The 138,327-nt window shown below is 36.8% G+C and overlaps 2 protein-coding genes and 1 long non-coding RNA gene across 3 annotated transcripts; 2 read left to right on the forward strand and 1 right to left on the reverse strand.

Annotated features, from left to right (window-relative positions):
• Positions 1 to 8,008: 8,008 nt before the first annotated feature.
• Positions 8,009 to 8,566, forward strand: LOC141362070 (uncharacterized). Its single transcript, XR_012368046.1, has 2 exons — positions 8,009 to 8,233; positions 8,433 to 8,566. It is a non-coding gene; the product is annotated as an uncharacterized lncRNA (long non-coding RNA).
• A 43,153-nt stretch (positions 8,567 to 51,719) lies between these two features.
• On the reverse strand, positions 51,720 to 53,851 carry cbln2b (cerebellin 2b precursor). Its single transcript, XM_055182963.2, has 3 exons — positions 53,305 to 53,851; positions 52,769 to 52,888; positions 51,720 to 52,635 (listed from the first exon to the last, which is right to left on the reverse strand). The coding sequence occupies exons 1-3, from the start codon at positions 53,590 to 53,592 to the stop codon at positions 52,438 to 52,440; spliced, it is 606 nt and encodes a 201-aa protein (XP_055038938.1). The 5' UTR covers positions 53,593 to 53,851; the 3' UTR covers positions 51,720 to 52,437.
• A 3,761-nt stretch (positions 53,852 to 57,612) lies between these two features.
• Positions 57,613 to 107,665, forward strand: fbxo15 (F-box protein 15). Its single transcript, XM_055182494.2, has 9 exons — positions 57,613 to 57,742; positions 57,827 to 58,069; positions 63,476 to 63,676; positions 63,757 to 63,880; positions 63,972 to 64,051; positions 64,382 to 64,527; positions 64,901 to 65,025; positions 67,994 to 68,173; positions 107,386 to 107,665. Exons 2-9 carry the CDS (start codon positions 57,840 to 57,842, stop codon positions 107,476 to 107,478), a joined length of 1,179 nt encoding a protein of 392 aa, XP_055038469.2. The 5' UTR covers positions 57,613 to 57,742; positions 57,827 to 57,839; the 3' UTR covers positions 107,479 to 107,665.
• Positions 107,666 to 138,327: the final 30,662 nt, after the last annotated feature.

Here is a 138,327-nt window from a genome sequence, read left to right on the forward strand (position 1 = left end):
GTATTAATTTAGGAATTTATGCAGCAAAAAATAAAATAAAATAAAATAGAAGACCAACTTTTAAATGCTGGCCATAGGATGTGTAAAGCCCGGTGGTGGTGTTTTATTTTTAATAAAATACATCTATTAACATTTACATTGTAGTTGTGATGCTTTTTTAATTTTTGGATGGATGCGCCTAAATTTTTGCTGGTGCTCCTAACTCTTTAAAGTTGGGAGCACCAGTGCTACCAAATAAAAAAGTTAATTTTGAGCCCTGTGTGGGGTTTAGAACTTGGTTCCAAGGGACTTTTTGTAGGTCTTGAGGTGATAGATGACCCTACCAAATTTCGTATCTGTACGTTTTTCGTATTGGGAGAGCTGTTCTCTTGATATTTTGCAGGTGGCACTATCGAGTCATTTCTACATGCCCACTTCTGACACCTATAACACATGTACATTTTCGTCACTTCTGACGTGTATGCAAAGTTTCATGAGTTTTCGAGCATGTTTAGGCCCTCAAAAATGTGATTCATCTTGGTGCTCAGCCCTAATAACACGAAAAAGAAAGTCGTGCCACGGACACGAAAAACTATTTATAGAAATTTGTGCAGGTGACACGAAAAAGTCATTCATGCTCAAGGCACGGAAAAAAGCCCATGGACACAAATACATTTATAAAAATTTTCATGACTATAACATGACTTTTCACCGTCAGATCATGTTGTGTTGTTTTAAACTGTGTTTAACAGAGGAAATAACCCTAATATAGGTTAAGAACAACATGAGGGTTACTAAATTTAAGGAATTAAAATTTTTTGGTGAACTATCATTTTAATATTTTGTATAATTTATTTAAAATTGACAATTAAGGTTTTTTCGTTGCTTTGGATGAAGTTTAAGGCCCTATTTACACCTGGTATCAAGATGCGTTTTGGTGAATCGGATCACAAGTGGATGAGAGAGAAACATTTATATTCACAGCTAGTGTTTTAACCCTTCTCTTTTGTGCACTTTCAAACGTTTCTGTCCTGATTACTTCAAGGGGAGGGTCTATGGGCGAGTCCCTATGCTAATGTTAAAACACGAGCGGGGGGAAAGAATGGGTTTAAATTTGCGTCTACCTCTTTAACTCTTTTACCGCCAGCATTTTTTTTTAAAGTTGCCAGCCAGCGCCAGCGTTTTTCATGATTTTCACCAAAGTTTAATGCCTTCCAGAAAACGTTCTTCTTCAAATATATAAACATACAATATACCAAATGAAAGAACAGACCCTCTGCTTTCACAAAAAAAAACGTTTCCTCCTACCTTGAGTAGTTCTTTTGTAATCAGCTTTTGAATATGGGTAGGTTTTGAGCAAAAAGCAGAGATAATTCCATTTTTGTTACGGAATTTTCATAGAGATCCCATTCAGAGCGATCTTTAAAACAGACACGGACATGCAGCAGCTTGCCAGAGGGCAATACTTCCGGGTTTAAAAAGTTGCGGAAAGGCGGAATAGTGGATAATAGCGGTATTGCGGAAAGACGGAATTACTCGTCATTGGCGGGGAAGCGTTTTCTCTTGATTGACAAGATATCTCGTCAATGGCGGGGAAAGAGTTAAACTGTGATTTAAACAGATTAATCAAGTAGCATTACCAGACAGGCAAAACCTTTTGAAGTAAATGTATTTCATAAACCTTTTCTTTTGAATTAAAATTTCTAAACACAATGACAAACAAAATTAAAGGTTTTATGCAACTAAAAGTCAAGTTTTGGTTTAGTATTTATTTGAATCATTATAGAATCATAATTCAGATTCAGTAGCTACATTTGAATGATGAATTCATAGCCTCTGACTGATTCCCTATAGGATGGGCAAAATGGATTGCAGTTCATTCAACAATTGAATATTCAATTACTGAGATCATGTCTGATCACAGTATCACTGACCTTAATTGTTCAGGTCTTCCTTATTTTTATTATAAAAATCCTTTGAGGATTTTATAACTCTTTCTTTCTCTCTTTCTTTCTTTATCATTTAACACATTTGACCCAACAAGTACAATACAAGATTTCTTTGTCTGACGCATACCGAGGGAATTTTTGAACATGCCCAGAGGCCATCCGAATTCAGTTCATATCTTTAACACCCACCACCCCTACCAACAGCACACACACACACAAAGCAAATTTTCCCTCCTCATACAGTACATGCTCCTTTAATATTTAATCAGGACAACAGATTCACAAATGATGTTAGTGAGAACACATGCTAGATCACATTGTCTGATCAAGTGTGTTGTCCGTTGCTTGCTATCAATTACAACTTTGACTCCCAACTAAGTAATTTGCACTGGATTGGTAATTTGATTTCACCAGCTCTTTCACTTGATTTCCCTTTGCCATTAATTTAATTCTGCAGACCCCCATCAGCAGATATCACTTGCCGAGACACCTATTTCCCAGAGCTAATCTCGGCAGCCTGGATTAAAATTGAGAATGAAGGGCCGTTGCTTTATCCCTTTGTCACCTTGGCATTATGAAAGACTTGTCATTCATCTTGACGATTCTATAATATTCTGTCTTTGCGTAGTGGAGACCGGGGCTAGTTGTCACACTTCTGAAAACTTCACATGATCCTTTAAAAAAAGAAAATCATCTACAAGCCTTAGCTTCTTGAATGGAAAACATCTTTATGGCACCCATAAAGATACAAAACACATAATTGGACGTTCAATTCTATGTAGTCCTTGTAACAACAACTATGTGACATCTAGCCCACTATACGCTCTCAAAGATGTATTGTTTTCATTATAATAATTATTTTAATTATTCACTACATTAATACTCACTGTTATTTAAAAGTATTGTTTATAAGCTTTATTGCACAGACACTAAAAGAATTAGATGAGCCACATTAAAAAGCAATTATATAGTCATGGTCAGAAATATTCAAAGTAATAATCTGCATAGTTTATCCTTTTGATCTTTTATTAAAAATATTTAATTGAAGTACAACAATTGAAAATGGGAGTCTCTTTAAATACACATCGGCCACAGTTATTGCTTCCCTTTTTTGGTACTTTTTGCAATTTAGGTTTTGCCAAGATTACAGCTGAGTCTTCTCCTAATGCATAAGGAGGTTGAATACATTGAAACAGATCTGAGACCAAGCCTACAATCTCTTCAGATCTTTCAGATTTGTTCATAGGACTCTCCTCTTCAGTTCACTCCAACTCAATTTCTATTTGGGTTCACGTCCGGAGACTGGGATGGCCATGGCAGGACCTTGATTTTTTATTTTAGTTTTGGAAAAGTGTCCTCATGGAAAACCCAGTCCAGGTTTGATTTTTTATCTGTTGATATTTGACAGAATCCATGATGCCAGGTAGGCTAACAAAATGTTTAAACAGACCCACTTTATTAAAGATCAAGCAGTATATTTAACCATGGGCATGGGTACTTTTTATCCCTGCACGTGTGCACCAAACCCATCTTTATTTACTGCCAAAGAACTTCTTTCTTGAGATTTGCTTTAGCAGTTGATAAATTCATTTGAACAAGGCAATCAATGTTTTCAAGCATAAAGGTTGGCAAATCCTTAAGGAACAGGAAAAATACACCATATTTTTACCCTATGACTTTGGCTTCACAAACATGAAAGTGTGAGAATGGTCCATATGCTAGTAATATGAAAGCTAATATGGTAGCTTGTTAAAAATGAGAATAGGTTCCCATACTAAAGTGTTACTGAGGGTTTTTTTAGCGACTCTAACTATATGTGTTGATTAAAACATCTTAATTTTTTCCCAGATGATGGAAATTGTCAGTATTGAAGATATTTTCCAGACACTTTCTATTTTGTGAAGCTCGACAACAAGCTGCACATTAGAACTATACTCAAAAAATTAAAAATAATAATAATTATAACAACTGGTGCAGAATAGCACTAAAGTAGTTCCCTGCCTCGTAACTAGGGGAACCATTTTAAGTCCTATAGCACCTGTGCATTGTGCTCTGTAGAAGCATAAGTGGTATAATGGTGCTATTGACCACTTCTGGTTCTTCATATAACACTAAAAATGGTTCCCCTATGATTACAAGCTTTTAGTGCGATTTAGCACTTTTTTTAAACCATTGTACTGGAATTATTAAGGAAATGTATCCTTCATTTTAAAAATATTTTTTACAAATAAAACATCAATAGAATAAGCTATGCAGATTTATTTTCACAGCCTTCTTTGCTCATATTTGCTAAGGGTGCCAGTAATTCTGAACACTTTATTTTACGTCGTCTTTATTACACATTTTACTGTAGTAATAACATTAAAATACACTCTAAACATTATGGCTTGTAATTTAACCAATGTTATGCTGAGTTGAACTTGGGTCAGATATAATTTAACCCCATGGCTGGGTTCGTCCCCTTTTGATGCTTTTTTAAGCATTTTAGAGTGCATGCATAATTACATGCAACTAAACCTACAGTAAACCATACACCAAGCCTATCGTATAGGGGAGAGCCGAGCACAACCTAACACTTTTTGGTTTTGGCTCAATCATTCAAAAATATTTGAGTTTGATTACTTATATTTTTACACAAGCAACACACACATCTCTGCTACAAATGAACATTTGAATTTTGTTTCTATTACTTAACATTCTTGGACAATTGCACCAAATGTGACAGAAATGCAAACTTTACAACTTACCCCATAGGTGTGGTTAATTGTAACAGGCAGGGGGTTAGTTGTAAAACTTGCTAAAAATTTAGTTTGAGGAAAAATATCTCAATAATATTTTGCCTGTATACTTGAAGTGGATATTGTTTATATATCTGTCTATAATAGATAGATATCCACGCTGTATTCATTCATCCAGCCCTTTTCTAACAATAGTTCAATTATAAATGGATACAAATGTCTAAATATGTCAGAAAAAGCAGCACAATCATGACAAAACATTTTTTATATGTGACCCAGTCTGCAATAACCATACTACAGTTTCAAAATCAAATGCTGACATCATGAGTATCAAAGTCTGATTATAAAACGGCTCGTTCTGGTTCTTTATTCTGATTGGTTGAAACGCGTTCTAAGCTGTGATAAAATACCCCGGTAAACCCACGGTTCAGACCGCATCACAAGTATCACTGCGCCACTGTTGCTGCGTACTGATTTATGAAAATAAACACCACAGTCTTTAATCATTTTTTATTTTTCTACCTTTGCACAATTATGGCGATATCCAGATAAATGTCAATAAATAAAACATTTTGTCAATAAAGAGAAAACGTTCTTGTTCTCTGAGGTATTTTTTGTCTTATTGATATTTCCGCTATTATCCACTAGATGGCAATCTTACCCAACTTAAACACTGAGGCATTCACTCGACACAACAGCGTTGTGGTGGATTTAGCGTGACGTGTAAGTTTTGATCAGGTTCTGAATCTGATCTCTTACAAAGTTCGGTAACACTTTATTTTACGACCCGCAAAGTACCGCGTAATTAAACCGAATTTACAGCGTACCTACTTGTAACAACAGGGTACCTCTACAGTACGTACTTGTAGGTATAAGGGAATTATATTTTAAGTTTGGGGTAATAAGGGGGTGGGAATATGAAGAATTATAAATTATTTATACTCTGGGTGTTTTATGACAACAGGGTGCCTATTGTAATATTACGTGGTAAGTATGACTTATAGTCAAGTCTATGGGAAAATTATGTTTCATTTTTTATTTTATTTTATTGTGAATTTTTCATATTGACTACTGAATGTTGTATACAGTCGATGTCTACGAGCCACATCGGCAAATAAATATAACAGCGCATCACTTTTATTTTAGTAGCCCATATTACTTGCTTTTAATAACAAACGTCCAGCTGATTTAACGTGGTTATCTTTTTTTAAGGTAAGTACAATAAAAATAGCAACTTGTTCCCTATTTGCCGGGAAACTCTTACATTTGCGGACATATTTGAAGTGGTGCTTTGCTATTTATTTACTTTTTTTTCAAATGACACAATAATGACCACAAAGCAGCACGCTATTTGTTTATTTTTAATAGGTGTTATCATTGGTAGAATTAAACTTTGCAACATGTGTAAATTATTTTAGCCAAATATAATTTCAGAGGTGTAAAGTACTTGAGTAAATGTACTTCGTTACTGTACTTAAGTATTTTTTGGGCTACTTTGTACTTGTACTGAGTATCAAAAATATAGGCAACTTTTACTCTCTACTGCAATTACATTTTTGATTGGGTATTTGTACTCTTTACTCCACTACATTTGAAATGACACTTAACGTTACTCGCTACATTGTTTATTCGTCAAATAAAAACGAGACGAAAGTGTCAGAGGGTGATGATGGTTAGAATCTGTGGTCGCGAGGTTACACGCACACACACAACTGAGGGAGTTCATTTGGCGCTGCGCAGAGCAATCGTATGAAATCAAAGTACTGCGAGAGCGAATCAAATGCATATGGAGAAGTCTGGTCTCGCGGTACTTTGATGTCAAACGCTGAAAGGCTTGCGTTGAGCCACCGTAGCGGGACATCTGCGTGCTGCGTATGTCATAAACTGTAGAGAAAAGTTCGCGTCTGGTCTGAGAGAAGAGATAAAGAGCTATATGGATGCATATCACATTTGCTTCAGTCAAGGGACCCTTTGTTAAACATGTGATGCTACAATCAAAACAAAAGTGAAGCGCGATCGCAGGATCGGGTCATCCCGCAAATCAAAGGCAAGCACAAATGTTTATATACTCTGATGCTATTTTATCAGCTAACCTGAGCTGGTAAGTTACATAACTTGATATAATTTACTATATAAGCCAAAATAAACCAGCGAGGTACTGTACTGATTGCCCGAGTAACTTAAGTACATTATAAGATTGATAATAAGTGTACAATTTCACTGTCCTCACATTTAATCAAGTATGCTGTAATGTATGAGGGATGCATGACTGAAGAAATGTAGTGCACTTTATGTGAGATAGTGGTGTTACGTACTATGTGTTTACAATTAATCTTTCAAATGAACAACTTCACGTTTTTAATATGCATTATCATATTTCTGTTAGTGTAATTTTAGTTCACTGGAATTTTTTAAATATTAAAATTATATATTTTTTAGGATAGGCCTATATAAGAATATTTGGTAACACTTTACAATAAGGTTCATTAGTTAACAGTAGTTAATGTATTAACCAACTTGAACAAACCATGAGCAATACATTTGTTACATTATTTATTAATCTTTGTTAATGTTAGTTAATAAAAATTTAAGCTTTAATTGTTTGTTCATGTTAGTTCAGAGTGCATTAACTAATGTTAACAAGATTTTAATAAAGTATTAGTAATTGTTGAAATTAACATTAACAAAGATGAATAAATGCTGTATAAGTGCAGTTCATTATTAGTTCATGTTAACTAATGTAGCTAACTAATGTTAACTAATGAACCTTATTGTAAAGTGTTACCATATACTTATATCACAAAGTTAGGCTATATATTTGTCAGCATGGCACATTCAAGTACACAATGACACTAGACTAAAATTAAATAGGTTTAAATTAAATTTAATGTAGATTTCTAGACTAAATCTCATGGCATTTAGTTGAATAAAATTAGACTAAAACTAAATCAATTCAGATGACAAAAATATGACTAAAACTAAATTAAATTTTAGTCAAAAGACTATGACAATGTTTAATCTGTGTTTGTTCTGCCAGGTAAAATTTTGAGGTGTTTAATTTCTTTTCTATATTAGGAAATAAAACCTCATAAATAAACTTTCTTAGTTTTCACTGCCCAGACCTACAATGTCTCTTTGTGTTGAGGACTAGTGCATCTTTGAGCCAACATTCAGTACGAGTAAAAATACTTGAGTACTTTTAAATTGGGTTACTTTAATACTTTTACTCAAGTCGTATTTAAATTGGTGACTTGTAACTTGTAGTGGAGTAATTTTTACAGTAAGGAATTTGTACTTTTACTCGAGTATGGCTTTCAGCTACTCTTTACACCTCTGTATAATTTATGCAATGGCAAACCAGAATGAACCAGCAGATATCAGCTCCCGCTAAAGCAAAAGACGACTACATGCGTAGGCTACTGCGCAGGTGTAGAGCGTGCGGCCGTCTGCAGGAGGTTTGCTGGAACGCGATCCTGAAGTTAAATTTCTTTAAGAGGTTTTTAAAAACTTTCTACACTGTGGAGTACGGCTGCGAGTGATGTGAGCAGGATCCGCATGCTGAATAAGGTAACTGGTTTTGTTAATACATGACTAAAGCATTTCAAACAATGTTTTTTCAAGAAAGTTGCCAGCTAACAGTAGCAGCAGGTTAGCACATAAATTAGCCTAAAGTTATTAACTGGCTCAAAAAACTCAGTTTCTGTCAAGGCACAGTGAAGACACATTTACTGAAGGCTTTCATTTATGTTTTTTATATGTAATGCAGAACAGCATTTGTGAGACGACATCAACTCATCATCCGAGTGGACAAGAACACCAACAGAGGAAACCAGCCGCAAAAACAACGAAAAATTGTCATGACTTATTATTTGAAATAAAAGTTATGTGATAATAAAAATTGAGTGTTAAATGTTGGCTTAATTATAGTGTTTTAAAGATGTTTTGAAATAAGTTGTTTTAAAATAAAAATAACAATATTCTGTATGTTTATGGTATTTACCCTATAACATTAATAACAAGAGGTGAACAAAGCACCACTTTAGTTTACAGCCCGCAAATATGAGAGTTACCTGGTACATACACAGTACAAGCGGGGAATAAGCACCACTTCAATTTACAGCCCGCAAATATGAGAGTTACCTGGTACATACACAGTACAAGCGGGGAATAAGCACCACTTCAATTTACAGCCCGCAAATATAAGAGTTACCTGGTAACTCCTGTATACATATACAGATCAAAGAGGTACAAGTTGCTATTATTTTTATTGTGTGTTATATTTTATTTGCCGATGTGGCTTGTAGACATCAACTGTAGGCTATACAATAGGCCTACACTTCATCAGGTAAGTAGCATAATATGAAAAAAAAAAAACATATTACACATAGACCATATTACCCATAGACGTAAGTCATACATACCACGTAATATTACAATAGGTACCCTGTAGTTATGAAATACTTAGAGAATAATTTTCCATATATTCTTACCCCCTTCTTACCCCAAACTTAAAATATTGTTCCTTTATAACTACAAGTACGTACTGTAGAGGTACTCTGTTGTTACAAATAGGTACGCTGTAAATTCGGTATAATTACGTGGTACTTTGCGGGTCGTAAAATAAAGTGTTACCCAAAGTTCTTCACAAAAATGGAATTATCTCCGCTTTTAGCTGAAAATTTGAGAGGTGATAACTGATAAGAGAACAAATGAAGGTAGGATGAAACGTTTTTTTGATGTTGTTGGAAAGCAAATGGACTGTTCTTTCATTTGATATTTTATGTTTATTTAAAGAAGATAATTTTTCTGTAAGGCGTTAAACTAAAACTGGGTGGCAACTTAAAAAAAAATGCTGACGGGAAAAGTTAAGCATGCTTCAAAGCATATTTGATCATCACTTCAACAGTTGCACAATATAAATGTTAATGTATATTTTAGATGAATGTTGATATATAAAAATAAACACCACAGTCTTAAATCATATTTTCATTGTGCCTTTGCTGCGTGTGTGTGTCACGGTTAATCCGTGTCATGTCTTGTCTCTGTTCCGATTGTTATCACCTGGACATTCATTGATTAATTACCTGCCTCATCACACCTGTTTGTCATTTAGTCTGTGTATATATACCTCTGTCTTCTGTTTGCTCACTGCTGGATCATTGTCATTGATACCCTGTCTGTTCCTGTGTTCATGTTCCTGTGTTCATGTTCCTGTGTTCCTGCCTTCACCATGTCTGCCCTCGTGTTTTTATTATTAAATGTTATTTATTTTGAACCTTGCATTTGCGTCCTGTCTCTACTACCCTGTCGTGACAGAATGATCCAGCCAAACTGGACGCAGCAGGTTCACGGAGGGCGGCTCCCCCAGGAGTTTCGTCGAGGGGGAGTAGTGACATCGGGGTTCATTCCCTATCAGCCCTGATGTCTCTTGGGGACCACCGTGAGCGATCGCTCGCTCCTGCGGGAGGAGGATCGGCCCAGGCGGTCCCCCAACGGTTGAGTCGTCGTCGACGGTCCCTCGGAGGACCACCATCCTGCTCGCAGGGAGATCCGGAACGGACCACGCCCGATCATTTCCCCGGGGTGGCTACCGAGGGTCTCCGTTTCCGCGAGGGGATGGGAGATGATTTCCGGGGGCATCTGATCGTCGACGATTCCCAGGAGGGGGGTAATTCGTCTGCCTCGGTTCTCGGAGCGATCGCTCCGGTTCTCCTGGCGCAGTCCGGCCAACCGTCCTGTTGGTCTCATCCCGGCGGCTGCCGGCTTCGCCAGGGTCCCCAAGCCCTCCATCCCTCCCTTGGACTCTCGCTACCAGACTTTGTTTTTGTTGTGTTTTATGTGAGTGTCTGGTAGCCACTCGTAGAGGGGAGGGTAATGTCACGGTTAATCCGTGTCATGTCTTGTCTCTGTTCCGATTGTTATCACCTGGACATTCATTGATTAATTACCTGCCTCATCACACCTGTTTGTCATTTAGTCTGTGTATATATACCTCTGTCTTCTGTTTGCTCACTGCTGGATCATTGTCATTGATACCCTGTCTGTTCCTGTGTTCATGTTCCTGTGTTCATGTTCCTGTGTTCCTGCCTTCACCATGTCTGCCCTCGTGTTTTTATTATTAAATGTTATTTATTTTGAACCTTGCATTTGCGTCCTGTCTCTACTACCCTGTCGTGACAGTGTGTTGTTTGTGAACTGCACTCTGTTGCAGCCACACTTGATTCTGAGGAATTACTTTGTTTGGCGGAAGAGTAATATTTGTACTAATATAATTACAACTTATTTGTGTTTTATTTTGTGAAACCCTGCTATGCATATGATGTAACCGTTTTATAAACGCCATAAACCCTGCAAAGCAGTGGGTTACCAGTGCATTTTATAACAGCTAAGGGGGTTTAGGCACTCTCGGGGTTTATTGCTTTATTTTAACCATTCATTTCATTACGATTTTAATCTTTGATGTGACCTTAAGCAATCAATATTAAAGATATGAACAAAATAAATTTGACACAATTTTTTTGATAAGACGGGCACATTTATTTTGTTGGCAGCCCGCTATCATTCGTGTGTAGCCTATTTAAAACCACGGTAAGAATTACGCTAACGTTGGCTGTTTTCATATCGTAAGTGCTGAGGGGTTAGTTGTAACACAGCGTTACAATTAACCCCGCTGGGTCAAAATATTTTCAAGCCCACCAAAAAAGTTTCTAAGAGCTGCAGACATATTTCAAAACGATGCTATGTTTTAGTTAACAAGACACTGATTATGACATAGAATTGGATTTGGTATCTTACACACCTAACTTAGAAACCGAAAAAAAAAACATATGATGAAAAAATGTACTTACATGCCACCAAAACACTCGTTCATCAATAACTCTCTGAAAAAACATTATACATTTCCAATAATTTGCGGGAGTCTTTTGGCAGCGTGAAAAAAACCCGGAAAAACAAAATGCTCAATCTTGTGCAACAATGTAAACAATCCGTGTTACAACTAACCCCACGTTAGATTTGCCCCGCGCACCCCTACATGTTGTTAATCATTATTAATTAGTAATTAAATGTATAATTACACCGTAACAAGGATTAGGTGTGTAACCACCAGGACAAAATACACATATATTTAACATACACAGCCAACCATTACACTAAAGAATCACTAGCAGAACAAACTGTTTATTTCTAATTGTTAAAATGAATTAATGCAACTCTTTAATGAACATTGGTGTCTTATGCTGTGGATGTTGCCACAATAAAACCCACTCAAAGCTGTTCGTTGCACTATTTTTACTGTAGTTAAGGGAGTTTTAAGAACACCCATTACACATAGTAATGGGTCCTAAAAGCCCCCTCGTCTCTTGACTTATTGCTTTATTAGAAACTTTAAGCTATTCACGCGTTGCTCCCATATTCCAAAACTGCCATGCATTTCTACACAGCGTATTTCCATATGCACACTCTTAAAATGTCTAAGTTATTTTTAACTCATAAAGGGAAAATATTGGACCGAACACATGCTGGGTTAAAAATGGCTCAATGTTGGGTTGTTGTTATGCAACCATGGCTTATAATAACCCAGCAGTTGGGTTAAAACAACCCAGCAGTGGGTCCATTTTAACTCAGCAGTGCGTTCTGTCTAATATTCACCCAATGTGGCTTAAAAATAACCCAGTGCCTATTCTGTGCATGCACACGACAATTCCAGTGTGCTGTTATATGTGGGAACATTTTATTCATTCACTATTAACTAAACACAAATTAAGCAATCCCCTCCAGGCAGAAGTAATGTAACAGAGCTGCTGTCAACGTCCCAGCATCCCGAGCGAGAATGAATGCAGTCTGATAGTTTGATTGAGAAATGTGGCCACTATAGGATTTGCAAGAAAAACAATTGAGTACGATGAGCTAATGACGGGTATTAAGTGATCAACGTCTGTTTGTAAAACCCATTATCATCCAAAGCTATTGTTGGTTTGAGGAATCAATATTTTTCCAGCTCTTCAATTCAAAAATCCAATGTGGTTTTAAGGCATAAAGAAAATAGGTTACATGCAATACATGAAACCCACACATCTTCATCATGTCTGAATCATGTCTCGGTTTCAGTATTGTAAGGGACAGATTCATGGTTAAAAAAGCTTTCAAAACTTCATTACAAATAGTTAATGTAATATATTCTGTGTGTGGCAGGGCAACGCTAACTGTAAGCAAAGCAGAGCAATTGCTTATAATGATGGCAGTTTTTTGCTAGAGGAAGTCTTTCATCTTATTTAGCCAAAATGGCAGCCCTTAGAGTACAGTACATGACAGAGCCTACTGTAGCTGGATCATTGACTGCGGGCACTTTTTTATTTGCGAGCCGGTTGTTGTAAGGTGCAGGTAACTTGTACTTAAGCAATTTAAGAGCCATCCGCATGCACTGTAAAAGTATTCCCTTTAGCACTGAACCATATATAGACTTGATTGCTAACTAAAGCTGCTGTGCTTTCACAACATTGCTTGGTTTCGGTATCTAGGTCAGGCTAAACGCATTACAGAATCATTTAGATGATATAGTAACAAGATACTGCATCAAGTTGCGCCACTGCACGAATGCGGTGAAAATATGAGATGTTTCTCTTTTGTCTGTGAAAGATTTGCATATTTTTTTTGGCAATGCAACTTTGTGTACAATATGATGAGATAAGTGAGAAGGGCTTGCAGAAAGTAGAAATACTGCGACCACCCTCCTGTACCACCCTGAGGAAAACCGTCACCCCCCCTCCCCGTCCTCAATAAATAAAAACAGACTAAACCACATTTGCGGCATAATAAGATGCAGTAATTAATGCCATCGATTCACATCCATAAGGATCCCGACTCGGGGAATCCGATTACTTTTTATCACATTTCAAAACTCCAAGTTAGTTTCAGGAGCCCGTAACTTGGTTAGTGTTGGGCTGGAGCGGGAATGAGGCGGCTGCTGAGCTTGATTGATGAGAATGCAGCAGGCAAGCTATTAAAAAACCAGTAGCTTTCATATCGCAGACAATGGCTATAAACATATTCCGAGAGCTGCATCCAAAATGACTCCTTCGGAGAGTGAAAAGCGCTCATAGCCGTAAAGTCGCAGTTTATAGAACGTTCAATACGAGAGTTCACAACACGCCCGTCTTCGCTGTCACTTATATCAATGACAAATAGACATTGTGTACGTATAAATTGTTTCTGTTGCCCCCGTTATTATTTGGGAAGAATGAGTTCAATGTTAAAGAAGCTTTATGAATAGGGTAATGACATTTTAATTATTAAGCACTCAAATGAGGTTCACAATTAATCGCCTGATGATGAAATCGGCTTGTTGGAGGCATTACGGGCTTCTTGATAACTATTGTGACTGTGTAATTATTGGGAGGCTGTTTAAACGAAATGCATTGTGAATGTGTTTACGGGTGGACAGGATGAAAAGGTGCACCGAAGGCGTGATGATAATGAAAAAGATTATAAATGATAAAACGATGAAAGAAAAACGTGTGGGGAGGGGTATGTTTCAGTTACTGGTTTTATTGCAGCTGTTTTCTTATTAGATTTAGATTAGGGTGGCACTAGTCATGGTGTATATAATTCACAGAGGCTGGTGTTTAACAATAGACTTGGTATAACGAATAGTACAGATATTTAAACTATTGCCTATATCATTTTTACTAAGCTTTGACTGAGGGCCAGAAACAGGATTGGGACACGGTCATCCATTGCCCAAGCCAATCTAGATTTTAACATTTATATTGTTCACTGATGTCTGTTCTGTTTTGGAAGTTTGTGACTGTTTAATGGATTTCCTAAGGATTTGTTTTCTTCGTTTTTGTTATGTCAAATAACTCATATTACTGTCTTGCTTCCAGTAACTTCTTGCGCAAAATATTATCTCAGGCTCTCCAGGGAGGTGTGCGGAGAACGTGCTTTGGAAAATAGTGAGCACTCCTCTGGCAACAACAGCTGTTTGCAAATGATCAAGTCATGGGGAGGGGATATGTATAATATTTAATGGGCAGAATGGGAGTGTTGGCTTTATTCATTTCTCCTTACATTTTTCTATTAGCTTCTTGGTTCTGTCCCTTGGTTTTACCTTGTTCCTGTTTATCTTATGCTTTCATTTGCGTTTTTCTTAGCCTGTTATAAAATGATGAAATCCAGGCTAGTGTCTCATTATGTAATTTTGATATTAGGTGCATCAAATTTTGATTTCACGTTGGTTTCAATCTTTGACATGACCTTACTCAGTATTAAAGATATCAAGGTTATATTTTTTACTGAATATATTTACTGAAATTATGAGTTTTTGCAGACTGGGACATAAATGGTTTCAGATAAGCTAACGCTGAGTTTATTTAGCACTGGAATTAAAACATTAAAACAACATTCAAGATTTTCCAGCCCTGCAACAGTGCAGTTAAGCTGAAAGCAATACCATTTTTCAAGTATGCAAATAAATAAGTTATATATAAACTGTTTCTTTAGAAGAATATATATGATTGGTGTATGGTTGGCATTGTCCCACTATCTCTGGATAACTTATTATTCCCTACTTATACCATGGTCTGTTTAAATACTCGATTCTGATTGGCTGGAAGGTGTGCATTAAAACTGTTTAATGCACAGGTAGTTCCAGCCAGTTTAATTACAGTTAGAAATAATCTGCTACTATAAACATTGGTGACCATAGTAACACAGTTACACTTGCAGAGAGAGCGAGCGAGACATAAGTGCGTCTCTCTTTAAAGTGCGCAGGTTTTATTTCAGCACTAGTTTATTTAAAGCGGATGGAGTGCGAGCCTTAACTTAAGAAAATTACCATCATTTTTACCCGTCTGTTAAAAAATGTACACTGTAAACATTCATTACAGCTTTAACTTGGCAAATAACCAAGGTATAAGTGGGATAATCCACAGCTAGCCATGCATTAAAAGGGCATTGTATGCACTTATGCGCCGATTGCCAACAAAACACAGACTTTTGATTCATGACCCTGTTGGGAACGCCACATTTGAACGAAATCTAGTGTTAAACAAACACGCAAACGTCCACTGCCTTCCTGGATAAACAAACTATATCCATTGTTTCCATAATGCTGAGTTAATTGGGAAGCTGAACAAGCTTATATTTCCCTCACAAACAACAACACACTTTTTTGGTGACTTTGGTTTTGTGTCAGATCTTGTTTGGTGTGTGTGTGCACTATTTCGGTTAAAGTGCCCATATAAGGACTTCCACTGTACTTCCTGCACTGAAATTGCCATTAAAAAACTAAAGCAAGATTGATACGGCTGAATCATTTATGTTCGAAAAAACGTTCAGAAACTTGTACGAACCATGGCAAAGTGCATTCAGCACAGAAATACTCCATAGATCCAACTGCTCAGTGGATAGCACTGTTGCCTCAAAGCGTGAAGAATCTCCATTCAAGTCTTAGCTGGGTCAGGATGCCTTTCTGGAGTTTGCATGTTTTCCCTGTGTCAGCATGGTTTTACTTCAGGTACTTCGATTTCCTCTCTCAGCCCACAGACATGCATGTTACAGGTGAATTGTAGATGCCAAACTGTCCTTCCCCAACTTGTGTACAGATTAACCTGTGCTTAGATTAACCGGTTTTCATCATATATGCTGGAATGGGTTAACCCCTTTTTCCGGTGTTTAATCAGTGTGCCTTATTTTGACTGGTTGATTAGCATTTTTATTGGTTTAAACCACAAAACATTAATGTCTATTTCAGTGGATGCAGGGTCTGAAATGGTTAAGAAGAAAATACAATTAACAAGGGTTGTAAAAATCCAATTTTGGAAACAAATTGAGGCTGTGTAAATTGACCTTCCTTATTTTGCTTTTTTAGTGTGAGATGTTTCCAGAGATAGTGCTTTGAAAAATAGTGAGCACTCCTCTGGCAACAACAGCAGGAAAATTTCCCTTATCCAGGAAATTTCCCTTATTTCGAAATCCCAATGTTGACAGGTATGTGGTTGGGTTTAGGGTAAGGGTGGAGTTGCAGCAAATATATTTTAACCCATAAATGTGTATAAAAAAATTTCCGAATGCAGAAAATAAAATATGTCTAATCTGACGTATAAGGCAAAAAAAAAACATTAAAACGTAACCACAGGTTGTATAAGCTGCTGGCCGCTAGAGAGCAATAATTGCTTAAACGTAACTTGACGTCGTAATATGGTGCTTGCAGAAACAAGTGATTAGGTTATTTTTGGAGGACAGTCTTGTCAAAATCATTGTTGCTCTATGATTTATAAGTTGCTTAGGATAAAAGTGTCTGGTAAGTGCATAAAATTACATTAGAAGTGTGAATGGGGGACCATTCCAAACAACCATTAATGATTAACAAATGTCGGCTTCTCATTGAATGTAAATGATCACAAAGTTTCACTTTTGAGCTGGTTGTTTTGGAACATAGTTGCTTGTCATTAACTGGCCCAAGCCGATCATTAGCTTTATAAACTACTACCATGTTCCAAAAACCAACATGACCCCCATAAGCTGGTCAAATTATCCCGTAGCTACAGTATGTGGCTAGAATCCATAATTTTCCAAAACACAGCTACCAGTTTAACTTCCTACGACCTGGATCTCCACATACGTGGATATCACTTTTTTGCTGTTTGCTCCATAATACTTAACTCTGTGTAATTGGAACCTGTTCACAAACATGGACAATTACACTGATTCATGTTTAAAGAAAAATATTTGGTTATTTTATTTATTGGTTCTTCCTAACCCCAAAATAGCTGGAAGAAATCTGAAAAAAGGCAAAGCAAAGCTCGGGTCTCAGGATGTTAAAATGAAAAGCAACATAAAATTACATAGTCGCTCACCTAAGCACTCACAATGAAGATGTTCTTGTGATTAAATGCCAACGAACGTCACTCTTTGTGGGTCACATTACAAATGAACCTCAATCTCCTCCAAGTTAATACTTCAATCCAACTTTTGAAAGAACTCTCTCCTTGCAAGAGCGCGCTTCTAATTAAATCTGACGCCGTTGATAGGAAAAGTGAGACCAGGGTGACTATTTTTGTAGAGACTCCTGAGATTGTCGTTTGCAGCTATCAACACGATGTCAGTGGACCTTATGTGACACTTGCGCAACAAAGTAAAGTCAGTTATTTCAGGTTGAGGGCACCAGATATGGCAGCATTAAGAGCATGTATTTCAGGTAGGCACTGAAGACATGGCACGAGCAGATGGCATCTGTGACTACGCCCTGGATTTGGCAAACAGAAGCACCTTCAGAGTGCACGGTGCCAGGCGTTGGTTCCAAGTGTTCATTTAACACATAGCAAGTCATTAATTCCTTACAAAATGCTAAGTGGCATATAATGTGTACGTGCACATACCAAAAAGACTTTATTTGATGTGTTTTTAGTTAAATATCAACTTTGATAATGGATGTTTCTCTTAAATTGCCTTGTGACAAACACAAATGAGACAATTCTTGGCATAGCATTTGAGCTCAGAGCTATTAAAATAACATGAGAATGTCTCAGATATATTTCGGTCTTGGAAGAATTGAATAAGACGTGTTTGAGTTCATTTTGAATTTGGTATTCTGGCAGATCTGAGAACAGATCGAGACATTGCTGAGATCTTCAGGGACTAGTAAAATGTAAGAAGAGTAAGATTATGTAAGTGTTTTTCTTAAAAAGACATAAGAATCTAGTGCTTCCCTATTTATTTACCATTTATACTTAATGGTATCTGAAAGAAGTTATTGTGATATCTTGTATCACAAGATTTTTCTTCACAAGAGTATTTTAGTATAGGAATTTTATTTCAACTTATTTTCTTCTTACATATGTACGTATCTTTCTTTGTAAAAAAGTAAGTTGGTTCAACTTAAATAAAATATGTTACCTGGTTGCCTTAAAAAAAAACTTTTTATTTTTAATTAATTCATCTTAAATTCTTTACACAACTTTTGTAAAGTCATCTAACATTCGAATGAATGAACATAATATTTTTAGGCAACTAGATAATTTACTTTTTTTAAGTTGAACCAACAAATCTTTTTTAACAGTGTTAAGGATGTCATTTAATGGTTTTAATATACATTAAAAGATAAGACAGATGAGCAGTGAAAAAAGAGATACTGGTTTGGAAAATCATTACACTTGGATTAAAACTAGAAGTGCCCAACATTCCCATTATTAGAGCTGAATTCTGACATATTTTTAATGCTAGAAATGTAAGCATATATGAAGGATTTTTGGAGGTGATTTCCCATCTCTTAACCCGCAACATGTTTAGTGACCTGGCAACTTGTCGTGTTATGTCAGGTCTTCCTTCTCAAGAGGGTTTGCTGAAAAGAAAGGTCAGGAAAATAGAGTTTATAAAAAGATGTGGACAGCTTCTAGCCTTCGGCATGGCTTTAATTCCAACCAAACACACAGTTACAGTCAGACAACACTTCAGATTTACTTCAGCAAGACTGAGCAGGTCTGAGTAAGATCTGTGAGATTTGTTCAGTCGAGGGCTCTGACTAACCAGAAGCCCTAAAAATGCCTCAGGTAAGCACACTGGCTGTGCTCTCGCCCGGCACTGTGGAGCCTTCATTTGAATGTGTGCGTTCACATGCCAATACTTCTACGTCAGACTGCATTTCTCCTCAGTTTTATTTTGTTCTTGCGTCTTGAATCTTTCTGTGCATTACTCAGACGTGACTGAAATAATTATTGGTTTGGACTCTCCAACCTGTGCAAAACCAGTATGGATTCACAGTTTTGATTCAGAGTATAAGCAGTTATTCTGTAAGGCTTTAACTATGAAATAAAAGCAAATTTAAGCTTTAAACAGTGACGGGTTGCCAAAAGTATAAGAGAATGACCCTGCTTACTTGTTACATGTATGCATTTGGCAGACACTTACAGTGGATTCAATCTATACTTTTTTCTTTTTTTCAGTACACTGTCAAAAAAACAGACCCAAGCAGTCACGGGCAGCACCCCTATATGTACAATTTATGTACAGACATGTATACATTTGGTATAATACTAATATGCACTCTTTGGATGCAAAGGTGTAGTTTTTGAAAGGGTACCGCCCCAGAGACAGCTAGGGATCACGTCTTGACCAATTTCTTTTGACAGTGTATCTGTGTCACTTTGTAAAAAGCACTTGATATTATAAAAGCCTTTGCTAGGTCTGAAATGTTTGCTTATTCATCCCTATATATAGTGAATGAGATATGAATACACTATACAGGCAAGAATTGACCAAAATGAGCGATTTCAGACTGTTACATTTTGCATTATAAACATTTTGCTTATTGCATTTTAATATCTACAGTATATGGATTAACAGATTCCATCATAAAACAATAAAATTCATATCCTCACTGTTTGTCACATTTGTCATGTATTAGTTAATATAAGAAGAACAAAACAGCTGTCGTGTTTATTTACTATCATGTTCATTTATTTGTTTAATACATCCAAAAATGTATTTAATCTGTTTATGAAATAGAAAATAACCCAAGTTTTCTGTCAGTGTTCTCAATCTGATTCCAGTCAGGTAGGCAATAAAATCTTGTGTTGTGGGCAATAGTGAGTTAGCAGTTTGCGCCAACGATTTGGCATTAAAGGGGACATTTCACAAGACATTTTAAAGATGTCAAATAAATCACGGTGTCCCCAGAGTATGTATGTGAAGTTTTAGCTCAAAATAAGCCACAGATAATTTATGATAGCATGTTAAAATTGCCACTTTGTAGGTGTGAGTAAAATGTGAAATTTTGGGTGTGTTCTTTAAAATGCAAATTATCTGATCTCTGTACTAAATGGCAGTGCTGTGACTGGTTAGTGCAGATTAATGGGTGGTATTATCCCCTTCTGACATCACAGGGGAGCCACATTTCAATGACCTATTTTTTCACATGCTTGCAGAGAATGGTTTACAAAAACTAAGTTACTGTTTTTTTTTTTCTAGGTTAATAGAAGCACTGGGGACCCAATTATAGCACTTAAACAGAAAAAAACAGATTTTCGTTATATGTCCCCTTTAAAAAAACACTGTCAGAATTTACAAAAGTGAAAAATGAACACTGAAAAGGCGTGGACTTGTTTTTGCAAGTGACCTTATTGCATGTGCATTTGTAGGAGTTTCCATTCAGACGCAAAATTTATGAGAGGAAAGTATTAAAAGGAATCACGCAATGTGATTTACTTAGATTTGTGCTCGTCTATTTACTGGTATTTGCACCATTATTTAAAGGCAGGATAGGCAGGAATTATCTAAAAAACTTTTCTAAAAAAAGTCTTTATATACCAACATAATTTAAATGTAAGTACTCTTAAAAAGAGAGTATAAAATCGAGTGTCTGTAGACCTTTCACAACTCTTTTAAACACAGCTCATTATTTCCATTCGGGACGAAACAAATGATTGGCTTGCAGGACTATCACTCTCTCTCTCGCGACCATGGCACCACCCCTGTTGCTACGGGATCTGTCCAAACATGCGCACACCCGATTGATTTGAACATGCGCGAGGCACGAAATCTAGGAAGAGCAAAAGTATGGCAGAGAAAGAGCATTCAGAACTCACAGTACCTGCATATCCAGTCAGCAAAGGCAAACAAGGCAAAAAAGGAATAAATGAAGATGTCAAACGAGAGTAATATCGCGTGGCTTTTCCTCGAGTCAACGATGTGGTAGTGGTATTGTCTCCAGAGTTTAGTCCTCATCAGTCAACAATGCGTTCATCACGGAAACTCTTACATGCAAAACACAGTATATTTTATGAATCTTCCACGAAATTCACATTAATCACAGTGTAACTGATGGTAAAAAATCAAAAAGCATTGTATCAATGCTACCTGTTTTTAGCTTTGTCTTATAAATATAACTAGCTCGTTGGTTACCGAATCAAACAAAATATATTTTAAACTTTACCAGCGATATGCTAGCTTAATAGTGGGTACTAAAAGCCATCTTATTTGTTTATATTCATAGTGATAAAGTTAGGTGTAATATTACATGTGATTCTGACATGATGTTACTACATGCACCGTGCTCCTTCCTCTCCGCTCGTCTGAGGTAAAATGCTTCTCCCAGCAGAGCCGGTCAGCGTCGCCCATTCATGTGTTTTGGGGGCGTGGCTTTACAAGAGACCCAGAAGGGAGGGGGTGGAGTGAATGGAAATGATTAGCTGTGTTTCAAACAGTCGTGAGAGGTCTACAGACACTCGATTTTTATACTCTCTTTTTCAGAGCACTTATATTTTACTTATGTATTGGTATATAAAGACAGTTTAAACAAATTTGGAAAAAAGTGTTTTAGACTTTTTTAGACTTAAACCTGCCTACTCTGCCTAATCATAATGTATGTTTTTAGCGGCATTAACAACATAACAACATTTATTTGTAAAGCACATTTAAACACAATATAGATTGAACTTGAGTTTTAAGGGCTGCACAAAGTAGAAAGCAGGTCTACACAATAAAAACAACAATAACAGGTTTGCAACGTGCTGTACAAAGTAAAAAGCAGATCTACACAATAAAAAAATCTAGTGGTCAGATTGCGAATTGCAACCAAACTCAATTTCAAAACACAAAGAGAAGCTATGGTAGGTGCAACAGGACAAACATGTCTTCATTTGAGACAACGTATGGACGAAATGCAGTTTGTCCATTAAGGGCTACTGTAGTAACATTGCGACTTCCATGTAAGGGGACCAGCGGTGTATGTAGAGAAATACGGCTCATACTAAGGTAGTGAAAACAATACAGTTCATTATATAAGGTCTATATACACCACTGATGATGATGTAGTTATGTATATTATATTGCATTTCTGTCAAGAAATCCTTCTAAAAGTCACAATTGCTGCACAAATTGGTCAGACCCCTCTACAAAATGATACCCAATATACTATAGTGCACTATATACATATACAAGAAAGGGAGTAGTTAACGAGACAAAGGGATTTAATTAACAAACAGACCTAAATGTTTGGATCGCAGGTTTTGACACACAGGATCACAGTTTTCTTAATTAACCAGAGTCTAAACTCCATTCTGAAAATTTGCAAGTAGACAATCTCAGATAGGCCTTTGAGTTTAACCAACATGATTCTGTGACCCAGTTGACATCATGTAAGCACTTTTAATTTCTTGACCTGCAAGTGCCCCCCGCTTTATCTTTAAATCTGAGTTTCTCCTCGCTTATCTATAAGGGTCTCTGAGGTAATTATGCCTCTCTTTCCAAATAGTCCTGTTAATACTTATTTAGCACACACCTTCAGTAATTAACAACATCCGCACCCACTCAGTAGCTTACTCAATTTGCAATCAAAGGCTTCTGTCTGAAAGTTTTTAATTGTGCCCATGGTGATGATTTAGGGTTGGTAATTACATTCCGCTTTACCCTCCATAATGCCAGCGATATTCCCAGGTGCGCTCAAAGTTAGCGGCGCAAGCTAATTCGGTGCGTCTCATATACGAAATGAGCAACACGGCAATAGCCCGTGCGCACATTTCAGCCGTACAACAGAGGGCTGGTTAATATGCTCACCAATTATTTCCACTTTGAGCGTTTATGGGTCTCCAGTGGGGGGCGGGAAGATAGAAAGCGTGCGGTGGTATTGTAATACAGTACAATCAAATTACTCCGAACATCCGTAACGCAGGGAAACATAGGCAGTATCGCATAACCAATAAATTGCTCATTTTGAGAAGAAACCACACGGATGCTGACTGGTGAGGTATTTCTACACCACCGTTGTTGACTATGCTAATGCAACACAAGCACTAGCGCATATATCTTATGACTAATAAGTGTTATAGATGGAACGGCTTAGGATCTATGAATCACAAAGTCCTCAACTGCCAATCTAATATTCATACTGCAGAAAGGCAAATTATAGGTGACTTAGTGTTCCCTGTATTGGAGGACTGCCAGAGCATGTACTTAACTGACAATCATAAATAAAGAGAGAGTGGGATTTTTGGTCTCTATTAAGCGTAAGTCTCGCAGTAACGCAGGAAGGCAGTGAGTGACGCTGATTTTTCGTCGGATGCTTCACTTTGTAGATGGCTTTGAAAAATGTCTTTAATATATCCTCAGCACACTGTTTGATACCTCGCCCAGCCGAAATATGAAAGAGAAAAAGATTCCACATATAAATAAATCTTATATCTAGGTCACCTTTATGTTTTTTGTATGGAAATGAGGCTGAGTTGCTGCAATATGAGCGTATTTTGGCCCACTCTAACCAATTAGGCAGAGCTCCTGAGGAGAACTGCGCTACCTAATACCAGCAAACAGCTTTTGGAGAAGAGTTTGTGATGCACTGTGTAACTGTTAGAAAGCATAATCAAAAATAGCAACTGAAGCAGTGATCTCAGCCAAGTTTTCGTTTTATTTTGTATATCAATTAATTAATTTAGTAGAACATATTAAAGGGGACATATCATAAAAATATGACTTTTGCATGTTTAAGTGCAATAACTGTGTCACCAGTGCTTCTATTAACCTAGAAAATGTGACAAAGATCAACCCAATAACTTAGTTTTGGTAAATCATTCTCTGCAAACATGTGAAAAAATAGGTCATTGAAATGTGGCTCCCCCTGTGATGTCAGAAGGGGATAATACCGCCCCTTGATCTGCACTATCCAACCATGACAAATTTTTGCTCACACCTACAGAGTGTCATTTTTAACATGATATACTAAATTATTTATATAGTATTTTGAGATAAAACTTCACATACATACTCTGGAGACACCAAAGATTTATTTTACATCTTAAAAAAGTCTTGTGAAATTTATTCTAGTATATTATTCTCAAAATTAAATAATATATATTTATTTTTTTCCTGTGAACATTAGATAAAGCACAATGTACCAGTGTTGGGTGTAACTAGTTGGTAATTAGTTACTGTAATTTAATTATTTTTCCCTTGAAAAAGTAAAGTAAGGGATTACTCTTATTTTTATTGTAATCTAATTTACTTCTGATGTAACTTAATACTGTGTATGGACTGTAAAACAATTATGTATGCTAAAATACAATAGTGGATTTAACATGGTTTTAGTTTACAATTCTCACTATTAACTGGTTGATTCATATTAATGGGATGTTGGCTGTTTATTAAAACTTAATAGCTCATATTAATACCCGAACCTTATTCTACATCCCTAACCCTCCCCATTTCTACCAATACTTAAAATGAACAACTTCTTTAGTATTAATAAGCAGTAGTTGGAGTATATTGAGGCAAAAGTAGTTAAAAGTTAGTTAATAGAGAAAATTGGACCCTAAAGTGGGACCAGAATAATTGATATACTTTCATGTATTATTTCCTCGAGCCATTTCAAGCCTATCCTTGTATCATGTACTAATAGGATTTAGAAAGTAATTAGTAATAAGTGTTTAAATACTTTTTGGAGAAAGTAATTTGTAAAGTAATCTAATTACATGATTGAAGATGTAATTAGTACCTAGTAATTAATAACTTTTTTTAAATAACTTAACCAACACTGCAATGTACTAATATTGTATTTTTATTTTTGGAATTGTTCACCCAAAAATAAATACTGTATACTGACATCATTAACTACCGAGCCCCTAAGGTAACATTGGAGTAAAAAAAGCCAAAAGTTTAGTTTTATGTGCCCATGAGAAACTTTCATGTGATCACGTGAAACCTTCATGTGCAGATTTTTTTTTTAAAGTTTAGTTTCGCATGCGCATGTGAAACTTTCACGTGCTCACGTGAAACCATTTGCGTGCGCACGTGAAAGCGAAAGTTAGCTAAACTTTATTTTATTTACACCTTCAAGTTTCAAACCTAAATTTCTGCTAAAAACAAAGAAAGATATTTGTAATCAAGCAGGAGCACCATTGAGTTTCATAGTAGGAAAAATACTCAATAAGTAATGGTGCTCCAAATCTTTGATAACAAATGAATAAAGAAATGTATACAGGTTTGTAACAACTTGAGGGCGAGTAAATGATAACAGAATTTTCATTTTTGGGTATCCAGATTAACAAATACTAAAAAGCTTTGTTAGCTCGTGTTAGCTAATGTATGTCAACAAATGAGAACTTATCATACAAACATTAAAGGTCACGTTCTTTCTGATCCCATTTTTGTTAGTGTGTAATGTTGCTATAATAGCATTAATAATACCTGCAAAATGATAAAGCTCAAAGTTCACTGTCTGGCGATATATTTTCTTTAACAGATGTCCCCTTTTAAAGCCTACAGCGAAAGGCTGGTTTGGACTACAGCCCTCTACTTCCTGCTTTAATGACCTCAGTAGAACAGTTTTTTGACAAAACTCCACCCACAGGAATACGTCAATTGCCAGATAAGCTAACGGCAAGCTAAGCTAACGGCAAGCTAAGCTGCTGTCGAATCACAACACACTAAACAAACTGCACAATCAGAACTCGTTACGTATTTCTGAAGGAGGGACTTCATAGAACAAGGAAGACATCAGCCTGTTTTGAGGACAGTGAAAACAGCGCTATACAAATAAGTAAATTGTGTGAAAAATACTGTGTTTTTTGTATGTTATATTGCGCACTGTAAACATAATAAAAGCTTCAAAAACACAAAAAGAATAGCCCTTCTAAACAAAAAGTGTCTTACAATTTCTAAATCAATATATTGTTTTAGGTGAATTAGTAGTCAGATTGATTTAAAGAAAAAACTCTAGACTACTAGATTCTGTTTAGAAAAGTCTTGTGAAAACATGTTTAGTATGGGTTTTGTGGACTTATATCAGTGACTTAAAAATGTTGCTTTTTTATTCTCTCAAAAATACAAACATGTACATACATGTAGCTCATATAATATTGTTATGGGACACTTGCCATTATTATGTTTAAAGCAACTGAAAAAAGACCAAATGTAAGAGCATGTCAGAACCTCTGCCAGTGTCCCAAAATGGTCGGACCACAAAGGGTTAAGGTCCACCCCTAGGCTAAACCCAAGGCTAGATATATAATGGGCAGAACACATGGGTTATAAATAAACGAATGCTGATTCAATGTTTTTCAATGCAAATGTTGGGTTGTTCCAACCAACGGTTGGGTAACAACAACCGAGCATAGATTTATTTATAACCCAACATGTCCTATGTCAAATATTTACCTAGCCTTGGGTTAAAAACAACCCAGCATTTTTAATAATGCTGCTGTCACTGGGAATCCCACGAAAGCAGCCGTGTGAGTACAGATCGTTATGAATTAGCCACCAATTCACTAAACTTAAAATAGTTTTGAATTGCCATGAGATTGTGTTGATAAATTATTAACTTTATGCTTTGTTTGGGGCATTAACACTGCAGCATTTTACTCAAATCCATCCAACATGCAAGCGAAAGGCAAAACAGCCCCCCCCCCCTTTTTTTGTTTAACATCCCATCACTACTGTCATTAAATCCCTGATCGTTTATCATAATAAAAAAAGAGTATGAGAGGAAAGAAGGCACGGAAAGAGAGAGGGAAACTCTGAAGAAAAAGGGTGGAATGAGCAGATTAGCAAAGATATTTTTCAAGATTACGTGCCCCTTCTGTGGAGCTCTCAGATTTGTCAGCAGAAGAACAGATACAGCTCTATCAATAATCCATGGCATTGTGTATTTCCCAACTGATGCTATTATACTGCCGTGGATGACAGCCTGCCTCAACTCCATCTTCCTCTCCGCTGGGACCAGAATCTCATAAACTGCTCTCAACACAGACATCTCATATAAAGGGTAATAACTCTAGCCAGTTAATACTACAGAATTATCAGAAAGTAGAGCAATGAACCCTCTGTAGAAGTTGGGCTGGAGGTGTTCTCAGGAAAATGCACCAGGCGACAGAAACTAAAGGAGGAGCGGAGAACTTTGACAGATAATGCGGTTTGGATCTATTTAGAGTTTTATGGGAGGTTTCCTCTGCAGTGGGAAGTGGGAAACTGAATCTTGAAGGAGATGACGACTTTTAAGTTCAACGTAGTTCATTATTATTTACAGTAATCCCCCTAATAATGATTGTATTTTGTCAAACACGTAAGAAAATGTGTTGCAGGATGTCCTTTAACCTTAGGGGGGTTTCACATTAGCAGGGCCATGCAGAGACCTTTAGAGGGACAGATGCTCAAAGTATAAAATGGGCACATTCCACACTGACACACATGCACACAATTGAAACAAATAATAAAGCAACACAGAGTATAAAAGACTATTTTAAATGTAATATTTTTCTTTATTTTCCTTGCAAATAGAGTGAGACAGAAAAATCTATATAGACAGTTTTATATCTATATTTATGCATCTGGCAAACGCTTTTATCCAAAACGACTTACAGTGCATTACAATGTATACATTTTGTGTGTGTGTACCTGGTAATAGACCTTTCTCACAGTAACCGGAAATATGTAATCATCGTGAAAGCTGAGTTCTTGTCAAGCGTCAACACACTAGAAAAACATAAACCCGGGCAAGTTTAAAATGGATCAAAGAGTCTACACAACTTCGTTAACGGATTTGCCCAATATTACATTTGCTGATGTGACACGACTATTAGAGGAAATCTTTTTCCATGAAGAATTTGTCTATAAATATCAAGGTAAGTAGAGAGCAAGTCTAACTGTTACTGAACTGTTAATTAAAACAACACATTATTAGCGTGTCCACTTACACATAATGTATGTATAGTAGATAATATAGACTACTTTGCTAAAACATTATTGTCTGCTTTGAATGAACCATTATGGTACCAATTACCTTCAATTACTGCCTATGGTAACTTTAACAAGCATACTGCTTCGGTCAATGCCGACTCGAGGGGATCTCTTGTACTGCACTGTCGTAGTAAGAGCGTGTGAGCGCGGTCGCGCTGTGAGGTAAGAATCGTCCTGGGGTGCATTTCCTGAAACCAACTGTCGTAAGTTTCGTCGTTACTGACAAAGTTGAACAATTTGGTTATTCCCGAAACCATAGTTCAAACGAACATTCGCAAGTTGCATCGCAAACTTGTGTGGTTTGACAACAGCCCTTCCCATGTCGTTAGAAGCATAGTTCTTTGTTATTATAATATGTAGGCTTAAGTTGATCATGCTTTTGAACAAAATAAGCAAAAAACGTAGTACAATGTATATATATCATTCTAAATATATAAAAATTTTATTTTACGTCTTTAGGTTTGTAAACAGAATTAAAGCGCTGCATTTGAAACTGCGCATGTGCGCAGATCTACGAACTTTAAGACCCTGGGGAATCCCTGGGAGGAGTGACATAAGAGGGAACTTGCACGTGAATTAAATATCTTGAAAATAAACAACAGATAACTAAATCACGATAACAAAATCATCTTCCGATGCAATATATGTTATTTACAGCGATAATCTGACATTAAATCGATTTGCACAGATTAATTAGTACTTTACCTCCCACGTGACATCATCAACTATGTTGTTAAACCAACATGGTTCAAACGACGAATGTGCGACAAAGTTACTATGCTTTTGGGAAACAGTCATGCCAAGGTAGTTCGTTTCTCCAACTATGCATCGTACTATGTTGGTTCAGCATCGAGTTGTGTCGTTGTTCGGGAAGCGCACCCCAGGAAGAGATTGTCCGGTGAAAAAACAATCGGTCATCATGTGACTCATTTTATTTACACCTAATTCAATTTTACTAATAGTTAGATTGGGCAGGCCTTCACAAAACACGTATTTATGACACTTTGGTCATCCAGGAGTAAAGGGGCAGGTGCTGGGGCCCTCTGCACACCCCCACGCCCCTCTGCACGTGCTTGCACATTAGCACTTTTGGTGCCCACCCAGGTCGATTTCACGTCAGAGTTCAGTTAGAATGATCTGAACACTGTTTTCGAACAATTGAGTCCGCATGAAAAGGGTGGTCTGGGGTACGGTTTGTGTGGACTGCGCTACAGTTCGCTGCTGATATCAACACAGTCAAACTAAATTGCGGAAGTGAACCGCTATTAATGACGCGGGTGGGCATGTTCGTGCTCATTAACATTGATGACAAGCACTTGCGGATACCTAGGCGCAAGAGTGACGCATTGCAAACATAATTTCTGTTCATTTTCTGCTTAACTCCGCAATCATCCGTGGACAGCTCGCTTTCTTTTGTACAATTTAAGTTAATGCATTAGCTAACACGAATCAACAATGAACAATGTATTTTTACACCATTGGAAAATAACCAACTGATGCGTTATTGTTTTTTTCTGCCACCTCCCCCTTTATTCAGACAGACACAATTAAGCTTAATTGTATAATGGTTGACATCATTGTGTGCCTCCACCCCATCCTCTTACACAAACAGTGCAGCAATTTTGAGGTAAATTACTTAATCAGTATTTACCTCCAACAGAAGATTACCCTGTTTAATGGGCACAAAAGAACAGGCATATTCAATAACCGTACATCAGGTTTGCAGTTTGCCTTCGTGACTATTGAATTTGCAGTTTCCAGGTGTATGCCAATACGGTAACCGGGGGATGGCCAAACGGTGAACCCAGCCTGTAAAGATATCCACTGTTTGCATTTCACGGCACAAAAAGGAATGACCATCTGTTCGTGTCATTTGGGCTTCCCGTGTCTGTGTTTGGAGTGTTGGTGTGATATGATGGTGGTAGGACGAGGCTCATTACCGGTCTCAGCCTTCAGCGCATCACAGCAGTTAACAGGAATAAAACAGAAAATGGAGCTTTGTGGTAACTGCAGGTCTGAGACCGTGCTGATGACCACAGATGGAAGAGAGAGTGGATGAGGGAGAGCAAAAAGGAGGTTGCCATGGATGAGGCACAGGGAACAAGCCGGGATGTTGGCAGAGAAAGAAAGGAGCTCCCTGGAGTCGGATCTGCCAGGTCTTTTGCATGGGAATGGGCCTGGCAGAAGAGATTTTCTGTTCTGTATAGCTTAACTGGTAGAGTGGTTTGTTAACAGCGCAAGATGTCCTGGGTTTGATTTCCAAAGAAAACACACACTGATATACATTCATCTAAAGGATTATTAGGAACACCATACTAACACTGTGTTTGACCCCCTTTCGCCTTCAGAATTCTACGTGGCATTGATTCAACAAGGTGCTGAAAGCATTCTTTAGAAATGTTGGCCCATATTGATAGGATAGCATCTTGCAGTTGATGGAGATTTGTGGGATGCACATCCAGGGGACAAAGCTCCCATTCCACCACATCCCAAAGATGCTCTATTGGGTTGAGATCTGGTGACTGTGGGGGCCATTTTAGTACAGTGAACTCCTTTTCATGTTCAAGAAACCAATTTGAAATGATTTGGGTTTTGTGACATGGTGCATTATCCTGCTGGAAGTAGCCATCAGAGGATGGGTAAATGGTGGTCATAACGGGATGGACATGATCAGAAACAATGCTCAGGTAGGCCGTTGCATTTAAACGATGCCCAAATGGCACTAAGGGACCTAAAGTGTGCCAAGAAAACATCCCCAACACCATTACACCACCACCAGCCTGCACAGTGGTAACAAGACATGATGGATCCATGTTCTCATTCTGTTTACGCCAAATTCTGACTCTATCATCTGAATGTCTCAACAGAAATCGAGACTCATCAAACCAGGCAATATTTTTCCAGTCTTCAACTGATCAATTTTAGTGAGCTCATGCAAATGGTAGCTTCTTTTTCCTATTTGTGCTAGATGAGTGGTACCCGGTGGGGTCTTCTGCTGTTGTAGCCCGTCCGCCTCAAGGTTGTGCGTGTTGTGGCTTCACAAATGCTTTGCTGCATACCTCGGTTGTAACAAGTGGTTATTTCAGTCAAAGTTGCTCTTCTATCAGCTTGAATCAGTCGGCCCATTCTCCTCTGACCTCTAGCATCAACAAGGCATTTTCGAATACAGGACTGCCCCATACTTGATGTTTTTCCCTTTTCACACCATTCTTTGTAAACCCTAGAAATGGTTGTGCGTGAAAATCCCAGTAACTGAGAGATTCTGAAATACTCAGACCGGTCCGTCTGGCACCAACAACCATGCCACCCTCAAAATAGCTTAAATCACCTTTCTTTCCCATTCTGACATTCAGTTTGGAGTTCAGGAGATTGTCTTGACCAGGACCACACCCCTAAATGCATTGAAGCAACTGCCATATGATTGGTTGATTAGATAATTGCATTAATGAGAACATGAACAGGTGTTCCTAATAATCCTTTAGATGAGTGTATGTATAGCTTGATTATATTTTAAGTCGGTTTGGATAAGGATGTAATATAATGTATTCTTGCTGTGGGCTTATGAGTACTGAACCAAGCGACATATAGCAGATTAAAGGGGTTCAGGTCTAAAAAAAGCATTCTTTTCAAATAATAAGCAATTAAAAAATATATATTTCTTGAAGTGAACGTTTAAAGGGTTTTAAAGTGTTATGTTATATAACAAATAATGATGCATTACAGCAATTGAAACCTGGCAAAGTGTGTTTCATAAGAATGCCACTATAGTTCACTGTCAAAAAATGTCTCTCTGTATTCTCTGAGCTCATGCTTTATAAATATTTCAAAACCTCATTAAATATTGCAGAGACTAATGCAGAATTATTAGGGGTGCTTGGCGGGAATCTTTAACTCATTTTCAAATAATGTTCAATTTAATCCAGTCTCCCCAGTGCAAGTTTAAATGATGTAATAGAAATATGACAACAGTCACTACTGAAGATTACACACCAATATTTCAATTCAACGGAGTAAACGAATGAAGTTTTTCCTTAGTCAACTAATGTTGTCAGCAAGAGTGAAACTCTTGAGAAATTAAACAAATTGCTCCTTTAATGTCGAATCAAACAAACCCAAAACTGTGGTGCACAAAAAAGCCCTCATGGGTTCTAATTATGGAAAACTATAGACATTGTGAAGACATTGTGTTCGTTAATGAGCACTATAGACTACAAAGGGAATTTAAGTGCATTTTAATAAGAACGAGTCAAAAAGGAAACTGCCATCTAAAGATATATTAAATGTGAGCATGTGCAGTAAAAGAACTATATTTATATTCAAAGTGTGCTAATGGCTATTAAGTTTCTCTTTAAAGGTCAATTTTTAATGTTTGTTCCTTAATGCTAGGTAAAGAAAATGTTCTTGCTTGTAAAGTGTGCATTTATTTATCCGAGACACCTGAATGTGTTAAAGCTATTAATCATGACCCAAGCTTTATGACATGAAACACAAAAGAAAAGAAAATAGAAAATGACAAGCAACACGAACATTCCCCCATCAGAAGATGTTCATTTCAAAGGGCTCTTTTGGAGAAATTTTAACATAAATGGCACAAGTATGAAGTCTATAAATATTAAAGGGATAGTTCACCCAAAAATGAAAATTCTGTCATCATTTACTCATCCTCATGTTGTTCTTAACATGTATGAATTTATTTTTTCTGATAAACACAAAAAAGATATTTTGATAAATGATGGTAAGCACACAGCTGGTGTAACCATTGACTTCCATAGTAGGAAAACAAATACTATTAAAGTATTGTGATAAATGTGAAGAAGATATTTTGATAAATGAGGGAAACACACAGTTGACTGTACCATTGAATTCCACCGTATTTGTTTTTCCTACTATGTTAGTCAATGGTTACAAACACTGTGTGCTTACTATCAATTAGTGATGTGGATGAGACCACCTATGCCGAGTCAAGACCGAGTCTTTGAAGCCTCGAGACCGAGTCTGTACGTTTTCAAATACAGTTGAGTCCTAGTCGAGACCGAGTCCTTTAGGAGTCCAGACCGAGTTGAGACCAAGACCATAAAACATGTCAGTTTTTATATTCATGATTTAATATCACCCCAGTTAATAATCAACAGTTAGGCCTACAGACTAAGCTAGATTGGAAATTGTTTAGTCTTAACGTCTTAAGATGGACTATGCTTTTACTATCATTAAAAAATCCCTACCACATGCATCATCTTCTGCCGATTTTTCTAGAGATAAATAAACGGCTCTGATGGCATCTTTGCATTGCACCATGAAATGTCATTTTCAAATAATGCCCGTCAACATTGCATTTTATTATTATTGTTATGTGTTGTGTGGGTTTTTTTAATATGAACATTAAAAAAATGTTTTGCGAGTCCTCCTCCGAAGGAGTCCGAATCTTTGAAGGAACAAGTCCGAGATGAGTCAGAGAAAGCAGAAATCGGTCTCGAAACTGGTCTCGAGTCCGAGACCGGAGCTGAGTACTACATCACTACCATCAATTATCAAAATATCTTCTTTTGTGTTCATCAGAAAAAATAAATTCATACAGATATAGAACAACATGAGGATGAGAAAATGATGACAGAATTTTCATTTTTTGGGTGAACTATCCCTTTAAGGAGTTACAGTATGTGTTCATTAACTGTATATAAAAATGGCAGTGTTATCCGTTCTTCTGTCAGTGCAGAATTTGAAAGCCTCTGAGATGCTCTGCTCCCGGCCACTGATCTCAAAAATGTCTCTCGGTGTCGAATTACAGGTTAAATACATCCCAAGACACCGCAGCTCAAAAAGTGGATCTTTCAGGGCTGAATTTACTAGTTAACAAATGTTGTGTGTAGGAAATGTTGTTCTGCTTCACTGCCAGAGGTTGGTGGGCCAATTAGCATTGACAAAGACTCCCATGTGAATAGTCTTGTGTACAGACTGTCTGGATCTCACAGACTGCTTTAAAGATCTAATAATGTACTTTTATTGCTCAATAGTTTCAACACATAACAAGTCAAAACTAAGCTGCCAAATAAAAAATGGCTCTCTACGCACGGCCCACCCCTAATACAAAACCTTATAGCGTGTACAAAAGATTCAGAGGCAAGAAGAGAGCCCAAAAAAGAAAGGGGAAGGGTTGGACGTGTCTCAAAAAAATATTGAAGAAAGCATTGCTGAATGGCAAAGATGTTATTTGCAGGATATTATCTATCATTCATCATCATAAGCATCACCAAAAGAAGTGAGAAATAGAAAGAAAGTATATAGTTATATTTTACTATGTTCTTACCTTAACTTAGATGAATTAATATATACCCATCTTTTTTTAGTTCGTGTACTTTTAATCTTTGTACAGTGATTCGTGAATGTGTTAACATTTAGCCTAGCATCATTCATTACTTAGGATCCAAACAAAAGTTTTATTTTGTGCCGCCATACTTACTCGTGTAACTACTCATGTAACAGTCTTTAAATAGGGAAAACATGGAAGTGTTTGGTGGCTTCTTAATTCATCCCTGTTTGGAGCCATAGGAATGAATGGGGCTAGGCTAAATGCTAACACATTCACAATGCACTGTACATTGATTAAAAGGCACGCATTGAAAAAGATAGGTGTGAATTAATTTGTCTTAGGTTTTTACCTTAGTTGAGGTAAGAACATAGTAAAATATTGAAAAACAGTGATGTTTTCCTTTAAGATTCGGTCTTCAGATGTTAATCATTATGTTTGATTATATTCTGCTATCATAAGCCCAGGTGTAGTTCACAGTTCCAGGTGCTGTCATATGCAAGCTGCGATTCTTGGTCAGTATGCAGCCAATTATTCTCAGTCACATGCCAGTCTCTCTGCAGGACCAAAATGATTAGTCAGATACGGTTCAGGAAGATACCAAAAAAGGAGTACTTCTTTTAAATAAGACAATTATTATTTAAAATAGGCTGAATGCATTAAATCTTATTTTATTGAAATCCTCTCTAGCGCTGTTTGATTAACATATTTTTAAAGAAAGGTAACCCCACGGGCTATGATGAGCTGTCATCATCTCCCCAGAGACAGAGGAGGCTCTGAACTTTCCCTAATGATGTTGCTGTCTTCTGTTCAGATCAGCCATGCCAGGCCCCATCATTTTGTTTAACCAAGCACAGAGGAGCACCTGAGTCCAAAACATCAGAGCATTTGAGGGTCTCTTCCAAAAGCTTTTAAATAATAATCCCTGAGCTTTTTAAACTCAATGTCATCTGGTGCAATGTTTGTAAATTTATTTAATATTTTATTTATTTATATATGTATTATTTATCATTTAAAATGATTTGAAATACATGCATAAGAGGCACGTATTTATTTGACATCCAGTATTGGCATTACCATTGCCTACATACAGTAAAATGTGATGCAGTGCTGTACAGAGTATAAAACTATTTATTAACACAAATTTAGCAAAATAGACTTTTGTTAAGAGACAAAATATAATAGAGAGCACTGCTCCAGTTTTTGCAATTTACATTATTTTCAATGGAAATCAAACCCATCACGTTAGGATTGATACTCAAATGCTTTAGTTAAGTTGCAGGAGCTCTAGTGACACAAATAGCATTTTCTTGTCAACAAATCTGACAAAATCTAAATATTTAGATTATACCATAGCTACATTTTGGGGCTTGATTTCAATGTTGTTTTAATATAGTTCACATAAATATGACTTTTTTCATAATTTACTCACCTTTACGTCATCACATACACTGTAAAAAATAATTTAATGCCTTAAATCTTTTTGTTTCAGATCATTTCAACTTACTATTATCTTGACTTTAGATGAGTTGTTATAACTTATAAAATATAGTTAAAATATGTTAATAATAAATAATAGTATGCTAAGTAAAAATGACATGTAAATCTCAGTTGAGTAAACAAAAAAACTTTAAGGCAGCAAAGAATGTTTAAACTGTATGTATATGACTTTATTTAAAGGGGACATGTCACAATAATTGTTTAAAATGTAAAATAAATCTTTGGTGTCCCCAGAGCACATATGTAAAGTTTTAGCTCAAAATACGATATAGATAATTTATTATAGCATGTTAAAATTGCCACATTGTAGGTGTGTGCAAAAATGTGCCGTTTTGGGTGTGTTCTTTTGAATGTAAATTAGCGAATGAAGTGCAAACACTGATCACAATGATGGTGTTTTTTTTGCAATTCAAACTCAAATGTGCTGTCAATTATTTTTTCTTTCTCTCTGCACTAAATGGCAGTGCTGTGGTTGGATAGTGCAGAATAAGGGACAGTATTATCATAATAAGATCTCCTTTTGACATCACTAGGAGAGTCAAATTTCACTGACCTAATTTTTTTATGTGCTTGCAGAGAATGGTTAACCAAAGCTAAGTTACTGGGTTGATCTTTTTCACATTTTCTAGGTTGACAGAAGCACTTGGAACCCAATTATAGCACTTAAACATGGAAAAAGTCAGAATTTCATGCCATGGCCCCTTTAAATGAACACAAACAAGTAGTTTTATAACATGTTATCTTCTTACATAAGAATCAACATGACGAAGCCTAAAAAAGTTCATATACAGCCATCATTAAAGTAATTGTAATGACTTTAGTTGTTTATTATATGGAGCTCAGATGCAAAAGGTCTAAACACCACCTTCGTCAAAAATAAGATAATGATATTGACCGAATGCTCTTAGCCAGGGGCGGAGTGAGCGTTTTGTCAAAACAAAGCCCCGAATCCTTTCAGATCTGTAAAATGTACACATCCAGTACGCTAGGTGGCGGCATTCAGCTTTAAACTCTTCAGTTCCACATTCCAGTGATAACGGCTGCGTCCGAAAACTCTAAATTGCTGCCTTCTGAGGCAGCTTTCCAAGGCAGCAAGGCATCAAGGCATGTCCGAATTCAATGTTTGGTTTACTTCCTGTCTCCTGAGATACCTATGCGTGGACGTACATTAAGAATGTTATTGGTCGAGTCCAGTCGAGTTCGAAAAAATAAAATGGCGGCCAAGGACGCGACAGGACCACCAATTTAGTGTAAATAAAGGTATATTTTCACTTTTTACACATTTTAATTGCATTTCTAGCGAGAAATTAGTATTGTAGTTTTCAAATATGTGATTAGTTATCACAAAGGCGCTCTCTGTTTAAATTTCAAACACGCTGCCTTAGAAGTGTGTCCGAAAGTCTTTCTCTGAGCTACCTTCATGCCTCCGAAGTCATTTCCTCATGAGGCAGCAAGGCAACGAGTCACTGCCTTGAGTTTTCGGACGCAGCAAACGAATGAGAGATATAAGTTGAAAGCAAATTATATGCTGAATGTGTTTATTATTACAATGTTTATTATTACAATACCTATTATTACTGTAAAAGTGTATACTAATAGTTGTGATGTAAATACTGTTAAATAGTGTCAACTATTATCTGAATGGCTAACGGCTACTGTTAGCGCTCTGATCTGCCTGCTTTGCTGCACACTGACTGTCATTGGTAACATTATATTTAAAGTACATTTAATCACAGTGAATTAAAAAATTTATAGATGGATGAACTTTTTTTTTAAGACGTCAGAAGTGAAAAGGTGAGAAAGTATATACTTAGGTAGGTTATGTTTTATCCAAATGCATTTCACTGAAATTCGCAATGATTTTACCTCAGAAATACATAGACCGTTATAAAATGTGAATTCTCAATCTCTAACATTAAAATATGCTTATGTGTGATAAATATCAGTGCAAATAGGGAGAGAGGAGGGTGGAGAGAGATCACAGACTGAGAGAGAGAGAGAGAGAACGCTTCCATAAGCAGGTGAGAAATTGTTCTGCTAGTGTGGTCAAAATTGTTCTTTCTTATGTAGCTTCATAGTTACTGGATTAGCCTACAGCGAACGTATTTTGCCTATTTTTAGGCGAGAGAAGTTACAGTCTCATTGTCAAAATGTGTTATTTTACAGTTTTAAAATGAAAACACAGAGAATTGTTTATAAAGCTGCCATAATTGGAGAAAAAATATCAACAGGGGACCATGCTTTGGAACCCCTAGATTTGGACTAAGCCCCCCATGTCTACAATATTTGGCTCCACCCCTGCTCTCAGCAATTATTATATGTTAATCAAAAACCTTTAAATCTTTGAATCTGCTTAATTCTGACCCCAAACCATTCAGAAATACCGGTTTGTTGGCATAATCCATTAAACGTGATGTCGATTTTTCAACAAAGTCCAGAATTTTTTTAAAAGTAGAGGTTTTTGCAAAAAAGCTTGCATGCACTTAGAGGGCTTTGCAGCAAAAGTCAGTTTTTTAAATAGAAATACCAATGAAATTACCAAAGTGACTTTTGTGAAATTAAGGCATTTCAATTGCTGACGAATATCCTTTTTATTAAAATGAAATTACTGAATGTAAACATAAGAGGTGTAAAAAAAAGCATTACAAGAAAACATTTCAGACACACTTAAAGGGCATCTGAACTCCTCATATGTATGTCTTCTCACTTTGCCTGATGTGGTGTGATGAAACACACCTATAACAACTAATCATTCAACATGCGGCCATATTGAACAACACTGATCCTTATGTTTTCACTGGTATGCAACATACTAATCGATCAAATGCTTAAAATATAAATTTTGAGAGAATATTGTATTGCATATATGGATGAACTATTCCATTAATTACCATTTGGGGTTAAATGTTGTCTTCCTCCTCAGATACATTACAGTATATTTATTTGTGGCTTGTTGTCATATTTGCAAACAGTGTGTTTTGTGCCCACTGACAGTTTTATATTTGATATGTCTGATAACCGAGGTAGATTTGGTTTTGAGCCAAACTTAGACATGGAGCTATAGGCATGGTCATTGTGATTAGTGTGCGCATGTAGAGAGAAACAAATGTATTAAATACTAAATGCTATGATCGACACACCACCTTGCAATTTATTTTTAAGTCAAGTCTGACTAATAACATGTCTGGGGATGTTGGTGTTATAGTCAGGAAAACATTAGGAAAAATATGAATACTCTCTAAAAAATGCTGGGTTACTTTCGACCCAATTGATTACAATCAATTATCTGCATGATGTGAACAATGGGTTGTTGTTTTTACCATGTTGGGTCAAATATAATTTTTTTTGGGAGGGGGGTCAATTTAACCAATTGGCCGGCTTTTTGAACATGGGTAGCTTATACATAAATCAGCTATTTAAAAATTATTGCACTTCCAACCCATGGAGTGAATGGCGGTGTGCCATTCTGCACACCATATCCACAACAGCAAGTACATGTAAAAAATATGGAAGCGATTTACTGCAGTAATTCAAACACACAGCACTCGATACACACATACTGTATACATACATTATGTCTTACTCAAGCTTTGCAGATTGATTTGTTTTTTAAGCCCCAAGCAGAGGATTCATTGTAACAGCAGCTTGACTTTTGTCAATCACTTGGTGAGCTCTGCAATGCCATGTAACGTCTCACATAACCGCGCACAGACTTGGTTTCCTCTTCTACAAATATCCCAAGGCTTGGTTGTCTGCAATTTAAAGCTCAGATTGATTTTAGCGCTCCTTGAAGCCAATTTAAAATGTTTTCCGTGTTCTTAAATTCTACTGATTTCATCCACAAGGGAAAGTTGTTAGGAGAAAGAAGCCAAACACAGAGGTGGATAAGGATTAGATTCCACATTAAAAAGAATGGTAATAGCTATAAAATAGCAGCTGCCCGAGGCTGCTTGGAGAAAAGATGAAACCGGCCTTTTTTGTCCTTTTTACATTATTCAATTACCGCTGAAATGGAACACCTGGGACACTACCGTAGTGGCATAAAGAATAAAGGATGGTTTTAAAATATGTAAATGTTGGAATAGGTCTCATATCGGTTCCCCAAAAACTAGGCTGTCGTTACTCGGATGCATCTTGAAGTGGTCTTCCCACGGTTCAGTGTTAAATGGTAAGCAGTTGAACACAAGGGGACGCGGCATACATGCAGGGCAGCCAATGCAATGACAGGCGGGGAGTCCGGCAGGTCACTTAGATGCTAGTGGAGCGTAGCACCGAGGACCTGGAGATTGCTGCAACACATGCTCGCTCCTGTTCGCTTTGCAGGCGGATGAAAGCGAGGGAAAAAAATCCCCACCCCGCTTTCCCTAAACTTCTCTGAAGTGAAGTCTAAAAAGTAAAAGTGCTGCGCTAAAAAAAACAGGGATGGAGAAAAACAGGGGAAAAAAGACAAGTTAAAACAATCGTTGAGAGACACAGAGACACAAAGAGCGGGTGGGTTCTGCCATCCTCTCTGTGGGGAGAAATACTCCACCACGCCGGCTTTTGCTCCTTTTTAAGAGTGTTACGCTTTGTGATTTGAAAGTGGTTGCAAACAGCGAGCACAAAAGAATATTCAAAAATGCTGGAGCAAAACAACCCTCTATCTCTTACCCGCCTCCTCCGTCAGGGGAGAGCTGCATAAAGGTGGGTGGAGGCGAGGCTTGTACATCTGAGAGGAGTGTCGCATGCAGACAAGCACTTTTACTCCACAGAGGGCATTGGGGCGAATGTCTGGCAACATAACTGTGTAAATTATTTGCTTTAGCTCGTCTTCAAAACCGATTTTGACCTTGATAGCTTGATATGAATGTGGCTATTTCGATGTTTACATATAGGGCGCTTAAACACAACAAGGTCGAGTAATAAAGCAAACAAGGTTGAATTTGATCACACTGAGCTTTTTAGGGTTTGACAATTTTAAATATTTCCATAAGTCTGCATTGAACACAGAAGTCTACATTCTCGTGGTTCGGATCTATTGATATTCAGGACTGTGAAGTTTTTATGGCGCTTTAAAGTAGGAGAACTCTGAAACATCAAGCAGTCGCACACTGCTAAGATGAGAGCCGAGCAAAAAACAACTGAATCCCATTAAAACAGATTGTCAAACCAGATGGGAAGCTACCAAGAACTGGGCCGGTGCAGACTTTGAACGGATAAACACTCCGGTTTTCACAAAAAGTAGATCGCACTTTCGAGAGACAGCCAGCTCATTATCTCTGTAATCGAAGATTATGATAAACCACACTTAAAGTGGCGGTAATTATTCTTTGTGACATATATTACGTCTCACGAAATTTCGTTATAAAGTCATGTAATTTTTGTATTCTTTATTCATGATATTATCACGAATTTCCGCGTGATTTCGTGATCGTATAACTCCTAATTCCTGTTTTCACTTGATTATCACGTATTGGTTACTCAACTGTTTTGTCCTATTTTCTTACCATTGTTGCTTCGGTTTAGGGTTAGATTTACATAAAATGACATCCCTACCCAAACCCAACTCTAACCCTACGCCAGGCGACATGTAAAAAAATAAATCAGAAAAAATAGTATAAACCAATATATAAAGTGACATTCAAATCTAACCCTAAACCAGTGCTTCTCAAATAGTGGGGCGGGACCCCCAGGGGGGGCTCGAAGTGACACCGGGGGGGCGCGCGAGACCCCGGGGAAAATACTTTTTCAGGAAGTGATTTTTTTTGCACTGTCACTCAAAGACATTACACCCCAATCACGCTGATAAGCCGCTTGAGTTTTTTATTATTATTTATTGATTATAATTAATTTAATTTTTCAGTATCAAATGGTCAAAAAATATCATACTTCAAATAAGGGTTGATTTTTTTTATTTCAGGCAAATTGATGCATTTTAAGTCTTTTCTGTTACAGACTAAAAAACAATGTTAATAAAGTTATTATTTGTTGTAAGTTGATCGATATTTCTTTTTTGTGTTTTCTTTGTTAATAAGGATACAATGTTTTGCAGATGTGTAATTTTATAGATAAATTATACTATTTACAGTCGCGGCGGAGAGTTAGGGGGGCGCGAAATGTTTACTTCTTCCTGGGGGGGGGGCGTGACAGAAAATAATTGAGAAGCACTGCCCTAAACCAAAGCAACAATGGTTTAAAAATAGGAAAAAGCAGTTGAGTGACCAATACGTGATAATCACACGAAAACAGGAATTCGTTATACGTTCACGAAAAAACGCGGAAATTCGTGATAATATCACAAAATAATAATCAAAAAATTACGTTACTATATCACGAAACCTCGTGACACTGGGTAGCTAATAAAGAGAGCTGAAATAAGAATAGGAGATGATTATTCGCGTGGTTTTTTAGGAAAATTGTGTGATCTGTATATGGTCTGTGTGAAAAATACACAAACAGCTGCTGTACAGTCCCTTGGTTTCAGTCAACAAACCGGTGCAAAGAGGATTAATGTTATGCTGCGCTGTAAAAAAAATGTCCAGAAGGCGAAGATCTCATTTTTAATACATGACAAGGATCTCGACCGTCTTTTCGCTGGCACCCGTACAGAGAAACCGATGCCGACGACATAGCACAAAGGTCAAGACACAGATCAATGAACTTCGACACTGCTTATAGATTCAAGTCACCATTTTACAGGCTGAACAAATGTGCAAGATTAAGGGACCCTGGGTTATAGCACCAACAAACATCAGAAGCCTGAGACTGTTGCACTTGTCTCTGGTTTCAGCTGAGCTTGGGTTAATTTATAAAGTGCTGTTTTATTAGTGCTCATAGAGGCCCTGAGGAGAGGTCAGTCTGTGCATAGGCTTACTATTATTACATTGCCTCTGGCAACACTGGGTCAGTGCTTATTAACATTCAACAGCTGATTTGTTGGGACATTTATAGTATGCATTCTTAAATATGTGAGTGTGTTGCAAAATTTACTTAAATACCTTTAAATACTAAAAGCAGTGAGAGTTCGACCCTTCATATGTGGTACAGATGAGTAGAAAACTCTCTGATTTGATATTTGGTTTGACTTTATTTCTTCCCTGAAGATTTTTAACTTATTCGTTTTGCCTGTAAACACGCCTGAAGCCCTCCTTATGGTCCTTCATTTTGCTGTAGGCAAAGATGACATACACATCTCAGGGCCTGATTTAATATTTCCACTTTTACCTTTTATATATAGGTCTGTGATGTGACGTGCCCAACTCAAGTATTTTTGTATTGGAGTGACCACTGTGATCCCACATTGGCCATTTTGTCACGGTCTGATACTTTTATGCATGCATGATATTAAATCGGGAAGTGGAGGTGATGTTTTTTGTCGCTGTCTGAGGTTGGATCCCTTTAATAATGATTTATTCTCAGTGCATATTAAAACACTCCTTAGCACATCACTGAGCTTATTCAAGGTAACATTTCACATTTATTATCTATATAAAATCAAACAGCATGATCTTAAATTAATTCTCTCAATGTTTATCTGTTGATTTCACTTCAATCTTTGCACCAGTTACTCATCTCACGAATTTCCGTGGAATATTTTGTTCATTTTCCCTGGCATTGTCACGGATCTCCGAATTTTTCCGTGGCCGTACCACGGACTTCCTTTTCCTTGTCATTGTAATGGATTGGTTACTAAACTGCTTTTTCCTATTTTCAAACCATTGTCGCTTCGTTCGCTTTTCTTACCATTGTCGCTATGGTTTAGGGTTAAATTTATATAAAATGACATCCTTACCCAAACCCAACTCTAACCCTAATGCCACGCGGTTTAAAAATCATAAAATATAAAAAAATTAATCATGAAAAAAAGGTGTTGTAGTCAAGACCACCTAAACAGAGAACAAGTCATGACCAAGACCAAGACAGGCCGAGACAGAGACAGAGACAAGACCAAGACTTTAAAGGGTCGAGACCAAGTCAATATCAAGACCAGTGCAAGTCACTGCATTAAAATACTTATGATAAAATGTGGAATATGCATATGATTAGGCACTTCTTGTCTGTGTGTGTGTGTGTGTGTGTGTGTGTGTGTGTGTGTGTGTGTGTGTGTGTGTGTGTGTGTGTGTGTGTGTGTGTACCTAGTAATTATCACGTTGTGGGGACCAATTGTCCCCACAAAGATAGGAATACCAGTGTTTTTGTGACCTTGTGCGGACATTTTGACGTCCCCATGAAGAAACAAGCTTATAAATCAAACAGAATGATGGTTATTGAAAATGTGAAGTAGAAGGGTTTCTGTGATGGTTGGGGTTTGGGAATGGGGTAGGTAAGGGGAATAGAATATACAGTTTGTACAGTATAAAATGCATTACGTCTATGAAATGTCCCCACAAAACATGGAAACCAGAATGTGTGTGTGTGTGTGTGTGTGTGTGTGTGTGTGTGTGTGTGTGTGTGTGTCATCAGAGAAGTTGATAAAATAATCAAAGGCATTGCAGATATGTGGGAATTTATTTTTGCCTATAAGCAAATAAAAGTGAACAAACACTAAAAAGCTGAAATTAACTTAACCATTTATTCTGAACTGTTTTCCATGGCTTGCCATCCAGTTAACACAATGCAGGTGTTTTTAGTAATAAAATAAAAAAAAATTGTCATTGGGAGAAACTTAAACAACGCTTAAACAATGCCAAGATCATATGCCAAACCTGAATAAACTGCATAAAATTATTGATAAAAAATAAATTTGTGATGTGCCATCAGTTGTGGTCTTGACCGGTCTTGAAATAAAAATTCGAGTCCTCTTTGTCTGAGACCGAGACGAGACCAAAACTGAGACCGAGACGAGACCGAGTAAAAAAGCGGAGAACTACAAAACTAGTATAAACCAATATTTAAAGTGATATCCTAATGCAAACACCAAATCTAACCCTAAACCGAAGTGTCAATGGTTTGAAAATAGGACAAAACAGTTGAGTAACAAATACCTGACAGTGACACGTAAACAGAAATGCGTGACATGTTCATGCAAAAAGGTGGAAAAGCTTGTCAGTGTCATGGAAAAGAATCACAAATTTATGCGACTATAGGCTCATAATTTCGTGGAACAGGGTTGGTTGATTTCACTTCAATCGTACTGTGTAATTATACATTTAAGTAATGAGTAATAATTATCAACAACATGTACACAAATGGTCTAAAAATGGTCCCTGTTACTTTCAAATCGTACACCTTTTGGTACCAAATATATACACAGCTGTACCTAAAGCTTGGGATCATCTTTGACCATTTTTTTTTTTGACAGTGTACTTGCAATTGGATTCGAGATAGGTTTTGGTTTAGGGTTAGTTGCATGTAATTATGCAACGCAGTATCACGAAATTACTTACCTATAGTCACGTAATTTGTGGTTTTCCGCCTTTTGCGTGAACATGTCACACATTTCTGTTTACGTGTCACTGTCACGTATTTGTTACTCAACTGTTTTGAGTATTCAACCTATTTTCTTACCATTGTCGCTTCAGTTTAGGGTTAGATTTACATAAAATGGTTTAAAAATAGGACAAAACAGTTGAGTAACAAATATGTTACAGTGACACTTAAACCGAAATGCGTGACATGTTCACGCAAAAAGGCGGAAAACTGTGTCAGTGTCACGCATAAGAATAACAAGTTTACGTGACTATAGGTACGTAATTTCGTGATACATAGTTGAATTATGCATAATTACATGTACCATATACTGTATAACAAAGTCACTGTAAATTAAAGTGTTACCGAAATGTTCAGCATCATATTGTTCAATGTAACTGATGTCTATATCTAAATTTATCCAATTCATATATAGATATCTGCTGATTTTACTCAAAAAATGTGTCTGTGAGGTTTGTTACCTTTGTAAATCACTTGCCAGACAGGAATTTCCCGCTTCCATAAGCTTGTGAAACTGGGGACCCTTTTTCTGAATTTTTACTATTCTCAATTCAAAATTAAACGCAAATGTAACAAATTACCTTTTCATTTTTCTGTGTAGGTGTTTTCACATTACACTTTTTCTTATGTAACATTGAAATGCATTCACATGTTTGCAGTGTAAGGTAGGTCTATTTATTGACCATGAGCTGTTGGAGATGCAGAAGCATTTTTATTTTTATATGCCTCGTGCAACACAAACACTTTTGTAGGCAGTTGAAGAGCAGATCATCTGATAAGCAACCTCCTAATAGCTGGTATTTGTTTGCTCATAGTTGCTGTAAGTTGCATGTGCTTTTTATTTGTATTCTTTTTTTAAACATTGTTTTCTTGTCTTATCTTAAAATTGTGACATCTTCCTAACATGCCATACAATATTGCTTGGGAACACACAAGAGACAGTACAGCCAAATATTAGGCTTGCAAAACGAATGAGTTAAAATATAATAATAAAATAGTTTAACATCTTCAGTAAGGTGCCATTTCCCTGGAGGACACCTTTAATCTATATGAAAAGTAAGGCACACAGGTGTTAATATCCCCTTATATTTCATGCAAAGACAATAGACAATTAAATTGGGCTGTGAAATTAAAGACGGCAATTTAACAACGGAAACGGCTTTAAAATGCAGATAAATCCATTACAAAGGACTATAAAATTTAAACCGTTCAATGTATTTGTCTTGGTAGTTTGTTAATTGGTCTATATGAATTGATCTAAGGGGTTTGTTTTAAAGAACTCATTTAGAAAAGATTTTAAGCACAAGTCTTATTGATTTATTTTTAACACTATTATTGTTTATTAGACACACATGTTTATTTATTCAATTGATTGCTTATATATAATACATGACTTGTTTTACACTTGAAGTTTTGTTTTTTATCTAAGGAAGACAAATTGATTTCTGTATAAGATTCTTGAACGTCAAGGTGCAAATTTGCTCAAGTTGAAGACCTCTTATCAGAGCTCAAAAGCAGTGCACAATGTTGTTCACCATTTTGATTGTCCGAGCCAATCTCAGGGGGGAGCATATTGGTTCCAGCCATTTCCTGAGCTTGATTGCCTTCCTTTGGACTCTTGAGATGTAGTTATGAGTCTCTAAACTGGGAGCTTGCTAATGGTTAATCACAACCACAGAAGGTAGCAGTGAACGGTAGGTACAACATCTGTTTATTTATCCTAGACCAACCCGACCTCCAGGGAAAACAGAACTATTTTATCAGGTGGCGACTTTTGAATTTGTACAATACAAATTGTACAACAACGTATGATTACTAGACAAAAAACAAAAATGAAGGTCCACCCCTTACCCCACTTTTGAGCACAACCATATAGGGTAAAAATAGACTGTGAGAAAACGTACAAATGAGATTGTATACATTCATAAGAATTAGCCACCATTTTGTTATTATGTGGCTCTGTATTTAGATTTTAAATTAAAGTGTCTTATCATTATTATTATTATTATAGTTATACTGTTAAACATCCTTGTAGACAAAACAATTGTCACAATACATAGAGAATATAATTTTGTGAAGTCATAAATAATTTGTCTCATGTAAATATCTTTTGACATGGTAATTCTGAACCTGAATGCTACACATTATGTTGTGTCTTGCTGGGAGATGTGATCCTGCTGGGTCTACTTTATGAAACTTATAGCACTAAAATAACCCCACAATGGATGTTAAGAGTTTTTGTCTTGAGATGTAAACTGAAAATCACATAAATGTGAAAATATTTGGGGGTGTTGCTGTTGTTTTTCATAATTAAAAATTCACAGTGTTAGGCCATCTGCGCACTCATAAAAATGTCTACGAGTACATAAATTTAAAGCACTTTTGGAGGTTTTATGATCTAGCGCCTTTAATGGGCTGTGCATAAGTCAAAGTCAAACAACAGGCTGCTCGTTCCATTAATTTTAACAAAAGAGACGCATGTCGCAGTGCTTCAATCACCCTATTTTTCTTTACATTAAAAACTAATACAACTCCGTAAGACATGCTGATAATATCAATTGGTGATATCAGTTATGCACTGTTCATGAAACTTAAGCTATATATGAAGAAATCTTTGGTCATTTGTTGCAGTTTATGACTAGTCATACTCCTATGTAAAAAATGTTTTTGAACGTTTGATTATCAAAGATTAAAAATATGAAATCTGGGACTTTAAGACAATATGCTTTAACACAATATGTGAAACACAAACCCATAATTGTGTTTTAAATTACGTAGAAGCAACTATTTTGTTATATTGTACACTGTAAAAATTCATACTTAAATCTAACTTATAAAAATTGAGGCAAGTGGCTGCATATGATGTTTTAAGTTGAGTCAACTTGTAGCCTTTTTTAAGTATCAGTGTAATATTACTTAATACAAACGCAACAAAATTAAGTTGAGTTAACTAATAGTTCTAGTATTACTCAGTTTAATTAACTTTTCTTGGTACAGGTAACTTTTTTATGGTTTGTTGTTGTTTCCATAAACATTGGTTTAGACTTTATCTTTCTGTGAGATGAGGGCACGATATGTTTATTCAATCAACACACGCACCCAGTTTAGTTTTGGGCAGTCTATAAACAAGCACCAGTCTTCTGAACAATGGTAACTACAAAACTCAAAGATGAAACAAAAACTCTTCTAAATCTTGAAGATAAATGAACATTAAACACTAAAGGTCTTTCTTTTTAGTTAAAAACACATAAAATAGCGTTTAAATGTAAATTTCCATATCCCAATGCAGTCCCATGCAAAGCATGCTGGGAACTACGAGTCTACTGCCTAGTTAGCTATGTTTACTAAAATCATTCATGTAGTTTCAACACAAAATTATTAAGTTAATATTCTTCTTACAAATTTAAGTGGATTATACATAATAAAATGAACCTGAATTTACTCAATAAAGTGTTCATTTATAATTACTCAAATTATTAATCTTTTTATGTTTTTTTAACTCAAAATTTGAAAAAACAAGAATTAATTTTTTTAATACAGTTTACCCGTTTTATCTTTGTTAAATCTACTACTAAGGCATAGAAACACTTTTTACAGTGTACACGACAAGATGCTATAGGGTTGACCGGGGGTATTTGTCACACAGAGAAGTTTGTCAAAGGGCCTTTTTCTCAGCAACTAATTTTCTGAGTCAAATGTCTAATGATACAAATAATATGTTTTCTTTACAGTATAGTTTAAAATCCACTTAAATTAGAATAATTTTAATAATTATGTCCTTCAAAATAAAACTACAATACTATTCATTCCAATGTTGTAACAGATCTTATGGTTATTTATGACAAAACAAGAATCTATGAGGAATTTAGAAAATTAGAAAATAATTGTAACCGAATGCTCACGGCGTTCATCAAATACTTTCACTTCAAATCCGCTGAATCCTGGCCGTGGGCCATTCAGAAATACTCTTTTGTTGGCAGAATCCATTAAGTCCAATATAAATGCTAATTTACAGAAAACCTGTATATGCACTTAAAGGGTTTTGCATCTGCGCTCTTCATATATTGAGGGTTGTTTATAACCAAAAGGTTATTTTTCAAAAGTATTTTTATGATTGTCAGGTTAGGGAGAGTTTAGGAATACAGTTAGTAGATTTATTGAAATGGTTATATTTAGTTATATCAAAAGTGTTTTGTTTTATCTTTGTTTTACATTGTGCTGACTTTGATTTTATTTGTTTGTTTTAGGCCAGAATTAACAAGTGACAACCCAAGGAATATTCTCACAAATGATGTGTTCATCATCTATTAATCATTTCCTGAGCAATAAGGTAAGAAATGTTCAAAAGGCTCTCCTTTTTGTAGTCAACACTTTTAAGGTTTGTGACTCTACAGAAGCTGTCTTTCAATTTTTTCTCATGTGACATATTCACTAAACAACAAGCCCTCTTATATGATGCAAAAACAATGGAAAATAGCTGATAAAAGGTTGCAATGCACTGTCCTTTATACTCTTGTCAATCTAATAGATTCGACTCTGACGCTGTGATGGTAAATGGATGTCACAATGACTAAAAACACACTGACATAAGAAGTGAATTAAAAAAAATGAAAAACAGTAACCTTTACACTATTAAACTCATGTACTGTAATCTCCATAAGAAATTCACTGGACACTACATGATGATGTATTATTTAACTGTCAGTGTTTAACAAATGTAAACATTTTTTAAATAGTCATTGCTGAATCATTTACAATACCATTTTATTATATCCACTTAAACGGTTACCCTTTAGGCCATTTAAGACTAAGAGGACCTGAAAGAGACACAGTCACTCTTTATTCTCTTCATTACACTTATGCTTTATGACAGGCCTTGTTACAGTAATGACACCTCTAATTACCCTTCATGACACAGTCCAGTACACATCTGCACATATGAGTTCAGCACTTTAAAAAACACAATTCACGGCTTAGCCGTGCCCTGCAACTTCTTGTGCTTTTAAAATGTAAAAATGTATACTGTGTATGAGATAGCTAGTATCCTAGACATTTTGTTCTCGAGAGCAGAGCCTGAGACTTTCATTTGCATGCAAGAATTTTAACCCACATTTGCGCACCGGCTTCCAATTATGAATAAACAGAATTTTTGATACAGCAGTGAATCGTTTTCTTACTGAGGAGAATTTTAAACTCATACAATTTTATAAAGCTGTCCCATATGAGAGAATAAATGCACAATAAGATCCTTTTGCAGTTATAATTACACGATGGACTGTTTAAAGAAGGCCTAAGCAGTATTGTACTGTATAGCTGTAACACATAGCGAGACTACAAAATGAAAAAAAAAATTGTCCGATCTGTGTTGCATTTTATGTTTGCGTGTGTATACTGATGTACATTGGTATTCTTGGTTGCTTCTTTTATCACATGTGTACAAAGCTTGTGTAAGTGTGTGTGAAGAGGCGCATATGTGTACATTATGGTATATGAGTGTACACATTCATAAGAAAGAGCTTTAGAGATCGGAAGACATATATGTACGTGTATATATATGCAGGTGTGCAGGTGCATCTGTAGGTAGGCCTACACACTTTTGGAAAAAGTCTACATTTGTGTTTAAGTATGCGTATGTGTATAAGAGACAGAGTGTGTGTCCAGGTGTGTGTGTGTTTGTGTGCTGGCAAAGGTTTTTAGAATTATTCTTATCTTTCTTTAGTTAGGTCATACAGCTGAATTACTATCGCTTTAGGATGTAAGATTTTGGGCATTAAGCTAAGGGATTGCTGAACAAACAATGATTCAAGGTTACCAAAATATTATTAATATATTGAGGGCATACATAATTGTTTTAGGACAGGCATGTACACTTTCGCATTCAGCCTTGAGAACAGAAATATGATTTTTTTTAAGCAGGCGTTATTTCAGCACCATGGACAGCGCCAATGTAAATACGAGACTGCCGTCTTTTCTCCAATACTATAATAGCCTATACTTATTTTAATCGAGGTAAACTAAAATAAAAATATTTTTGAGCATGTTCAAATCTTTGATGCGAATTTTAGCATTTATTTAAAAATAAAATAAATAAAATGTAATGGAAAAAATTGACTAAATACGTGAACAATACAATATTTTATTAGGCGGGACATTATATAGGGACTTTTCTTTTTCCACAACTTACATCTGTGAGCATTGTCACTGAACACTAAATCAATCAAAGCTACTTATATCCGGAATGTAGAACACATCATAATGTAAATATAAATTAGATATCTAGCAAAAGTTTTAAGACGTCTCCATTTGCTGATATATGGGTTTTCTTTTTTAATTATCACTGTATAGCGGGTGGCCTACATTTGGCATATTTTCAGTATGTTCAGCATCCAAAAGACACATCATTGACAGCACAAAACAGGATCTTCCACTCGTGCAAAAATGCTTTTGGGGTCGTAAAGCACTTCCGCAGCTCCATATCACACATCTCACTGGACGGAAGCCGAATCTTTAAGGCTATACAAACACAAAATTAAAGCACTGATAAATACACTGAAGTTTTTCGTCATAAATATCTTCTCATTTATATAGTCTCCCATGTGATTGAAGGTTGCGAATTTGTTTTCCATCCATAAAATCCCAAAAGAACGTGCGCGTCTGCATAACTCTCAAAACTGCTGTGGCCAAAAAAGGCGGAAACTCCCTTCGGGCGCGTCCATAATCGGTTTTGCTATATTTTTGACGTGTGCGCTATTTGTCTGCATCGCAAACAGTTTTGTTCAAAGCACTGATACTTTTTTTGTCCTCGGTCTCTTCAAAGTGTTACTCGCAAGCGAGCCAATTAAAGAGGAAAAACTAAAAATCCAGAGAACGTGGAGTATTTCCATCCGCCCATTAGAGTCCCTCTTTCCAACTTGAGATACACGCGATCCTCGCGCTCCACCATCAATAGCACTCCGTTACTCGCCGCCTCCCGCGTGACATCCTGATCCCCAGCAAAAGCAGATATGACCGGGTACTCGTTCTGCATCAGGTTCACCTGAATAACAGGACAGAGCTTATATTAGTCATATGCAGGCTTGATTTTGAACAAGACAATATAAGATGCCCTTGCAATATGAATGGGCAACTGGAACATTGCGCGAGGAAGGAATATGATGCTCTGCGCTCACCTGTATGGTTTGTCTGTTGTAGACCTTGACCACATGAAAGCTGAAACTGTATATTCCTCTCCGTGGTGCGGTAAACACGCTGGGTTTTAGGTCGAAATGATTGCCAATATTTACTAAGACCTGGAACAAAAGCGACAAAGCACAAAACAAACTCACGAAGTGCACGTGTGGTTCTTTAAGCGCAGTGCATTCTTTCGTAAGTCCGCATATGCATTTGCTGTACTTCGGGTCAGTTTGAATTACTACAGGTCATTTTTTACTTTGTTGTTAATCTCAGCATCTTGGTTACGCACAGGGACATTTTTATATAAAGCCGTACATCCTAATACATATCCCACACAAACAACCCAATTTTTACTGTATGTGATTAACATTAAGTCATGATAATTTATCTAATTAATTAAAATAAAAAGCATCTGAATGGTACAAAATCGTAATGCTATTTGGCACTTTTAACAGTGGCTTTTTGAAGTTTCTGTCTGAAATGACCGAGCGCACCCTTGCATTTGCAGTTCACCACGAATGGGACAGCTGACCTGGTCAAAATAGATGGTCATGGAAGTGTTGCTCATCTCCGAAGGTTCGTGGTTCGTCCCTCTTACGGCCGAGAAAGCCACTTTGGCGCTGCCGGAGCGGACAGATATCCCAAGCGAAGAGGTGACTCCTCCGTCAGATGAAGGGTTGGAGTCACACACCACCAGACACTTCCCCTCCAAAACGATGGGCTCCGTATCATTCTGGCCCAGGCAGAACCCAATGCCACATCCCAGGAGAAAGGTAAGAGCCAGCATGGCAAAGGTTCCGGGACAGGCTGCTGGCACCATGATTGGAAGAAGAATCCTGTGCAAACTGATCTTAACCACCACCAGCCCCTTGGAGGTTTGTTGTGGCTCTATCACCTGGTCCAACCTAACCTCTCTCTATCTCTCTCTTTCTCTCTCTCTTTCAGTCACTTACTCTATTCTCCCTCTCTCTCTCTCTCTCTCTCGCTCTGTAACTCACCGTCACACACTCTCTTATGGTTTCCTCTATGCGCATCAGTTGGATATCAGGAAGGTGCTCAGAGTATTTGCACTATTTTTCCTTAAAAAAACAAAACAATAAATAAGTAAATAAATAAAAACGGCACAATTATTATAAAAAAACAACTTTCTAACAAATATTAAATTATGCCTCAACAGGAGGCTTGGCGAAACGACATTTGATCTAAAATAAATGAAGTAATTTAACACGCATACTGTATAATGGCAGTTACCTGTAACAGGTTGCGCTCTTATTTTTCATTGAAAATCTTACTATAACTGTTAAATACTTACACACCTTCATAATAAAAGTAAAAAAGTAATAAAATTCAATATTTTTCCTGTTAAATCCATAGTTGAGTGCAATCTGCTCCTCCAGTTTTGAGACAGTGCGTGAAGCGCGCGCGCAATAAGAGTGGAGAAAAGCATTTGCTCCCTCATCCTTTTAGAGGGCGATTCACGCCCATCCCTTCTTTTCAAGTACAGGAATAATTCTGGAGCACTGCGCTCTCGGCATAAAAGTACGACACGGCCAGCCCCTGGATTAATGGGTTTGTTTGCAAAAGCAGTTGAGTCACAGCCAATAAATCAGGCAGCTTTTGGCGATATCGATATTTTTAATAATCATCTCAGTTCTAACAAAGGACATATGCTGCGTTTGTGGTTTTTAGGGACAGCCAAATAGACAAATTTATCTGAATAATCAGGAATTCAAATCCGATTTTATTCAGCTTTATGTCAGCAAATTGGCATGCATGTTTCTAATATTACTGGAAAGCCCTCTAAAACAGACAAACATCTCGTGCTCCATCCTGTGGAGAAGATGTGCTACTGTATAATCCTCAACTTGATGTAAACCCATCCCTTTTCGAAATCTCCGTACTGCTACAACAATATCTTTAAAGACATAAACATCACCGTTTAAAAGTTTAGAGTCACTTACAACGTTCTTAATTTTTATCATTTTAGAATAATAGTAAACTTATCAAAACTTTGTAATTATTAAAAATAAATCATATTTCAGCATCTGCAGAGTTGTCTAGAATTTGCAAAAATGTTCTTTCCGCATTTTATCAAGCAGCTTCCTGAGGTCTTACCACCAGTGATGTTTTTAAAGAGTATTGAATTATACTTTTTTTGTAAACCCTTTTCAGGTAAAACTTCTGTTTTGTTATGCAATAAATTAATATGCACAATAAAATTTTTGTCTACAAAATCATTTTAAAGATTTAAGTCATACACTTTGTTCCCTGACTTTTTTCCCTGCTTTATTACAAATATCTTCCTTGTTCTGCAGAATAAAGGAATATACAGTTTATAATAACATAAGGGTGAGTAAATGATGATTGAAATTTTATTTTTGGGTGAACTATTCCTTTGCTTAAACTTACTTTATGTAAACGATTAGTTATGCATGAACTTTAGATCTCATATTTGAAGGACATTTCAGAGAAGATCTTGTGTGGTTGCATATGATGTTTGGCTACACATTTTCTGTGTGTGTTAAGTTCACTGATCCCTTTCCTAACCTCCATATTTAATTGTTTTACTTCATCCTTTAAAGTTATTAATTGGCGACATTATATAATACTATCTACTGAGATATAGAGAGAAATGAAGATTCTGCCTAAGTTCATAATTAATATGGCTTATACTGAGGCATATAGTTGGCTAATGGGCACTACACTATACTGCCCTACAAATGCAAAAGACCTTAACTCGCTATAGTGTAGAACTGAGAAAAATGACTTTAAAGTTTAGACTTTTTAGTGACTTAGTTGTCAGTTATTTTCTTCTTGATTTTAATTTTCTTGCAAAAAAACAACAAAATGGAGGCCTTGAATGTCCCAAAAATACCAATAACTAATTTTCGACCAAAAACAAAGTTACTGCCTTTTGCCTTTGTAGGGCAGTATATACACGTCTTTCTTTAAAAATAGTTTGACTCTTTGTCACTCCAAAACTGTCTAATCAATCTTACAGTATTTTATCAAGAATTATTGTCTATGAAAACTAAAGATTCACCTGCAAGACTAGTTTGGTGTCCTTAAACTGTTAAGGTGAACTACTGCAGAGATCTCTGGGCCAGTCATAGTTAGAGTCAACATCCTCTTTACTTCTTTCCTCCCTCCACACACCTCCTTTGCATTGTGGGTGGAAAATGACAAGCTCTGCTGCAGTTGACGTCGAGTGTCTGACAGCAGTGACTGACCTAGGGCCTACAGAATGACGAGAAGAGCAAGAAAACATCAAATGTCAAGCTTGGTGGGCACTGTGTATCATGGAGCCCAGAGCTGTTAATGCCCATGAAGAACAGCTTTCCTCGTGTGAAATGATGCACATTATTGTGAATACAATGACTACTTTGACAGACAGCAAACATAAAAAAAAAATACTGTAGTATGGCTACTTTAGTATTTACTGGTAAATTAAACATAATGTCTCTAAAAACAATGAAAACTTTGTAAACTGCAAGTAACTTTATGCAGCAGCACATCTTATAACATTTCCTCCCTTAGACAAATTGCTTTATTGTATTTTCTCACTTTGGGGCAAAGGTGTTTACTAAATGTTAAAATGTATAGTATCTGTGTCATGGCCTCAGTCTGTTCTCCTGCTTGTTTTCCCATTCATCCCCCTCCGGACTCCATTTCCCATGATCCTCCATTCTCCCTCACATGTTAGTTTCTTGTCTGCAATCATCCTCACCTCAACCATTAAGATCATCCACTCCATATGCACACTGTCTGTTTTCCTGTTGTCCGCTTTGTGTTTATGTTACGTTGTTTTGTGTGTAAATTCCTAGTTTGTGTGTTTTATTAATTCATTAATTCATTGTTTGTTAACTGTAATTATCCTCCTGGCCTGTTGGGAGCAGTGTTTCCAAAGTGAGTGCCGTTTCTCGTGTCAGTAGTACAATGTTTTTGTCTTAACTGTGGTTTCGCAAGCAAGTGTTGTGATTGTACGCGAAAAGTAATAATCTATTAGTTTATTAATATATTGGTAATCTATAGTTTTTAGCCTATTAGTGAAATAAACCGGGATAAATGAGATTGTGTGATATAAGAGTTGAGCTCCTGTCACTGAAACGCGTTTGATCGGTTACCTTGACAACGGGAAGCCGGAAGAGCTAAAGCGGCACTGAAACTCTTTCATCAGAAAATTAAAGTTATGTATTCGCACCCCGTTAAGCCCCAAAGACTAGATGGTGGTCAACTCTCAAATATCACATCAAAATGGTTGTCCAGGTTGGTTATCTTTCTGTATGTAAATGTTTATGACGGTCTATAGGTCGTCTCATTGTGTTTGTGTGTACTTTTCTTAACAGATACAAAACACCGGCTTCGCAAAAGTCACCAGTTTACAGAAAGACTTGGAAGAAGTCATTAGACAGGCAAGTTTGACGAGTCTGGTAATTTATCTCTGCAATTCTCACTTGCTTTTCATAAGAAACTACGTAGCTATGTATGTATATATTCAATTGTGTATATTAAGACATTAACATTTCTGGTAACACTTTACAATAAGGTTCATTAGTTAACATTAGTAACTACATTAGTTAACATGAACTAATAATGATCTGCACTTATAATCTTTGTTAATGTTAATTTCAATAATTAACTAATACTTTATTAAAATCTTGTTAACGTTAGTTAATGCACTGTGAACTAACATGAACAAACAATGAACAGCTTTATTTCCATTAACTAACCTTAACAAAGATTAATAAAGACTGTTACAAATGTATTACTCATGGTTTGTTCGTGTTAGTTAATACATTAACCAATGTTAACTAATGAACCTTATTGTAAAGTGTTACCAAATGTCTTTATCTGACTTCATTCAGTTTAGCGCCAGAGATCGTTCTCAAGATTATTTCATTTTTGGATGCTGGTTCTCTCTTCTGCATTAGTTTAGTCAACAAACACTTCAATGAAGTGTCCAACAGCAAGTGAGTGTGTTTGCTTTAAACTCTTTTTTATTTTTCTGCTTCTCACAAAACAAGTCTTAACAATTTTGTCTATTCCTTCTAAAGTCCCTGTAGTGCCATGTGGTATCAGTTTTACCTCCGTGCATGCACCAGAAATAAGAAAGTCAACCAGAAAACCGGGATGATACATGGTCCAAACACAGTTAGCATTCAGGAAAAGCCCAAAGGATACTGGAGAAACATGTTCTTCAAAGAAGTTTCAGGCCTTAATATGAACAAGTGGAGAAAAAGGCTTAAACGCGTTGATCCTTATTCAGGCATGCCGAGTTACACAGAGGAAGTCCTGAGGTTAGATTATCACTTTCTCCTACTTTCTGGTAATAATTGGTGTTTTTAGGCTTTAGTTTGGCAAGCAAGCTAATAAACACCTTGTGCACACCTGGATGGTTTCAGCAGGTGCACATGATACAATCAATAAAATAAAGCCTGTCACACAGATATTGGCCACAAGTTATGTACTGCTAAATAGAACTAAATGTATGACAAAATTGATGATGTTCAAATTTGACGTGCCCTGTTTTTTGTGCTGTTTGTTAACTAGACCAGAGTATTTGTTTGCCATGCTAGCACATGCAGTAAGTCAGGAGAGGTGTAGGTCTGGTTCTTTGTTTTAATTGTTGTCTTTCAGCCCCATTTCTGTATTTAAATAAACATAACTAGATTTGATAGTCAAAATAACCTCCTTTGTAATGATGTGTCTGATCTGTGAAACATGTCATATTCCCAACCAAATACATGTCAGTGTGTGTTGTTCCCTCCTGCAGTGTCTTGGCTTATTAAAGGTGAGTGTGAGAGCCAACGTCTCAGATTTGCTCTGTGCTCTTGGGCGATGAGATACAGAAACACGCTTGATGCTCTGCAGGCCACGACGTGCTGTTGTCTTAACCTCTGATTAGAGCTGCCGGGCCACTCAATTTTTCGACTCGAAGAGTGTGTGCCGTACAGAGAGAATGGAAATAATTGTGGTCCCCTCAGAAGGCTGGGTGAATTGTAGAAATAAATTGCTTGGCCCCTACTTCTTGCCCAGACAAATCCCCATAGATACCTCAGTTACAGAGACACCAGTGGATGAGATTTACTTGGGTAATAATCATCTCCACTGAATTGCAAACACAAAAAACAGCCATTAATCTTTCTGGGACTTGTATTGTGCTTGTATTTTGTTATATATCATTCTTTATATTATATGTTTCATTGACACATTCCCAATCCTAATGCAGAGCAATGGTAATAACCTGAGCTCATTCATTACTACTTACATGTATGCAAAAAACAAAGGAAAAAATCATAAAATCGTTGTGTTAAAGGGGTCATATTATGAGATTTTTTTTAAATATGTAAAATAAATCTTTGGTGTCCCCAGAGTGCGTATGTGAAGTTTTAACTCAAGTACCTCACGGATAATTTATCAAGCATGTTAAAATTCCCATTTTGTATTTTCGAGCAAAAATGTATTCAACATGTTTAAAATGCAAATGAGCTGTTGAAATGCAAACACTTATCGCAATGATGGTAGTTTGCTGCAATTGAAACTCAATTGTGCTGTCAATTATTTTTTCTCTCTGCACTAAATGGCATTGCCATGGTTGGATAGTGCAGATTAAGGGGTGGTATTATAGTAATTGGACTTGCTACACCTCACAAAACAGACGAAATCTGAACAACCAAATTTTTCACATGCTTGCAAAAAATGGCTTACCAAAATGAAGTTACATTTTCTAGGTTGATAGAAGCACTGGGGACCCAATTATAACACTTAAACATGTAAAAAGTCAGATTTTCATGCTATGACCCCTTTAAAAGTGAAATTTGTGATTATCTACAAAAATATTGGTTGAAAGTCTGATTGCAATCAGTATGTAATGGGATAGTTTAGAAAATTACCCAATGGTTGACTCACTTTCAAGCCATCCGAGATATGAAAACTAACCGTGGGTTCACACCAGCCGCGTTTGAGGCAACAAATTTGCGTGTACCGCGTCTAGTTTGCCGCTTGAACATTTTGAGTTAACTCGCTTCATTCACGCATGAAAGCCTGTGTGAAATTCTAGTCATTGAGACATTCACGCGGAAATTTGTGTCATGGGAGGGGCTTTTGTGACTCGCTTCCTGTAATCACGTCACTACTAGAGCAAGCCCCTGATTGGTTAACGCACCGCGTTTTTCCGCCAAAGTTTCCGCCAGGTGATATGGGTGATTATATAACTGCAGGTACATTTGGTGTCAAAAGTCTTTTTTTCAAATGGTTATTTTTTATTATTTTAATCTTTTACTCAATGTAAAGATGCGTTGACGTGCGTCTGGAGGTCTCGCGGCAAATTTTTCAATTTGCGCGAACTAGACGGAATCATGTCTACTGCGCCGCGCGAATGGCGCGAGTTAAACAATTTGCCACGAAACCTCCAGACCCACGTCAACGCATCTTTACATTCACTTAACATTGAAATCACTCGCGCTTGACTTAAAAGAAAAATCCAGGGCCCGGTTCCCCAAAACGTTCCCTAAGTAGTTCTTAACCTATTCCTTAACCTCTCTCTTAACTCTATGGCACGATTCCCAAAACGTTTGTACGCTAAGTATATCTTCTGTAAGTCACACTTTCGTAAGGTTGGTCTGGACCATTCGTAAGCTCTTTCTTAGCGTTGTTTGAGCGCAAAACGCTATCGCCGCAGTCTTTAGAAATCAGCAAAGTGCAGTACAAGTCAAACTATGGTATGCTGACAATGATTTTATGTTATGGACATTTTAAGACTTATAATAAAATATGTTTGCAATGGATACAGGGCTATTTATGCAGTTGACTTTATTTGGTATCAGAATGAATCAAAGACGGCGCCGGTGTTAAAGTTTGTTCCCCATCAAAGTCTGTTCCCTCTATGTTTATAGCGTTTACATTTATAATTTATTTAGAAAGATTAAATATTTGAATTTGTTATACTAAAAAGCAATAATATCATGTATTCTATTATAAAATTTATTAAATATTTCTTATTTGACAGTTTTATATCTTTTAACCTGTCTTTTTTCCTTTTTTCTCTACTGTTTGTTTTAAAACTGTTATGTTTCCATACATAATAAATATATATTATACATATAATATGATTCATACTGTAATACTGTAAAAATAATTTACAATAAAGAACAATCAAGATACATTACATAAATGCACACACACACATCTCAGTAGCCATTAAACTTTCAATGTATATAAAGAATAAACGTATAATGTGATAAAAACGCTATAAAAACACTAAAGGGAATCATAGGGGGAACAGACTTCCACACAACACCGGTAACCCCGTAACCGTTTAGTCCAAGGCAATTTTTTTTACTCTGTAACACTTAAAACATTTTGACAATTTGCCTGACGTGGCTAAATAAAAAATTTCGCCTCCCAAGACAACTCATTATGGAGCTGCTAGATCTTCTCAGACATTATATAACATTATATAAGAGATATATCTAACTCTCTGTTTATTGTAGATAGGTTGTTTTTTATTGAAAACATTAATGGCAAGCAATACCGCATTAAACAGAAGTACAGCTGCTTGCCAAGTAATTCTGATTGTTAAGTACCTTACCATTAGTATAAAAGTGTATTATATAATTTTTTAAGTCGTTAAACCCATGTCAAGAAGCGGCACAAGTGGCACAACGGGATAAGGAGGGTGGATGATTAGCGAGGTTCATCTACCCGTATTACTGACAATTTGATAATTTAATTAATAGTCTATATTTTACGGATAACTTAAACTATGTTAAAATAAATGTTACTGGAATAATTTGAGTAATGTTCCATTTGTATAGAGCGTGTTGTCTTTCTTAATGCCGTAATGCACTTTCGCGTGAAGTGGAAAATCGATCCCTGAGCAATCGATCGCAAATAATTCAGCACCTTCACTTGGGACAGCGCCATTGTTACGTTGAACTTAGAGGCAGCGTGTTAAGAAGCTTCCTAAGAGACACTTCGGGGAACACACTTAGGAACATAAACAACTTTGGTAAGATATATCTTTTTGAGTCTTCTTAGCGCGCTAAGAGTGAACGTTATCGGGGAACCGGGCCCAGATAATTTACTCACCACCATGTCATCCAAAATGATGATGTCTTTCTTTGTTCAGTCGAGAAGAAATTATGTTTTTTGAGGAAAACATTGCAGGATTTTTCTCATTTTAATGGACTTTAATAGACAACAACAATTAACACCTAACTCAACACGTAACAGTTTTTTTCAACCGAGTTTCAAAGGACTATAAACAATCCCAAACGAGGCATAAGGGTCTTATCTAGCAAAACGATTGTCATTTTTGACAAGAAAAGTAACAAATATACACTTTTAAAGCACATCTTCTCGTCTAGATCCGGTCGTGATGCGCCAGCGTGACCCCACGCAATACGTCATGACGTCAAGAGGTCACAGAGGACGAATGCGAAACTCCGCCCCAGTGTTTACAAGTGTGTTGAAAGAGGACCGTTTCTACGTTGTTGTATGTCAACTGATACTAATTAATGTCTTTGTGTCACTGTATTGTTTACAATGGTCCGCAAATGTGCATTTTATATATGTAACACGTGACCTCCCTACGTCACTACGCTTTTACGTTAGGTCGCGCTGGACCGGATCTAGACGAGAAGTTATGCCTTAAAAGTGTATATTTGTTATTTTTATTGTCAAAAATGACAATCGTTTTGCTAGATAAGACACTTATGCCTCGTTTGGGATCGTTTATAGTCCTTTGAAACTCCGTTGAAAAAAACTGTTGCGTGTTGAGTTAATTGTTAATTGTTAGTGTCTATTAAAGTCCATTAAAATTAGAAAAATCATGCAATGTTTTCCTCAAAAAACATAATTTCTTCTCGACTGAACAAAGAAAGACATCAACATTTTGGATGACATGGTGGTGAGTAAATTATCTGGATTTTTCTTTTAAGAAAATGGAATATTCCTTTAAGTTTAATCAACTTGAAATTACAATTAATTTCAGCTTTATTGAACAGTGAGGAGTTGCTATAAATTATAAAAAAAATAAGTTGAAATAACTTACACTAATTCAACTTTATTTTACAATTTATAGCAGCTCCTCACAAGTCAAGAAGGTTGGAATAATTCAAGTTGATTAAACTTAAAAATGTAAGTGCATTTTTTTTTAAATGGTGCTACTGACTTCAAACCCCCAAAAAGTGCATCCATCCTTCAAAGTAATTTACAAACGACTCTAGGGGATTAAAAACAGCCTTCTGAGGGCAATCAATGCAATTTTGTAAGAAAAATAACCATACTTGTTTTCCAGTGGAAAATCTAATAGTATTTATAAATACACTTTATATATTATTTTTTACCCCTTTGGCAAATTGCAGTTCTTGTTAAGCATTAATTTACAAAGATTAGGGTTTATTATAAAATGACAAGCCCAGCTTCTAATGAGGCATGAAAAGAAACTTAATTAAATATTCTCTAAAAACAAGTCTTAAAATTTTGCACATTTCTTGTTATTTCGTTTATTGATGATGTGCATATATATTTACTAAAAAATGAACGTGTGTTTTTTTCGCAGTATAAAATGTTAATTTTAAATCACATTTGGACTTTTTATCTTGCTTTTCCCACTTCTCTCAAAATAAAGCCAGTCATTTCCCTTAAATGATCTGAGAGCAGAGGTGTCAGATGAAGTTGGTGTCATATGTGTCTGGCAGGAGTCTGTGCGTTACATGGGAGATCGCAGTGACTGATGGGAGAGGACGGCAAAGCACCTTTGAGCAGTTTCATATCTCCTTCAGCAGTACGGCTGTTTTCCTGTTTTGGGGTGCTGTGAACTGGCCTCCATTCAACCAGCTCACCTCACTTGAGCTTTACGGAGTGATGCCGGTGCCACTCCACTGTCCAGCTGCTTACAGGTATACTAGAGGACAATAATGGTGCTCCATTACTTCAGCTTGAATTACTGATTTAATCCCTTTCATCTGGTGCCTTTCAGGCCTGGCTGGAAATCATTAATGTCCAAAATCACACTTAAGGGGGAACATAAGGAGCTGTGTTTTTCAGATAAGCTTGTCAAATTGCTATACATTGGACAGGGTGTAACTTTGGGATTTTGGCAGGTATTTGTTGATTCTGTGGTTGACATTTTACTTTTTATTGTTATTGTTAATATTGAATGGTTAATGCAGCTATTGGGTTTTTCATTCCCAGGATGGAGGGGCATTAGCCTTTGTCATTGTGAATTTGCACACTTCCAGACTTGTGGAAAGAAGTCTTCAAGCATCTCTTTGGTATTTATTTACACTTATTGATTGATATTTCTATCCAGATAAAAATCTGGTGTGTATTTAAATTGTCTAAATTCTAGTTGTTTCCCCACTTTTTAATTCAAATGTGCAAGTTCTTCTGTAGGTATATTATACATCACTATCAGTATAGTTTGGTTGTGTTATAACCCCATCTTCTGGTGATGTTGGATACTGTGTACAGAAACCGGATTCGCTTTGGATTGTTAGCAAACAGTTTATCTATTTTACCGTCCCAACAGCCCCAGGCAAACTGGTAAATTGACACCCACTCATCATTCAATATCTTTTTCAATTCCTTTTTCATCATGTCAGTCCACGTACATCAGCTGAAGTCAGTGCATTGTTTGATGATGTGGATCCAGAGTATGGTCTCCATGGATACACTGCTTACATAGAACTGCATAATACAGAGAGAGTGATCATGTCTGCGCGCGAATCCCAGCTGTTCTGCAGGAGAGGTGAATCAATGATAAGAATAAAAATGAGATATGATCTTTATTTTAAATTAATACCCTATCAAGTGAGCAGTTTACGGTTGGGAACTTTACACATTCAGTTAATATTGTAATGATCTGCAACTACAGTAGATGGCGCTAGATACTCAAAAATATATGTCGTCTTGCAGGAAAGTAATTCACCCTGTTTTACTTCTTTTTTTTTAACTTTCCCTGCATGGGTATTTTAATCTGGCGCAGTGTGCTTTTTTATTTATTTTGCATTTTTGGTTTGATAAATGTAATACTCAAACTCAGTGCTCCATGTTTTTGCCTTTTCACAATATCTTTCATACATTGATATGGTAAAATTGTACTTTCTCATTGTAATCTCCAGATCAGATTTCTAATGGCTACCTTCCACTAGAAGTGATCAGTGAAGGTAAAGGATGCCTAAATGCTCATCTGGTTAGTGATGTCAGATTGCCTTGGAGGACGGAAGTGCTGAGTGGAAATATCAAGGTACAATATCACTTTCTTGGTCCATATACTTATCATGGTCAGTTTTTGATTCACAATACAAAACTGGGGTCTTTCATAATTATTTTATTATTTACTTACCCTCATGTTATTTCAAATGAGTGAATCTCATGAAATCCAGACTTAAACGGTGTCCAGCATCAGATTTTTTAACTCTTTCCCCGCCAGCGTTTTTAAAAAAAGTTGCCTGCCAGCGGCAGCATTTTTCATGATTTTCACAAAAGTTTAATGCCTTCCAGAAAATGTTCTTCTTTAAATATATAAACAAACAATATATCAGATGAAAGAACAGACCCTCTGCTTTCAAAAAAAAAAACCCGTTTCATCCTACCTTCATTAGTTTTCTTGTAATCACCTCTCAAACATGGGTAGGTTTCTTCAAAAACACCCAATTTTGAGCAAAAAGCTGAGAAAATTCAATTTTTGTGAAGGACTTTTGATAGAGATCAGATGCAGAGCGATCTTTAAAACATACACGGAGTTCATTCTCTTTCACGTTAGTGATGTTAAGTTCTTGAACGAATCGTTCTTTTGAGCCGGTTCTCAGGAAGTAGCCGGTTCGCAAATCGAACTGAATCGAACTTTAGTTTTGGGCATAGGTTCCGGGTTGATGACGCAGGACGCACCATAGATATGTATAAAGGCTAGATGGCTCAAGGCGGAGTCAGCTGTGTCGTCACTTGGCGGCCATCTTAGGTCAGTGCTGCCATAGTGCTGCTCCCTGCTGCTGTGGACGGAAGGTGAGTGACATACGCCAACTAAAATGCTCATAACTTGCTGAATTCTTGACGGATTTACAAACGGTTTGGTGTATTACAAACCTTATTAACGTGGCTATGATTTGTGCTGATGCCGATGTTTCGATGTATAATTTTTCACAAGTATGCAGTTAAATAGCCGCATCCCTGACGTTTATGACACACCAAGCCGTTTGAAAATCGGTTGAAAATTGAGCAAAATATAGTTATTTCAGCACTACATGCACAATAGACTTTAATGTTATAACTGGACGAGCGGTCCTGTCCCAAGATGGCCACCGTGTGACGTCGTCGGGTCCCATTGGCTCTCAGCGCCGGTAAGCCATCTAGCCTTTATACATATCTATGGGACGCACAGCCGAAATAGCACGTCGGACTCATAAAGAACCGAACGAAGTTTGTCGATGATTGCCGAGGCGAGGATTGCAAACGATTCTGACGGATGAGTTGCTGACACTGCGTGTGAATCACTGAGGATTTGAACTAGCCTGATGCGCGAAGTTTTTTGTTTTATTAGTTTCTTGATATGCTTGTTTTATTAGAAAGCTTTAGTTATGATACGATTTATTTTGCATGCAAATCATATTGTAGTTGTTTAAGGAAGACCAATGAGTTTAACACACAAGTTTATTTATTATTTATACTTACACACATCCGTAATTGTGCATCAGTGTTTTTTAGGAATCTTATTCAAGTTGTAGGTTTGTCGAAAAAAATTACGATTTATTAATTATTTATGATCCGCGACTTAAACTGTGACCACAAGCATTACTAACTTGTGAATGCAAGGCAATAAATCAGCTATGCCTTCACAAAAACAACTTTTTATTTAAATGTTTTAATGTGTTGACACAAACGACTTTATTTGAATGTTTCATTGATACAATAAATGCGTATAGTAATGTCATTTCTTGATGACGTCAGGAACCGTTGAATCGGCTTTTTGAATCGGTTCAATGAGCCCAACTGTCCGAAAAGAGCTGGTTTGCGAAAATGAATCGGACTTTGCATCACTATTTCACGTGAGGTACTACTTCCGGGTTGTATAAGTTGCGGAAGTGCACCACCTGGTGGATAATAGCGGTATTGCGGAAAGACGGAAAATCTCGTCAATGGCAGCGAGAGAGTTAAAAAAGCCATTGAAGACAATTTTTTTTTATGCACATAGATTAAGGTCTGAACTTACTATAACCATTATTTTTAGGGGATTTTAAAAATATGTCCTAAAGAATTATTTAAATTTTTTAGATTATTATTATAAAAAAAAATCATTATAAAAATATAATTACCGCAACATGATATTACATTAAATATATGCATTTACAAACTCATGTTTGGTAATGAGAACTAAAAAGTTGTCTAGGTACTATGACAAACAAAATTTCAACTTTTATCTGGAGAGAAAAAATAAGAACTGCTTACCTGGTAGCCATCTTGAGTTTCTCAATCAATTATGTCCCTTCCAACAATTTGTTATTTGAAAATGTTAGTTTCTTGAGGGCTTAAACAATGATTACAAATTGTTGCGGAGGATGAGAAAATGTTTCTTGGACACATTTATATTCTTTATTATTTTTTCTACATTTACCAGTGATCACCAAATACCACATGTTTCTTTATTTTAAATGTTCATAGTATATCATGCACTGAAGCTTTTTATTTTTATATTTTTTAATTATAAATATTTCTATGTCATATAACCCAAATCCAGTCATTGACACGTTGAGGTAATGAAAATTTTCCCCTTAAATGTGGAAAAAACAACAAAATTGGTTTGTATGATATCATTTGAAATCATGTGCAAAATAGTACATGAAGAGATATATGTAACTGTATGCTTCTTATTTTGATGCTCTTACTTTGCATTTACTTTTTTATCAAAATGTTTCATGATACCTCATAAGTCTAATTTCGCAAGAATCACCCAAATCCAAATGAGTGTTTTTCTTCTGTGTAACACAAAAGACACAATAATAGTGGTTGATAGCCTCAGTCACATTAACTCTTAAAATAATTCATTAATTTAAATTATTTAATGCATCTTTTTCCATACAATAAAGGTAAAGGTGGCAGAGAACGCCATCATTCCTCCTTTATTTTTCTAGAAAGTGACTTTCTTTCCTCTCTAAGTGATGAATCTGTCATCTCTTTTATTTGTTTTAATTTTAATTTTCAATGTTTGATGTGTCCAGGATTGTTGCATGATGAATCTAACTGTATGGGATGAAGCTAAGCAGCCTTTTTGGTGTGTCACTGCCCCTGTTGTCATAACAAAAGCAGACCAAGATGTGGTATCATATGATGCTGATGGAATGAATGTAACAATCCTGTACCAGGACTCAGAGGGGAAGGTGGAGATCAGGCTAAGAAAGGTGGAGCATAAGCATGAGTATATTGTGGTTAATCTAGTGATTTACATTTCAATCTCCAAAGTGAATAAGCACTTTGGGAAAGATTATTAAAGCCCTCATGTGTCATGTGTTTAAATTACATTTTTACTTATGTCTTAGAAAGAGGACTGCTTGAATAAAATAATAATTCTGGATTAAACGCTTCTTATTATAGCTACAGTAAGTGATGTCCTGATTATTTTAATAGCATTTTCTGTTTTGAGCTTTTAGTGAAGTATCACCAATCAAATATAAAGTAATAATTGAGGAGCTCAGATGCAAAACCACTAAATGCCACCTCTGTCAAAAATGAGATAATGATATTGACCGAATGCCCTCAGCACATTTTATACATTCATCGAATACTTTACGTATATGTGTGCATTTGTTTAACATCAACATAATGTTTGTTCATTATAGATTTTTTGATCGCACTTATTATTCATTTTTGTCTTGTAATTACGTCAACACCAATAGCAAAGGGTTATGAAACTCATTGCATCCATTTTATTTGATTTACCTTTAAATCTTCATCAGAAACGACACATTTACTACGCATTATACTTATTTCTTCCAAGTATTATTTGCATAATGGATGGTTATGGTCGAGCCTACGACACGCAGTACCAGCTTAACGTTTTTTAACAAGGAACATGTCAGAATTATTGTATTATATTTTTCATAGGTAATAGATTTCTTTTTTTGCCCTAGAGGTAGATTATGTTCTTTTGTCATAGCGTCAAGTTACACTTTAAATCTCTGCGGCATTGGTTTATGCAAATTTAATAGTCCATAAAATCTTTGCTGAAGTGCTTGAAATGAAGATGTATCACATCATAACACCAAGGGCATTAATGTACATGTAATGGAATTTCAGAGTGTGACTTTGTGAACAATATTTTGCCATAATTAAACATTGCTGAATGTAACTTACAAAGCTTATGCATGTTCAGTACACTTTAAAAATCCCACTGTATACTTTGCAATGCTTTTATTCTGAAGCCTCGGCTTTTTTAATCTGGTACAAAGCACAAGACAATTGAATATGGTTACTGTATATAATCATATTTGTGATATGACACAATTCCAGAACTGGAATAATATCTCGCCTATAGGTCAGTCATCAGAGGTGGTGATGTTATGGCAGCTGGCAAGAAACACTAAGAAAAAATGGTTTGTGATATAATAGGATTGCCTATACACTGTTCCCTCAGAGGTCAGTGTAACCTTCAAAACTGGCTTTTTTAACATATCCCGTGTCACTATTCTGGTCCACATTCATTCTGTCTGTAGGCTGCATGGGAGAAATAAATGACTTCTGTCACTGTAGTCAAACTGTGTTAGAGGTTTGCCTGAAGGTTTAGTACCCCATGTTGTCCCAATATTTTGAACATGGTTTATTGTACTGCTATAAATGAACAACTGTGTGGTTTTCACAGCTTTTTAAAGGTAAACCTGAGGCACCTTTTAGTGTAATAAAAAGACATCCTGTAATGATCTTCACAAGACATAAAAACAGCTAAATCTGGTAACACTAACATGAAAATGAGTCAAAAGCTTTTAAACACTCTTAGAACAGTTAAAACAACACAATCAGTGTTAGTTTGGATGTGTTATTATTGTTATTATTATTATTATTATTATTACACTGAAAAAATTATTCCTTCAATTTACTAAATTTTTTTAAGGTAAGTGGTTGCAATCAATTTTTAAGCTACATTTAAACGTTTTTTGTTTTGTTTGTTTTTCTTTTTTTATGTAGCTCAAAAAATTAATTGCGACCACTTTTATTATTATTATTATTATTATTATTATTAGGGCTGTGCAAAAATATCGTACAGCTAACTATCGTGATACATTTTTCCACGATAGTGTATCGATATTTCCATCTATCGATATTTAACAAATTTTATAATCCCTCTGTTTGCGTCAAACAACCTCCTCCGCCGCTGCTGTAGTTGTTGCTGTCCATTTGTCTGTCATATACGAAGTTAGCGGGTGTGAGAAAATGGCAAAAAAATTTAAATGCCTGCAGCTTTCAAAGCCGACGTGTGGATGCACTTTGGCTTTAAAGCAACACCAAAGAGTTTTTTTTACCTTAAAATAACGTTTCCAAAAAAGTTTCAGTGGTTCATCCACTCAAAACAGGGTGAATGGCACTTTCACATTCGCTTTGCAGCCCTCTATCGGCCAAAACCGCACTAAAGAAGTTTCCAACCATCGGGTAGTGGTCCTGTAGTTCGAGTGAAAACTACAAAAACTTGCTTTACGGCAGACCTACTATCCAATCAGAGCCAACTATGCTGCAGTATTTACGACAGTAATGAACATTTACGCTTCTAACCTGTAGGGGGAGCAAAGAGCCATAAGTCTTTAGTGTTGCTTTAAGAAAAAAATCAGCTCTTTATTTATACATTTTTTATTAAAAAAAGGAAAAGTATTGCAATGTACCGCAACGTATTGTATCGTATCGCGATACATTGTATCATGGCACATGTATCGTATCATGAGGCCCTTGCCAATACCCAGCCCTAATTGTTATTATGATTAATATTATTATTATTGGAACAACACATTTTGTGTTACCTTTAACACAACTTATGTTTTATTTTAACACAAAATGACACATAATGTGTTTAAATTATGTTAAAAGCATAACACAAAAATGTGTACAAAATGAACACATCCTTTTTTAAAGTGAAAGCTAAATTTGAAATAGTATTAATTTATTAATTTCTAATAAAAAATATTATATTTAATATATAAATAATTATATTATAAATTGCATTAAATCATTTTTAAAAATCAGAATTTTAGTGAGATTAAAGACTTGGGGAAATACATTTTCTTTTGTGCTGCAGTGGTGGTTAAAAACTACTTTCACTTATGTGTTATAAACATGATGTACGCTCTTTAATTATTTTTATTACAGTGAAGTCCCATTGGATGACTGACTTACTTTACCCCAAAGCAACAACAACATTTTACATTGCCAGTAGATGGCAGACTTGTAAAATGAATTTCTTTGAGTATAACATAAACATCGAAGCATATCAATGTTCATTAACTGAGATCTGAAGGCTGATACAGACAGGAAGTATGACTTTATTCCATTTCTGACTTACTGTTAAAATCTCTAAGGGTTATAAAGAGGGTTTTAAAGATGGTTATAAAAGGTCTGAGTTCTGATACTAATGATAATAGATATCATACAAGTCTCATAGTGGTGGTCACTGTGGTCACAGAGCCATTTATAACAGTTTGCGGCTTTAACAATACTTTCTTTTATTGTGTGCACAAAATTAGCTAGGTGGCAGATTATTAAATGAGCTTTCAATGAATTCTCAGCAGACATGTTTGGAATGGAAATTGCTGCCATTTTTAGCAGCTAATGCTTTCTGTAATGACTGACCAGCTGAGACCTGGATCAAATCAGCCTCTCAAACAGAGCTCACTGAATCTTTTCGCACTGTGACCGAAGGAAATTGAACGTTTCAAAAATAAACTAAATGAATTGTTTTGCACAAATGAATTAAAGCAGATTTTTAGCCCACATAGTTTCATTCCAATCACATCATTTTATTAACATGCAGCTAAAAACTCCCGGTGGCATTTTGCCGTGCCTTGGCAGTGTTTTTGCTCCCCGATTAACATTTAGCTCTGATCTAGTGGGACCTTGTACAATTAATTCTCTGTCATCCCAAAACAGGGTCACATGCTAATGAAGACACAATCTAACCGTTTGACACAACTCTTTATTGCTATTTTAACTAGGCACATGCTTAAACCGCTCGTTTATGAACTCTTTAGCAAGTAAACACATGCAATACATCTACATTTAAATGCAATGTACACAACCTCAAGGCTTCAATTACAATGTGTTATCTGTATTCTGGTTTAAGAGCATCCAAAATTTTAGCAACATGAGAGGTTAAAATAGTTTGAACCCAGCCCAGAGTATACATGCAAAACGAAAGGAGGAGCTTAGATGCAAAAGCCACTAAATACCTTCTCTGTCAATATTGTGATAATGATATTACATCAAAAATCCCAAATAAGCTAAAATCCCAAATAAGCTACATGTTTTTGACCATCAAATACAGTGTTTCCCGCAGAAAATTTGTTAGTTAAGGTGATAGGTTTGTGCGGCTGGGCGGGCCGGGGGCATGGCAATCAAAGGGGCGTCATGATGAAAATATTTTTATTTAAAACACTCAAATAAAACTCAATTTTAAAGAAACTATGACAGAAAATGAACACATACTAGATTATTAATGAATTAAATGTTTTATCAACTGGCTAGTTATCCTCCAGACTGTGACGGACCATGTCTTTCTCTCATTATGGCCATGTGGTGCGCATGCCCGCTCGGGGTGTGAAGCGCATCCATGCTATTCTCCGAAATGCACTTGACGGCCTTTTGTGCAGCAAAATTTTTTTTGGACGACCTAGTTAGGGTGGTAGGGTTTCCCAGCTTAGGTGGGCCGCCCGAACTGAAAAGTGCTGTGTGAAACCCTGAAATAAACAAAATTTCCGACCATAAAATAAAATATAAACATACATATACATACATATAATAAAAACACAACTACACTCGAAAGCAAGATTGTAAAAGTGGGTCTTTAAGTTAGATTTAAAAACACCAAGCGCTGGAGAGGCCCTGATGGAAAAGGGTAAACTATGCCAAAGTTTAGAGGCAGCAACAGCAAAAGCTCCATCTCCTTTGGATTTACAATGAGAGCGAGGAATAGTTAAAAGAAGCTGGTTACAGGATCTTAATGACGTAGAGGTTGTATATGGTTGGAGGTCACAGATATAGTCCGGGGCTGACTTATACAGGGCCTTATATACAAATAGAAGGACCTTAAAATAAACTCTAAATTTGATCGGAAGCCAGTGTAATAACAGGAGTAATATGCTCCCACTTTTTTTACCTGTCAACAATCTGGCTGCGGCATTTTGAACCATCTGAAGGCGAGAAAGAGTACTTTGAGGAAGCCAGACATACAAGGAGTTACAATAGTCTAGCCTAGAAGAGATTAGTGCATGAATGACAGTTTCAAGATCTTTACGAGAGAGAAAATGTTTTACTTTCGCAACAGATCTGAGGTGAAAGAAGCTACTTTTTACAACCATGTTTACATGATTATCAAATTTGAATAATGGATCAAAATGGACCCCTAGATTTTTTACATGAGGTTGTAAGTTGTCACCAAGGGTGCCTAACCTGCGTGTGAAAAAAGTAATGAGTGCTGCGAAGCCTAGCAGAAGCACTTCAGTTTTGTCAGTGTTTAATCGCAAGAAATTGTTGGCCATCCAAGTTCTCACTTCATCAAAACATGAGAGCAGGGGTAGTAAAGAGGAGTCACTTTCGAGTTTGATAGGGAGGTAGAGTTGTAGGTCATCAGCATAGCAATGATAGTTAATACTGTATTTCTGAAGAATGGAGCCTAGGGGAAGCATGTAAAGCGAGAACAATAAAGGGCTGAGAATAGAACCCTGAGGAACACCATAAGGGACAGGCACAGAGGGTGAGGTGAACAAACCAATTTTTACTGAAAATGTCCTATTCTTAAAATAAGAGGTGAACCACTGTAATGCCGTGCCTGCATATTGAAGTCGATTCAAGAGAATGTCATGGTTAATAGTGTCAAAGGCTGCACTCAAGTCTAACAGTATCAGAATGGCAGATGACCCTGAGTCTATAGACAACAGAAGATCATTTGTAACTTTAAGCAAGGCTGACTCTGTACTGTGAAGTGCTCGAAAACTAGATGGAAACTTATCCAGAATGTTAAAAGCATCCAGGTAAGAAGTAAACTGTGAAAGCACTGGTTTCTCTAAAACCTTTGAGATACAAATACAAATTAGATGAAATTGGCCGGTAGAACGGATGGATCTAGGTGAGGTCTTTTTAATATGAGTAGTATGAATAAAATTCTAAAAATATAAAATAGTGGTATAGATAGAGTTATCAAGAAGAAGGAGAGGCATCATCATGTTCAAAAATGTCCAAAAGTGGTAACACAGCTCTATTCAAATGAAAATACATATATTAAACAGCTCTCTCTTGTGGTTAAATTGCACTTACACTTGCGTTTAACGTCATTCCAGTTAACAACTAACTTGTTGTTATGACGACATATGTCACTGACATAACAGATGTAGTATGTCAGAATTTTATTCATACACTCCGTATTTATACTAACATACTTTTTGATGAATAGGTACTTCATGTAATTAACTCTTTGTTCACAAGCATTTTTTTTTAAAGTTGCCAGCCAGCGCCAGCATTTTTTTATGATTTTCGCAAAAGTTTAATTAATGCCTAAAATGTTCTTCTTTAAATAAACATAAATATATCAAATGAAAGACCCTTTGCTTTCAAAAAAAAGTTTCATCATACCTTTATTTGTTCTCTTTTATCACCTCCCAAATTTTGATCAGATTCAAAGCAATCATCAAAACATACACAGAGTTTGAACTGTTTGCCCTTAGGGAATACTTCCGGGGTTTTATAAATTGGGTGAGAGCGCACCTGGTGGATAATAGCGGAAATACAGATTTCCAGACAAATGCATCAATGGCAGGGAAAGAGTTAAGTACCTACTGTCAGAGCATGCAATTGCTGTTGCTGTTCACAGTCGATCAGGGACTATCTTTTCCCAGCTGACAGACTCTTAGTGATTTTACTTCATGAAAGTTGCACTTATACTTTTTTTCATTTAATACTTGTATGTGGAAACTATTTTTAAAAGCAATAAGGTATCAAAGCTAGTGCTGTAATAAGTCACAGCTAAAGGGGTAACAATGGATGGGTAACTTATTCTTTGATACAGCAGAGTCAATCATAATGCCTAACAGCAAACTATACAACTATTGCTTATTATACAAATACTTTATTCTGCTATAGCTGCCAAGACTACAAGTATGTAAGAATCTAAGGTACTGTAGTTGTTATTCATGATACAAGCAGAGATTTTCAACTACATATTAATTATTGATCCTTTCAGTTCTCCAAACAAAGGCTTGATTATAAAATAAATTAAAACATTCATATTGAGCTTCAATTATAGTGCTGTAATCGGATTAATATGAATACTAGATTTATTACACAGTTGCCTTTGTCTAAATGTACAAGACAAGTCCAAGGCCTTTTTGGTATGCAGCTGTCACCTGACAAAATCAATTTAACCCTGTGCCCATTACAGAGTGACATTTAGATGTCAATTATGCTTATAATTGTGTCCTGTAATTGAAGGCAGTTATATTCAATAAGAATAAACAATATAGCTGCAAGCAGCAACACCGGGGTCAAGCCAAGAAAGGCACAAAAGTAAATTGAGTTTGCAGTTTAAAGAACTTATGAAAACCTTATGATTTCAGATGAAAGAATACAAAAGTTATCAGCAAAAAAGCTATGTTCTCGTTTACTGAAATCTCCCCATCCCTTCTCGAGGAGCTGTGACAACTAGATCACTGAAGAAAACGTAAGTGGTGCTTGCCGTGGCAAAACTCGGGTCACAAAATGTTACAATAATGTTAACGAGTCAAAAGTGCCCAACCCCTATATCTCTAAGATGTTCTAATGTAGAAAAAATAGGAGTTGCTAAATGGTTGCCAGGGTTCTCTGTTTAGTTGCTAGGGAGTGAAGTGGCATCCACCAGTGATTATACTCCAAGACACGAAAGGTTCAGGATATTACATCTAAGTTTGGAGTAGTTATAAGAAAAACTTTTTTCATCTCGACAACACTAGGTGGTGCGATGACAAATCCCTGCATGCAACCTCAAGTCATGACTGTGATTACATGTAACAAGTTTCATGACAATACACCCTAGTTTTGTGAAGAGACAGCTATACACCCATTTGGCTTGCTTGCCATTTTAGGTTTTGTTATAAGTTATAAGGTCAAAAAGTGATGCAGGCACACCACATCTTTTTTTGTGTGGCCTTATACTCTGCCCATACATCAGCGTGTTAAATCTGGAAAAAATATCTTGTTTCGTCGAGGAGTTATAAGCATATACAGTGGGGCAAAAAAGTATTTAGTCAACCACCAATTGTGCAAGTTCTCCCACTTAAAAAGATGAGAGAGGCCTGTAATTTTCATCATAGGTACACTTCAACTATGAGAGACAAAATGAGGAAAAATATCCAGAAAATCACATTGTCTGATTTTTTAAGAATTTATTTGCAATTTATGGTGGAAAATAAGTATTTGGTCAATAACAAAAAAGCAAGATTTCTTTCTCTCACAGACCTGTAACTTCTTCTTTAAGAGGATCCTCTGTCCTCCACTTGTTACCTGTATTAATGGCACCTGTTTGAACTTGTTAGCAGTATAAAAGACACCTGTCCACAACCTAAAACAGTCAGAATGCAAACTCAACTATGGCCAAGACCAAAGAGCTGTCAAAGGACACCAGAAACAAAATTGTAGACCTGCACCAGGCTGGGAAGACTGAATCTGCAATAGGTAAGCAGCTTGGTGTGAAGAAATCAACTGTGAGAGCAATTATTAGAAAATGAAAGACATACAAGAACACTGATAATGTCCCTCGATCTGGGGCTCCACGCAAGATCTCATCCCGTAGGGTAAAAATTATCACCAGAATGGTGAGCAAAAATCCCAGAACCACATGGGGGAACCTAGTGAATGACCTGCAGAGAGCTGGGACCAAAGTAACAAAGGCTACCATCAGTAACACACTATGCAGCCAGGGACTCAATTCCTGCAGTGCCAGATGTGTCCACCTCCTTAAGCCAGTACATGTCCGGACCCGTCTGAAGTTTGCTAGAGAGCATTTGGATGATCCAGAAGAAGAGTGGGAGAATGTCATATGGTCAGATGAAACCAAAACATAACTTTTAGGTAGAAAGTCAACTTCTTGTGTTTGGAGGAGAAAGATGCTGAGTTGCATCCAAAGAACATCATACCTACTGTGAAGCATGGGGGTGGAAACCTCATGCTTTGGGTCTGTTTTTCTGCAAAGGGACCAGGACAACTGATCCGAGTTAAGGAAAGAATGAATGGGGCCATGTATCGTGAGATTTTGACTCAAAACCTCCTTTCGTCAGCAAGGGCATTGAAGATGAAACGTGGCTGGATCTTTCAATATGGCAGTGATCCCAAACATACCGCCCGGGCAAAGAAGGAGTGGTTTCGTAAGAATAATCTCAAGGTCCTGGAGTGGCCTAGCCATTCTCCAGATCTCAACCCCATAGAAAATCTTTGGAGGGAGTTGAAAATCTGAGTTGCCCAGCGACAGCCCTAAAACATCACTGCTCTAGAGGAGATCTGCATGGAGGAATGGGCCAAACTACCAGCAACAGTGTGTAAAAACCTTGTGGAGACTTACAGAAAACATTTGATCTCTGTCATTGCCAACAAAGGGTATATAACAAAGTATTGACATAAACTTTTGTTATTGACCAAATACTTATTTTTCACCATAATTTACAAATAAATTCTTAAAAAATCAGACAATGTGATTTTCTGGATTTTTTTTCTCATTTTGTCTCTCATAGTTGACGTGTACCTTTGACAAAAAATTACAGGCCTCTCTCATCTTTTTAAGTGTGAGAACTTGAACAATTGGTAGCTGACTAAATACTTTTTTGCCCCACTGTATGTCTAAAAACGTATAAAGTAACTTTGTTTTTTAACATCATCTGGCCATTTCCAATCGAAAATTTGACGTTTTGTCATTATTTTAGTTTATAGGACAGAAGCTATTGTATTGTTCTTCTAAAAGTGGTTTTGAGTCAACTGGAATAACATTGGCAGAGATTAAAAAAAATGAAGTGCTATTTCGCTGCACTGGACTAACATAAGGCAAAACCTGGTTGTTTGGTATCGTTGGACTCGGCAGCGATTCAGGTCTCCAAGGAAACAAGTCCCATGAAAATACATCAACCGTAGCCAGAGTTATAGGTGTGAGAAACATTTGTCTGACCACCTTCATTTCCTGACTGCCATCACAAATACCAAGTAGAGGTCTTCTCAGGTCCAAAGAAATATACCCGACCCGAAATGACCCAATTAAACTTTTACACAAATCTAACATTCATAAATAATTTTTTTTTAAAGAAAGACCCGACTCAAGAAAATTAGAGTGCGACCTGAACCAGTGCCAATTTTTTTTAACCCAACTGAACCCGAATGTAAACGGCACCTACATGTGTAAAGTCTGCATGCATGCACCAGTCTGAAAGAAATATACCCCAATCGCATCATATTTGGCCCACTACTCTATTTATTTTCCTTTGTTATCTGACGACAACACCAAGGTAGGCCTTGTCCCAAATGGCACACTCTGGACTTGTGGTCCTCCTCAGAGTCCACACTTTGATGACATCATACAGTGCAGACTTTAGGGACCCTTGATGCGAGTTCACGTGGGTGCACCGGAGTCGTATTTTGGGACAGACTTGAGCTTCACGCCGGAAATAGGAATAGAAGTTACCGATCAGTGTGAACTTCTGCTATCCGTCATCTGATTGCTCTTTCGCAAGGACTTCTGGGTTGGTAAAGTGCGTGAATGCTGCAGCAGTGCAGGCTTCGCTGAAGACCGCATCAAGGGAGCAAAGGGGGCACTTATGAGCACACTTCGGAGCGTAAAAATGACAGATGAGACACCCTACGGACTCGTAGACTAAGTGAGCATGCACAATTTAAGGCCACAAGACAGGGCCAATATTGCTAAATGTGCATTCAAAATTGATTGACAGGTCTGTATTAAAGTAAATAAACCTACCACCAACCACACAATGCTGCAAGCGGTCTTGGCCCATACACGCGAGATAGTTTGTGTCATCTCAGGTCCATTCTGCAAAAACACCTTAATTTTAAATTGCCCAAGACCAGATGCTGCTATTACTATACCTGACCCGTGTCCAAGGAAAACATAAAACTTTTAGACCCAAACTTACTCGAGTCCTGGGTCAGACCTCGGGTTTTCTGATCTTTCAAAATGGCGGAAAAATTTTCATGACCAAAAATTACATCATATGGTGGAATTGAAGGATTCAAAGGAAAATTATTTTATTTCTACAACGTACACATCAGAAGTTATAAGCAAAAACATGAGTGAAACTTTGACCTATTGGTGGTGCTGGCAGGTTTCAAATAGAGACTCCAAATTTGGTGTGGTAACTTTTTGGACTATCCTATGTGTGCAAAATTTCATTCGTAGGTATACTTCTATTGGCTGCCATTGACGCAATGGCAAAAGAATAATAAGAAAACTAACAGATACAATAGGGAGGGGTCTTTCCACCTTTGGGGCTTGACCCCTAATTACTGTGCAGACATAAAGGTCTAAAAAACATTCAGTGCCGTTTTATAAAATGAATCCCTTCATGTCTGATCCATTTTACGGTCTTATTTCGAAATTTCTTTAATGTTTGTTTTTTAAATTCACTTGGCCTTCCAATGTTGCTCCCGAGAGCATCATAAATGCGCTGAGGGTTTCTTTGCCTGAGGCAAATAGTAAAATTTCCAGTAGCTGTATGAGAGTACTGTTGACTGAAAAGACATACTGCTCTGTTCGGACCTGAATCTCCAAATATGTATTATGTGGAACACTTTTTCACAATACATATTGTTTTTAAAGAAGCTTTAAAAAAATTAGTTCACTTAAAATTAATTATTTTGTCATGCTATAATTTTATCCACTGTATAGAAAAAAAACAGCTTTTGCATGTCATACACAGTAGGATCTTTAACAGTAAGAGGGTGAATAATAGATGAAAGAATTTGTATTATTTTTGGGGTGAGCTACCCCTTTACTACCCTATAGCATGCAAACCAAAATGCGGGTGCAGAAAAGAACTCCCTTAGATGTTAGATAGGATAAGAAACCTGCCAAGTACACTTTATCCTTGCCATTCAGGAACGCACTGTTCAAATGCTTTTACCCGTCTAAACGATCCAATGTGGAGGTATGGAATAAAAATCCTACTTAATGGAAGTAAAATCCTCAAGAACATCAGCAACCATCAATGTGAAAGTGATTGCTAGAAGCCATTTGTAGAAGGCCTCAACGGAGACCGACTTTCAACGAGAGCTTACAGAACAATAGTTTTCTTGTTTTTTCGTTCTCTTGCTTGCTTTTTACTGCAAAGATTTGTGCCTAGGGCGAAACTCATTGATCTGCAAGCATAGGGACACATGGCGTAGCCCAGATTTCAGCTATTCCATGGAGATTGTTCCTTTGTTTTGTGTGAGCTGGTGAAGCCATAGATCTTGTTTTCTTTCCGTTGCCAATGAGGAATTTAATAGAAGTGTTGGTGGGCACGTCAGATTTATTGATGCTGTGGTCAGCTGGAACACTCCGAAACTTCGCAGTCGCTCATTATTCAGAGCCGCCGCTGATGGCTTGCTCTGCGGTTTGGTGGCTTACCATCAACAAGCTATTCAATGGCGCTGTGGTATTTACTAGTGTTATAAGTGAGGTTTATGGCTCACGGCTGATTTGTGTGCTTTAGCAGAGCCGGTGCGTTATGGAAATGTTCTCGGCACTACTGTTTTATGGGTCAGGTTTTTGCCTGCCGAAATTGGGAGACATCAACATTACACATTGAATAAACAAATCATGGTCGTAAAATATGCTTCATATTCAGTGCAGCTGACACGGAAAAATTTGATGCTCAAATAAGCTGTATTTATGGGTCGCCAGTCTGTTTGAGCATGTCTGCCATACTACTGTGCATCAGTCCACTCAGTTTGTACTTACTAAACAGAGATTTGTTTGCAAAGTTCAGCTTTCTTGTTAGCACGCTGAAGCATGACGGATCTACAGTGTGACAAGCTGTCGTCTTCATGATGCTGCGTTATGTGGTTAGAGGTGGAAAAGCAGAATAAAACAGCAGTTAAAGGTGCATTGTGTAACTTTTTTAAGGATCTCTTGACAGAAATGCAATATAAAGGATTTTTAGGAAAACCATACTAATACTGTGTTTGACCCCCTTTCGCCCTTCAGAACTGTCTTAATTCTACGTGGCATTGATTCAACAAGGTGCCGAACACATTCTTTAGAAATGTTGGCCCATATTGATTGGATAGCATTTTGCAGTTGATGGAGATTTGTGGGTTGCACATTCAGGGCACGAAGCTCCCGTTCCACCACATCCCAAAGATGCTCTATTGGGTTGAGATCTGGTGACTGTGGGGGCCATTTTAGTACAGTGAACTCATTGTCATGTTAAAAAAAACAGTTTGAAATGATTCGAGCTTTGTGACATGGTGCATTATCCTGCTGGAAGTAGCCACATGGTGGTCATAAAGGGATGGACATGGTCAGAAACAACGCTCAGGTAGGCCGTGGCATTTAAATGATGCCCAATTGGCACTAAGGGGCCTAAAGTGTGCCAAGAAAACATCCCCCACACCATTACACCACCACCAGTAGCCTGCACAGTGGTAACAAGGCATGATGGGTCCATGTTCTCATTCTGTTTACGCCAAATTTTGACTCTACCATCTGAATTTCTCAACAGAAATTGAGACTCATCAGACCAGGCAACATTTTTCCAGTCTTCAACTGTTCAATTTTGTAAGCTTGTGCAAATTGTAGCCTCTTTTTCCTATTTGTAGTGTAGATGAGTGGTACCTGGTGGGGTCTTCTGCTGTTGTAGCCCATCCGCCTCAAGGTTGTGCATGTTGTGGCTTCACAAATGCTTTGCTGCATACCTCGGTTGTAACGAGTGGTTATTTCAGTCAAAGTTGCTCTTCTATCAGTTTGAATCAGTCGGCACATTCTCCTCTGACCTCTAGCATCAACAAGGCATTTTCGCCAACAGGACTGCCACATACTGGATGTTTTTTCCTTTTCACACCATTCTTTGTAAACCCTACAAATGGTTGTGCGTGAAAATCCCAGTAACTGAGCAGATTGTGAAATACTCAGACCAGCCTGTCTGGCACCAACAACCATGCCACGCTCAAAATAGCTTAAATCATCTTTCTTTCCCATTCTGACATTCAGTTTGGAGTTCAGGAGATTGTCTTGACCAGGACCACACCCCTAAATGCATTGAATAATAATCCTTGAGGTGAGTGTACTATCATTGTTGTACAAAGAACGGTAGTGCTTTTATTACCTTTGAATGGGCCATTTTATCTACAAACAACGCAGGTCCCCTTACATGAAAGTCGTAATTTCAAGCTGTCATGTTTCTACAGTAGCCCTAAACGGACAAACTATTCTATAGAGCGCTTATTTGTCTCAGACGATGACATGTTTGGCCTGTGAAGGCTAACGTAGCTTCTCTATGCGTTTCGAAAGCGATTGGTGAGCTTTTAATCTCACCCCTTGATGCCGCAAAAAATCTACACGGTGGACCTTTAAGAAACCATATTACACTCGGAGACGCTCATAATAAGCAGTGTTGTAGGTAACGCATTACAAGTAACTTGCATTACATAATAATATTAATCTTCTGAACTAACGAGTAAGTAACGCATTACTTTATAAATGTACACATTAATATTTGAGTTACTTTTTAAAAAAAGTAATGCAAGCTACTTTTCAGTTTAATTCATTTGATAAAAAAATTATGTACTGGGTTAAACTGAATTTATACCACGGGCCTGTTGAATGCTTTATTCTGATTGGTTGAGAAATGTTCCATGGGTGTTGATTCTTTTTCTGTAAACCGCACACTCTGTCAAATGTCTTAAAAATAGGCACCATAGCGATGTTTGTGGTATAAGAAGAATAATTGACTGTGGACCTATGAATTACACCAACCGTGGTGTTGAGTGTGCATTATTTTTTAATAATTCAACGGCCCGTCATCAATTATTTCTTACATATTAACGTAGAAGTACACACTCTATGCGTCACAGCTGAGCAGGAACAATTTAAGTCAGAAACGGAGATGGCAGGGCAGAGCTTAACATTTTTGCGATGGAAATATGTCATTTCTGAATTTCTAAATGCAGAACTTCTCTCATAAAAAACACCTGCAAAGCCTGAAAGAGATCAAGCCTCAGCCAAGTAAAAAGTACCGCAAAAGTAATTTAAGCATTACTTTAGTAACGCGATAAGTTACTTTTTTGGGAAGTAACTTAATACTTTTTTACATTTAAAAGTAACTTTCCCCAATACTGCTCATCAGTACTCTGATCAAAGATTCAGCAAGAAAAATCCAAATGAAATTTTTAGAATTTAAATTTGACAGCAATGTTATAGTTTTCCTTATGGGCATTTTGGTTATGTTTATGACTAAGATCAAGCATAAAAGTCAAGGAATAGAAAAAGAAAATGGGATTTATAAATGACAGGCCAGATTCAAATTAGCTCTATATCTCTTGTGAGCACACACACCACATGTACTGCTGTGAGACAGCAGAGAGTAGAGACAATTTTATGTACCAGTTTAGATTCGACGAAAAAATCCCTAATAGCTTATTTTCTTCAAAATATTCAACATTTCAGCAAAGCAAGCAAACTAAGCAAAGATTGTAACAGAAGTGCAACATTTCATCCAAATCAAATCTCATTTATCATTCTCAGCTCCTGCAGAGCAGCTAATGGCTTTCCTTACCATTTCAGATCATTATAATCATCAACACATTTTTTGCTATTTTCACACCATGAAAATGCAGCAGTTGTCCATTTGTATATTGAGACCATTTCACCGCCAACAATGTGATTAGGTCTCTGGTAAGGGATGCCGGTCCTAGATAAATATTATCGAGCAATTTCAGGCCAGTACATGGAGGTGTTTCGGTGTTCCTGGGGTGCTTTTTTATAATGCTCTACAGCGTTGTAGCACCATATGCATAATGAGGAGACATCTCTGCTATGATGGTGATTGATTTTATCACACTCGGAGACCCTCAGCTCTGTCTCCACGCTGGATGATCAGTGAGGTTTTATATTAGCGTGATGAATGACTTGCAGTTATGCACCTTGAGAGGTAATGTTCTTTTAACCTCGCTCAAGAGTTGTGCTGAACAGATAACAACCTCATATACTGTGATTTAACGACTGTCACTGCACATGTGGGTAACATTTTAATAAAGAATAGAAGGTCATAACAAAATACCAGTTAAAATTATTGGTGTAAAATATTTTTTAAATAATTTTTAAATATAAAAATGTATCTTCCATGCAAATCCTAAAGCTGATCTACATTGTAAAAAGTGAAAAGTTGGATCAACTTAAAAAAAATACTTCAATTGGCAAAATTTAATTCAATTTTTTTCACTTAAAGTGTTATCTGCTTAAACATTTTGGGGCGGTTTCCTGAACAGGGATTATCTTAAACCAGGACTAGGCTTAGTTTAATTGAGAAATATAACTAGTTTTAACAAACATGCCTTAATAAAAACATTACTGATGTGCATTTTGAGGCAAAATAAAGGGCACTGGTGTATTTTAAGATATGTCAATGCAAATTGTTTTCAGTTTGGACAGCTATTACATTTATTTTAGTCTAGGACTAGTCTAATCCCTGTCCGGGAAACCGCCCCATATAGTATAATTTGAAACAACTTAGTTTTTTTAGGTGTTACCAATTGAAGTAATTTTTTAAGTTGATCTAACTTAAATTGGGATGATTTGTGATTCCATATGTCAAGTGTTGAGATATTTAACTCATTCCCCGCCAGCCATTTTTTTGAAAAGTTGCCCGCCAGCATTTTTTGTGATTTTTCACAAAATGCCTTCCAGGAAAATTTTCTTAACAATATATAAATATACAAATAAATCAAATGAAAGAACAGACCCTCTGCTTTTAAACAAACAAACAAAATGGAGAAAAACGTTTCATCAAATCTATATTTTTCCTCTGCTTATAAACTCTTAAATATGGGTATTTTTCTTTAAAAATACAAATTTTACAGCAAAAAGCTGAAATAATTGCATTTTTGTGAAGTAATTTTGTTAGAGATCAGATTCAGAACGATTATCAAAACATGTTTAAAATTAGTAAATAAGGTTTTGGCTTCATACATTGGGAAAGTGGGGATAATCCCATGTGGATAATCGTGGTATTGCAGATTAACATAAAAATTAATCAGGAACACGTTTCTTTTTGCAAATGTTTTCTTTTAATTGACGAGATAACTTCTCTATGGCGGGGAAAGAGTTAATAAAGCTTTATTGTTACAATTTTAAACTTCATAAAAAACAAGCTGTATTAGGCCTACTGATTCATAAATTATTTCACCTATACAGAGTATTGGGCAACATTGAGCCATAGGGTAATATAAGCAACGACCCAGCATATCCGTAGCCCGAGGCTGACAGCTTGCACAGCGGCCTTGTTGGAGTCTGCAGGACGTCATCAGTTTTTTAAGCAACCTTGTGTGGCTACCAACCATATCTCATTAGCCAATGTTACCTGTGACGTGCAGGACAACATTTCTCAATGCCATGGCTCTTTTTGCAACCACTGCAGTAAAGTACCCAAAATCCCTCTCTGTCTTCCCTATAGCATGCGTTTTATTTCCGACCCCAAAGTCCTTTTGAACTTACAGTAGTTTTGGGTAACAAAGCTAGCGTCAAGTAATTTATTTTCATGATTTGATGCGTCACGGACCGCAGGAATGGTTACCATGGCAATGTCACAGTTTCATTTTTAAGCTGTCAGTGAAGCAAGATGGAAAAGTTTGTTAGTGTGACCATTTCGGTGTTCTCTGCGATTTGTTCCCACCCAGATACAGATATCCAATAAAAATGTATAGAAAGCCGGACATGTCAGAAATTGTTGCTGTTCAAAGTAAGTTTGATTACTTGATTCACTGATAAGCATTAATCTTGTTACTAAATGGACAACTGCAATGTATTTTTACATCATGAAGTTATCTCACAGGTTGTGTTATAGTCACGGAAAACACTCACCTAAAGGATTATTAGGACCACCTGTTCAATTTCTCATTAATGCAATGGTGTAATGGTGTGGGAGATGTTTTCTTGGCACACTTTAGGCCCCTTAGTGCCAATTGGGCATCGTTTAAATGCCACTGCCTACCTGAGCATTGTTTCTGACCATGTTCATCCCTTTCAATATGGGTCAACATTTCTAAAGAATGCTTTCAGCACCTTGTTAAATCAATGCCACATAGAATTAAAGCAGTTCTGACGGCAATAGGGGGTCAAACACAGTATTAGTATGGTGTTCCTAATAATCCTTTAGGTAAGTGTATTTGATTCATTTATTTGTGTTATTTATATGATTTTCCGCTGTCTTCCGTGCCACTGGAGCACGAATGTCTTTTTTCATGTCACTAAGCATGAATTTCTATAAATAGTTTTTTGCACGACTTTCTTTATTGTGTCATTTTATTTTATTTTTTCTCATCGTTTTTTCTTAAATGATCGTCGCTTGGGGTAAGGGTTAGATTCGGGGTTTGCGTTAGGATGTAATTTTATGCATTGGTTTATACATGTTTTTCTTACGCTTTTAAAACTATTCTCAGTTGGGGTTTGGGTTAGGATGTCACAGAAAGTAATTCTGTGATGGTAAAAAATAGAAAAAAAAACAATAAGAAAACAAAATATAAAATGATGCGATAAAGAAAGTCGTGCCACAGACACGAAAAACTATTTATAGAAAGTTGTGCAGAGTGACACAAAAATATTCATGACTATAACACGAATTTTCGTGAGTTTGGATTGTACTGATTTCTCGGTTGCACTTTATTTTACAGTACGTGTATTTACCTTGTACATATATGGTAAAAAAGTTGTACTTACCGACAAATGTGTGGTACTTACTTTTAGGTATCTACATGTAATTAATTGGTATCATTACTGTACTTACCAGTAGTACATACTTGGTAGTTATTATGTAATAACATATACATACTTATAGTGTAGGTATACTGTAACTAACGAGAAAAATTACTGTACTTACAAATAAATTAACAATATTTATAATAATTCATAATAATTTAGTATTTACAGGTAAGTTAGGGTAAATGACAGGTATTTATAGTGTACATATATGATAACTAATATCAAACACTACTGTACTTACAAATTGAATATACATAATAAGTGTGTGGTCTGTAGGCCAGTGTAAGTTAATGACCGGCGCATATGGTGTATGTATACACTGAAAAAAAATGATTTATTGAATTTAATCAATTTTTTTAAAGGTAAGTGGTTGCAATCAATTTATTTAAGCTACATTTAAACAAAAGTTTTATATTTTATTTTACGTTACTAATCTTTTTATTGATTGCAACCACTTACCTTAAAAAATTGATTAAATTCAATGAATCATTTTTTTCAGTGTACTGTAACTAACGAGAAACAGTACTGTACTTACAAATTGTATATACACAATAAGTGTGTGGTACCTGTAGGCCAGTGTAAGTTATACTACCATACATACCAAAAAAGTCATGATGGCGCCAGTGTGTTGGTCGGCTTGCCGTCGGGCTGTTGGTATTTTGTTTTTATCTATGTGTTATGTGTACCTCAACGCTATGCCTATTTTTGGCGTGATAACATCAAATCACAACTCTGTGCTGCATTATGACCGCCAAATCCTTCTTGGCATTCGGACATCCATGTTGGCATTGGGAGCACGGGATACTGGCCGGCGTGGGTTTACACTTCCAGCATTTATATTATCAGTTCCCGTGGAGCTGCTACGACGGCGTTGTTCCCAGCAAAGGAAGAAAGGCCGTAGACGTGGACGTGGAAAACACGCAGGACTTTTATTCAAATCTAAAAGATTTGAATGGCATACGCAAACGATCTCTGTGGGGTTGCAGTTCGAGTCGTTCCATTTAAGCCGTTCATCGTGGCTTGTTCCTGTCGCGCCGAACGAGACGTGCCCAGTTTACCGGAGAATCCGACGGCAGTTATACCATCGGAATGGAGGAGTTAATTTTAGTAATCTTCAATTTCTAAAGCGGGATAACCTTTCAGAGCATTCACAAGGCGATAACTCAACCACGGTTAAGATGGCGTTGATAAACGCGAGATCCTTGGTAAATAAATCTTTTATTTTAAATGATTACTGTTCATCACATAACCTGGATTTCCTTTTTGTGACTGAAACATGGATGGACGCGTCGGACTTGAGTCCTCTATCAGAACTTTCTCCTTTTAATTATTTATTTCTTAATTCTCCTAGAATTTCTGGTCGAGGTGGAGGTGTTGCAACCGTGTATAAAAATATCTTTAAATGTCGTCAGTTGCCTTCTGGATCCTATACAAGTTTTGAATTTCAACTATTTAGGGTTGATTCTGCTCTGTCTCTGTTATGTGCTCTTGTATATAGGCCTCCAAAGTATAACAAGGATTTTATAACTGATTTCTCAGATTTTTTATCTGGCTTTGTTTCTATATGTGACAATTTTCTTATTCTTGGAGATTTTAACATACATGTGTGCTGTCCATCTAAGCCATTGGTTGGTGAATTTCTACAACTGATTGACTCTTTTAATTTTACTCTGTCTGCAACGGGAGCTACGCATAGGGGTGGACATACCCTTGATCTTGTATTGTCTTTGGGTCTTCCTATCTCAAATGTTGTTGTGGATGATGTCGGTGTATCGGATCATTTGTTTGTTTGTTTTGATGCTGCATTCTCTGGGTTTAATACTGTTAAAACAAGGCCTGGTCGTTTTTCTCGTTTTATTGACTCTAATACATCTGTAAAATTTTCGGAGGCATTCTCAGTCTCTATGTGTCATTATAACTTAGAGGTCTTTAATTCTGTTATTAGTGTGGATGAGTATTTTAATTCATTTAATTCTGTTTGTACAGACATTTTAGATGAGATTGCACCATTAAAGTATCATACTTTTAAAACTCACCCCCACCCATGGATGAACAATGAAAGTCGTATTGCTAGACAAGTTTGTCGCAGGGCTGAACGAAGATGGAAGAAGGATAGGCTGCAAATATCGTTTGAAATTTTAAGAGATGCCTTGTCACATTTTCAGTCCATTGTTAAAGCTGCAAAGGCAAATTATTTTTCAAATATCATTAATAAACACTCAAACAAGCCAAGTATTCTATTTAAAACAATAAATAAAGTGGTTTCACCTGTCATTGTTAATTGTATTGAAAGTAGCCAAAAAATGTGTGAGGATTTTTTACAGTTTTTTGTAAATAAAATTGAAAATCTACGGGCACAGATTAGTCCTCGAAAAACTAATGGTGTACCTTTAGATTACTCGAGTTCCTTTATTAGCTTTGAACCAATCTCTTTAACACAGTTGGAATATTTTCTAAAACATACTACTCCAGGGACTCATCCCTTAGATCCTATTCCACCTGGTTTAATATCAACTCTGTTCAACCTTTTAGGCACTACTCTTCAGTCACTTTTTAATAGTAGTTTAACTACAGGAACGGTTCCATTATGCTTCAAACATGCAGTTGTTCAGCCACTTCTAAAGAAGCCTAATCTAGATTGTACAGTTTTAAGCAATTATCGACCAATATCAAAATTACCCTTTTTATCAAAAGTTTTAGAGAAAATTGTCCTATCTCAACTTACTCCATATCTAGAGGAAAATTCTGTAATAGACATGTTTCAGTCAGGTTTTAGATCATTTCATAGCACAGAAACCGCCCTTCTTAAAGTTTTTAATGATATTTTATTAGGAGTAGATTCCGGAAAGCCAGTTATTCTTATTCTTTTAGATCTTACAGCTGCTTTCGATACCATCGATCATGACATTTTATTGGGTCGTCTCGAGGATGTTGGTATCAAAGGCATTGCTCTAGATTGGTTTAAATCTTATTTGGAAGACCGGTCGTTTTCAATCTCCATCAGTAATCTGCGCTCTTCGTCGGCTAAATTACATTGTGGTGTACCTCAGGGTTCCATTCTTGGGCCCATTTTATTTTCATATATGTGCCCTTTAGGTTTTATTTTTCGTAAATACGGCATTACGTATCATCTGTATGCAGATGATACACAGCTATATATCCCAGTTGATTCAAATGCCTCAAAATCCTTGGATGTGCTTGTTCAGTGTTTAGGTGAGATTAAGGCTTGGTTGGAGTGCAATTTATTACATCTAAATCAAAATAAGACTGAGTGTGTTGTGTTTGGTACCTCCCCTGCTTCGAAGGAAATTATGAACAGATTGACTTCGATGTCGATAAGTGTGTCGGACCATGTTAAAAATTTGGGTGTTACCATGGATTCATCATTGGTTTTGGATAAGCAGATAACTAGTGTAGTTAAGGCTGGGTTTTATCAACTCCGAATTATTTCAAAATTTAAATCTATTCTCTCTTTTAAAGACCTGGAGATTGTTATTCATGCTTTTGTATCATCCCGTATTGACTATTGTAATTCGTTGTATTATGGTTTATTGCAACGCCAACTATCTCGTCTGCAATTATTGCAAAATTCTGCAGCTAGACTTCTGACGCACACAAAGAAGCGTGAGAGGATTACACCAGTTCTCATTACCTTACACTGGTTGCCGGTAAAATCTAGGATTGAATTTAAGATTTTGTTAATGGTTTTTAAAGCACTGCACGGTATTGCACCAAAATATATTGCCAATCTGCTAATGCCCTATCAAAACACAAGAATTACTAGATCCACCAATGAGATGATTTTGCATGTTCCTAAAACTAGGTTAAAGTCAAAGGGTGACAGGTCCTTTTCGGTAGCCGCGCCACGCTTATGGAACCCTCTTCCCTTATACATTAAATCGGCTCCTTCTGTGGATGTTTTTAAGTCGAGATTAAAATCATATCTTTTTAGTATGGCTTTTAATGTTGGCTAGAGTTTTTATTTTATTTTATTTTTTAGCTCCTACTTTATAGTTTAATGTTTGTTTGTTTTTTTTTTTTTTTTTTTTTTTTTGTCTTTCCTTTTGTTTACATGTCTTCCTGGAAAGCACTTTGGTCAACGGGAGTTGTTTTAAATGTGCTATAGAAATAAAGTTTGTATTGTATTGTATATTGTATTGTATTGTATTAACTACTGGGTACATTCACTAGTATGTCTATGGTAACTGCATGGAAACAGGACTGTAAAATAAAGTGTTGTTTTTTACACAGTTAGTACAAAGGACCTAACACCTAAGATATAGCATCATATACACGTCACTGTGAGGCAAACCCAACAATTGACTATCATACGCATTAACTACTTATTGTGTATATACAATTTGTAAGTACAGAAGTGTTTGATATTAGTTATCATATATGTACACTATAAATACCTGTCATTTACCCTAACTTGTCTGTAAATACTAAATACTTAAATTGTACATTTATTTGTACAGTAAGTACAGTAAGTATGTATCTGTTATTACCCAGTATTATCTAGAGTTACATAATATGTACCACTGGTAAGTACAGTAATGATATCAGTTAATTACCATGTAGATACCTAAAAGTAAGTACCACATATTGGTCGGTAAGTTCAACTTATTTACCATATATGTACACGGTAAGTACACGTACTGTAAAATAAAGTGCTACCGATTTCTCTATAGCATCTACCCACAGATTATTATCTGATTATGATTGATCATGTTTATGCCAAGCTTGCGTGCTGCAGTTTCACACTTTTAATGCACAAACACTTCGAATGGATTTTGATTTTCTGTTAATGTTTTATCATCCTTCAGCTTGAGAAAAAAAATCACTCTCTAACAATATTGTTTCTTATTTTTATAGTTTTGCTGCTATTCCCTTAAAGTTTCAACTATTTAGTGCTATACACGAAAGCTTTTCTCATTTGGGTGCTTTTACCATATTTGTTATTGTAATTCAATGGTACCCTATGCACAACCCAGAGAACGTAACAGCTGAGAAGCAGCTACAAACAACAACCTTCTTACAAAACCCCAGAGGACAAGAGCCCAGATGTTTCTCGAAGCTGCAGATAACCAAAGCAGCCTCGCAAGTGTAAGAAAATAAGAAACAATATCCTGTGTAAACCTTAACATACCATACAGTTCTTAAACATATTGCTTTGGATGAGTTAAGGTCTTAATGGTGTTTTGTTTCCTGAATTAATTAAGGGTTAAAGCACATCATTAAATTTCCTAACGGTACAGCAAACTGCGAAGGTGTGAAATCTTCACATTGAAGGCGTGCATAAAAGACACAAATGTGTTGTGCGCATGATAAACAGAAGGAACATGAGTATGACTAAAATATTCAGGACAGCCTTCCGGCCAATGCAAATGAAGTGAAAACAGCCACATGGGCAAGTCTTTAAAAGTACATGAAATATGTTGAAGAGAACAGCAAAATTGCGTGACCGTCTTAGTGATCTTGCTTCAAACCAGGTATAAATGTGCTGAACACAAATAGTTCAGTTAGGTTAATTTAAAATGAAATCCCAAATCATAATTTAATCTAGCTTTCCTGTTTTGTCTCTGTCTCCGGTCCTTTGAATTATGTATGGAATAATTGATGAAGTGCCGTTAAAGGTGCAGTGTGTAATTTTTAGAAGGACCTCTTGACAGTATGGAGGACCATGTCATGCAAAATGTAAGAACTTCAATATTTAATAACTACCTGGACAATAAAAATAGCAATTAATACATTTGTTTAAAAATTCATTAATTAATCTATAAATAAATAGACAAAGTTACAAAAAAATCATTATGTAACATTTATTAAAAAGTGAGATTATAAAAATAATGTAGAAATGAAATATTAATCCATTAATAAATAGTTCAAATTAATATAACAATTTACAAAAACAACATAAAACACTCAATAAGTGAATCATTTTAAATTGCATTTACAAATTCTTAATTAAATAATGGAATTTCAAAATGTATTTCAAAAAGCGATTTAAAAAGAGAAATAAATAACTGGATTTATAAATTAAACTACAAATACAGGTTTAAATTAGCCATTTAAAAGGGCATTTCCTTTTAACATTTCTGTTTTCATTTCTCAATGGTTCTCCTTATTCTGTTCGCTATTCGTTTTGCTTTTCGTTTTAGCTTCTCTATTTAGCTTTTCCGTGACTCTTTGGGTTCTTGCAAATGTTCAAATGAGAAATGCAAATTAGCTATGGTCAGGTGGATGTAACAAGCTCGCTGATTGGGTCAGATTGTACGTCATGCGCAGATTTATAGATCTCGGATGAGGACCCAAAGAGTCACGGAAAAAGCCAAACAGAGAGGCCAAAACGAAAAGCAAACTGAACAGCGAAAAGAACAAGGAGAACCATCAGGAAAATGAAAACAGAAACGCTAAACGGAAATGCCCTTTTAAATGCTCAATTCAAACCTGTATTTGTAGTTCAATTCACAAATCCAGTTATTTATTTCTTGTCAGGACTCTGCCTTGAAGTCTTGTTAAATTTGTATTTTGTCATGGTGGCAGAGTTCTGGCAGTCCCTGGCCTTGTGTGGAGGTTCATGCCTTGTTTTTGTGTTTGGCATGTACCTCCGGTGTCTTGTCATTTGTCCCCGCTCCCTCGTCCTCCTGCTTATTGTTAATTATTACTTATTCCCATCACCTGTTCCCCGCTCGTTATCTTGTTTGGTTTGCTCTATTTAATGTCAGTGTTTCTTTAGTTCTGTGCAGGATCATTGTGTTGTGTCGTGTCGCGTGTTACTAGTACATTTAGAGTCTAGTTACCCAGTCAAGTTGTAGTGTAATCTGTCAAGTGTTTCATGTTTCATACCCCCTCGTGGGTTCTTGTTTTGTTGTCGAATAAAGTGTTTTCTGTTCTTCCCCGACATCGTCTGCTCTTGGGTTCATTTGTCAGCCAAACCCTCACATTTCTCTTTTTAAATCGCTTTTTGAAATACATTTTGAAATTCCATTATTTAATTAAGAATTTGTAAATGCAATTTAAAATTATGAACTTATTGAGTGTTTTATGTTGTTTTTGTAAATTGTTATATTACTTTGAGCTATTTATTAATGGATTAATATTTCATTTCTAAATTATTTTTATAATTTCACTTTTTATTGCCTAATAAAATGTAACATAATGATTTTTTTGTAACTTTGTCTATTTATTTAATGAATTTTTAAACAAATGTATTAATTGCTATTTTTATTGTCCAGGGGTGGGTTTCCCGATAACGTTGACTCTTAGCGCGCCATGAAGACTCTTAAGTTAAACCTTAACTACAGGTTTACCTTTTCTAGGCGTGTTTCCCGAACTGTACCTTAGAGGGTTTCTTAAGGTATACTTTCTTACGTACGACGTTACCAGGTGCTGTCCATGGCGATGGTGCTGAATATGTTGATATCAATTGCTCGACAATCAATTATTCACTTTATGTAATAGGTACTTCGCGGCGTTATGAAAGAGCGGTATTATTTATTAAAGAAACAGTTCAGAAATAGTTCAAGTTACATTTATTGGGAATATAAAAATATTTCAAATTGCAAACAACTAAATATAAACCTTGAATATTTTATTTTATATCAAACCCGTGCAAAACCCGCAACTTAATGTCCAAAAGTATTATGCATAAAGTGCTCCAATGCATCAATTATTCCTTCACTTTAAAGGATAATTTGTATTAGGGGTTCCCAAAAAATGCGTTGCACAGGGGAATAAGGTGGGTCGTGCAAGTCACCTTGGCATTACACTTAAAATGTATAAAAACAAATTGTTGTTCATTTGTTCACGCGTTTATGTGCTTGGACGCTGGATGCGCAACAGCGCGTTTACAATGCGGGTAACGCTTAATGGACGCATTTCTGGAGCCGCGCCTGTCTGTTTACCTTAAATATAACATAAAAATATATATTATATGATATATAAAAATATATTATGATTGTTTTAGATTTTAGCTTTGATTAGTTTTAATGTGGAAAATTTGTTGACCTTATACAAGCAATAATCAAGTGGAGCAGTTTCTTTTGAGTGTTTATAAAGAATATGGCATGCAGCTGCCTCAAAATTAAAAACTTCGATGCAAAGTCGACTTAACATCAATAATAATATTTAGGAAAATCAACAATTATGATTTTGTGATGAATGTGCTCCCGTGGCATGCGATTTTACTTGATTTGTTTTATTGCAGCTAAAATAGCCGATAAACTAAAGATTTAACGGATTTGAAATGCACAAATGAAATAGTAAGATTTGCTGTATAGCTGCCTGCCATAGTTTCACCAACTCCTAAACCCAAAGTGTTTTTTTAATAGTTTAAAATCTAACAACCATCAGCGTAATGATGTCTAATTATGTGAATTTTTTATTCTTTAAATAAAAAATGCCTAATTTAACACGGAGTGTACTTCAACTTTTTTTTATAGATATTTAGACTGCAATATACATAAGCTTTTATCACAGTGATGGCCCCTAGCGGAGTCAAGTGGGATAAGGTATAGCTAAGAGTGCTCCCGACCAACCTTCCGAACGAATGACTTACAGAAGGGATACGTAACTAAGAACGTTTCGGGAAACACGTATTAACGATAAGGTACAGCTTAAGGTACAGCTTAAGAACGACGTAGAGCTAAGAAGGTTTCGGGGAACGCAGCCCAGGTAGTTATTTAATATTGTATATAAGTTCTTTATTACATTTTGCATGACTCTTGTAGTCCTCCATATGACAGAAATGCAAAATAATATCCAAAACTATATTATCAGGGGTGTATAAAGACCTTTTTTATAATGAACTGTTATGTTTTTATCTTAGAAAGAGAAGTTTTTATCTACATACACAGGGGTCCCCTTACGTGGAAGTTCGCCATTTTGTGCCCCATTCTACAGAAGCCCTTAACGGACACACTTTTTTTACTAAGTTGTCTCCGTCAATTACATGTTTTTCCGGTGGCGGCTACCGTAGCTTATCTATGCGTTTCAAAAGCGAGGGGTGAGCAGTGGACTGAGCCGTTGGTTGCACTTCGCAACCTCACCATTGGATGGCGCTAAAATGTACACACTGCACCTTTAAATTATTCGAAAATAATGCACATGCAAGGTGGTAATGCGGCACGATGTGAAGTGGAGTGCTGAACACCTCCACAGTGCATTATTTTTAAGTAATTCAAAGGATGGCAGTCGATTTTTTTGCACTGGCATGCTAAACTGCCCAATTTCTGTGCAACAAATATTTTTAAAGTCTCCAGGTTGGCTTGCTACCAAACCTATTTACATACACGAACATGGGTTGCCAGAGGCTCTACAATCTTTTGTGTGTGACTACAGACAGGCGTACAACTACACAGCCTGTGGATGAGCTTTTGACAACTTGCTGGATAACTGTCATGCAGTTGTGTTTAATTCATAACGCCAGAAATACACCTGGAAACTTAAGTGACCGATAGGCAAAACTTCATGTTATCTCAGTAATATACTGTAGATGGAGTCTGCATTTGGAGATAAGTTGCACTTCAAATCAAAATTCATAAATGTGCCAGGTATCATTGTGCATTTGGACAGCATAGCCATATGGTAACCTCAGGAAATGTAGATTATGAAAAATTTATATATTTTTTTAATTCTTCATGCGCATTGTTGCCATATGTTTTTTTCTTTCTTTAAGCGTTTTGTTGCAATGATGTTGAAGGTAGACCAAAGTGGGTTCATGCATGTGTCAGAAAGGTGGGCATTATCGCTGCTCAAGTGACAAGTGCACTGTAGTGAAACAATCAGCCAAGCTGTGTCACCAGGATTCGTGTTGTGGAACCTGCTGCTCAAAATGCTCTCAAAGTGCTGTCAGTTCCCTCACCTGCAATATTTATTTATTTATACAGTTTCCCATGCAAGCTGTTCTCAAATACACATGGGCAATGCCAGTCCCTGTCAGCAGTCTGGGCCACTGACAATACTTAGCGCATGTCACAAAATTACACCAGACTGAGCGATTCAAGCGATTTTGCTCTAAAAGAGTGTCTCGTCGAATTATTCAATCTTTGAAAAGCTGAACCAGGGGAGAAATTCTTCCTGTCAACTTTGCTTTTATGTTATCATGATTTGACAATATTCGTATCTCCAGGGCAGTCTTGTTTTGACAATGATTGCATTTGTCTCAGATTAAGGTGATATGTCTTCATGATATCAAAACTTATTATATCATTGTTAAGAGACAAATACATTGCAGGTATCTGATGTTGCCGCTTTGCATTTAACCGTATATTGGGTGAGCCAATGCAGTTGTTTGCCACACACACAGTTACCAAGCACTGCTGTTCATCCGGGAATTGGGATCATACAGATGGTACTCGGAAAGCGTTTGCAAAAGGCCCCTAAGGAGCCCATTCAGCGTATTCCTGCATAATTACCTTAGATGGCTAAAGAAAATCGATGCCATGTCTGTCCTATCAGCTTAATATGCGGTACTTTGTAATGAAAGTTCACATACCTGTTCAGAGCTGAGCAGCGTACTGTTGGTTGGAATCGCCGACATGTCAAGTCAAAGCAGATGCCGGCAACATACTGTAGTAATAGGCTGGACAGAGATGCATTCCTGCTTAATTAGGCGAAATGTGATGTTCCTATTGTCGTACCCTTACTGCTGAAGTTGATCTTACCATTAAGCACACTATGCTTTTATGAGAAGTGATTTTAGTGTCCGTGGGGCAAATAGTCATTAAGCTATTCCAATACTCAAATTAGAATAGAGTTAATGGTAGGAACAGATTAATTAAATATAAAAAGCAGCATAATAAAGCCCTTTAATTTGAATCATTTGGTTTTCTTGTTTAAAATGTGCAGGATTTTTTGAAGATTTGCTCAATATGTTGTAAGTCAACATAAGTCAGTATATGAGAGGTACTCAGATGCAAATTCCACCTCTGTCAAAAATGAGAGAATAATATTAGCAGAAAGCTCTCGGCACGTATTATATAGATAGTTTCAGCAGTAACAACATAAACAAGCGGCTGTCATGGTCCGCGCGTAACTTCCGGTAAACTCCGCTAAGAATAAATAACAAAAAAGTTCTTTAAACGTAGTTTATTTATATAACAAGCAAAAAAACAACACATAGATTACATAGGAAACCAAAACATTTGTTATTTTCGACGAGGCATTGGTTCAAGAGATCAGTTTAGCAACTAGTCAAACCATAAAAAAAAGAAACTGGAAGTAAAGTTCGGTCAGCGCACGTGCGTCCGATAAAACCGTCTACATTCATCAAATATCTTTGCCTCATATCAGCTTAATCCTGGACTCGGGCCTTTGCTTTGTTGGCAGAAACTGCAAAACACCAAACAGATTTTTCAGTCTACTAAGTGCATGGAAGATGAATTGAATAACTGTGTTTTACTTTCAAACTTAGGTCCATTGTGAATACTTGGTAAAAAAATACTGTAAAAAAATATGGGCATAGTGTCAGAGACGTCACCCATAGGTTTGTGAGGGTATTTTTTGAAGCCATTAGTAGGCAGTGCCTTCCGTCGCCTTCTTGGCCGTGCATCACCATGCATCACCCGCGGATATCCGAAAATGGGTAAAGAGGCAGGATGTGGGTGAAAATCCACTGTTGGTCTGATGTCAAAATCCAACATTGGCCTGACGTCAAAATCAGACATTGATCCGACGTCAGGATCCGAGGTTGGTTCAACGTCAGGATCCGAGGTTGGTCCGACTTCAGGATCCGAGGTTGGTCCGACTTCAGGATCCGAGGTTGGTCCGACGTCAGCATCCGAGGTTGGTCCGACGTCAGCATCCGAGGTTGGTCTGACTTTAGCATCCGAGGATGGTCCGACTTCAGCATCCGAGGTTGGTCCGACTTCAGCATCCGAGGTTGGTCCGACTTCAGGATCCGAGGTTGGTCCGACCTCAGCATCCGAGGTTGGTCCGACCTCAGCATCCGAGGTTGGTCCGACCTCAGCATCCGAGGTTGGTCAGACCTCAACATCCGAGGTTGGTCAGACCTCAGCATCCGAGGTTGGTCAGACCTCAACATCCGAGGTTGGTCAGACCTCAGCATCCGAGGTTGGTCAGACCTCAGCATCCGAGGTTGGTCAGACCTCAGGATCCGAGGTTGGTCCGACCTCAGGATCCGAGGTTGGTCTGAAGTCAGCATTTGATGACAGGATCCGACCTTAGGATCCAACACAAGTGGATACAGCAATCAGACATTTATTATGAAATATTAGCTTACAACCTAAAGGGTTTCTGCAGGTCTTTAATAGTCTTACTCATGTTCCTTGCTATTTGCAGCCTTTCTGTCAAGACTAAGACCTTGTTCACACTGTCAGTTCAAATCTGATTTTGGTGCATATCCGATTGGACAGACCGACTGTCCCCATTGTGTATCACAACTGTTTAGATTTGATCTGTGTTTCTTGTAGCGTTCTGTCATTTTCCAGATTATCTGCACTGTTTCTATGGGAATGCGTCTCGACATCTAACGTGTTTATGTTTTTCGTGGCGCGACAGCATGACATAACCGAAAAGCTTTAAAAATGCAATCAGCCTGAAATGGAATGGCAAAAACAGATTTTATGTGGTCTTTGGCTGTTCACACCTTTTTAATGTGATTGGATTCCATTTGGATATGCACTAAAATCGGATTTGGACTGACAGTGTGAACAAGGTCTAATACAACTCTTCCTGCATCGGCTGCCTGTAAGAGGCTTGATACTCACAATTTTGAAAATCAGCTTCTGCTTAAGTTAAATTCAAGGTTTTACAACTTTGAGTAGCATGTTGCATACTAAAATTAGGTAGTCTTATAGTTTCATAATTAAATACAATTAAATACAAAAACAGCTGTAAAGCAGGATAAAACCTTGTATGTGGTTCATTCACTTTGTTAAAAGCTTAAACAAGAATCATTTCATTCTCACTGTTACTTTTACTTTGTAATACTAAAAAAAAGTAATTGAGTAAAATTTACACTCAGTACTTGTACTTTCACTTGAGTAACTTTTGAGTACTTTTTACACCTCTGCCCTTGACTTGGACCTGAATAAACTGGGCCCAGCAGTCAAACCTTTAGCCCTTGGCTTGAACGTGGTATTATAACCATTTGGTTTCCAAGTTGCAGCATTTTTGCTAGAACATAAAATACATAGATTTTAACATATGTACATAAACCACCAAACAGCTGTTGCAGCCTGATCTCACAAGAATTCGAATATATTTAACGAGTAAATTAATACAAATTTAACCGTGCAAAAATGTACGATTATCATAAAGAAAAGAAGAAACCCCATCCCGAACCCCAAAATCACATAGTACAAATGTGGTCGTAAAAATTAATACGAATTAGCCACCTTGTAAAATATGTAATTGTTACCAGTCAGAGCAGACTACTAATGTCCCTCCGTAAGTTCCACCTCGAGGAGGTCCCCAAAAGCACCCCAATGACCAAGCACACGAGACAGGTAAGTCAAATTAAAACAAACTTTATTTAAATTATTTAAAACTATGATGGGAAGGGGGAAGGGGAATTAATATAACTTCTTCTGCTGTCCTCCGATATGTTCTTGCAGAGGGGGGGGGGCAAGTGCCGGGAGCAAGGCACTGCTGAGGGACGGGAAGAGACAGGGGAGACGGGGCTCCTTCTCCTCGTTTCTTGAACCCGTGGCGCCTCTTCTCCTGGAGGCAGAGTAAAACAGTTAGTGGATGTAGGGGGTATGTGGCGACTACCTGCTCTGTCACGGGGTAAGCTCCGTAGTCTTCCAGCCGTTCCATGTCTCGCTCCAGCGAATGACCGTTGCGTACTCAGGTAAGTATAAGTGGGAATTCCATCATGTCCGTAACTCTCTCTTCTGCTCTTTCCACACAGGGTGCCGGAGCCACTCCTCTCCGTCCGTGGCCAGCTGGGGTCCAAGCTCATCCCGGATGCCTGCTGCAGTCACACACACAAGAGACAGGTTAGAGAAATCTCACTATATCGTGGTGCCTCCCTCCGGCACTGGAGGTTCGCAATGGCAGGCTGCTGGAATAAGAACTACTTCACTTTCTCTTTCGGTTGCTTCGGGGATGCTGCGGGGTCGTACTCCACTAGGCCAGCTGACGCACCAGGTAGGTATGGACTGTACTAGGCGCACGGGGACTGGATCTACAGTCTCTCAGTTAAGATTTACTTTACTCAGCGCTAGTATGGCTCGGCGGTTCCCTGGACGTGCTGCTCTGAGTCAACAGGATGGTTTGGGTACGTATATCTTTTAGCTTGGGTCCTAGTGGGGCTCGGCGATTCGCTGGGCGTGTTGCTCTGGGTCGACAAGGCAGTTCAGGTACGTATAGTTTATTAACTCTGGCTCCAATATGGCTCTACGGTTCAATGGGCGTGCCACTCTGTGTCAACAAGACAGTTCAGGTACGTATAGGTTTTAGCTCTGGCTCTGATGTGGCTCTGCGGTTCAATGGGCGTGCTGCTCTGTGTCGATGAGACAGTTTGGGTACGTATGACTTTTAGCTCTAGATCAACAAGCTCTTCAGGTAAGTATGGCTTCTAGCTTTACTCTCCATTACCCACGCTTTACACATCACAGGTGAGTATAACATAGGTGAAAAAGTTTGTACGTCACCTAACCTTGGTCCACGGTGAGAGAGGCTAATCGTTACCCACTTCCACACAGTTGCTGCTGGCCTGGTCGCGGCCTATGCCGTCCGGAGAGGCGGTGAGAATGCAGATGGGACTGTGAAATGGTGTTCGTAACAGGCCCGTCGGCTCCGTTTCCTCTCCAGGGTCAGAACGACACCTAAACTGGTGGGACAGACGGCTAGGCCCCCTCTCCACACAGGGTTTGCACACAACAGTTAGTTTGCGTTTTCACAATTTCTCTACTTCCTTTAATTTCCACTATGATCTCTTCCACAGCACTCGGATACAGTACTCACACAATCTCTTTCGTTGCTTTGACATGCAGGCGGGGGGAATAAAAAGGTAAGTCCACGATGGTGATCACGCCACAGCAGCTCCACGACACACCTCATAGCGACTGGCTTTACCTAGGGACGGTATGGGCGACAGGAGACACGGCACAGCACTGCAAATACTTCGGGTGCACACATGTCAATAATTCACACTCACCCACGGCAATCCACACTTTTTAGTGACTGTAAGGCCCATACCTCCATGCTGGGTCAAGTACTTCACTGGAGAGGGAGACGTTGCAATCGCTACCACAGGCGATTTGGATAGATGACACGAGCCCCCGTACAGCGATCCAGATGTCCTGCAATCCACTGGCTCGCCCACCGGCTTCGTTCTCCACGGTGGGGCCACTACACAACAACACTCTCCACACAAATAGTAACTGTCCGTTCCTCCAAAGCTTCAGTGACTGTAAATAAACCACTGGTACTCACAGTCTGGTAACACTTATTTCTCTTCTTCCGTGTCGTTCGCCTTCCTTCAGCAGTCTTCAAAGTCACTCGATTCTGCGAAATCTCCGCCAGAGATTGTGCTTCACTGTGACCTTCAATGCAGATGTACACACACAGGTAAGAATGTACCACTTCAATATGATTCGTCTTCTTCCAAACCCAATGACTTGTCTCTCTGTTCTTTTTTCTCCAACAGATCCTCTCTTCAACCCTTTTTTGTCCACTTCACCACATCAACACACCGCTTGCCACAACGCCCGCTCCAACATCCACAAGAAACAATGGAACAACAAATGAACGACGTCTTGTGTTTCACATGCTCTATTTATACTTCCTATTTCCCTTGAACCATCCAATCAGCGTTCGCCACCTCGTCGTGCACACCTGTCATGGGTTTCTGCTGATTCCGTTGCCCGGGATTACCCGGAAGTGCCGGTGTTTGGGTAAACCGGTCCGGGCGGAACTATTCTCCATAACTTTTGGTTCCGCCCCGATAGTTACTCGTGACATAATTGCCATGCGATTTGTATAAACAGCGTTACTGCTAAACTTCAGATTTTGACAGTGAGATGGAGAGAAGCAATACACTTCATTCTGAACTAAAAAAGCACATTTATGTGACCTAGTGGCTAAGTATGCCAATCTTATGAACTGACAAAGGCCACTTTGCTGCCAAATCAAAACTGACAGCTTGTAATGAAGACAGAGAGCATTATTCATAGTCTCGATTTCACAGTCAGCAACATTCAGTGGCCAGGGCAGAACAGCATGTAAGCGGCAACTCACGCTGCTTTCAGAAACAGTGAGGTCAAATCTTTCAATGTTTAATTAATTTTCACCAGCTGTTACTACAGGGAAGTTAAAAGTATAGTACGTGTTCCTGTGGATTTTTTATTAGATTAAAAGAAAAGCATTTAAAGGTATCAGGTTATGTTTGCTGGATGTATGAACACATTTATTGATATTAATGCACAGACTATATGCGGTTACAAGCCAGATTGACTGTAGGTATTTCTTCATAGCCATCAGCTATTAAAGTATGTGCTTGTGTGATGTACCGCAAATAGTACTTCCAAAATATAATTATATGCGAAATCACATTTTTCATCACTCTTGTTGCTCTGTGTTTCTTTTTTAATGAAAAGCTTAATTAAATCTGGTATGTAATCCCAATGCAGTTATAATTCTTGTTAACAACTGCCTAGCTAATATCTTTCAATTACATATCAAATATTAGTTTTTCTTTACACAGAAGAGCAGTTTGTGCTGAAATTAAAGACCCTTGAAATACTTGCTCTTAAATATACATGAAATTCTCATCAGAAATTTTTAGTTCTTACAAAACTCTATTTAGACAATAACATGTTTCATAATAGTGCTAACATTATAAAGACTGCATTTTTTTTAAAGACTGTTCACGGTTTCTGTGTATGATAAATTTGTAGGATGATGAATCAGAATTAAAGCCATGAAAAATTCAGTGTGGACCGTTTGGCGGAGATCTTAAGTAAGGACATTTTGTTCTGAATTCAGAGAATAGCTGGCATGCACCTGAGAGGTACAACAGCATTTCATCCATCACCGTTTCATGTTGTCTGATAAAATCTGAGCTGTTGAACGCATGGCTTGTTCTCATTTTAAGGTCTATAAATGGTTTCTTCTCTCACATAGACACTTCTGATTGCTTCCAACCCATTTTGAAATCTCCCTATGTCTGCAATCAAGTCCAATTTATCAAGCGTTTCCAGTGTGGATGCCTTCTCTGTCATTTTTAATACTTGTAGCTGTTCTGTTTTGTCATTTTTTTCAGCCTATTTGCTGGCTTTAGTCAATGAGTCGCTTGCTGTTTTTGCTGACATTGTGATGCATGTATTGCGTTGGCCACGCTGATGAGGGCTTTATGACATTTGCGTGCATTCGCTCTGTCACCGGCTTTATGATAATAAACGTTTTCCGAGTGCCTGAGTCGTTTGTTTCTGTGGCCTTTTAGCTGAATTGCTTCAGCAGATGGCCCTGAATTACCATCTCCGTCTCAGGGCCCCTTTCGGACCCCATTTCCAATCTTATTTGGAGTCTGTCATGCTGACGAGACACTTTCATCTACACTTTCACTGCAATTTTATACACGCGTCATAAACCGTGCCGACATTGTGTTAAGCCGAGATGAAAATATAATGGACGGTAAAGTTTTGAGTAGAATTTTATGTTTTTTTTTTTCTAATTAAACAACGCAAACTTTGCTTGAATACATATCCATATTGTTAGCTTTTTTCTTAATACAATGTTTTATGTGCCTTCTTTAGTTCCACTTCAACCCCTCATCACATTAAATAGCACAACGAATTCAGCAGTGAATGTAATTTAATTGAGATGTTTGCTTACATATTACAGTAATCATAGAAGCAGTAACTCTAAATGAAGAACAGTGCTTTTTAAAGGGAAATTTCGCAAGACTGTTTTAAGATGTCAAATAAATCGTTGGTGTCCCCAGAGTACCTATGTGAAGATTTATAAAATATCAAAATTTTTATAGTTTGTTAAAATTGCCACTTTGTAGGTGTAAGCGAAAATAATATATTTTTGGGTGTGTCCTTTTAAATGCAAATGAGCTGAAATTTGCACTAAATGGCAGTGCTGTGATTGCATAGATTAAGAGGGTGTTACTATCCCATTTTGACATCACAAGGGGAGCCAGATTTCAATGACCTATTTTTTCACATGCTTGCAGCGAATGGTTTACCAAAACTAAGTTACTGGGTTGTTCACATTTTTAAGGTTGATAGAAGCACTGGGGAACCAATTATAGCACTTAAACATGGAAAAGTCAGATTTCACGATATGTCCCCTTTAAGCATTTTAAAGAGCAGATTCACGTGTCTGGATCACAGTAGTTAAACGGAAGGGAAAGCGGGGCACAACCTAACGCTTTTTGGTTTTGGCTCAATCATTCAAAAAATATTTGATTTTAAATAATTTTATTTTTACACAAGCAACACACACATCTCTGCTACAAATTAACATTTGAAGTTTGTTTCTAGTACTTACCATTCTTTGACAATTACACCAAACGTGACAGAAGTGCAAACGTTACAACTTACCCCATAGGTGGGGTTAATTGTAACAGGCAGGGGGTTAGTTGTAACATTTGCTAAAAATTAAGTTTGCAGGCAAATATTTCAATACTATTTTGTCTATATACTTGAAGTGAATATTGTTTATATATCTGTCTATAATAGACAGGTTTCCACACTGTATTCATTCATCCAGCCCTTTTCTAACAATAGTTCAATTATAAATGGATACAAATGTCTAAATATGTGAGAAAAGCAACACAATTATGTCAAAACATTTTGTTTATGTGACCCAGTCTGTAAAAATCATACTACAGCTTCAAAATCAAATTCTGAAATAATGAGCATCAAAGTCTGATTTTAGCCATTCATTTCATTATGATTTTAATCTTTGATGTGGCCTTATTCAATCAAAAAATAAATTTGACACATGATTTTTGATGAGACAGGCAAATTAATTTGTTGGCAGCCAGCAATCATTCGTGTGTAGCCTATATTTAAAACAACGGCAAAAGTTATGCTAACGTTAGCGGTTTCATATCGTAAGTGCTGAGGGGCCAGTTGTAACACAGCGTTACAATTAACCCCGCTGGGTCAAAACATTTTCAAGCCCACCAAAAAAGCTGCCAAGAGCTGCAGACATATTTCAAAACGATCCTATGTTTTGGTCAACAAAACACTGATTTATATGACATACATAGCATTGGATTTGGTATTTACTTACATGCCACCAAAACACTCGTTCATCAATAACTCTCTGGAAAAACATTATACATTTCCAATAATTAGCTGGAGATCGTCTTTTGGCAGCGTGAAAAAAATACCGGAAATACAAAATGCCAACCTTGTGCAACAATGTAAACAGTCCGTGTTACAACTAACCCCGCATTAGTTTATGCCCCGCGCACACCTACTGTATGCCAGGTCGCAGACTTACTGCATCCTTCCCAACCTGAAGCTCACAACTGACTTGAATTGGGAAAAAGCACTATGCGCATTGTTAACTGATCTGTAAAATTGCTTTAGTGAATCAGGCACAACTCGGACAACACATGCAAATAAACAGTGCGGGGGTAATTCATTCTTGGTGTGTTTGTAGTCATGTGATCTAAATGTCATGCATACTTTTAACATTGTTTCATAGAGTACACAGAAATGGTCAAAAATGGTCCCCAACTGTGAGTGGGACAGTACTTTTATTTAATATTTAGGTAAAGATATGTATACATTTCATACCAATGTGTACCTTTAAGGCACTTATATAAACTTTTTACCTTTTGAATAATTTTTTAACCATTTTTTCTGGCAGCATGCATTATGTTTTGCTATATGTTGTGAACACCCAATGCATCAGCATACAGTAAGATTTTGAGAATTTTTGTACACCGGTCACACTTTCAGAAAAAAATTGTCAAAAAATGGTCTCTAGCTGTTACTGGGGTACCCTAGGTCCAAATATGTACCATTTAGGTACAGAAATGTATACATTTGGTACAAATATTTACCTTTGAGGTACTAATATGACCTTTCTTTTGTACCAATATATGTACTTTTGAGCTACTGATATGCACTCTTTGGGTACAAATGTGTACATTTTGAAAGGGTACTGCCCCAGTGACAGCTAGGGATTTTTCATTTTTCTGACAGTGCACGTAAATGTTCTGCATCAAACACAAACAAATTCATTTATTCACCCCAAATATTTGCTTCAGAAAAATTTTGTCAGCATAATTCTTGTCCACCTTTGAAATACTTGTCACGCATAAGTACACACAAGATTAATGATTTAGCTTGTTTGTGTAATTGGTCAAAACCGCACGAGGTAAACAAACATATCCATTGTGCAGTCAGGAAGAAAGATGCCTTCGCTCACAGTGAGATGAGTGTTCAAAGGCATAACCCACATATCATGAATCACAACAATGTTGTTACTTGTGCCTTTCAGCCACGTGTAAGTAATCCGACAGTGCATTTGATCTACGATGAAGACGGCATGCTTGATTATGTTTTGCCTATCAGGGATTCAACACAACTTTAGAGGTCACATCTGAATCTTACAACCTTCAGCATCAACTCTTGTGGCTTGACATAGCCATCCCACCGGTTAGATGTTAAACTGTAGTTCAACAGAAGGATATGTTGTACATTTATGTCGTTTGTTGACAAGGTTTAGGAGATATTAATATTTTACCGTGTTTATCTTACTGTGAATATGAACATGAATACATGAGTATGATTTTATTGTTTTATGTCTGTCATAATGCTGTAGTGCTTTTGTGAGTAAGAATGTTCAAACTGATGTTGTCACTAAATAAAATATGTTTTTGAATTTATTATCTTTCACGTTGCCAGATCTGTTGTTTAAGAAAGAGCAGTCTGACTGATGTGTAAAGTGATCAATCACAGTTAGTTTTGCTTTTATATGGTGTTTGGGAGGGGGGTTAATAATTAAAAACTCATTGCAAACTAGCAGAAAATATGTAGAGACAACAGTATATTACAAAACCTATCATAAATCACAACTTTTTTTTACTATTAAAATCACATTAGCGTGCATTGCAAGTAAAAAGTATTTTATGGTTCTGTTTGCGATATTTATCATACACAAAACATACTGTGTTTTATATTAATGCTTTTTTCCACTATAATATTTGTTTTACTCTATAGAAACACTGTTAGACTTAACTGTAATTTCTACAGTTACTTACCACAAAATGCCCAGTAAAATACCATCATTTTCATTTCCAGTTCATTACTGTAACATGAATTGCATTATGGGTATTAACATTTAATTTACAGTGATTTGCTGTATGTTTTGAATTTGCGGTCGACTGCTGTAAAACAACAGCAGTAGTGCTACTGTAGTTGAATAAAACAGTGTTATAAAAGCATGGGAAAAAATGAAAATCTATGAAATGAAATACATTTTATTTGTTATGCTTTTAGCAGTGAACAAAATTTCAAAATGTGAATTGTTTTTCAGCAGTGTAAATAATTTATTGAGAATAATAGATAGTAACAAGAAAGGGATTGACAGAAGAGGCTACTTGGGGAGTGTAGCGAGTACATTTTATCAAGTGACTCTGTGGCATTGTGGTAGTGTTATGGACCTATGATGCGGGCAACCTGGGTTTGATTCCCCCTCAAGGCAATATATTTTTTTAAAACTAGGTTACAGTAAGGCTATTATACTGTAAAATGGAACTGCGGTAAAGGCATCATACTGTAAAAAAACATGTACAGTTATGGTACTGTAATGGGGCATTTACAGTAACTCACTGGCAACACGTTCCCAGTAAGTTACCGCATAAATAAAAAGTCTAACAGTTATTATTTTGCTTATTATTTAAATCCTAAACAATTATGCCAACAATTTGGCCAACAGTTTTCCCATAAGTCACATTTTAAATTGACATACCACTGTTTCTTTTTTCCTCCTTATGCGTATTTTGTTTTAAGTTAAAGGAAAGTAAGAAAGAAAAGTTTGCACAGGCAGCAAGAACAATGGAAAATGCCCTTTATGTGCTTTTTCTGTAGGAAATATATTACCCACGATGCTAGAGGGCATAAAACCCCTCGCTGAACTGTGGCTTTTCTTTTCTCATTTTATTTTTCTCTCACAACTGAAACTTTAACTTATCCTGGAATCAAATTCACCTCATGATGTTTATGTATCTTAGTTTCATTTTCCACGCATAAATACATAACCAATGGCGAAGTTCAGCTAATGTTATCTGGAAACACTGCAGGCAGCACAGTGTTTTCACATGTGAGAGAATTGCTATTGAACAGTATCATTTCCATGCGCTCAGTATCCCAGAGCAGAAAATTGCTTTAGTCAGGTATATCTATTTCTGCCAGATACACAAGCACAGTAACCTTGAATAAACTGAATATGTTAGCAGTTCATTCATCCATGAGTTACTGTATTGTATGAGCTGAAAGACCTCCGATTGGCTGCCACCGACTTTATTTTGAAGTTACTTTCAAACTCAGTACTAAGTATAAGAACATAAAAAAATCAAGGTTGACTGTAAAATAATATTTGATATTTTTATAGGGATGTACTGTACAATTGGATTTAGATTAAATATTGAGTTGTACAAAATATCAGTCATGCAAAAATAAACAGATTTTGCCATTAAACCAAGGACAAACGAAGATGGTTATGAATAGAAAGCCTTTGGGAATTTTAGAGATAATAAATCACCCGTAGTGAAAGGCATGTCCTTTTATTGCACCAACAAAAAGGGCATGATCTAAACATACGAGCTGAGTCAATATTTTATGTAAACAAATACTGCACTTTCCAAATGTAAACTGCACTGTTTTTTATTTGCACTTTGTTGTTTTTGTAAGCATTTTAAGCTTAAACTGCTTAAAATTCCATGTAAAACTTACTTTAAAAATTGCAATTGCTTAAAATGCTTAAAATTCCATGTAAAACTTACTTTAAAAATTGCAATTGCTTAAAATGCTTAAAATTCCATGTAAAACTTACTTTAAAAATTACAATTGCTTAAAATGCTTAAAATTTAATGTAAAACTTAAAAAAGTGGGTGCAAAAATTATGCACTATATATGATTTTTTTTTTTTGTAAATCCAGCGTATAATTTTTTTCAGTGTAGCAATGAAATCACGATCCCACCCTCCATTCAAGTCGCCATCCAAAGTCACACTTCTTTCAAAACACATGAACACACACAGATCAGACATCCACATCTCATGTCTCATTTACCAGTGAGAAAACTTTGTAGTACAAAGTGAATAACATTACCAAAATACCCAACATAAACAACTGGTTTACATCAGAATTAGTTAAAGCACACGTTCGGTTGTGTAGACGTAATAACTATATTGTTACGCTAATCCGTAAACGAACACAAATTTCATAAGCAACACAATGTTTTATCAAAGTTGAATATCTGAATCCATCTCAATACAAACATATCGCGTACCTTCCTTACCAAATAAACAGAGCAATGATCCTTTCAGACCCTTTGCCTCCTGCAGCTGGTTGCATCTCGTGGTAAAGCAGTAAAGTTACGGAGGTTAATTTGGGTTTTTGCTCTTTGCTGATCCAGGCAGCTTTTGCTGTTGTTGTTATAAAAGATGTCTTTTGTTTTGTGGCTCCTGTGCAGGTTGTCAATTCAAGAAAGTTTGCCGTTCTCCCTTTGTTTACAGACAGGAGGTGAGCACACGTGAATGCATGATGAAGTCTGGTGTCTGCGTGAACAGGCTGCACGGTGGCATTAAAATTACGCTTACTGATGAGGGACAAAAAAGGCAATGTCCGTTCGGACCGAGATCATGATTGGTTGAACATTTTTTGGTCCTACGCCTTTCACAGATGACATACATTTCTACAAATACATTTAAACAACTTAACATAGTGATTGCTATCAGGATGTGAGGAGACTTTTAAACAGCATAACTAAAAATGTTTCTGATTCAAATGAGATACCCTACCTTTAAAAACAGGTGCTTTATACAATGGCATTAATGTGTTTCAACATTTAACACTGTTGTTTTGCAAGAGTTATAGATTAAAAATATATTAGGAAACAATGAAAACCATGGTCAAATACTCTTTATGGTATTTGATTTTTCTGTAAATTGTTTACGATGTCCTGTCACTCACTTACAAGCACCTTAATCATTTTCATGATTCTTTTAATTCTTGTTCGGTGTGTACATTTCTGTGTAAATTGTGTACATTTTCCAAACTTTTTTGAGTTCTAATTTAAGTAAAAGCTAACAATATATCATTTTTATAGGAAAAATAAAGTATTTTATGACAAGCCAAGGCAATGTGGTGCTGCCATATGGACTGGCCAACTGGTCTCATTGTCTCAGGCTTTTGATAAAGAAATCTAGACAAGGTCCACCAATGATAAAATATATTGATCTTTTCTTGAACAAGAGGATTTATGTTTTCTCTTGGTTGTAAAATCAGACTGTACAGCTGCATGAAATCAATGTAAATGCAGTGTTAGAGTGGCCACAACAAATAGCTTTAAATATAGCAGAAGAGTAAATATAGCATAGGACATGATCAGTGTTGGGAGTAACGCATTACAAAATATAATATATTACAGTTATATATTAGTTTTTGCTGTAACGCAGTAATATAACGCATTACTAATAAAATTTTGGTAATATTTTACTCGTTACAGTCTTAGTAACGATCGCGTTACAACAATGCATTTCAAAATTAGACTGTGTTATTTAAATTTTTTTATTTTTGACCAATGCGCGCGACCAGCATCCACACATGAAAAAGCTGCGTGTAATAGTTATGGCTGCGTCCCAAACCGCATACTTCTGTACTTTATAGTGGGCGAAAATCACTACTTCTCGTACTCTTTGCCTACTATATAGTATGGAAGTAGGCGGTTTGAGACGCAGCGTATGTCTGTTTCCACGTGCTGTATGCAACATGTTAATTTTTACTTTAACTTTGTTTTTGAAATGCGATTTGGACGCGGTGCGCGTCAAATATAGACCTGTGGAAGTCCGCGGCCGTAAGCATTGACTAAAGTGGTCGCATTCAGGTCCGGTAGCGCCGCACACGCATAATTTTGCGAATAAGAGCACTAAGTAAAAGCAACAGAAAGTTTCTATCGGTCTCATGTGCTGCTTGAACCTCAGAAGTAAAGAGACTTTTACAAATGTTGCCAGTAAAATCCATATCACACCAGCAATGCCAAGGTAAGCTTTGCTATGATTACAGGCTATTCCTATGCTATCTACAGTTTTATTACAAACAGCAACTTAAACTACAACATAACATTAGTGAAGACTTAAACATGGTTATCTAAATATAATTTAGTACATTTAAACATCACTGTTTAAAGTTTTACCAGCCTTTGTATGGGAGCCTATATTCATTGTTTGGCAAAAGCAGTGTTCCTCTGTTTGTCTGTGTTTTATTAAGCAATTATATGTTAGCCTACATGTTATCCTTATATTGTACTGAAATGAGCTGTATTCCTTGAGGCCTGATCCTCCAATAGCACTTTTTGATAAGTTGTGTCAATCCAGTGCATGCCAGGTTTGTGCTGTGAATCTGAATTAAGAGTGATCACTTAACCCTTTAACTGCCACACCAAGAAAAAGGCATTTGAAAAATTTTTTGTTTGCATTTCTTATCTCCTTATGTCACCACTTAACACAATCAATATATTTTTTTTCAACACATCCCATAATTTTTTAAAAATCAGCCTCTACCAAACGGTTGATATGTCACTTAAAGGAATTCAAACACATACTATGGAAATTAGAAAATATGAACTATAATACTAATTTTTTACAAACATAATCCAAATAAAATGGTTTTGTATATAAAATCTTCTTTATTTATTGAAGTATAACATATTAAAGTATATCAGGTTTTCATTTTAACGCAGGACATGACATGTTTTCATGTTTTTTGCAATAAAAATGACCAAAATTAACAAAAATAAGGATATTCTGCATTTAAAACCTAAAATAAAAGAAGGCCAAAGATAGTAATACAATGGCATATTAGTATTTTATGATTTAAGAAACACACTGTCAAGTTTGGTAGTGCAAAAATAATTTTTTTTTGTCTTTTTTTAGATAAATTAAAGGGGTCACGGCATGAAAATCTGAGATTTTCCATGTTTAAGTGCTATGATTCGGTCCCCAGTGCTTCTATCAACCTAGCAAATGTGAGAAAGATCAACCCAGTAACTTAGTTTTGGTAAACCATTCTCTGTAAGCATGTGAAAAAAACAGGTAATTGAAATGTGGCTCCCCTTGTGATGTCAGAAGGAGCCCTTATTATAATAATACCACCCCTTAATTTGCACTTTTCAACCACAGCACTGCCATTTCCAGTGTTTTAATCCAGAGAGGGAGAGACAGAGAAAATAATTCACAGCACAACTAAGTTTCAATTTCAATAAACCACCATCATTGTGATCGGTGTTTGCATTTCATCCGCTCATTTGCATTTTAAAGGACACACCCAAAACTGCAAATTTTTGCACACACCTACAAAGTGGCAATTTTAACATGCTATAATAAATTATTTATATAATATATTGAGCTAAAACATCACATATGTGCTCTGGGGACACCAAAGATTTATTTGACATCTTAAAAAAGTCATGTGGCATGGCCCCTTTCACATTTATTTTTAAACCAGCAATGCTGTGTAGAGTACGTCAACGTTGCAAACAATCCTTCAAACAATTTAATACATCATTTAAGAAGTAATTATTGATTAATTAATGAGTAATTATGATTTCCATACATTAATTATATGAATTCATTATAGTTATTTCAAAAAAATGTCCAGAAGTGGCAAAAATACATACTTAAGAAATGATCTCAATATATTAAATAAGAAATAACAATAGCTGTGTCATATTCATAGCTGTGAATGATCAGAAATGTATATTTCATAGCAAATAGTTCACTCTGACTGCAGAAATGGATGATCTGAAAACATTACCCTTGCTTTTCTACTTTTACCATTAAGTGACAAATCAACCGTTTGGTTGAGCATGTTTTTGAAAAATTATTCAAAACATATGAAAGTTTTTTCATGGCACCAAGTAACATAATTTTGTAAAGTTAGGGCTCTTACAGTGTAATATGTCAAAAAAATATGGTTTCCTTGCAAAATTTCAACAAGAACAGTTCATATAACAGAAGTGATTTTTTTATTTCTAAAAACCACATAACAAGATGTGTTGTGACAAGTGCTGTTGATTGATACATTGATATCTAGTGTATTTTTTTGGCAAAACATATCTTACACAAATAGTAGAGATGGCTCAATCAGCTTAAGTTAAGTTAGGTACTCCTCTCAATAAAATATAGGGACTCAAAATGTGCTCAACAGTTTGTTTGAGCTGTTAAGAATAGAAATGAAAAGAGGTTGCGTGTCTTGCCATGTTATTAGGCTATAGGTTGGATTATAGTGGGCTCTATTGTGTTTGGTATGTGTACCATAATTTACCAGACTTTTACCAGATCATTTGTCTATGTTTTTGATTCTGACAGTGATTGTTACTGTATTTTGCCATAAATCTTCACTTTGCCTATTCAAAGCTCGAGGGCCAACACATAACTTCTAGATTTATAAGCAGCAACAAACTTCATTTTAACATTTTATAATGCCTAGTCATACTTCTGTTCTTTTGATGAAAGTAACTCAAAAGTAATGCAAAAGTAGTGTAACTGTTATGAAGTTGTAGGATGAACCCAAATGCAGACAGAGATAATGAACACTAAAGACTTTAATGAAGACAAAAACAGAAAACAAAACCCACGAGGGGGCAAAACAATATAAACAGGAAGACTTAAGTACACTAAACTAGACAGGACACTGGACTAAACTCTGACACTAAACTGGATACACTTAACAATTAACTAGACAAAACACTTGACATATAAACACTAGACTAGACTTGATCTTTAAACAGCATACTCACAGGTATCTGGATACACAGAAACAATGCACAAGCACAGGACAACAAACACAAGGATCTTAAATAGAGGACAACTAATGAGGGCAACAGGTGACAGGAATTAAACAATAATGAGGAGGATGACAAGGGAGCGGGGTAAAAGAGACAAGACACTGGGAACACGTGGTCCAGTAAATCAATACTAAGACCACGTGAACCCACACAAAACATGGGTCTGTCATGATTCTGCCACAAGACAAGATTAAACAAAGGACAAGATGGCAGAACCATGACAGTAACTCATTACAGTTCAGAGACAGTAATATTGTAATGTAACTAATTACTTTCAAATGACAGTAATTTGTAATATATAATGTATTACACTTTGGAAGTAACTTGCCCAACACTGGACATGATTTACTCCGCAAAGGCATTATGGTCATTTAAAGGGCATCTATTTCATTGCTAAAAAGCAACTTTATTTTTGTGTATTTGGTATAATACAATGTGTTTGCGTGGTTAAAGGTAAAAAAACACATTATTTTTCATATAACATATATTTTTGGAGCTTCAAATTTCACTCTCTTCATGAAACACACAGATTTGAAAAGCTCTGTGACCCTGAATGGCCAGCTAATCTGTACATTGTGATTGGTCTGAATTAGTGTTGTAGTTCTTGAGACGAGACCGGTTTTCTTGAATTTTTCTTGAATTTAGTGTTTAAGAAAAAGGTTCAAGATTTTTTTCTTACCCCATTGGCAGATATTTTTGCTTGTTTTATTCACAAAATCACTTAAATTTGATATCTTTGGTCTAAAAACTATTTTGTTTTTTTGTACTTATTTTCTTGGGTCGTTTTGCTCATCAAGAAAAAGCATCTTTATTTAAGAATTTTTAGATATTTTTACTGAAAACAAGACAAAAATAGTAAGAACAGTTTTTCTTGAAATTAATTTTTTTGCAGTGAACATCACAAATTTATTTTTTATCATTAATTTTATGCAGTTTATTCAGGTTTGGCATATGATGATGTCATTGTTTAAGCATTGTTTAAGTTTCTCCCAATGATCCAGTTTTTCTAATTTTATTACTAAAAACACCTGCATTGTGTTAAGTGGATGGCAAGCCATGGAGAGACAGTTCAGAATAAATGGTTAAGTTGATTTCAGCTCTTTAGTGTTTGTTCACTTTTATTTGCTTATAGACAAAGATAAATTCCCATATATCTGCAATGCCTTTGATTATTTTATCAACTTCTCTGATGGCACACACACACACACACACACGCGCGCGCACACACACACACACACACACAGACAAGAAGTGCCTAATCATATGCATATTCCACATTTTATCGTAAGTGTTTTAATGCAGTGACTTGCACTGGTCTTGGTCTTGACCCTTTAAAGTCTTGGTCTTGTTTCGGTCTTGGCCTGTCTTGGTCTTGGTCATGACTTGGTCTCGGTTTAGGTGGTCTTGACTACAACACTAGTCTGAATACCTCTGACATCAGCAGGAAATGTGAAGCTCCTTACCATGTTTGAAAGATTCGCTCACAATGCAATGCTAACAGGAGTTAAATTACAAGGCTGTTAGTCCAAAGCAGGAGGAATTATGATAATGTCGTTCTTGTCTACATCACCAATCCCATTAAATAAACTGTTGCCTACAATCCGTGTGTTTGTTGTAGTCCAAGAAAAGAGATTTACGTACCTTTGTACCTTTGCATATTGTTAACATGCACTAATACACACTTACACAGCAAAGGAAATGTAAAATCGTGAACCGGACCATTGGTGCTCTGTAAAGATTTCTGACTTAGAGGATTTTTAATGTTACTTAATATTGTATTTTTGATAATTAACCACAATTATTGTAAGTTAAGATGTCTTGTTATAAGTATCAGGCATTCAAATGCATATATTTGGTTTCGCACCTTTGCTTTTAACTCAGAGTTGTTATTAGTCATTTACTCTCATTTCATTTTGAACTCGTGTCACTTTGTTACATATGGTTGGTCATTAAAACTAATTTGAATCCAACACAGACTTTTACACAGTAATGTATGTCACATCATGATAAACTACCAAACTCCAAATAATGAGTCTTTGAGTCCAGCTGAGTTTCCTAATCACTGTAATCTCACTGTACCAGCCATTAAATGACTGGGTATTTTATTCTTACACACCATTATCCACCCCATTTGATGCCTGACACAGCATCCTAAAACAAACACAAAGACTCAAATCTATTTTAAATATATATAAACTGTGTGACCACTGTATAACCCAGACCACTTGTAATAAAACACAATATTGCCAGACTGGTTGTTCAGCTCTTGCCATTATTAGTTTTGTTTGGCTGGTCTGTTTTATATAGAGCAACTTTTATTACAAAGACAGTTGGACTAAATTACCGGCCACACTTTAGGCATGTCAAACAGATTTATTTTAATATTCAGTCCATTAAAGTTTCTTTATTACGGCAGCTAAAAATAGAAACAAACAAATATGGTCCAGTGAAGCGTCATGTATAATTTGGTCTTTTAAATGAGGTGTCTAGGCCTTTCATTTGGTTTGCCACATTGATTCAATTAAAACTGGGTGAGATAATGAAGAAGGCACTTCAGGCCTGGATGACTCTGCTCTTTAGTTTTTAATATGAAGTTTCATATTTTGCATTTTGTAAGCAATGTTAGTAATGGGGCAGCAGGAAGAATTCAATCTATTATACAGTGGTATTGTTATTATGGTTTGTAACCCAGATTTGCATAATTAAAATATTTGGCCTGCGTAATGGAGCCATAACACTGCTGCTTCTTTGTGTAAAACAAACAAAAAATGTTTTAGAGTAGAGCAGTAGAGAAAAATATAATTATTAAGAGCTTTACTATATGAGGAAGTGAGGGTTTAATGAAGATTAATTAGTATAGTATTAGTAGTAAACTGAAGATGACCCACATGTTTTTGTGGTATACTTTTACTCACACAGTTTATGCAGTATTCAGTATTATCTTTACAAAACATTAAAGGAAAACACTACCGTTTTTCAATATTTTACTATGTTCTTACCTCCACTTAGACGAATTGATACATACCTATATTTTTTCAATGTGTGCACTTTATCTTTGTACAGTGCGTTGTGAATGTGTTGGCATTTGGCCTAGCCCCATTCCTTAGGATCCAAACAGGGATGAATTTAGAAGCCACCAAACACTTCCATCTTTTCCCTATTTAAAGACTGTTACATGAGTAGTTACACGAGTAAGTATGGTGGTGTCACAGGTGGGAGCGGGCCGCCCCTATCGCGGGTCACGCTCCTCCTTCTACTTCCACCCCGAGGAGGTCCCAAAACCCCCCAATGACCAGACAGACAAAGGAAATCAAATTTAACACGTTTTATTAAAGCTTTAAAACCATGGTTAGGGGGATTTAAATACTTAAAAGTCTCGAGTCTTTCTCCTTAGACTCCCACAGAGGAGGGACATCCAGGCCGGGAGTACAGGTGAGTATCCAGGGAGGTGCATGGGGCTCTTGGCTTTGGGGCGTACAGGTGAGTATACAGAGGGGTACGCTGGCTCTTAGCTTTGGGCTCACACAGGTGAGTATACAGGGAGGTGCAATAGCTCTTAGCTTTTTGGGCATACAGGTGAGTATACAGGGAGGTGTAACAGCTCTTAGCTTTGGGCTTACAGGTGAGTATACAGGGAGGTGTACAGCTCTTAGCTTTGGGCTTTCAGGTGAGACTTCAGAAAAACAATACACTGGGCTCTTGGGTCGGGCATCTCTTACCGCTAGTCCGTCGCCGCCAGGTGGAGGAAGGGATTACAAGTCGCCGTCCGGGTAGTATAAGTGTAGCAGTCGTCCATCGACACCAGCTCACTCTCCTTCATCCAGGGTTCTCCTCTTCGGCCTAGGGGGCGAGTGCTGACAACATTTACACAACACCGCACTACAATCTTCTCATGTGTAGACACAGCAACAAAAAGACTCACCCACAGCAATCCAGACACTCACTGTGACTTAGGGCCACACCACCACGTTGGGCTAAGGGTAAATCCTGAATGCTAGACAGAAGGGCTGACGGGAAGGATGGCTAGATGGACGTCTACCCCGCGACAGTAATCCACACTGCTCGTCTCCTTTCGTGACGTACTGACACACCCCGTTAATACAGAGGTACTCACAAAGCGGTAACTATGCGTACTCACTGATTCATTGTCACACGGCGGTTTCCTTCTTCCTCCCGATGTTTAATACACACAAGGCAGTCAAAACGCTCTCCTTTGTTCTCTCCAACGCGTCCCACAATGACACCGTTAATGAATACGAATACTGTAGAGCAAGCAGTAAATGTAAACACAAGGCCTCACCCAGAACTTCTTCAATACTCAACTCAATCCTCCATTGATCCAATCTTCCGTGTATGCTGCCAAATCCACAATATCTTCACTACGTCTCCCTCTCTCAGCCCACTCGACGCTCCGTCTCACCTCCAGTCTCGACCGGAATAACAACCACTCTGTAAATCAAACTCCGCACTTCCTTGAAGGTTTCGTCACTTTCGGCCATAGGCCTCGTCCTCCAAACGCTCGTCTTTGATTACAGTTTCGGTTTTCCTCTCCAGTTTCGGTACGCGTGCTTCCCCACGTCCGCCCCTTTTCCCATCGTGAACTTGCGGTGCCAACTCCCCCTCCATTGTTCTCCGAGTGCCTTATTTATGTTCCTCCTTGACACTGAATTGTCCAATCCTCAATTGCCATAAGCGATAAGCCCCAAATTTGGTTGCCCAGAGTTACAGGAAGTGACGGGGTGCATCACGGATCATCACCGGGCGGAACCATTCTTTGCCGTTTTTAGTTCCGCCCCTTTTACTTTTAGTCACTCCGTGACATCGGCACAAAATAAAACTTGGTGGATAAAAAATTTGAACTATATTGTATGGCGGAAGAGCACTTAGTTTGCAGCACTTCGATCACGGCCTTAAATGTTTTGCCTTGGGGTTCTAAGCATGCGTCAAAACCGCCGCCATCTTGGAACAGGGGTCTTGTCATAGGAAGTAGCTAGGTAATGCTGCTATCTCCGCCTGTACTTCGAATTAATAGACGTTGCCAAACTTTTGTGCTGCGTATGGATGTTAGGCCTACTAACACTATGCATTATAGTTAGAAAAAGTCGATTTTCACAATTTCAAAACTTTAATTTTTTTTGACTCAATGCTAAATACATGTCTGACTGTTGGAACGCACCAAAAGAAAACGATTTATGGTGATTTCATTTTAGTTACACCATTGCCTACAATGACGCTGATGCAGGGCTCCCCTGTTTCAAGATGGCTGCTCTATTTGACGCATTTGTTTCAATGAACTGCCGTAGCCAAGGCGACATCTAGTGTACATATCTATGGACCTCGGCGTGCAGTAACATCATCATTCCTGACTGCCCCCCCCTCTCGCTCAAACATCCATCAATATTACTGTGCCCGAGGTCGAAGTGCTACAAATCGCATGAATACATGTTTTGATGTAATGGTAATCTTAATGCAATGTTGAAGAAAAAACATTCAGGATTCAAAAGCATCCAACTGTTCTCCTTATATTTTTGTCTATCTTGTTGCATTTTTAATGTAACCTAAAGAATGTGGTTTACAGTAAAGGCCCAGTTTGCTTTAGCAACTCCCTTTCGTGGAAGCTCAACTGTGGGCGACAAATCAGAATTAGTTTTCATACTAACAAAAGATGTGGAGTGTAATGCGAATCTGGTGCTAAGATTCTGTAAAGCTACATTGACACAGGTGGATACAAAGCTTCTGAGGTCGGATATATTCTATTAACCCAGCTATAGCACCAAACGGCAACTCCTATTTACCTGTCAGATGCTTTTGTGCGGTAGAAACAAACGGATTGTCATGTTCCCTGTCTCTGACAAGTTCACCATGCATTATTCATCTGGCCAAATGGCAATAGCTCTCTCTCTATCTCTCTCTCTCTCTTTATTTCAGCTTCCAATCAGACTCAGAAATACGACCTGTTGAATAGAAATGAACTCTAATGCTCCTTTCTGCATGGTTGTTACAGGATATAAATTGCAGCCACTCGGCCAATCCAGTTGCAAATCACCAACCCACATTCGTTCAGTTCCCCTACAACAGTATGCGTGACACAGACTTCATGTCCCATGGACAAACAAGCCTTTACAATCAGTCTATAGTATAAAATGTGTATTAAAGAATCTGAGGGGATCACTTGCTTAAGTGGCCCCTGCTCTTTAAAGATCTCCTTCTTTCCCTTTCAAGTCTGCTAGGGCTTCTGGTCAATATTTCTGTGAAGAAAGGTCTCTCAAGATGGGCAAAATCAATAACCTCTTTCACACCACATTTATCTTCTTGTTTGCATTTGCCTCATCAGCAATAGAGAAACTCATCATCAGCTGTATCTGAAAGTAATATGGAATTGTTGGTGTTAAAGCACAATCTGAACAATTTTATATTCTCGGCTATTGTATTGTTTTATTTTCATAGATTGTAGTGCTAAGGTGAAAGCAAAAAAATCATCTTTTTTATCTTCATGTAGTTCTAAACCAGTGACTTTATTTCATGGGTGTTTGTGTCTACGGAAGCACTGTACTTTCAAAAAATTTTATGGGTTTGGAGCTTATGCTGTTTCTGGGTGGCAACCGGCGATGGCAGTCAATAATGACATTCAGTTGACGGCAGTGGCGAGACATAAAAATGGCTTACGCAGCTAAAAAAAACACAAATATAGCGAGGCAAAACATCAGGCAGAGCTCAATGTAAAAGCAAAGTGAGTCTGGGGTTGGCATTCACCTGCTGGCAAGGATTTAAGTAGGAGGCTAATTTGTATTAACTTGTACAATGTGACTAAAAATGTTTTATTAAAGCCCCATCCCTAAAACTCACTGGGGTAAAAGCAGGTCATACTAAAACATACAAATGAGTGTACGAATTCATATGAACTATAAGCCTTAAAGGGGACATATCATAAAAATCTGGCCTTTTTCATGTTTAAGTGCTATAATTCGATCCCCAGTGCTTTTATCAACCTAGAGAATGTGAAAAAGATTAACGCAGTAACTTAGTTTTGGTAAACTATTCTCTGCAAGCATGTGAAAAAATAACTCATCATAATTTGGCTCCCCTTATGATGTCAGATGGGGATAACACCACCCCTTGATCTGCAGTATCTAAGCACGGCACTGCCATTTACTGCAGAGATCAGCTCATTTGCATTTAAAGGACACACCCACAACAACACATTTTTGCTCACACCTACAAAGTGGCAATTTTAACATGCTATAATAAATTATCTATGTGGTATTTTGAGCTAGAACTTCACATACGTACTCTGAGGACACCAAAGATTTATTTTACATTTTAAAAAAGAATTTTTTTTTTTTGAAAAATCCCCTTTAAAAATGTTTAATACAGTCTTGCTGGTTACAAATCAAGTAGAAGACTTGATAGTAAGATATACTGTTGAGATACAGTTTCGTATCTATTTTGTAACTTAAAGGGACAATAAGTAGGATTTACCCCCATCTAGTGGTGAAATTTTATTTTGCATTGAAATGAATAGTGCTCTCTAGCGCCTCGCTTTTGCAACTACGGTAGCCGTTATGTACTCACTGATCTCCTTGTCAGTTTCAGCTAGTTCATGTGTTCTGAATGGAAACGCGTTGTGGAAACGCGTTGGTAGGCTAGTGCTTTTTGGCCCTCTCTGCTATAGTTTCAATATGACATGGATGCCTCCTTGGACTTACCCGTCCAATGTAAGTAAAGAATAGAAATTCTAAGCTTACAAAGAAAAGTCAGATCACCAGCAGAGGTCATTTGACACCAAGAGGACATATTTATGAATAAAGACATTGATTTTGATTAATAAAACACTTAAACCCCTACTTACTGTCCCTTTAATGCTCTTCTGGAGCTATTTTGCCCATAATGAGGCTTTGAGTATTGTGATTAAACTGAAAATCCTGCATAGTGCGTCTTTTATTTTTCCCCTTTGCATCTTTTAATCGCATCTTGATTTCAAGAATTTCATTAAATAACAATTTCTGTCTCAAACAGGTTTAAAAAGACTTATACAGATATAGTGCACAAATCATATGAACAACTTCTATGGTCTACAAAAGTATAAATAATAGCAACATTTATATTTTTGGTTGAACTGTTTCTTTAGAAATTACTAAAGCAACTACAGTTCTAATCTGATCTTTAATCACAAATCTAAGCCCCAGTCACTGTTGAAACCACCACTGTGAGTATATTCACCTCTGCTGCACAGATGAATATCCCCTGAAATCTTCTGTTGCTCAGATTACACAGTCGGCATGAACCGTCCCACGGGGAGCGTTTAATCATTCCCCGTCAATGCATTCAATCGCTGGGCCTGCTGTCACCTGTTGTATTAAATTATCCCCTTCTTCTATGGCATGACTGTGTCTCTGTACTCAGACTGCCCTGCCGCTTTTACTGAAAACCACCACAGTAAAAGATACAAATGCTTTGTGGGAATTAAGCTCTTCCCCACTACCATGAATAAAAAAGCAGACACATGGGCACAACAGGACTTTCGCTGGTTGAATGGTCTGTTTAGACCCCACTGGTGGATGATGTAACTACAACGTACTGCGGGCTAAGAATGTTTTTTATTGATGCCACGGTCACACTAGCATACTTTCAGCAGCCTGCATATATTGGTATGTATATTAAGCAACCAGATATATCACACTCTAAAGTGTTGTTGTTGTTTTTTTTCACAAAGACCGACATGCTTGCACCATTATTGTTGCTTTTGTTGTCATTGTACTATATAGGATTATGAGATCACACTTTTATTGTTGTGACCTAGATGAGGATCAGATCACATTTCATGGCAAATCACTGCAGAAAACCAGTTTATTCCTAGGGGTTCACATACTTTTTCCTGCCACTGTTGGTCACACATCTTCATGTGATATGCGTGGCAGAGCGATGCAATCTTATTTATTTCAATGAAAGCTTGTCGAGTTCCGGCGACACGAGCGGCGAGTTTTGTTGGCCACATCTTTGCGCAATGCAGAAAATCACAGAGGTTGCCAGATTTTGCATTAAAAGTAGACAGTGAACAAGAAAAAAACAATAATAAAACAAAATAAATCCAAAGAGTTTACCTCAAAGATCAAAATATTTTGACTGGCACCACCAACCCACTTTATTAACACCAAAAAATGTATTGCATCATAAGCAAAACGGTTAAGCGTATGCAAGCGCAAAAAAGATTTGGACCTAGCAACACTGCAAGATAGCATTGAGAAAAGCAGTCTCACAAATGTGTACAATAAACAACGCCACGACTGAGGTTTATTGCAAAACATAATGCTGTAATATTATTTTGGTCAAAGATGTGAATGATAACCACGCGAGACAGCAAACAGTTGCTATGGTTACCTCTGTGTCAATCACCGCATTTTTTCAGACTGATCTCACAGAAAGTTGTGTTATAGTCACAAAAAATTTGATTCATTTATTCGTCCCCATGGCACAAAATTCAACTTTTTTTCGTGCCTTGAGCACTAATGTATTTTTCGTTTCTATAAATAGTATTTTTGTGGCCGTGGCACAAATTTCTTTTTCGTGTCATTTTATGTTTTGTTTTTTTCCATAGTTTTTTTTCCTTTTATTTTCCAATTGTCAATTGGGGTTGGGGTTAGAATCAATTTCTTTTACATTTTTAGACATCCTAACCCAAACCCCAACTCTAAACCCAACTCAAGACAAGAATAGTTTTAAAAACGAAAAAAAAAACATGTAGAAACCAATACATAAAAGTACATCCTAACCAGTGCTCGAATTTAATCAAGTCTTATGGGGGGTCCCCATCATGACATATAGCAAACCCAAAATGGCAACACATTACTACCTTTGAACGCAAATGTATGATTTATGTAACATCGATACAAGGAAAAGCAATCCAAAATTTACAGACTTAAAATAGATCAGAATTTACCTTCATAACAACAACAAAAAACGGGTTTGTCAGCATTATCTTTAATAAAATAAAAATATCTGAGGGGACCCCCCAAAGTATAATTTTGACTTCTTATAGGGGGTCCCTAATGTCTTATGGGGGGTCCCCATCATGACATAGCAGCAAACCCAAAATGGCAACACATTACTACCTTTGAACGCAAATGTATGATTTATGTAACATCGATACAAGGAAAAGCAATCCAAAATTTACAGACTTAAAATAGATCAGAATTTACCTTCATAACAACAACAAAAAAAAACGTGTTTGTCAGCATTATCTTTAATAAAATAAAAATATCTGAGGGGACCCCCCAAAGTATAATTTTGACTTCTTATAGGGGGTCCCTAATGTCTTATGGGGGGTCCCCATCATGACATAGCAGCAAACCCAAAATGGCAACACATTACTACCTTTGAACGCAAATGTATGATTTATGTAACATCGATACAAGGAAAAGCAATCAAAAATTTACAGACTTAAAATAGATCAGAATTTACCTTCATAACAACAACAAAAAAAACGGGTTTGTCAGCATTATCTTTAATAAAATAAAAATATCTGAGATGACCCTCCAAAGTATAATTTTGACGTCTTATAGGGGGTCCCTAATGTCTTTAGGGGGGGTCCCGGATCCCCCCAGACCCCCTCAATTCGAGCACTTATCCTAACCCAAACCCCAAATCTAACCCCAACCCCAACCGACAATGATTTAAAAATAGGACAAAAATGAAAAAACAATACATAAAATGACACAATAAAGAAAGTTGTGCCACGGACATGAAAAACTATTTATAGAAATTCGTGCCACGGACACGAAAAAGACATTTGTGCTCAAGGCACGAAAAAAAGCTGAATTTCATGCCAATAAATTAATCAATTTTTTTATGAATATAACACGACTTTCCGTTAGATCATGTTGCATTTTTTGTGTCAATCATCTTGTTCTGTACAGACATGGACTAAACATATTGGGGTTATCACTCCCAAAAATTTGCAGTGTGTACGAGGCCACAGTAACACTGGCGGTGTGCATGCAGCATCAGAGTTCACAAAACTTGAATTTGCCGAAATGCACATTTTTCGCATGAGCTTGCATTTAATGTGTATACATAGAAGTCAATGACATAAAAAGTCTAGTGTGACTCCAGCATTCGTTTTTTCCAGCCAACATAATGATATATGAGAAATCCCATGCAAGGTTGTTCTCTGAAACAATAAAAATAGCAAGAAGAGTTGACTCCACTGTAGCGATCGCTGTAGAAGATTGCCTTAAGCAAGCCAATGGCAGAAACACAATACTTTGTGCCAACTGATGGCATTGGTTGAGTCAAAGTTTCTGTATAAGGCTAGTCGAGAGACAAAGCAATGCTTTGATAGTACACGGCCAAAGTTTTAACACCTGTCAGGGAAATCCACCTATGGATGGCTTCCTCCTAGTTGACTCTGTATAGTATCATGTGTATGTTTATCCTTTAATTTCTGTGATTTTTATTATTTGTGTGTTATGGGCATTTTGTTGGCCACCAGGGATCATAACAAAACTTAGTTAATAACAACATTAATAAATTAGATTCACTTGAAGCTTTGTTTTGTAAACATGCAGCGTGCATTTCTGTTTTTCATTGTTAATAATGCAGGGGCACCCCCCGAGGTTTCTCCTGATGGTGAGATCCATTTATTATAATTGCTTTGTTGTAGCTGTGAAATCTGCTCAGAAATTGTATCACATCTTTGACTGGTTTTAATTGAGCATTATCAAACCATGTATATAATGTTTGTATTTTTATAACACTTCGTCCCAAGCTATGTGTTGTATATAAATAACATAAAAATAAGTGCTGTGCAAAGATTAACCGCATACAAAATAAAAGTGATTTTTTTGCATTAGATATGAATGTGTGCTGTGTGTTATTATTATATATATATATAAATACACACACATTCATGTATGTATTTAAGAAACTTTTACATGTGTATATATATTTATGTTTTGATATTTTCTATATTATATATAAACAAAAAATGGATATATAATAAAAATGAATGCATATACTGTATGTATGTGTCCGTGTTTAAATATACATAATAATTACACACAGCACAAACACATATAAAATGTATAAATAAAATGCACTTTTATTTTGTATGCGATTAATCACGATTAATCTTTACCCATCATTAAAAAATACATACAGGTGCAAACAATGGGAAAGTTCTTCGAAAGAACATGAAACAGTGAGGTTAGTTCTGAATTTCTATGATGTGCTGTGGAGAGATTCACATCCACACACACACTGCTGTTTAATGGAACGTGTCACACGGGGTAACTGCCTCCTCAAGGCTTCAGAATAAACTAGTACATGCACTGAAGCATAACTGAAAGTGTCATCGTTGGATATGGGTGAAGAAAAAATATATTCATGATGAATCAGGGTACAGATAGTAAATAAAGAAACCAATGGCACTAGTAGGAACAAGCTACATTTCAAAGCTTGTTTTAAAGAAATATATCACAATTTTCTTATCTAGATTTTCTCTATTATAATTAAAGGACTTGAACTCTTCAGATTAAAGTCTCAATTCTGCTGGCTGCATCCATCACTGTCAATCTTTTAGAAAGTGATTGGGCCAGGCACCTTTGTAGTGTGCATCAAATAGTTCACTTACTAGTGTTGTTATCTGCTTGTTGTCTGACGTCAGATGTCACAAACCATTCCTTTTGAATCCAAGTGCTCCATTATGCCTAAAGCAAATGACAAACAATACTAATAAATACTCACAGTGTGCTTTAAAACTACAGAAAAATAAACTTTATCTCCACACTGAATCCCAGATGACCCGAAAGTGACAAATATTTTATAAATTGTTAAAATATTAGTGTCCAGTCGCACTGTAGCCGCTGGTATAGTGGGTAGTGCTACGACACGTAATGCAAACATGCTTTCGGCGACCCGAGTTTGTCCTGACTCGCCATCCTTTGCTGGTCCTGTTCCCTTCTCTCCACTTTGTACTTTTCTGTCCACTCTGTGCATTACTGTCTGTCCAATAAATGGTTAAAAAAATACTTCAAAAATCTATTGGTGTCCATGAGGCTTTATATGTCATACAATAGCAAGAAAAAGTATGTGAACTCCTAGGAATGAACTGATTTTCTACAGTGATTTGCCATAAAATGTGATCTTATCCTCATCTATAGATCGCAACAATAGACAAACTCAATGTGCATACGCTGACAACACATAATTTTAGTTTCTTGTGTCTTTTTTGAAAACACCCATTAAACATTCATAGTGCTGGAGGAAAATGTAAGTGAACCCTTTGATTTAATAGCTTGTTGAACCTCCTTTGGCAAGCAAGCGCTTTCAGTAGTTCTGAATCAGACCTGCACATAGTTCAGAAGGAATTTTTGCCCATTCTCATTTCAGAAACACTTAAACTGGTGTAATTTGTGGTGTGAACCGCTCTCTTAAGGTCATTCCACCTCTATGAGGTTAAGGTCTGGGCTTTGACTAGGCAACTCCAAATGGCACATTTTGTTTTTCTTAAGCCACTCTGTGGTGGATTTACTTCGATGCTTAAAGTGAATCAAAAAAATCAATTTTAACTTGATATTCTGTTATATAAGAGGTCATCATACGTAAATGAACATCCCGCAAGCTTCAGAACTGAAAACGTCCTCTTTACTGAAATATAAGAGTTTTTGGCACCAAGCCAAGAAAACAATCAATTCAAGAATGTGCTGAAATGTGACGTCAGATTAGAATTTAAACACCTCATCCATACAACGACCACTTTTGTAGCCCCGCCCACAGCTTCGTGTGACACACATGTGGGCCAGGGGCAAAGCAAACCATGCAGTGTAAATACATTTTTTCCTAAAAGACTTTTATTTTGATGCTGTGATCTTTTATGAGTAACCATGGAAACCATGGAGTGTTCGGTTGTGGAAGAACTGTCTGGGAACAACACAGAAACTGTATAACCTTAACTCGGAGGCTCGGAACATAACATTAGGAATGTGTGGTTAAAGTTTGTTTATAAAGAAGTTCCAGCTCGTGTGGGGAGTGTTTGTTTACTTTGTGTACCGCGGATTCATTTGTAAAGAAGTCGATGCTGGATTTGCAGCGAGACTGTGATTAAAAGCACAACTAATATTGGATCTGACAAAAATGACACAGCAGTATACATAGTGAGTAAAACATTTTACTTTATTTAAGTTACTGCATTTCACTATTGCTTTGTTAGAAGAGATCACTTGATATGTCCTGTTGTACTGTTTTAATTTACTAAAAACATTAAACAATTAATAAAGGTGCAACACTTAACAATACGACTGTAATATAATGGTAGAAATATACAAAGTTAGTGATAAGGAAGGACTTACCAGCCGCAATTTAGATTCTGATGCCCGCTTATTGTGTTGTATAGGCTAATTTAGGCAAGTTGCGTTTGAAAGGTCCAACACTCAACAAAGCTTTTTTATCATATAACTGTGGTATGTAATGTTACGTGTATCAAAGAGCAACCTCACAAGCACAATAGAAATATACAAAGTTAGTGATAAGGACTTAACAGCCGCAGTTTAGTTTTTGATGCGCGCTTACTATGTTGTATACGGTAATTTATTAACGTCGAATTTAAAGTTTTGTTTCTACTTTACTATCGTATTGTCATTTATGTGTATCATCTTTAGCACCCAGAATCTTCTGTGGCTCAAACATATATGTGTTCGTCTGCTATTTTTACACATTAATGTTTTTAAAACATTTCCCCACATGTAATGACGGGGAATAAAGCTATCCAATCATAGCAGTGGGCATTTACGTCCAGGTCTTCAATGCACCCCGCCCCTTCAAACAAACCATTTTTTCCAGATAGCATCAGAACCATGTTACAAAATAGCCTACTACTTATTGCTTTTGATGTTTTAAAATCTAAAAACCACGCGAACATCATAAGTAGACCTCAGACAACAGTATAAAACAAAAAAATCGAAAGGTTTATTTCCCCTTTAAGGTCAAGGTCCTGCTGCATCAACCACCTTCTACTAAGCTTCAACTGGTGGACATCCACCCTGACATTAACCTGTAGGATATTTAGTTAAGTTTGGGAATTCATTTTCCCCTCGATGGTTACAAGTGGTCCAGGCCCTGAGGTACCAAAGCATGCCAAAATCATTATGTTCCCTCAACCATACTTCACTGTTGGGATGATGTTTTGATGTTGGTAAGCTGTGCCCTTTTTGCACCATAGTATTTTTCCTGAACAATTCACCTTTCGTTTCATCAGTCCATAAATTATTTTCCCAGTAGCATTGGGGTTTGCCAAGGTGCTCTTTTGCAGATTTTAGGCTCACAGCAATGTTTTTCGGGAGAGCAATGGCTTCCTCCGTGGTGTTTTGCTATAGACACCGTGCCTGTTCAAAGACTTGCATATGGTAGACTCATGAACAAAGATGTGTGCCAGTTCCAATGATGCCTTCAAGCCTTTAGCTGTTACTCATGGGTTCTTCTTTACTTTGTGCCTTAGGAGTCATCTTGACTGTGCTCCCATTTCTAGGAAAGGTAGTTACAGTTTTAAACTGTCTCTATTTATAGACAATTTGTCTGTTGGATGTCTAAACATTTTGAGATTGTTTTGTATCCCTTTTCAGCCTTATGGAGTCCAACAACTCTTGATCAGATATCTTTAGAGAGCTCCTACTTGCGAGGCATTGTTCACAAGCTGATGCTTAAGGGCAGCAATTTTAAAATGTTTGAGCGTCTTTTTATCAATCAAAGTAGCACTAAACTATACCTTTAAATTGGACACAAATTAGCTTTCATTAAAGTAATTAGTCAATGGGTTCACTTTCATTTTCCTCCAGCACTGTAAATGTTTAATGGGTGTTTTCAAAAAAAGACACAAGAAACTAGATTTATTTGTGTGTTGTCAGCTTATGCACATTGTGTTTGTCAATTGTTGTGACCTATATACGAATCAAATCACATTTTATGGCAAATCACAGTAGAAAACCAGTTTATTCCTTTGGGTTCACATACTTTTTCTTGCCACTGTATACACCATTAATTTGTAAAAGCTTAACGCTGAATAAATGGTGCTTATAAACGGCTGTTGAGATTGTAGTTGACTTTGGAAGCCTGGACCCGGATATAGTATTCCTTACATCACATTTGCAGTCAATAATCCATTGTATGTATAAAAGCCTTCAAAAAGACCCAAGCTGTTTTTTAGACCCAGGCACATCTAAGGTCATAAGCGTTTTGCACCCTCATAAGTCATTTCATGCACAGGTCACGGTGTCAACCTGTTCTGGAGTATTGAGTCTTCCCCCTCTTGTTGTTTTGAAAAACCACACATACTACAAGTCACCCTTAGACATCGCACTCATCACATTCATTTCTCCCCCGAGAACGCTCAGAGGCCACATACAATCGATCTCTCATCTCCTAGGTTAAAAGATTGGCAAAGGGTTTGCGGTCAAATGTGTCACATTCAGCCCGACGCATGCTCCCGTTTGCGCATCATCCACTTTTCTGAGCTGTCAATCACATCTGTGACTCAGCTGAAAGAAACGTGGCATCTCTTGAGCTCCTGAAGGCTTATCTTCACCGCTCAACCGACCGCATGCTTTCAGGTTGGCTAGCCATAAAGACAAGCAGACTCTCACTTGTTGTTGTTTCAGGCTTTTTCTTTTGTCTCCATCTCTCTCATTCTGCAATTTCATGGAACACATATTGGCTCTGGTTTTTACTGACTAATTTAGCATCAAAGACTGAATAGGGTACAACATGCGTTTTTATAACATTAAGCTGTCTAAATTCTTTAGGAGAAAACACTGAGGAAACAGGCATGAGCAAAACATTTTGAAAGATTGATTTTATGACCTTAAAATGACAAAAAAGACACTTTAAATTAAAACCTTGAATGAATACTTAGATACTTTGGATTAAAGCAAAAAGAAAACATGTAAATGAATACTACAGTTAAATGAAGTATGTCAATGCCATTTGCTTTGACATAATTGATGTTAGGAAGATTTCTTAACATTAAGAGAAACAGTTTGCTATTTGTCCTTTGATTCAAATGCACTTTCACTCAACAAAAACGATTCGTGCTCTTCATGACGTCAATTGATATTTTCAGAAAGTGACAAAAGTAAAACATCACGCTGATAAGTTGTAAAGCAAGTTTATACCTATAATAAATGCATCACTGTGGTATCACTGAGCATCGCTGCTCTTCTTTACTGTACATTTACACAACACAGCAATTGCAATCGATCCCTAATTCCAAGAATGCATTAAAGATTTAGTTTGTTTAACATATTTCTTTGTGCAATATATGTGCAATTAAAAATGTAAACCAGTTTACAGCAAGTGCACTGACACACTGTAAAAAATACTTTGCTGCTTTAAAATTTTTGGTTAAATCAACTCTCTGTCAATAGAGATGAGTTGTCACAACTGATAAAATATAGCTGAAAAAAGTCAACTAAATTTTATAAGTTATAACAACTCACCTGTAGTTATAACAACTCATCTCTAGTCAAGATAAATAATAGTAAGTTGAAATGACTTGTAAATCTGAGTTGATTCAACAAAAAAATTTAAGGCAGCAAAGTATTTTTTACAGTGCAGGGAAATCATTTACTGTAATTTAATTTGATTTAAGTTTCTTTATCAAGTTAAAAAGTTTTACTTCATCTGTAGATTTCTTCCAGCCCAGTCTCACAAAATTTCGTGATATAGTCAAGTAACTTTTTGATTCTTTTTTTGTGATATTGTCACGAATTTCCGTGTTTTTCAGTGATCGCATCACGAACTTCGGTTTACGTGTCACTGTCACGTATTGGTTATTCAACTGTTTTGTCCTATTTTCTTACCATTGTCGCTTCGGTTTAGGGTTAGATTTACATAAAATGACATCCTTACTCAAACCCAACTCTAACCTTAACGCCATGCGACAATAGTTTAAAAATCAGAAAATATAAAAAAAATAAATAAAAAAAAATGTATCAAAAAAAAGTGACATCCTAACGCAAACACCAAATCTAACCCTAACCCGAAGCGACGATGGTTTGAAAATAGGAAAAAGAAGTTGAGTAACCAATACGTGATAATCACACGAAAACAGGAATTCGTTATACGATCACGAAAAATGTGAAAATTTGTGACAATATCACGAAAAAAGAATAAAAAAATTACGTGACTATATCACAAAATTTCGTGAGACTGGTAGATTTTTTCAGCTGTAAACTTAAAGCATATAAGCCCAGTCTCACAAAATTTCATGATATAGTCACGTAACTTTTTGATAAAATTTCCGTGTTTTTTCGTGATCGTATCACAAATTTCAGTTTACGTGTCACTGTCACGTATTGGTTACTCAACTGTTTTGTCCTATTTTCTTACCATTGTCGCTTCGGTTTAGGGTTAGATTTACATAAAATGATATCCTTACCCAAACCCAACTCTAACCCTAACGCCAGGGGACAATAGTTTAAAAATAAAAAAATAAATCAGATTTTTTTTTTATAAACCAATTAGGGCTGTCAATAGATTAAAAAAATTAATCTAGATTAATCGCATGATTTCATGAGTTAAAGGGATAGTTCGGCCAAAAACGATATTAAACCCATGATTTACTCACCCCCAAGCTGTCCGAGTTGCATATGTCCATCGTTTTTCAGACAAACACATTTTCGGATATTTTAGAAAATATTTTAGATATTTCTGTTCATTAAATGTTATGTTACGGGGTCCAGCAATAGTCCACGACCTTCAAGTCCAAAAAAGTGCGTCCATCCTTCACAAATTAAATCCAAACGGCTCCAGGATGATAAACAAAGGTCTTCTGTGGGTAATCCGTGCGGTGTTTTTGTAGAAATATCCATATTTAAAATGTTATTAACTTTATAAACTAGCTTCCGGTAGCGCCGCCATCTTAGACTCAGGAGAGAGGATTAGCGTAGTGTACGCACTTTTCTTAGTGACGTATGACAAATTCGGAGGGCGGGGGCACCGAGCAGCAGCAGAGAAACTCTGTACGCTGCGTAAGCTCTCATCCTGAATGCGGATGTCACTAAGATGGCGGCGCTACCGGAAGCTAGTTTATAAAGTTAATAACATTTTAAATATGGATATTTCTACAAAAACACCGCACGGATTACCCACAGAAGACCTTTGTTTATCATCCTGGAGCCGTTTGGATTTAATTTGTGAAGGATGGACGCACTTTTTTGGACTTGAAGGTCGTGGACTATTGCTGGACCCCGTAACATAACATTTAATGAACAGAAATATCTAAAATATTTTCTAAAATATCCGAAAATGTGTTTGTCTGAAAAACGATGGACATATGCAACTCGGACAGCTTGGGGGTGAGTAAATCATGGGTTTAATATCGTTTTTGGCCGAACTATCCCTTTAACTGCGATTAATCGCAAATTAATCGCACATTTTTATCCATTCTAAATTTACCCTTATTTAACACTTTTCAGGTTTTTAATATTCTAATCATATATACATATAGATGCTTTATGCAAATGTATGTTAACAACAGCCTGTTTACATTTTAACAGAATCACCAGCCATTGTTTTGTATATGAATTTTCTTTTCAGAAGATTTTTCTTTCTCCATTTTTGTTTGCTGCTGCATCATTTGTGACCTGTGCTGGCAAGTTGAGTCGGAATTAGCAAATTTAAAAAAAATAGTTGTTCATATTTTGACATTCTCTATTAAAACATAGAACAATGCATGATTTGTTGAAACATAACAAAATATGACAGAACTACACGTCTTTGAAGTTGAAAGAGTCAAATTACCACAAAAATTTCCACATCCATACATTATATTACCACATCAATACCTTAAAATCACTGGTAAAACTAATAGATTTAGCACACACAAAGCAAAAACATCATCAATGTATGTTCAACTTTTTTTCCTTTTGTTTGATTGACATTGAGACAGACTGCTTAAAATCTAAGTGATCTAATATAATGTTACACATCAGATAGTTTTACCCAACAGTTAACCAAACATTTACTTAAAACATAACAGATTATAGAGCCTACCTGCGTGAATTCTTATCAAAACAGATATTTGTAAAACTGTAATTTTGTGTAGATGTCTATATATCCGGGTCGCGCACTCGCGCGTCTGTGTGCACGCGCTTCAGATATCAGTCAGTCAGCGTGAGGGGATCGCTTTTGAGTCTTGTCGCTCTTAATAACTCTTTAACATTAATCAGGTACCGAACGTTATCTCTCTTAAGGTCTCTTTTAACATCAAGCAAGTCCTGCAGTCTATTTTCTAAGTCATCCATAAAAGCGAAACCAAAATGAATTGAGACGCATTTTTGTATTAGATTAAGAATTAGGAGGACGGTAACTTTACACCTCTCAGACGTATAAATAAAGATCATATCAGATGTCCAACGAGCATTTAGAGCATTGGATTTGGTAGACGATTTGCTTAATGTTCTTATTTCTATGAAAACCTTTTACTCATTTAGAGAGAGTCACATTTGTCTGCGTCTCTGTTCATTCAACTATGGGCTGGACCAAGGGTCAAACAGAAATTGCGCGTTGCGTTAATCTCCGTTAATAAAATTAGTGGCGTTAAAATGAATTTGCGTTAACGCGTTATTAACGCGTTCATTTTGACAGCCCTAAAACCAATACTTAAAGGCGGAGTCCACGATGTTTGAAAAACGGTTTGGAAAAGGAGACGGGCCGACTACCAAAACACACTTATAGCCAATCAAATCAAATCAAATGCCGGGTTACGTATGTATGGGGCGGGTCTATCAACAGAAGGTCCAGATTCTATTGGGGTAGGGGCGTGTTTGTTTAGGTGATTTCAAATATCAACATTGGCTTTCAAAGATCATGGACTCCGCCTTTAAAGTGACATCCTAACGCAAACATCAAATCTAACCCTAAACCTATCCCAGTTGTGGAACCAATACGTGACAGTGACACGTAAACAGAAATTTGTGATTCGATCATGAAAAAATGCGGAAATTCGTGACAATATCACAAAAAAGAATAAAAAAGTTACGTGACTATATCACAAAATTTCGTGAGACTGGGTAGAATCTTTTCAGCTGTAAACTTAAAGCATATATGTCTACACTTGATAATGGTATGGATTTACCACATTGCAATACTGACATTATTTTGAAACCAGTTTTAGTTTTGGAGAAGATCAGTTTGGGACTGTGCATTGAGTAAGAATCGAGATGCTATCTAGAAGTAACATAAAAGGAGCCAGTATTATGAAACCTCCATGTCTTGTCCACTCTAATTTACCACAATGCTTTCATCCTTTTGTTAAGAGCAGTGAAGATGAGTCCTAAAGAGGATGAAAAATGATCTTTCCTCTAAATCCACACCTGCATGACCAAATGAGCTTTTGAAATATTTAACAACTGCGGACCTTAAAGGTTTAAAAAAAGAGCACGTAATGCTGTGACTTTCAGTGAACGGTCAGCGCGCACACATTGATGTTGTATTTCCACAATGTCCTTGGTGTGCAAATGTAAATCACAGCGTTCAGCTTTGTGAGAGCAGCATCTCGATGCCCGAGAGCGAAAACATGCTGATGCCGACAAATACAAGCACATTACAATCAATCTCTGTCATGCACCAGCTGTCGTCACAGAGTGCTAGCAATTTCCGATGTGTCACAAAGGGTTACAGGAGGTAGATTTGTTTCAGGCAACAACAGAGATAAAGTTTTCATTTGAGTTTTAAGTTTGAAATGAACTCAATTTTGTGACTTAGACTTCTGGCTGAAATTGCTGATTTGTTGTGCAGTGTTTGGTGATAAGACAGCAGATATGGTGTGATTTAGAGCGTGATGTAGTGTACCATCTGGAATTAGCAAAGTGATTCACCTTACTGCTCTCGTTGTTATAAATACTGTTTATATTGGGGAGACCGGGACTGGCTGTTAAAGGGGCTGTATCACAGTAAATACTATAGGTTTCAAAAATCCAATTGCATAAATGTTCACTTTCCCAAGCAGTGTTTTTATCACACCCCCCTTCAAAAAAATTTATAATTTGAAGATTTTCTATGATTGTTATCTACATACACATATGGGTGATTCTCACGAAATTAGACTTATGAGGTGTCACGAAACATTTTGATAAAAAAAAGTAAATACAAAGTAAGAGTATCAAAATAAGAAACATGCAGTTACAAACATCTCTTCATGTACTATTTTGCATATGATTTCAAATAACATCATACAAACCAATTTTGTTTTTTCCTCATTTAATGGGAAAAATTTCATTACCGCAACGTGTCCATGACTGGATTTGGGTTCTTTGACATGGAAATATTTATAATTAAAAAATCTAAAAAAAAGCTTCAGTGCATGTTATACTATAAACAATTTTAGTAAAGAAATGTGGTGTTTGGTGATCATTGGTAAATGTAGAGACAATAATAAGGAATATAAATGTGTCCAAGACCAATTTTCTCATCATCCGCAACAATTTTCAATCATTGATTAAGCCCCTCAAGGAACTAACATTTTCAAAAAAAAAAAGTTGGAAAGGACCTAATGTGTGGACTTGACTGTGACACTCAAGATGGCTACCAGGTAAAGCAGTTCTTATTTTTTTCTACAGATATATATATATATTTTAGCAGCTGTTGGTTAAACTAGTGAACACAACAACAGGAAGATGTTAACTATTTTATGAAGATATGTTGTGATGTGTTGGGGCATAAAAGGTCCAAGATACAGCTTAGCTTATAAACCAAATGCTGACAATAACAGTTCAATTGTTTGTAGTTAAAGGTGGGGTGCATGATCTCTGGAAGCCAATGTTGACATTTGAAATCAACTAAACAAACACGCGCCTACCCCAATAGAATCTGGACCTTCTTTTGATAGATCCGCCCCACACATACGCAACCAAGACAACGATGTCGGTTAATAGACATGCGCCTTACTGCTTATTGGCTACAAGTGTGTTTTAGTACTCAGCCCGACTCCCTTTTCCAATTTTTTTTGTAATCATGCACCCCTCCTTTAAGACTTTTTATCTATAAAGAAATGTACTTTTTAAAGATTTGTTTATTAAGCCCTGAGAAATATATTAGATATGCAATGTTTCATACTGTATGATCAGAAAATCTTAAATGGATGTTTTACCTAAATTGTAATACATTTTTCTCCCTAGCCTGGTTTCAAATACAAATTTGCGCAAAACTTGCAATATTTTCTTAATGGCCATAAAAAAGCGGTAGCACTTTCTATGAAGCCCATGCTTATAATGAATTATTAATAGCCCCCTTTATAATTGTTTATAGGTAATTAATACTATTCTATAAATACATAAATACATACATAAAGACACAACAACACCTGAACTCCATTATAAGGACA

Source organism: Misgurnus anguillicaudatus, chromosome 25 (assembly GCF_027580225.2).
Source record: "Misgurnus anguillicaudatus chromosome 25, ASM2758022v2, whole genome shotgun sequence".
Taxonomy (NCBI): Eukaryota; Metazoa; Chordata; class Actinopteri; order Cypriniformes; family Cobitidae; genus Misgurnus; species Misgurnus anguillicaudatus.

Coding starts and splice junctions, on each gene's coding strand:
- cbln2b (XM_055182963.2), bottom strand. CDS start 53,592: ATGGTGCCAGCAGCCTGTCCCGGAACCTTTGCCATGCTGGCTCTTACC. Junction 52,889..53,304: donor TGACCATCTATTTTGACCAG/GTCAGCTGTCCC, acceptor CTTTTGTTCCAG/GTCTTAGTAAATATTGGCAA. Junction 52,636..52,768: donor ACAACAGACAAACCATACAG/GTGAGCGCAGAG, acceptor CCTGTTATTCAG/GTGAACCTGATGCAGAACGA.
- fbxo15 (XM_055182494.2), top strand. CDS start 57,840: ATGTGGTATCAGTTTTACCTCCGTGCATGCACCAGAAATAAGAAAGTC. Junction 63,881..63,971: donor TAACTTTGGGATTTTGGCAG/GTATTTGTTGAT, acceptor TTTCATTCCCAG/GATGGAGGGGCATTAGCCTT. Junction 64,528..64,900: donor CCAGCTGTTCTGCAGGAGAG/GTGAATCAATGA, acceptor TGTAATCTCCAG/ATCAGATTTCTAATGGCTAC.